Source organism: Pseudorca crassidens, chromosome 5, assembly GCF_039906515.1.
Source record: "Pseudorca crassidens isolate mPseCra1 chromosome 5, mPseCra1.hap1, whole genome shotgun sequence".
Classification (NCBI taxonomy): Eukaryota; Metazoa; Chordata; class Mammalia; order Artiodactyla; family Delphinidae; genus Pseudorca; species Pseudorca crassidens.
Window position 1 is genome coordinate 90,957,128 of NC_090300.1, and position 137,938 is coordinate 91,095,065.

General features: G+C 41.8%; 3 protein-coding genes across 6 annotated transcripts; 1 reads left to right on the forward strand and 2 right to left on the reverse strand.

Annotated features, from left to right (window-relative positions):
* The first annotated feature begins 10,076 nt into the window (after positions 1 to 10,076).
* GCSAM (germinal center associated signaling and motility) lies at positions 10,077 to 23,838 on the forward strand. Its single transcript, XM_067738913.1, has 6 exons — positions 10,077 to 10,105; positions 12,915 to 12,989; positions 15,225 to 15,269; positions 16,594 to 16,640; positions 22,667 to 22,695; positions 23,569 to 23,838. The coding sequence occupies exons 1-6, from the start codon at positions 10,077 to 10,079 to the stop codon at positions 23,836 to 23,838; spliced, it is 495 nt and encodes a 164-aa protein (XP_067595014.1).
* Positions 23,839 to 28,543: 4,705 nt separating this feature from the next.
* C5H3orf52 (chromosome 5 C3orf52 homolog) lies at positions 28,544 to 59,787 on the reverse strand. Its single transcript, XM_067738912.1, has 6 exons — positions 59,551 to 59,787; positions 53,485 to 53,614; positions 44,415 to 44,542; positions 38,316 to 38,386; positions 35,279 to 35,460; positions 28,544 to 30,171 (listed from the first exon to the last, which is right to left on the reverse strand). Exons 1-6 carry the CDS (start codon positions 59,686 to 59,688, stop codon positions 30,167 to 30,169), a joined length of 654 nt encoding a protein of 217 aa, XP_067595013.1. The 5' UTR covers positions 59,689 to 59,787; the 3' UTR covers positions 28,544 to 30,166.
* Positions 59,788 to 66,475: 6,688 nt separating this feature from the next.
* TMPRSS7 (transmembrane serine protease 7) lies at positions 66,476 to 117,612 on the reverse strand. 4 transcript variants are annotated; one of them, XM_067738917.1, is made up of 18 exons: positions 116,809 to 117,612; positions 114,370 to 114,583; positions 108,493 to 108,623; positions 104,876 to 104,943; positions 103,128 to 103,321; positions 101,822 to 101,860; positions 100,863 to 101,091; positions 99,403 to 99,533; positions 96,555 to 96,667; positions 83,665 to 83,771; positions 80,382 to 80,518; positions 77,812 to 77,919; positions 75,607 to 75,717; positions 74,693 to 74,809; positions 73,260 to 73,431; positions 70,206 to 70,474; positions 68,538 to 68,674; positions 66,476 to 66,745 (listed from the first exon to the last, which is right to left on the reverse strand). In XM_067738917.1, the coding sequence occupies exons 1-18, from the start codon at positions 116,854 to 116,856 to the stop codon at positions 66,575 to 66,577; spliced, it is 2,496 nt and encodes an 831-aa protein (XP_067595018.1). In that variant the 5' UTR covers positions 116,857 to 117,612; the 3' UTR covers positions 66,476 to 66,574. The 4 variants fall into 4 exon arrangements, with proteins under 4 accessions (XP_067595018.1, XP_067595015.1, XP_067595017.1 ...); XM_067738914.1 differs by lacking the exons at positions 108,493 to 108,623; positions 114,370 to 114,583; positions 116,809 to 117,612 and adding an exon at positions 105,139 to 105,333; XM_067738916.1 differs by lacking the exons at positions 101,822 to 101,860; positions 108,493 to 108,623; positions 114,370 to 114,583; positions 116,809 to 117,612 and adding an exon at positions 105,139 to 105,333.
* Positions 117,613 to 137,938: the final 20,326 nt, after the last annotated feature.

The following is a 137,938-nucleotide window of genomic DNA, read 5'->3' on the forward strand; positions in this document are numbered from 1 at the left end:
GTTTGTTGCTGTTGGGAAAGTCAAATCAAACTGCTATCACTTCTCTCCAAAACTAAACTCAACCAGTTCTTTTCCAGTGATAGTTACATGACAGCTCTTTTAATGTCTGAAGGGACATTATTTTTTATTACTGAGATGTAGTTGATGTACAATACTATACAAGTTACAGGTGTACAACATAGAGATTCACAATTTTTAAGGTTATACTTCATTTTTAGTTATTATAAAATATTGGATATATTCCCTGTATTGTACAATATATCCTTGTGGCAGATTTATTTTACACATAACAGTTTGTACCTCTTAATCCCCTATCCCTATATTGCCCCTCTCCCCCTCCCCACTGATAACTACTACTTTGTTCTCTCTACCTGTGAGTCTGTTTCCTTTTTGTTATAGTCACTAGTTTGTTTCAATTTTTAGATTCCAAATGTAAGTGATATGTATTTGTCTTTCTCTGTCTGACTTATTTCATTTAGCATAATATCTGAGAGATCTTATTAATGAGTACCCTTCCTCTCCTGAGTTCCGAACCAAGTGAAAATTAAGACGGAGGATTAAGGCACTTAGAACCTAAAACACACACATCCCACTCTCCCCACACCAACACACACACCTTTATTAGTGACTGAGCTGACATGGAATACATGGTTGCCTTTTGACTCCCAGATTTGGACAGATTTACCACTTTAGACATTTACCATTAAGCTTACTGCATAGCTGAGAACAGTAGAAAATAAGATTTCTAAGGGCAAGTTCACCCCCAAAAGGAATCAGGAAGAAGGGACTGGACAAAGAACATCCAGACTCTGCTTCCAAATTCGTTAACCTGATAGGTCACTGCACCTCAGCAGAATGAATGAGGAGGTATGATGACAGGCCAGGAGTGTTAAGGCAATGGAGAGTGAAGCCCTCAATCTGGAACCAGAAATCAGGAGAGGGAAGAAGTGCTCTCCACCAGTAGCCATCACTGACAGCGAGCTTAGTGTGCACCAGGCACTCTTCTGAGGGTCTTGCCCTCATTTCAGCTTGAGCCATCACTACACTTTAGGTGGTAGGTACTATCATCATCCCATTTTAAAGAGAAAGTAATGGAGCTTAAAGAATTCAGAAAATTGCTCAAAGTCACAGCTAGACGTGATGACACTGGTACTCAAATCGACCAAATACATTCAGAATAATTTACAATGCTTTTTAAGTTCTCTAGATTTTTTCTGGTGGGGGGGAGGGGGTGGAAATCTAAGCCAATGGAGAAGAGAAGGATACACTCCAAAAGATATTAGTCATTGTCAGTGTCTGACTAGGTCCGTGTGCTTGACGGTAAACATTTCCACGTGGGGAAAGAAGCCTGAACAAGGCACCGAGATATGAAATAATTGCAGCACCTTGCAAGTTGTATACCCACCCTCCTCATCAGGGTATGGTAATTGTGTATCCAGGACTCCTCCTTCACCAGAAAGAATGTAATGCCGATTTTGGCCTGAGAAGGGTGCTTAGAGCTCATTTCCGCTTGACTCCTCAGGGGAAGCCCACTTAATTGCTTACAAGGCCCAGAATATTGTCTGCTTTTAATATTTTTAGATAAGGGCTTTACTTGGTCTTTCGACCCTTGGAATTTTATTTTTAACTTAGCTTTTAACTGTTACAGTGTTTAAACCTAGTTTGCATTATTTTTTTTCCCTCCAGATACATAACTTAACCTTCTATAGTCTATGTTAGTCTTACTAATTAAAAACAGAAAACTTCGCTGATGAAGGAATATTCTTCCCAAGGGTCATTCATTCTGAAACAGTAGTCCAAGAAATGACAGGGAAGAGTGCTGTACCATCCACCTGCCTGGGTACATTGTAGGAGCCCTCTCAGTGAGCTGAACAAATTCCCATTTTGTTTCAAATAGTCCCCTTACCATTAAAAATAATCTCTGTTTTATTATTGCCCCCAGCAAGTCATATGCTAACATCCCTCCCACAAAGCTCACTTAGAGAGGTATTGGAGATGTGTTCCTACCTACTTTTTGAAACCAAATACTCCTTATATAAACAAATGATCCTTTTTAAAATTGCATCAAAATAAATAAATTAATTAAATACTTAGGGACAAACCTCACCAAGGAAGTGAAAGACTTATATGCTGAGAACTACAAAACATTAATAAAGGAGACTGAAGATGATTCAAAGAAATGGAAAGATATTCCATGCTTCTGGATTAGGAGAATTAATATTGTTAAAATGGCCATACTACCCAAAGCAATCTACAGATTTAATGTGATCCCTATCAGATTACCCACGACATTTTTTACAGAACTAGAACAGATAATCTTAAAATTTATATGGAACCATAAAAGACCCAGAATTGCCAAAGAAATCCTGAGGAAAAAGAACAAAGCAGGAGGCATAACCCTCCCAGACTTCAGACATACTGCAAAGCTACGGTAACCAAAACTGTGTGGTATTGGCACAAAAACAGACAGATCAATGGAACAGAATAGAGAGCCCAGAAATAAAACCACACACCTATGGACAATTAATCTTTAACAAAGGAAGCAATAATATACAATGGAGAAAAGACAGTCTCTTTAGTAAGTGGTGTTGGGAAAGTTGGATAGCCTCATGTAAGTCAATGAAGCTAGAACACACCCTCATACCATGCACAAAAATAAACTCAAAATGGCTTAAAGGCTTAAACATAAGACAAGGCACCATAAAACTCCTAGAAGAGACCATAGGCAAAACATTCTCTGACATAAATCATGCCAATGTTTTCTTAGGTCAGTCTCCCAAGGCAATAGAAATAAAAGCAAAAATAAACGAATGGGACCTAATCAAGCTTATAAGCTTTTGCACAGCAAAGGAAACCATAAATAATGAAAAGACAACCTACACACTGGGAGAAAATATTTGCAAATGATGCAACCAATAAGGGCTTACTTTCCAAAATATACAAACAACTCACACAATTCAATAACAAAAAAACCACAAACAATCCAATCAAAAAATGGGCAGAACACCTAAATAGAAATTTCTCCAGAGAAGACATACAGATGGCCAAGAGGTACATGAAAAATGCTCTTCATCGCTAATTATTAGAGAAATGCAAATCAAAACTACAATGAGGTACCACCTCACAATGATCAGAATGGCCATCATTAAAAAGTCTACAAATAATAAATGTTGGAAAGAGTGTGGAGAAAAGAGAACCCTCTTACACTGTTGGTGGGAATGTAAACTGGTGCAGCCACTATGGAGAACAGTATGGAGGCTCCTCAAAAAACTAAAAATAGGATTGCCATATGATCCAGCAACTCCACTCTTGGGCATATACCCATACAAAACTGCAATTTGAAAAAATATATGCACCCCTATGTTCATAACAGCACTATTTATAATAACCAAGACATGGAAACAACCTAAATGTCCATCGACAGATGAATGGATAAAGAAGATGTGGTGTATATATGCAATGGAATATTACTCAGCCATTAAAAATCATGAAATAATGCCATTTGAAGCAACATGGATGGACCTAGAGATACTAAGCAAAGTAAATCAGAAAGAGAAAGACAAATACCATGTGATATCACTTATATGTGGAATGTAAAATATGATACAAATGAACATATCTATGAAACAGAAACAGACTCACAGACGTAGAGGACAGACTTGTGGTTTCAGGGCAGGGGAGAAGTATTGGGAATTTGGGATTAGCAGATGCAAACTATTATATATAGGATGGGTAAACAACAAAGTCTTACTATATAGCACAGGGAAATATATTCAATATCCTGTGATAAACCATAATGGAAAAGAATATGAAAAAGAATATATATGTGTATAACTGAGTCACTTTGCTGTACAGAAATTAACATAACACTTCAAATCAACTATATTTCAATACAATTAAAAAAAATAAAACCAAATACTCCTTAATGAGGAATATCAGCAATTAACAGTCATAGTTTTCAAACACATAACTCTTTGACATTAGGCAGGATTCCTAATCAACTCATATTATGTACCAAAAAGTAAGTAGTTAGAAAATTATACTCAGGAAGACCTTTCAATATTATCCCATCATGCAGCCTTCACCCTCTCTATGAGACTTTTTTCAGGGAAGGCAGAATGGTGATGTCTTAACTAAGCCATTATATTCCTGACTCTACAAGAATTCTTGAATAAACCAGTTCTTTTCCTGTCATAAAATGCTCCCAAATGATTTTCCTTAGCATAAATAGCTCTCCCAGCTCCCATCTCTAATCACAAAAGTCTAAAAAGGACTACCTAGGGCTTGATTTATACCATCTGTTCTTTTGAGACTGAAAAAGTTCAAAGAATCACTCTTATCCAGAAGACCTCTAACCAGCCTTGGCAGCTGAAGTCAGTCTGAAGTTGAAAGTGCCAACTAAATGTCACTCACCATCTGGTTCTACAAGAATTGAGTCATTAGCCACTGCAGTCGCTGACTTTCAACACACCCTGAAAGGAGCTCAGGGTGGAGATAAGGAATGAGACACTGTGCTCTGGGAAAATTGGCATATATTTTCAGGAGAAAATTTTATAAACCTAATTTCTTGTATCTTCCTGTACTTAGAAAAATCATTAACAGAGATATCTGTTCTTTGTGACTAGCAGCAACCTTCTACTGAGATGTGTGCTTGACTGCCTGTACCCCTTCTCCAAAAATCACGTATGTACTGACCTCCCTCCTTACATCTCCAGAGAAGCTCCTCAGAGCTATCCCCAGGCTATAGTCCTCAATAAATCTCCAAATAAAACTAAACTCACAGATCTCATGTTGTGTTTTGTTTTTTCTTTTTTTTTTTTTTTTTTTTTTAGTTGACAAAAGCCACACAAGAACTGGGAAGCCATGACACACTCAAGACATGTAAATATGTTTCAGCCTTTCTGGACACATTGGAGTGATACAGACCTAAGTTCAAAGTCAAGGCCATCTTTCTACAACTACTCATTGAATAGGAAAATGAATAAACTGCATGCCCTGTTTGCACTTATATCCTAGATTACTATTGGGGTGTCTTGAGCAAGTCCCTTGACTTCTGTGAGCCTAGTGTCCTCATCCAAAATATAGAGGAAATGGTATTTATCCCATAGAATTCTTGCATGAACTAATAAGAAATTATACCTAAAACATTTAATGTAGTACATAGATTATAGAAAGCTCTCAACAAATGATTATTCTGATTATACTATCCTATGATCTTAGAGATATAGCAAAACAGGCTTTGCATTGGTAATTAATTCTCTTACAGTAATGCCTAAGGATAGGAAAGTTAATTTAAAGATTCCAACTGAAACTTCCTCTGATTTCACCATCATCTGCTTACAAACATCCAGACTTTTATTTAGAATTTAATTCATATAATTTCTCATATGTATTAGGCACTGGAGTAAGCACCAAGAAGGACAGAGAACGTATGATTCAAAGATTTGTTATTTTGGCTTCTTTGTGTGGGTGTGTGTATTTCTGGACTTTCATTGGTGGAGCAGAGGTAGATTATTTAGTCCAGAGTTGTTTTCACAGCAATAAATGTGCATATTATACGTGTCCTGCTCCTTCCTGCTACCTTACACAATCATAAGAAATTTTCATGATCAGTAGCTAATGCTTCCACAGCTCAGCTTCTCCATCTAATGGCCTGAGTAAAACTCAAAGTTGAAAGTTAGGGAGCCATCCCCAGCCTTTTCTTAAATTATAATGGAAGGTTGATTTCCAACACTCACCCCTATGGTGTTGACTCTCTGAACGCAAAGAAGGCTTTGCTCAACACTGGAACTAATTAAGCCACCCTTGGGGCAGCGTCCAGGCTGTTTGCTCAAGCTGCCCTACCCAACGTCTAGGATAACTTAATTTATACTGGTGAGGAGTCAACAATTGCCCTACTCACTGGCTAACTCCCTTGTCCATTTTTTCTTTCCTCCATGATGTGAAAAACTCTGGTTCCCTGCTTCTGACCTCTAGGTGGTACAACACGTAGAGAGGCCACTGAGGAGAGGGACTTTAAAGTAAATTTTTAATTTTTTCCTGAAAGTAATAGGGAAGAGAAAGGTTAGTTATAACAGTGTGTCAAGACACCTTCATACTCTCTCTCCCACACATACACACACACACACACACACACACCACTTTCTTCACACACAAAATGGCAGACCATTGGTTGTTATCTCAGATTCCCTATATATGGTGTAGGGGAACAAAACTTGCCACCCTAGACTATCCCTTTAGCTTGAGAATTATTTGGATTGGAGATTTTTTTAAAAAAGCAAAAGACTCAAGAACTCTTTCTTTTTACCCACCTCCTCCTTAACTGCCTAAAAGAATTTAGACAAAGAGCCTGGTTCAGGAAGAGCACTACCACCAGAGATACCTACAAAGAATTCGAGCTACGTGTGGTATGGGGAGCTCAGCAGAGCCTGGAACCCAAAGTCCTGTCTGTGTCCCGTTGTCTCTGCATGGCCCAGCAAACATTTGTTATCCAACATTTACATCTCCATCTCCATGTGAATTGCCTTCCTCCCCTTTGAAGTCTCAGGTCCCTACCCCCTTCTTCTGCTCTCAGAAGGCATATTAGCCTCAACTGCCTAACCTGTCCTTGGGCCTCATATTCTTATGGAGCCCCTGTGAGTATATAATTAAATTTGTTTTTTTTCCTGTTACTCTGTCTCCTGTGGATTTAATTCTTAGACGAGCCGGAAGAACCTAGAAGGGTAGAGGAAGTTTAGTTTAGTTTTGTTTTTTTTCTCCCCACAACAGAATAGAAAGCTTTAGATAACTTGGAAGAAATTCCTTAAAATTTATTGTAATTATTCAACTTGGGAAAGGAAGTGGTTTTGACACAGGAGAATGGGAGAAACAGATTAGGGCAGCCCCAGATTTCTTAGATCTGTATGCAGTAGACATCCCTAATTTTTATATATGCTTTGTTAAGAATTTTCTTTCTTCACTGTTCAACTAACTTACTGAGGAGAAGGTTTCCTGAATTTCAGATATTCCCAAGATAAGAAAATTTGCTATCTTAATATCTTTCCTAGGATAAATTACCCAAGGGATTAATGAAAAATTGAATGGAGGTTCTGTTGGAGAAATATAATTAAAAACGCACAATCTCCTGCTGCCCCAGAAAATCTCTCCACAAAAGTAGAAGGAAGAGAAAGTTTTATTATTGAATAAGCATTAAACCAGAATGTAATGAGAATCATAGGCAATCCGCTAAGGAGATTACAGAAACAAAGAAATCTTGCCCTTTTCTGTAGCCAAACAGATACAATCCATTGTATACACTTTTTCAAGATAAACAATGTCTAGTCCTCAAATAAGAGGACTTGACTGCATTATTTGTCACACATTATTCACCCTAAATGCATTTGGTAATATGTTTGCTGATTGTCCTTGAAAGAGAAATTTTCCTCTTATCCTTTTGCCTGTAGGTAAGTTTGAAATTTGGAGCCAGGGGTCAGCTGAAGTCTGGCTCCTATTCTCCCAGGAAAACTGGGACATAAGGGCCTTATCTTCCTTGTGATTGCATTTCAAAAAGATGGGTCCCAGGTTCCCGGGGAAATGTTCCGGATTGTTTATTCAATTTTTAAAAGATTTACATGTATTTGAAAGATGGAGAGAAAGAACTTACAAGTTTTCTAAAATAAATGCTCTAAAAAACGGGAGGGGAAAAAGTCTCTGCCCTTATTTTCAACAGAGAGAATTAGGCTCTTATCTTTCATTTGTATTTTCCCTTGCAGGACTAAAATGTTATCAATCATAATATATTTTACTTCATGCATTGAGCCCTCCTAGACTGGCATAACCCTCCTTTCCCTCTCAGAAGCCCTACTCACTCCAGAATACTTTGTCCTCCTAGGCAAGTGTTGTCCACCTCTCAGCCCATTTGTCATAAAGTGCTCCTGGAAACCCCCCACATAGACAGCCTGATGTATGGAGAGCAGCAACGGGAGCATGAGTGATGTGTGATGGGTCTGGTGTTGCACAACGAGTACCCCAGCTTCTCTAACATGGTTTCTTCTAAGCTGCTTCCCCATGCTGCCCTGCCTGTTGCAGGTATGACCTCTCCATTACTCTAGGACAAGCAGTAATGTCTTTTGCACTTTGTTTCATTTCATTTCAAGGAGCTCCATGAGGGCAGGCCTGTATCTGCTTCATTCACCGCTAAACCCACAGTGCCCAGCATACAGTAGGTGCTCAGCATATACTTGTTGAAGGAATGAAGGAACAAATGAGTGGCCAAACTTGAACCAACCATCAACTATAAGAATAATTTTAAAATTCTGTAATTCCTGTCCCCAAGTTAATTTCTTTCATATTTAACCTTTCTTTCTATTGAGATAATTTACACATGGTAGAATGTATGCTTTTTGATATACAGCTCTATGAATTATGAGAAATGCATACAGTCATGTATGTCACCACCACCACAAGATACAGAACAATAACAAAAAAATTCCCTCCTGATCCTTGAAGATCAAACCTTCCCCTACCCCTTCTCTGGCCACCACTGATGTGTTTTCTGTCCCTACAGTTTTGCCTCATCCTGAATGTCACAAAAGGTAGATATTAAATCTGGATTCTTCCACTCAGCATAATGCATTTGAGAATCATCTATGTTGTTGTATATATTAGTAGTCCATTCCTTTTTATTACTAGGCAGAATCCCATCGTGTGGATGTGACATAATTTGTTTAGCCATTCACTACTTGAGATTATCTGGGAATTATTTCCAGGGATTTTTTTCTGTTTTGTTTCGGGGGCTTTTTGGCAATGATGAGTAAAGCAGCTATAAACATACACATGCAGGTTCTTAGAGATCTTAATTTTTTATTTCTCTTGGGTAAATGCCTAAGAGTGGGGTTGCTAGGTTGTGTGGTAAGGCTATGTTTAACTTTGTAAGAAACTGCCATACTCTTTTCCAAAGAGGCTAAACCATATTGCATTCCCATCAGCAGTATATGAGACTTCTAGATGCTCCGCTTCCCTTGTCAGCACTTGGTATTATCAGATTTTGTTTTTATTTTTTTATTATTTTTATTTATTTATTTGTTTTAAGAAGATGTTAGGGGTAGGAGTTTATTAATTAGTTTATTTAGTTTTGCTTTGTTGGGTCTTCGTTTCTGTGCAAGGGCTTTCTCCAGTTGTGGCAAGCCGGGGCCACTCTTCATCGCGGTGCACGGGCCTCTCACTATCACGGCCTCTCTTGTTGCAGAGCACAGGCTCCAGATGCGCAGGCTCAGTAGTTGTGGCTCATGGGCCCAGCCGCTCCGCGACATGTGGGATCCTCCCAGAGCAGGGCTCGAACCCGTGTCCCCTTGCATTAGCAGGCAGATTCTCAACCACTGCGCCACCAGGGAAGCCCATCAGTTTTTGTTTTTGTTTTCAATGTTATCCATTCTAATAGATGTGCAAAAGTATTGATTGTAGTTTTGATTTATATTATTACACCCCTAATGACTATGGTGTTGAGCATATTTTCATGAATTTGTTTGCCATCTGCATATTTTCTTTGATGAAATGTCTGTTCAAATATTTTGCCTATTTTGTTATTTGATGTTTGTTCTATTCTTAGTAAGTTTTGAGAGTTCTTTACACACTTTGGATAAAAATTTTTTACCAGATGTATGTTTTGCTAATATTTTCTACTGGTCTATGGCTTGATTTTTAAGCTTTTTTGTTTTAAAACAAAGTTCCCCCCATCTGATGTTTCTTGGACTACAAAGTGCTTTAGTAAGTTCAGGCATCTGAGGTGAAAAACCCCCATGGCCTGTTTACAATTGCAGATGGGACTTCCCCATTTGTTCAAAACTCTCATTGACTAACGACTTCTGGTTAAGGGCAATAACCCAGTTGATTCAGCCTCTGACATTTTAGGAAGTTGTGCATGTGTGCACTTCTGAATCTCCTCCCCCCAGGCTCCTCCTCTCCTCTGCAAAGGGATACTCTCCTCTCAGCTCTCTCTGCCCTGGTGGCTGAGCAACGCAACCCTGTCTCTAAGTCAGGAGCAGCGCTTGTCAGAACACAGGGCAAGCCGAGGGGAAGGCACCAAGAGGACTGAGAGGATGGGGAACTCTCTGCTGAGGGAAAACAGGTGAGCCCAGACTCCCTAATGGGGAGCAGAGGAGATGGGTCTGGGCAATGTAGCCGGAAAGAGAAAAAGAGGTCTACTCTTGGGGAGAAAGCAATTGGATGAGGGACTGACAAGAATGAAGTGCCTACTATGTACCCGAGAACACATTCAATTCCTTATAGGTTGGCCTTCTCCCCAGAATCACAGTGAGCAGCTGGTGGAGGACAGCTGAAAGGCAAGACTTTATCAAGGAAGTTCTGTGCCATAGACTACCCCCTAAGAAATGGAACAACTTTCGGGGGGCCCGGAGGTATGCTCTTCTGAGGTTAAAGACACCACCACCCTTTTAGTCACTATTGAAGTTCGAAATAAACAGCAAGCTTCCTGATAGCATAAGACCTTACCTGGTGCACATTCCCTGCAACAGGTAAGCAGAGGTCATTGAAATTGGTAGAGAACTTGACTTAACTTTTCTGGGCCTCAGTTTCCTCATGATAACTGGAAATAATAACACAATACCTATGCTGGAGGGTTCTAGTGTGTGATGTTAGCATAGTACCTGATACAGAGTAGGGTTCAATAATTAGAAGATATTCTTTTTTTGGACCATCATCTTCATTAATGTCAAAGCAGCCATTGTAAAAATTAGTACCACCCAAAAAAGGGAATCCTTATGGTACAAAGTGAGGTGGTTTGGAGAAAATGAGCTAGCTGGGGCGTTGGGGGGTGGTCTTTCCAGGATTGTGTTTGGTGTCCCAGAGCTCAGTTCATGCCATTGAGAGCTAGAACATAGAATCTAAAAAGCCACCTGCCAAAAGGAGGCTTGGTGAACCCGAGGAATGTCTCCCGACCCTCCCTGAGGGTCAGTGTTGTCTGGGACTTCTCCTCCTCAGATCCTCACAGCCTTCATTCTGAAACTCTAGCATTCTTCTATCAGATTATAAGTCCCTATTTTTATGTCTAGATGTGAGGTCCTCAAAAGTAGAGACTGTTTCTTATTCATCTTTGAATTTCTGTTTCCTAACATTGTTTCTGGCATATAGTAGGCACTCAATAAACACCAAATGAATGACTGGAAACCTAAATAAATACTGTCTTGAAAAGAAAAATAAAACAAAATACAGGTATGATGTGACTGAGAAAGTTATGATTGATGTTACATTTGTAATTTTGTATTTTAGAACTTTAGTGAGGCAGTGAAGGATTGTGACATTAATACATGTTAGTTGTAAAAGAAATTGGAGAATAAATAAAGTATAAATAAGAAAATAAACTGGGAAGTCACAGTTATAACTACTTATAACATTAGAAGCATTATTTTTATTTTACTGTCTATATCAGAGATGTGTATTTTTTCATCTGTGAAGAGCTAATATGCCTTTTGCCCGCTTTTGTTTTGGATTTCGGTCTACTTTGTTTTATTTATTGTAAAAGTTATTTTTATTTTGAAGAAATTAGCCCTTTCTCATAAATATTACCAAAAAGATTTTTGTCCAATCTGAGTGTCTTGTCCCATACAGAATTTTTATGTTTTTCTTATATAATTAAACATAATTGAATTAAATCTAGAAAGCTTTTTGGTTTCTCCTTCATTTATCATTTATGCTTAAAATTATTTCCCCATCCCCAAATAAGACAAATCCACAGTATAATTTTCATAGTTTTATTGCTTTACATTTAGCATCATACATTCATTATATGGTGTCAGATAGAAATACATATTTTTCTACATAATTACTCAGTTGGCCCAGCATCTTCATTTCTATGCTGACTTAAAATGTCTTCCTTACTATACTCAAAAGTCTTATATTTACTTGGATCTTATTTTCAACTTCACCTTTATCACCTGGTTATCATCCAGTCAGCACACTCCATCATGTCTCTCCAGATCAAATTTGTTACTAAAAGCAGGGAAATTCCCACCATCAGGCAGAACGGCACCGATTCCCTTCATGAGAGGAGCTCAGAGTTTCAGAGGATGAATCTGCCAGAAGCAAACTCAGCTTCTCCCACTTATTCCCACTTGTCCTCAGACAAGTTGCATAAATTTTTTAACCTCAATTTCTTCATGGGTAAGACATAGAACCATAATACCTTCCTCATGGATTTATTCTGGGATTAAGTGAAATATAACATAGAAAATGTATATGTTATTTACATTTAGGAAGTAGTATGTATAGTAAATAATATATATATAATAGTAAGTAGCATTTATAGTGTGTGTGCATATATATATGTGTATATATATATATAGTAAGCACATAGTAAATTGTGTTTAATTTTTAGTTTCTTTTTCTCTATACCCTGAACTCCCCACAAATAAAAAGATAGTTATACAGAAACCCAAACAATGAGCCAATTTATTTTCTTTATTTAATTCTTTCCTTCCCTTTTATCCCATGTTCTCTGCCTTGGTGCTTTCTGTGAAAATTGCAATTTACATGGGACAAGGCCAGTGCCCTTCTCGGTTCCTGTGGACAGTCCCTGAAACTGCATAGAGCAGATAAGCCTCTCTGTACACTGATATTCTTGCAGTTGTCATGAGGCTGTCTGGACATTTGGGAACAAATGATTGGGGCCTGGCGGTGTACGGCAGTTGCTGGAGAACGTTGCGAGGGCTGTTCTATGGCAATGGAGGGGAGGTCAAATCAAGGACAGACTGAGGTATATGCTTTAGAAGGGCGTATTAACAGATGGGAGGGCAACAAGAGGAAGCCGAGGCAATTCTGGGGTTACACACAAATAGCAGAAATGAAGAAAGCTGGAAAAAGTATCAAGCAAGGTGGGAAGCCTGGAAAGGAAAGACTTAGCTCATTCTTGATATGTTGAGGTTTGGGTGGCAGCCGATCTCTCATGAGACACCCTGGAATCTGAGAAATCAAAGCCCCAAACAGAGAACATCCAGGTGAGAGCAAATCCAACAAAACTTCTCCCAGGCTTTGCCTGTGAGGAATGAAGTCTGTCAGGTCCTGGACTTCACATACGCCCCAACAGAGGACCCTGCTTAGACGCAGCAGCAGTTGTAATGATAGTAAACGTGAAGACAAGACAGAAACACTCTGAAACCTTGGACAGAAGATGTGTTATTTTGCTAGGAATCTAGTGTAACTCCTGGCAGCTGGAAAGAAGACCCTTATTTCCTGTTGTCTCTTTGTCTGTCGATTTCATGTACCTTTCTGCTCCAGCTCCATCCTGGCCATTTCACTTTAAGCTCTGAGTTTCTATTTCTGAGGTAACCACATCCTCCACACGGCTACAATTGTTGAAAGGGCTGTGCAGAGAGACACTTGTGATTACCCCGATGCTCTTAAACAAAGTCTTCCTCATCAATCCTTTCTGACCAGGCCTTTCGAGTGTCAGGGAATCGCTAAAATATGGAACGAGCGTCCCTGAATCCAAGAATCCCGAAGTGTGGCAAAGTCAGTTGTTCCGTGGCTTGAAGAGTTATCTACACTTTCCCCATGGTTTCAGGAGAAGTTTTTGAAAGAGTATCAGTTAAAAAGCAGCTACACAGCCAAAGGCTACTCAGGCATCCCCCCAACAGGGTGCTTTTCTTCAGTGCAAATTAAGGATCAAATATTTGGTGTGTAGGTTAAAGTATACAGTCCAAAGGATGAAACAGACTGGAAGGGCCATGGGCATTAGAAGAAGGGAGAGCACTGGGCAGACTGGAGCCAGGGAAGCTTTGTGTAAGAGACAGGAACCTGGAATTGCTGGCACATAGCCTGAACCTACCCCAGACCAAAACTCCAAACTGAAATGCAAGAATATATTGCAGAAAAGTTGACTGGGGGAATTAGTTTGAAAATAGCTTTTGCGCATATTTAACTTTATGTGACCCTTACAACTCCATGAAGTAAGCGGTATAAGTATCCTCATTTTATACATAAAGAAACTGTGGCTCAGGGTGTCCAGAGATATTGATCCAGTAATGCAAAATTAATCATCTCCTTTCATCTCACTCCCATATCTCCTCAGCGAACCTGATTTCTTAGCGTGAGTGTGATTTAGTGGTTTTCTTCCGGTGTTTCTTTAATGGCAGAAATAGGAGATATAAGCAAATGGGCTAAAGAACCCTGAACGAAGCCTGAAAAGGAGGAAGAACTATAGCCATACCTCTCAGCCCCAAAGACTCTAATGGTACACAGACCCCAGAAGCTGTCAGAAGACTCAGCACGCTGGTGCCCACAGCCAAGCTCAAGTGCAGCAGCCTCTCTTCCACTGCCCTTTCCAAGAGAACTCCATGAAAAATCTCACTGGGGGAGATATTTTTGTGTTTTCCAAACATTTTTGCATAGTGTTACTGGTACATGCAGTACTTCATAAAGGCCTTTCCCAGTCAACCGTGTAGGTAGTTAACCATGCCTCAGTTCAGAAAGATGCCCAGACTTAGCCTCAATGTCTGACTGCAGAGAGACCCTGAGCCTTTCTGCCATTAAAGAGATAACAAGTCCTGTTTATATAGCTATACCTTGAGGTCAATAAGGCAGATCTGATGATCTGAGCCAGTTAGAGTTGCTCTGTTCTTAGCCACTCCTTCATTTATCAAATACTTATTGAAAATATATTTACTATGTGCCAGACACTGTGGCATATGCTGGTAATCTATACCACGATGAACAGACAAATATGGTCCCCAATCTTGTGAAACTCGCCTTCTAGTGTAGGATATAGACAAATGAGCAGAAAATTATAATAGAGTGGAAATAGGAGAAATTCAGAGTGCAGCGGGATCCTATGTAAATATTGCCTAATCGGTGCCTAGAAGAAATTTCTCAAATGTCCACACACTTTTACTTTGATCTCCTGGAGATAACTCTGTGTGTCCTTCATCACAAGAGGCCACATAAATCGCTGGAATTGGAGATAAGCAAGCCTATTTTTCTTTGCTGGGAACACAGCAGAAAGTTCCTTCTCTGATTAGGAGTTGATAATGTCATATTTCCAAAGGTCCAGTTAATGTCCTGGGAGGACGAAGCCATTCTAGTATGACAGATGTGTCCAAGTCACCTAGAATGAATATTCTCTTGGGGGAGAAAAAAAAAAGGGGTTTTTACAGAAATGACAAAGGAAAGAGAGTCACCCTAACAAAGTTGCAGAAACTAAACTTGTGATTTGTGTCATCTCTTGGGTATTTTAGATGCTGGGACTGCCACATCGCTGACGGGTGTTTCTGCCTTCCATGGTGAGTGGAGAACTGTTTTCAGGGGTTATTTCCCTATAAGTGTAGTTTCAATGTGGTATTTGCTGTAAGTTACCTGTGAATTACCCACTGTCTGTGGCCACAGTGGAAGCTGGGCACTAGCCCAGGCACCATCATCTGAGAGTCAGTCAGGGAAGTGATGCTTTGAGTTTGGTGAGAAACAGGAACAATAGTCTCATGGGTGGTTACACACTCTTCAAACGGGAAAGCCTCAGAAGCAAGGATGAAACTGGCCATCAATGTAGAGAAAGCCCCCTTAATCACACTGCAAATCCCAGCGTCTACCTGGGACAGAAGCATGCATTTCCGTCCCTTGCACAGAGAACGTATAGCCAGGGTGACCATATAATTCATTGTCCAAACTGGGAAACTTTTGCGAGTGAAAAGGAGGCTAAAAATAGTCAAGTGTCACTAAATGATTGATAACAACATTAACTAAACTGTCTGTGTAAACCAGGACATATGGTCATTCTCCTTAGAGCAGATGCTGTCCTTGTCTCCTGTGATGATAACTGGCTGCCATTATATTTAGAATGTGTTTTTCCAGGGGTCATCAGTACAGTGCAGTCACCTCTGTGCTCACACGGGAGGTGTTTGATTGCTCGCTTGCTTGTTTGTTTGGATATCATAGATTGGGATTGGGGTTGGGATTGGATATAACAATGGCTCCTTGATATAAAAGAAATTGAAATTTTGTCAGAAAAAAAACTCTCCAAAAAGTTATGTAGAGGGGACTGCCCTGGTGGCGCAGTGGTTAAGAATCCACCTGCCAATGCAGGGGACACGGGTTCAAGCCCTGGTCCTGGAAGACTCCACATGCCGTAGAGCAACTAAGCCCGTGCGCCACAACTACTGAGCCTGCGCTCTAGAGCCCATGCTCCGCAACAAGAGAAGCCATCGCAGTGAGAAGCCCGCGCACTGCAACGAAGAGTAGCCGGTGCTCACCGCAACTAGAGAAAGCCCACGCACAGCAACGAAGACCCAAAGCAGCCAATAAAAAAAAAACCAATTATATATAACATAACCATAGTTCTCCATCTATAAATTAGTTCCATACCAGCCTCAGAAAAAGGAGGAGGAAGGAGAAAAAGGGAGAGAGAGAAATGCAAAGGAGTAGATTTCTATTCGATCTTATCTTTGATTTTTTCTTTTTCCTATCCTCTTATTTCTCTGGCTGAAGGCGGTATTATAAGAGGCTTATAACTTTAACAAATGAGTTAAGCATAAGTTTTCATAGTTGAGTGTAACTCCCTTTGAGAGTTTCTGAATATTAAAACAACCGATTTCTTTTCCTTTTCTTTTATAGGAAAAAAATGCACATTTTTAAAGTGAGACAAGACTCCCCAAAGCAAAGTAAGTCATTGCTTTCACATCATTTTTACTTTTGACAGACTTAGGTTTCCAAGCTGCTCCTTCCCTCTGCTCCCAAAGCTCCTTGGGCATATTTCTAGTATAACACTCACACATTTGCTGCAATTTGTTCAATTGTGTGTCTCTTTTTCTCCACTAAATTGGGAGCTCATTGAGACAAGAATGGGCTTATCGAACTCCATAGCCTTCTGTTATTTCCCAAGGTCTGCAGGCTGAAGGAGTTAAAAGGGAACAACAAAAGCAAAAGGTGGAGGTGTGAGGCACATGTAAGGAACTGCAGTGAGGCCAGTGTGGGCACAGAGAGCACAGAGGAGGGGCAGGGCCTTGGGGTCAAGTTTAGGGTTAGGGTTTTTGTCTTGAGAGCTACAGGAGGCACTGAAAGGCTTTAAACAAGGGCCAAGTATGACCACATTTGCATTAAAGACATCACCCAGTTTGCTGTGCAGAGAACAGATTGTAGGAAGGAGTGACAAGAGTGGATGCTGGAAGACCCCTTAGGAGGCTGATGCAACGGTCTCTGGTGACTGAACAGGGCTAAAGTTAAGGAAAGAAAAGCATTTGAAGGAGAGGGTGGCGAAGAGTGTCACGTGTAAGGGGGGAAGCAAAGGAAGTACAGGCCTGAGGACAGGCCACAACGTTTCTAAAGAAGAAAAACAAATGAGTTTTGCCTTTGCCTTCCTGGGTTTAAAGAGGAGAGCCTGGTTCATTCACTCTGACTCTGAAAAACGAGCCCTACTGGTGTGTAAAAATATCATACAGCCCTCCCACCCCTAGTCTTTTCACCCAGGAGAATTGTGGGCGCAGGAAACCCCAATCTGCATCACAGCGAAACAGAAATAGAAATAGACCTCTAATGGTAGAAATAAGACCTCTAATGCTGAAACTCACAGACCCTTTTAGTTTTTTTTTAAATTTTATTGAAGTTATTGACGTATAACGTTACACTAGTTTCAGGTGCACAACGTAGTGATTTGATATATATACCATATATATCAAATATATATAATATACCATCACCATACAAAATTATTATAGTACTATTCACAATATTCCCTATACTGCATATTATGTTCTCATGACTTATTTATTTTATAACTGGATGTTTGTACCTCTTAATCTCCATCAACTATTAACTCACACCCCTGCCCCTTCCCCTCTGGTAACCACCAGTTTGTCCTCAGTATCTATGAGTCTGTTTCTATTTTGTTATGTTTGTTCGTTTGTTTTGTTTTTTAGATTCTACATATAAGTGAAATCATACTATATTTTTCTTTCTCTGTCTGACTTATTTCACTCAGCATAATCCCCTCTAGATTCATCCATGTTGCTGCAAATGGCAAGATTTCATTCTCTTTATGGCTGAGTAATATTTCATTGTATATATATATATACCACATCTTCTTTATCCATTCATCTACTGAGGGACACTTAGGTTGCTTCCCTGTCTTGGCTGTTGTAAGTAATGCTGCAATGAACATTGGGGTGCATATATCTTTTCAAATTCGTTCTTTTGTTTTCTTCAGATCAATACTCAGAAGTGGAATTGCTGGATCGCATGGTAGTTGTATATTTAATTTTTTGAGGAAACTCCATACTGTTTTCCATAGAGGTTGAAGCATTTTACAGTCCCACCAACAGTGCAAAAAATTCCCATTTCTCCACATCCTTGACAACAGTTGTTATTTGTTGTCTTTTTAATAATATCCAGTATAGTAGTAGAGTATTTGTACCATAGTACTACTGTAGTAATAGCATACTACAGTAGTGTAATATAGTTTGAAATCACCAAGCATGATACCTCCAGCTTTGCTTTTCTTTTCTCAAGACTGCTCGACTATTCTGCATCTTTTGAGGTTTCATACAAACTTTAGGATCATTTATTCAAGTTCTGTGAAAAACAGTATTAGTTTTTCCAATCCATGAGCACATTATATCTTTCCAATTTTTGTGCATGTCTTCAATTTCTTTCATCTATGTCTCATAGTTTTCAGAGTACAAGTCTTTTACCTCCTGGGTTAGATTTATTCTAGGTATTTTATTCTTCTTGATACAATTGTAAATAGGATTGTTTTCTTAATTTCTCTTTCTGATAGTTTGTTACTAATATATAGAAATGCAACAGATTTCTGTATGTTAATTTTGTATCCTGCAACTTTACTGAATTTATTATTTCTAATAGTTTTTTTTTTTTTTTGCGGTACGCGGGCCTCTCCTGTTGCGGAGCACAGGCTCCGGACGCACACGCTCAGCGGCCACGGCTCATAGGCCCAGCCGCTCCACGGCATGTGGGACCTTCCCGGACCGGGGCACGAACCCGTGTCCCCTGCATCGGCAGGCGGACTCTCAACCACTGCGCCACCAGGGAAGCCCTAGGGTTTTCTATATATAGTATTATATCATCTGCAAAGAGTTATAGCTTTACTTTTTCCCTTCTAATTTGCATGACCTTTATCTCTTTTTCTTGTCTGGTTGCTGGGGCTAGACTTCCAATATTATGTTGAATAAAAGTGGTAAGTGTTGGGCATACTTGTCTTGTTTCTGATCTTAAAGGAAAAGATTTCAGCTTCTCATCATCAAGCATGATGTTGCTGTGAGCTTGATGTATATGGCCTTTATGCTGAGGTATATTCCCTCTATATTCAGTTTGTTGAGAGTTTTTATCATAAATAGATGTTAAATTTTGTCAAATGCTTTGTCTGCATCTATTGAGGTGATCATATGATTTTTATCCTTCATTTTGTTAATGTGGTCTATCACATTGATTGATTTGTGGATATTGAATTATCCTTGCATCCCTGGAATAAATTCCACTTGACCACAGTGTATGATCCTTTTGATGTATTGTTGAATTTGGTTTGTTAATATTTTGTTGAGGATTTTTGCATCTCAGTTCATCAGGGATATTGGCCTGTACCTTTTTTTTTCTGTAGTGTCTGTCTGGTTTTGGTATCAGGGTAATGCAGGCCTTGTAAAATGAGCGTGGAAGCATTCAATATTTTAGAAGAGTTTGAGAAGACTAGGTATTAACTCTTCTTTAAATGTTTGGTAGAATTCACCTGTGAAGCCGTTTCACCCCAACCTTTTGTTTGTTGGGAGTTTTTTGATTACTGATTCTACTGATACTAGTAATTGGTCTGTTCATTTTTTCTATTTCTTTCTGAATCAGTCTTGGAAAATTGGATGCTTCTAGGAATTATCCATCTCTTCTAGATTGTCCAGTTTGTTGGCTTACTTGTAGTTGTCTCTTGTGATTGTTTGTGTCTCTCTCTCTCTCTCTCTCTCTCTCTCTCTATATATATATATATATATATCGTTAGTTTTAAGCTGATAGTTACTTGTTTGAATGCATCCTAAAAGCACTACATTTTTACTGCTCCCCACCTATGTTTATGTTATTGTCATTATATTTCACATTTTTGTTCTGTGTATCCCTTAACTTCTTTATTGTAGTTACAGTCGATTTTACTACTTTGGTCTTTTAACCTTCATACTAGCTTCTTAAGCGGCTGTTCCACTGGCTTTAATATATATTTGCCTTTACCAGTGAGATATTTTCTTTCGTATAGTGTCTTATTTTTAGTTATAATCTTTTCTTTTCTGCTTAAAGAAGACTCTTAAACATTTCCTGTAAGGCCAGTCTAGTGGTGATAAACTCCTTTAGTTTTTGCTTGTCTGGGAAATTTTACCTCTCCTTCAATTCTGAATAATCTTGCTGGGTAGAGTTTTCTTGGGTTGTTAAGGTTTTTCCTTTCAGCACTTTAAATATATCATGCCACTCCCCTCTGGCCTGCAAAGTTTCTGCTAAAAAATCAGCTCATAGTCTTATAAGAGCTCCCTTGATATGACTTGTTTTTTTCTTGCTGCCTTTTATCTCTTTATCTTTAACTTTTGCCATTTTAATTATGATATGTCTTGGTGTGGATCTCTTTGGGTTCATCTTGTTGCTTCCTGGACATGGATATCTGTTTCCTTCCCCAGATTAGGGAAGTTTTCAGCCATTATTTCTTTAAATACATTTTCTGCCTCTTTCTCTCACTCTTCTCCTTCAGGGACCCCTATAATGTGAATGTTAGTTTGCTTGATGTTTTTCCCAGAGATTCCTTAAAACTATCCTCATTTAAAAAAATTCTTTTTCCCTGTTGCTGTTCTGATTGGGTGATTTCCACTCTTCTGTCTTCCGATCACTGATCCTTTCCTCTGTATCATCTAATCTGTTGTTGATTCCCTCTAGTGTATTTTTCATTCCAGTCATAGTATTCTTCATCTCCAATTGGTTTTCTTTCTTACCTTTTCTAATTCCCTGTGGAGGTTTTCACTGTGTTCCTCCATTCTTCTCCTGAGTTTGGTCAGCATCTTTATGATCATTATTTTGAACTCTATCAGGTAAATGACTTATCTTCATTTCATTAGGGTTTGTATCTGGGGGGTGATTTTGTTCTATCATTTGGAACATTCCTCTGTCTCCTCATTTTGTTTGATTTCCTGTGTTTGTTTTTATGAATTAGTCAAAACAGCTACCTCTTCCAGTCTTGCAGTCATGGCCTTGTGCAGGAGTAGCCTCTGTGTAGACTGTATGTGCTGGGCAGCTTTGGTGGGATGGCTAGAGCTGGGGTAGGAGTTGGGGGTGGAGAGCCAGAGTGCACCCCCATGGTGTTGCTTTTGGGGGATGGCTGGAGCTTCTGTGGGCCTGGAGCCTGCAGGGGCAATCTTGGCAGCCTGGCTGAAGCACCTGGACTATGTTCCCATCTGTGCTATCAAGGTGAAGGAAGAATGCAAAAAATGGTGCTCTCCAGTGCCTTTGAACCTGAGGAGTATTCCAGTAGTTGCCTGCCCATTAGGTAGATGCTCTAGGGGTAGTAAATGGATTTCTTCATATAGAGTCTAGGTGCCTTTAAAACCACTATTCTTATGGCTGTGCCCCCCCAGGGGTGGAGGCAAATGTACACATGGGCCCCCCCCCCCGCAGGTTGCTGTATCAAGGACGGGGTTCCTGTCCATACCATCTCTCCTATCCATCTTTGTTTGGTCCTTCTGTCATTTATTGTGCAAAGCTGTTCAGTCAGCCCTCAGTTCTTCTTCAGAAAGAATTGCTCTATATGTAGGTGTAGATTTGGTGTGTCCATGGGAGGTGCTGATTGTAGGGTCTTCCTAAGCCACCATCTTGGATCCCCACAGACCCTTTTCTTGCAGTGATAGTCACGGAAGTCCTAGATAGCCAGGGGAATTTACAGAGATGTGAGAATCTGGAATGTCAGTACTGAGGGACTATAAATCTTTACACAGCAAGGTGGCCTGCAGCAGCACAACCACCTCCCACGTAGGGTGATATCCTGAGGCTTCTTTGTGAATTCTCATGTTTTCTTATTCAGCTAGTGTGTTTGCCTCTTTGCTGAGTGGCCAGAGCCAGCTGGTTTTAAGTACACTGGCTTTTGAAAAATTGGTCTGCTTATGTTTGTTTCTGCCAGCAGTCTCAAAACTGGGAATGTTCAGTTTAAGAGTTTCTTTCTCTGTAAAGCTTTCCCTGAGCACCAGCTTCCACACTGTCATCATCCCCTGTCACCTACAGTAGAAACGACAGCTTTCCTCTGCGTTGTGGATCTCTCTTAGGTCCTTGTCTGCCTCCTATGCTTGCCTGTGAGCCCCTTGAGGACAGGGACTGTCTGATTCTTCTTTGTCTCTCCAGTTCCTGGTACAGGGTAGACATGCAACAAATTTTAGGGAAGGAAGGACAGAGAAGGAAAGGAGTGAGGAAGGGAGGGAAGTGTGATTTCCTACCCAAAGACCCACTGAATGTGTTTCCGTCCACTCAGCGTCTCAGCACAGCTCTGGCTGTTTCTTGTCTGGATGGCCCTGTCACTCCCCAGGGAGCTGAAGATCAGGCTAGCCTGAGGAAGACTACCCCTGCTGTTCCTTGATTCTCTGGTTGCTTCTCTTTCAGTGTTCCTCTCCTCCCCTCCCAGAAATCTCCCCATGACCTGAAATTCATTAAGTGTGTTTTCTTTCTCCAGATGAAGAAACATCATCTGCTCCCATCCAGGTAATGCAAACATTTCTGAGACTTTTTCTGAGATAACAGTAGAAATGCAGACCCCTCAGATAGCAGGAGAAGACCTCCAACACCCCTTCTGACCTTAATATTGGATTCTTTAGACACCAGTGCTTGTGAGCCCAGGGACATATGCAGAGCCTGACGGCAGAAGCAACAGCCATCTCTGTTGCACAATTTATTGAAAGGAGCTAATATTTTTTGAGTACTTGGTTCATGCCATGCAGTGGGCTGAGCGCTTCACATGCATCAGCTCATGTAACTGTCACAACAACCCTGTAAGATTTGTACTATCATTTTCCTACCCATTTTACAGATGAGAAAACTGAGACATTAAGTGATGTTCCCTCAAAGCCGGACAGCCGACAAGATGGCGGGGGCATGATTCAAAAACAAGTCTCACTGCCAAATCCATGGTCTTTCTCCTGTACCTTGCTGTTTTGCTTTTTATCTCCTGAGATTTCACTGAATGAGTCTTTTTAATAATGCAGATATCTCTAGAATGGGTGGTTAAACACCATAACCCAAGCACTTTAAGGTGTCTTCAGATTGTTCTCTTATATAAGAATGAGCAGCCTCAGGGTCCTGAGACTTTGGGAATTACATAGTGTGCTCTGGGGTCACTCTGGGACGTGGGGCAGAGAATGCATGCCTGAGTAGGCTGAGTTCTCTGAGCAGCATGAGAACTCTGGCAGCTTGGGCTAGTGGTTGGGCTGGGGCAGCCACTTAGGAAAACCAGACACAAGAGATGGAAGGGAAGCGGCCGTGTAAGACAGATTTTGCCCCAGGCTGAACCTCTGTTGAGACGAAGTATAAAGGGAATGGCAAGAGGCCAGGTCTTGATGATGGCTGTCCTTTGACCAGCAGGAGAATGCTGACCAGGGCTCCTCGGAGGATCTGTGCTACACCCTCATCAATCACAGCGTCCTCGGGAGAAGGCCATCAGGGAACGCTGCTGAGGAGTGCTATGAGAACGTTTCCTTCAAGGCTGAGAGACCCAGAGAGTCGCTGGGCGGAGACGGGACTGAGTATTCGCTTCTTCGTGTGCGTTCCGCCCCTAGGCGTCCGTCCTCCCCAGAAGATGAATATAAACTTCTCATGCCCAGTAGAATCTTCTCTGACTCCCTGATATAGCCACATCCACTTACGCCCCCTTCTCAGGCTCAATCTTCTCATTTCTAATGAAGTGATTGGATCAGCACTTAATACCAGCAAATAAAAGCCAGGGTTGGGGAGCTCTGGTTGAAGCAGGCCCTTTCAGCTTATCTGCCCCTCAACACACACACAACGGCCCTTTCTATAGGGGTCACTGGAGAATGTAGTTTGCAAGCCTCAGGGCCTCCTAGATCCTTCTCAATGTCCAACATCCAAACATCAACCAACTATCCCAAACACCCACTCTTTGAGAAGGAAGTGACCATCTTTGGTTCTAAGTGGCTTTAAGAAATGGGCCATTCTACTCAGTGGTGGGAAGAACTCCCTCGTCCCCTGCTCCTCTGTTCAGGTTCTTCCTATAAAATGTCCACACGACTGTCCTCTGAAGTCACAGGGAAGCTTCACCCATCATAGTAAGTGCACCCAAAGGGGAGTCCTCATTCCACACATGTGTGTAGACCCAGCTCCTCACTCATAGCCTTCCGGGTGGGCACCTGTGGCGTTCCTCTTACTCCACACCTCTAAGCAGTGTCCTTCGCAGAGCGTTCTTTGACTCATTGGCTCTGGTGGTGTGGTTGGTTACATGGGTTGAATTAGTAAGTTCCAGGCCAAGTTTTTATATATTTTTAATCCATATTTTTTAACTTTGTATTTCTCCCTAGAAATCTTAGGAAAATCATAGCATCAGAGAAGGATAGGGTAGATCATTGGAGATCCTTTAATCCCACTATTTTTTCTGGCTCAAAGAGGATAACTAGCTCAATGCAACATTTCAAGTGAGTGGCAGAACTTTACCTAGAGCCTGATTTCCTGGCTTCCAATTCAGTGCTCTTCCAACATACTACATAGAAGGGCCTCTACTACAGGGTATATGTATGTGTTAAATAATATGCCACGTATAAACTATGAATAGTGTCCACACTGGAAAAATCACACGCACACACACACCCCTCTTCTCTAATGAGGATTTCTCCCTATGCCCCAATTATTTATTTTCCCTTATCTTTCTTTTAGTGTTTCTACAATTATGCCTATCCCCTAAAACAGGGGTCAGCACACTATGGCCCACAGGCCAAATGTGGCCGACTCGCTGTTTTGGTAAATAAAACGTCACTGGCCCACAGCCCGCTCATTTGTCTATGGCTCATTTGTCTGTGGCTTCTCAACCTCAGGAGAGTTGAAAGGTTGTGATGCACACTGTAGGTCCTGCAAAACCAAAAATATTTATTTGGGGGCCCTTTTCAGAAAATAAGTTTGCAGACCCCTTCCTTAAATAATCATAACTATAGATAAACTAGACAAAAGTGTGTTTGGGTATTGGTGTAACCTGTAAGAGCTAGTACCAATAAAATGGTATGGAAATATTAAACCAAAAATTAGGGTGAGAGCAAGAATAATTAGCAAATTAGACTATTTCTATATGCACACCTGCGTTCTCAACTTCCTGTTTTATTTAACCCATAGCTATTGTCCTAATTTTTAGGGGTGTTAAAATAGTAAAAAGTTTGTTGAGATAAGCAGTAGATGCATTATGAGTTTAATTACTGTTTTGTTCCCCAACCGAACCAAAGTTAAATAATTTTGCTATTTAAAGTGTGCTAGGGGCCCAGCAGGGATAAATCCAGTGGCTTAAGGTTGGATGTGTCAACACAGGTTTGCTGAGACTTCAGCCAGTTGATGGTCTTGATCTAAGAGCCAATCACATCTTAATATCTTATACTCCACTAACTTCCTATTTTTAGCAAAATCCTTCCACATGGAATCCTAACTTTGACCTTTGGCCAGGATTCACTCAAGTTCAAAAGGAGACATGCATGATAGCAGGGAATACAGTACAAGACGTAACATGGCTTAGGGCAAAGAATGCGGATACTGGAGTCAGATAATCAATGATTCGAATCCTGATTCCTGTTCTTCCTCCCTCTGAGAACTTGAGCATGTAGATTGGAGGCTCAGTTCCATCACCCATAAGCAGGAGGATTATATTCAATGTACGTACATCATCTGTCACAGATTCTGAACAAATGATATCAAGAGTAAAGGGATACAAAACTCTCTATGATGTCTATAGAAAAACATGTGCTGATGGGCCTGGTGATGCAGGGCCACCTGGCAGTCTTCCAGAGAGGCAGAAACAAAAAATTGCTGGGGTTTACACTGGGATTTTTCACTTGGACGTTGGACCCCTGTGGAAGTTGATTGGTTTAAATATTCTTAGTACAACATGATAAGTTGTAGTTGTTTGAGTCTTACCCCATGAAAGAATTACTTGTCCCAAATATGTTTTCTAGGGAACACGTTAAGTATAAATGCTTAAACAAAGAAAATTGTTCTTATAATGAAATGTAGAGGGATTCTGAAAGGGAATTATTTTTGAGCGGGAGAACCCTTTGGGAGTGCTTTGAAATACCTACTAGGGCTGTATATAATGCTGATCTATTTTCCATAGATTTCAGGATTTCTGATGAAAGCAGGGTACCCTCTTTACAGAAAATGTACATTCACACACACACACACACACACACACACACACACACAAATATCTGTATACAATTTCAAGGGGTTGGGGATGCAACCCCTAAGTTAAAGAATTTCTGTTCTTGATAAGAGACTGAGGATTTAAATTGGTCCCTTAAGTCACATATATAATCAGAAAATTCCCCTCCCTGATGTTGATCGTAAAACTATACACAGCCTAAGTTCACAGAGGCATATTTTATGCAGTATGTGCAGGCTTTGTGGTTTCCGCTTTAAGTTCATACTAGTAGCTATAAATAATCTTAGTCTGTGAATAAATTCTTACACAGAACAGAAGAGAGGTACAAGAAAAAGACAAAGATAGGTCAGGAAATCCTACCGTTGACAACAAATAAATTCAAATGCTCACGTTTTTAAGACAACCTTGGGTGACAGATGCTTCAAATATGCTCAGGAATGGAAAGGCATGGGTAGAACAGGAAAGTCGAGTCCCCAAGATTCCACAGGAGCCTTCCGAGAAAAAGGAGATTCTGTTTACATTTATCTGACTCTGTTCTTTTCCAAGCCAACCTACTGAGTTCAGAAAGCCACTTGATCTGAGTGTGCCTCGGTTCTGTCAACAGTTAAATGGATCTGTGTAAGTCTCTCCCCCTTTCCTAACAGAGGGTTCCTTTGCGAGGCACCGGGTGAAGCGCTGAGTGGTCGTTATCACCCCAGAGAGTCTTGTACAGTCTGATAATCACAGCTCTCAACCCATCCCTTCCCCTCACCACCTGTGCTCCTCATGGATTCCCAGATGGTAGCCCAGCCTGAACTGAGCATGACCCTGGGGTGCCCACCAGTTGGAGGCCATTGATCATGTGTGGTTGCCCACTAGACTGGACTTTGCTCCCCAACACTGTGGAATTCTGGGCTGGTCCTTCCACCTCTCCAGACTCTGGTTTCCTAACTATAAGATGAGAGGGCTGCCTTCTGTTACTAAGAGGATAATGAACTTTAATCATAAAGGAAAGATTGCTGCTAGCAATGCAGTAATAGTGTGAATTAGCTTATTTTAAAACAATGAAACAGTAATGGGAGCAGAAAAGGGAAGACATAGAGATTTCTCCCATTTTTCTCACCACTAATCAGACTCTGAATAGGGCAGAATCCATGTCTAGAGTCCACATCTAAAGGGGAAAGGAGAAAACATGCAGCTCATCCTAAGACACAAACATATATAAAGGAAAGCAAATCTGTTTATTCAAATCCCACCATTGCTTCAAGGTTCAGCACCAGTCCTACTTCCTAGGCAAAGCCTTCTCCAATTAAACTATACTTTTCACCCTTTTGCAGCCCTGCAGTTTGTCTTTATTTATTTTTAACACCTATTTTTTCCTGCTGTTTCCTGTTTCATCTGTGCAGAGCCGGACTCCCTAATAAAATCAGTGGCTTTTTTCCTTATCATCCTCTTCTTCATTGGAATATTCTATAGCCTTTTGCAACACAGATCATTAAAAAATCTGCAGAACTAAGTTAAATTGAAAGGGAGAAAAGAATAGGACACGTGGCTAGAATTTTTGTCAGTAATGGGAGGAGGGGCAGGTTCCACTGATCTGGCTGTATCCTTTCTGCCTGTACCTCAGTGACTCCCAGAAAAGACCAGTTTTTTTTCCTCAAATCCTTCAGTGAGGGACTTCCCTGATGGTCCAGTGGTTGAGACTCTGCTCTTCCACTGCCGAGGGCCTGGGTTAGATCCCTGGTCGGGGAACTAGGATCCCACAAGCCGCGTGGCCAAAAAAACAAAACAAAACAGAACAAAACAAAACAAACAAAAAAAGCCTTTCAGTGATACCACAGATATTCGTTGAAACCTTCTTATGTACCTTCATTATGCTCGTCATGAAGATGTGTGATGGCCAATCAATTCATCCCCTATAGCACCACAGTATATAAGTGCCATTTTCCCCCCAAACACCTCAAAATGCTTTAGTCACAAAGTTCAGTTCTTTCCACACCATTTGGGCAGAAGAGTCAAAACTAACGGAAAATCCTCTCTATGACTTTCAAGTGGTCAGAACCCAAGACAAGGTGCCTGCACCTTGGTGGTTTCCAAAAGAGAAGGGAAGATCAGAACCAAACCGGGTCCTGCCTCCAGACAGGAAACAGCCCTTCCTTCCAGTCCCAGGCTCTTCAGACACCTGGTCCTGCCTGAGGGGCCCCGGGGGCGGGTGGGGGGGGGCTGGAGAGGAGAGACGGCTGCCCTACTCCCCAGGCAACAGGAACAGGGAGAGGAAGACACAGGCCAGCCCAGTTCAATCTTATTCACTCAGAAGGGGAAGCTGCCCTTGGGGAAATGAAAAGGTCACTTCCAATACCATTTACTGTGAGAACATGCCAACCCAAATCCTGGCCCTGGAGAGTCAACCCCTAAGCAGCAAAGGTCAACGTGGCAATGCGGAGGCAAAAATAAAGTTCTTCATTATTTTCTTAAAAGTACAAACATGAAGGTTTAGTTTTGACGTATAAAATAAGAGGAAGAAGGGAAATTCACCTGTTTCACTAGTTGGAGGAACTATCCTCAAAATGAAACACCGACTTACGATAAATGTTACCTTTTAGTTAAATAACAAAGCACATTCACATTATGCAGAGTCCTGGGTCATAAAGAGCCCCAGGCAAATCTAGCCTGAGACTCGTACTCCAACACATCCCGGAACGCAGCTGCCCCCAGCCTGACTGTCCACCCAGGGCCAATTTAACTGAGATACTGAGGCTGAGAAACTCTCATTACATGACCACAAAACTCTCCTGGAAATTTCCAGCAAAGCCATTTTCCTAACAAGACACTTTGTTCCCTCGTGACAGGTAATTCTATATCTGTAGAGGACCAATAGAGTCACTCTTGTTCACTCCACCCTCATCCCTCCAAAAGGATCTGACGTTGAACTTCCAGCAGTTTATTTCCGAGCGTGGTTCTTCCTGTTTCACAACCATCTTCAATAAGATACACAATCAGTGCCTGAAGACACTGAATCCTACAGGAAGGCTAGTGACTCTGGACAACAAAAACCAACGTGTACTACCTAGAGCAGATGGTAAGCAGTATTAATGATTCTCTGATGAAAGTTGATGAAAATATAAATGGAGAAACTATCCAAAATGAGAGTCTTGTGTTCAAAACTAACATGGACCCGTGTTTCCATAAGAGGTGTTCAGCAGTCGCAGGAACTATACACAGGAGGGAAATAAGAAACACACACCTCATTTCTGTAGCTCTACATAACATTGCATGGAGTGCCAAGGCTAGTTTGCTGAGATATGCGGCTATGGAAGGAGACACAGACGATGCTGCTTACATCTGGTGAGATGCCTGCCTTTTCCTCACAGCCTTGCTTGGAGGTAGATGAGACATCGGGGTGGGACGGAGGATTTCAGGGAGCGACTGGCTCAGCTCTCCCTCACCTCGCCTCTCCCCGTTCTCTCGCCAGGGGCTCAGGCTGGCGGGATCCTGCCTCAAAGGCCACCCTTACCCTGAAGAGAGCGTGTCCACGTTTGGGTGGAGGCAGAGAGTGCTTCAAGAACAGCAGCGACCTGGCCCTGCAGGTCCACCCGCCGCCTGGTCACCCCGCCCCATGTGGACCCAGCTGGGGCAGCCCTGGGTGCTGTTTTGCTGGACGTAGTGCCAGACTCTGCAGAATCAGGAGAAAAAGGGCCGTCTCCAGCCCTGTAGTCACTGTGCGTCCTTCTACGTTAATTCACAGGATCTCTTCTGTAAAACGGAATGAATTCTCCTCATCCCAGAGTTCAGTGGAGTGCTGCTTTCAGACACAGATCGACCTCGACCGCTTCATTCTGAAAAGAAAATGCAAAGTCACCATTTTTTAAAAAGCATGGTTATTCTAAACATTGATGTTTTTATTTTATTTCATTGGGTTTGATTATAAACTCTAATGTAAAAGTGGAATATCTGTAAATTCCTAACAGAGGAGGTTTACTCTTCAGGCAACACACACACACACGCATGCACGTGCACACGTGCACACACACGCAGAGGCACACATGCAGAGGCGCACACATGCGCACACACGCACACAGAGGCACGCGTGCGCAAACACACACGCACGCATGCACGCAGAGGCACACAGCTCTGAACTCCTTTCAAAAGGCAAATGACATTGTTTGCTTATTTGCTTCGGTATAATTCATGATAAATAACATTTTGACGAGGCCCTTCGGATGCAGGGGACATTTTAACAGTCTTTTTGCATAATCTAACCATAAAAATACCTCTAAATTTTCATTTTTAATACAGCGCAATATTCAATGAGACATTCTGATGAGGGAAATGGCACACAGCTGGCCTGACTAAAGCAGAGGTACCCAGGCAACGACTCGGGACAGGACACAGGGGACCCACGTGTGCCACAGCAGGGTTCTGGCCGTTGATGTTGGGGATTTCTTTGCCATCAGGAGCTGTCCTGTGCATTGTAAGAGGTTTAGAAAAATCCTTCTGGCCTCTTCCCACTAGATGCTAGTTTCCCACCAACACCCCCAATTGTGACAACTAAAACGTCTCTGGACTTTGCCAAATACCTCGGAGCGGGCAAAACTGTCCTGGCTGAGAAACAGCGCTCTTTGGCTAAACTCTGTGTTTCCCGGGGAATCTACCAACAACCTAAATGTTTTCCCTTGACACCCCAGGCAGTCCTTTCAAGGGCAGAATGCATACACTGGCCTCTCTGCCAGCAGCCAGCCCATCCATTTACCCCAAATCTGTGCAAACGAGATTCACTCTTCTCATTGCCTAGAGCTTTTTCCTCTTCTCTCTCACATGAATCAGTTTTTGCTTTTGTTCCTTACTCAGTCTACTGGTTAACTCCTTCACATGTCAGAAAACATGACAAAATAACTTACCCCACGTCCAAAATAACTCATACAGCTGTTTTACATTGTAAAACAGATTTCCCCTCCTTGTCTCTGGACCCCTCCCTCCACTCGGTGAAGAAGCTCAAAGGTAGAAGGGAGGTGGGGGCAGTGATCCAATAAAAAAATTCCCTTAACCTTGAGGACATTGTGCCAAGTGAAATAAGTCAGGCAGAGAAAGACAGATACTGCAGGATCTCACTTATATGTGGAACCTTAAAAAAACAAATTCACAGAAAAAGAGATCAGATTGGTGGTTGCCAGGGGTGGGGTGTGGAGGAGGGGGAATTGGATGAAGGTGGTCAAAAGGCACAAACTTCCTATTATTACAACATAAATCAGTCCTAGGGATGTAGTGTACAGCATGGTGACTATCACTAACACTGCTGCACGGTACCTTTGAAAGCTGCTAAGGGAGCAGATCCCCAAAGTTCTCGTAATGAGGGAAAAGAAACTTTTGTAACTATACGAGGTGATGATGATGGCTGTTAACTACACTTATCACAGCAGTCATTTCCTAATACGTGTGTCAAGTCATTATGCTGTATCCCTTAAACTAACACAGTGCTATCGGTTAATTATCTCTCAATAAAGTTGTAAGAAAATATAAATTTAAAAATTCACTTATGGGCTTCCCTGGTGGCGCAGTGGTTGAGAGTCCGCCTGCCGATGCAGGGCACATGGGTTCGTGCCCCGGTCCGGGAAGATCCCACATGCCGCGGAGCGGCTGGGCCCGTGAGCCATGGCCGCTGAGCCTGCGCGTCCGGAGCCTGTGCTCCGCAACGAGAGGTCACAACAGTGAGAAGCCCGCGTACCGCAAAAAAAAAAAAAAAAAAAAAAAAAAAAAAATGCACTTATGACTATAATATTAAGGGAAGTTTTTATTTGTAGAAGGCATCAATATGCCTGCAGTTAGGCCAAAGAGTTGTCGTATGTCCAAATTAGAGAATGAGAAATACACACAAAATCCCTTAGGAATCCAAATTACAAGCTAATTTAAGGTTCTGACTCTTTGGCACACACATAGGAACCCCAGAGGAACTGCAGCCCGGCTCCAGGGAATCCTTGGAATTCCTGAAATTGTAAAATTCTGTCTAGGGGGAAGAGTGTGTGCATTTTTTCCTGGGAGAAGGTACATGGCTGTCTCCAAATTCTCTAAGGGGCATATGAGCCAAAGAATTTTAAGAATCTTTGCTCTTTGTAGAACAGAATTGTGGTTGCCAAGGGGGATGGGGGTGGTGGAGGCATAGACAGGAAGTACGGGATTAGCAGGTGCAAACTATTACATATAAGATGGATAAACAAAGTCCTGCTGTATAACACAGGGAACTGTCTTCAATATCTTGCGATAAACCATAACGGAAAAGAATATGAAAAAGAAGGTATATATATGTATAATTGAATCACTTTGCTGTACAGCAGAAATTAACACAACATTGTAAATCGACTATACTTCAATAAAATAAATTTTTTTAAAAAGGAGGAAAACGTTAAAAAACAAAACAGGGCTTCCCTGGTGGCGCAGTGGTTGAGAATCTGCCTGCTAATGCAGGGGACACGGGTTCGAGCCCTGGTCTGGGAGGATCCCACATGCCGCAGAGCAACTAGGCCCATGAGCCACAACTACTGAGCCTGCGCGTCTGGGGCCTGTGCTCCGCAACAAGAGAGGCCGCAATAGTGAGAGGCCCGTGCACCGCAATGAAGAGTGGACCCCGCTTGCCACAACTAGAGAAAGCCCTCGCACAGAAACGAAGACCCAACACAGCAAAAATAAATTAATTAATTAATAAACTCCTACCCCCAACATCTTCTTCAAAAAAAAAAAAAAAAAAAAGAACTTTTCTCTGTGAAGAATCAGAACATCATCTTTGTGGGACGGTGCCTGCCCAGCTCCTGACAGGAGCGGGGGGATACCTTGCCAAGCCCACCGTGCCTACGAACACAGGGAGCTGGCGTCGGTACCCCCGGGCCTCACTGGTCCCTCCCAGAGGCCTCACACCCCTCTCTTCCCTCCCTCTGGACTTGGTACTGAGCTGCCCCTCCCTCTGCCTCCCTGCCTTCTCTGCATCTCTCTTCTTCCTTCCTCGCTTCCCAAATGGTCACAGTCTACCCTTCTATTTGAGAAGGGACTGATACTCATACTCCTGAAAATATCAAACACTGCTCATGCTCTGCAAGGTGGGTTGGGGGGTGGTCACAGAAATCCCCATCCCCAGGAAAAATGCCTGAGAGAAAGAGTACCATCTCCTGAGGAGCCGAAACAGTGTCGCTCAGGCCTGCATCCCTGATGCAGAGTCTGAGGTTCAGTTCCAGGTCTTCTGTCAGACCTCATAAGCCACCTGCCGGCCTCATAATCCTCCTCAACCTTGTCTCACCCTCCTCCCACCGCATGGTCTTCATTTAGAAAGTGCTGGGGACCACAGCTTCAAAGAGGAGGCTCAGGAAGTCAAGGTCAGTCACCACACAGCAGGCAGGGTGGGCCTCCCCTCTCTCTGCCGTGCACAGGAGTGGGCTGAAAGGTCCTTCCTTCCTTCCTTCCTTCTCTCCCTCTCCCTCACCCCCTTCTTTCTTTCTAAAATTCCTGTACAGGGGGCAGAACCTCTTCACTCCACACAGTATGTTATCTGCCTGGCCCAGAGACACACTTCATTTATTTAGATGCTCAGTGAAGAAACTATTCATTTATGTGACTTTCCCAGTGAGCTATAAGTTGGCCCTCTGAAAGTCATTCCTTTTATTCATTTGGGAAAAAGAGAGCTTTAAGAACTGCTTTATAAAACTCTCTGCCTTCCCAGGCCGAGATCAGTCCACTTCCACTTTCCGTTCCCAAGAATCAAGCGTCATCACAATAAACGCCTCTTCTCACAGCGTGTGGTAACACGTGCGCTTTATAATCTGTTGCACTCTCCTGACCCTCGGCTGCTGGCCCCGTGCCTGCCACTCACCACACCTCCTTCTCGTTCACCTTTTTCATTCTTTCCACTAGTATTTACCACTGCTGATGTGCAGTGTTTCTGATGGGTTGTGGCTGAAAAACCATCCAAGACTGTTGGCATTAAACAAGAGCTAAAACCAAGTGAGGAATCAGAAGTGGGAAATGAGAAGAATGGGAAGTAAGGCCAAAGCTCAGTGCAGACACACGTGAGGGAAGGAGGTCTCGAAGGCTGGTGGTCATCTCACCTTTCCACCTTCCTTTCTGGCAGGTTTTGTACAACATTCTCAGATTCTGACAAGTCGGGTATCTTCTATGCTTGTTAAAAAACATATCCATTTCCCCATCCTTTTCTTAGTTTTAAAAGTAGATGAGTAAATGTATTACAATCTTCTATGGAAAGAGACGAACTTGTCTTTTTATGTCCCTCTATTAATATCTTAATGCAGCAGTCCCCAACTTTTTGGCACCAGGGACCGGTTTCACGGAAGACGACTTTTCCACAGACTGGGGGTGGAGGTGGGAGTCGGGGGGGGTGTTTCAGGCGGTAATGCGAGCAATGGGGAGCGAGGGGGAGAGCTGGGGGTGGCAGATGAAGCTTCACTCGCTCGCCCGTCACTCACCTCCTACTACGCGGCCCGCCTCCTAACAGGCCACGCACCGGTACCGGTCCACAGCCCGGGGGGTTGGGGACCCCGGTCTTAATGGACTCAGTGGCCTTCAATAGAAAAAGAGATAGATTCCCCATACTGAGGTCATCTTTCAACAATTTAACTATATTGTTTACTTCAAACTCTTCAGCACTTGCTTCTCTGTGAGACCACAGTGTTTCCATGAAAGTTTCTAATGATATTCTGATGTGGGATATGGGGCTTAGAAGGTGGGTGAACCACAGCAAGGAAACACATAGCAACCCTCATGTTTATAGTTTAGTTGTTTCCGTAACATTATTTCCAGTTGCTCTGTCTGCTCACAGAGGGCAGGGACTGGGTGACCTCCACGGAGCGTGGAACATCACCTGCTCAGAAAGCAAATCGAGCCATCTGCCCTGTCTGGTTCACTTGTTTATCATCACAGCTCTGCCTTCTGATGTGCTCGACTTACCAGAGAACCAGAGGGACGCTGGGTCAAGCCCCAGAGTCTCACAACCGGACACGTTCTGATCATGGAAATCCTGCTGCAAAACGCCCAGCACCAGCTCTTCACTCATCACATACTTCATAAAGTTGTGGTCTTCTGACGGAAATCCAAAGTGCAGGTGGTAGGTTATTGTGGCGTTTTCACCACTGAAAGGCAAACCAAACAGAGACAGTTAAAAATATCAACAGAGGGCTTCCCTGGTGGCGCAGTGGTTGGGAGTCCGCCTGCCGATGCAGGGGACACGGGTTTGTGCCCCGGTCCGGGAAGATCCCACATGTCGCGGAGCGGCCGGACCCGTGAGCTATGGTCACTGAGCCTGCGCGTCTGGAGCCTGTGCTCCGCAACGGGAGAGGCCACAACAGTGAGAGGCCCGCGTACCGCTAAAAAAAAAAATTAAAAATCAACAGAATCACACTGCAACTCATGAAACTGATTTTAGGAAAAACATCTTTTTAGTTCTGCATTCCCTCCCAGGACAAAAGGGCAAAGAGTGTACTGCCCTAGAAGCCCCCTCATCAATGCATTCATCACACAAAGTTGAGGTGGTCCTAACCTCCTCCTTCCACCTAGAACCCATCCCCTTGGAGTCCGCCAGGAGAGGCCATGCAGGGGAGATACTGACTCGGCTATCGTCAACGAGGCTCCAAGAGCTGCCCAACACCAGGCTTTACCCCTGAGGCAGGCCAGGGAACCCCTTTTTCTCCCTGTTCTCACACCACAGCCTCTCCCTGCCCCAACAAGTGTGTGTCAGAGCTACTCAGTTTAACTAGTTCATTACTTAACCTATAAAATGTTCGAGGTAGGGCCCAAAGCTCCCTGCCATCAGCTGGATGCAGACTCCTAATCTCTCACAGATGACCCTGGGTACCAGCAGCAGATCATACCTCCCTGGTTTGTCCCCAAAGTGAGAAACTTTTTCTGTCCCATTTCCACTTCCTAAGGTTTTGCAACTCTCAGTAAGGGGACCTAAGGAAAGGGAGTTTTCATCTTCTTAGAACACACTTTCCCATTTCTAAAATAAAAATAATCATGAGGCTATCCTCAGCTAATCAACAGTCTAGACAGCTTGTTAAATGCTACCTTAACATTTAGATTTCTCAACAGATATCCTTTGGTTCAAGAAGGCCTAGATTTTTTAAAAAGGTCCAGATTAAGAGCCAGCAATAAAATATTTAAGAGTGGCCACATCTGAGACCCTCACCCAAGGGCAAGTTTGGGTTTTTTTTGTTTTTGTTTTTTAACATCTTTATTGGAGTATAATTGCTTTACAATGGTGTGTTAGTTTCTGCTTTATAACAAAGTGAATCAGTTATACATATACATATATTCCCATATCTCTTCCCTCTTGCATGTCCCTCCCTCCCACCCTCCCTATCCCACCCCTCTAGGTGGTCACAAAGCACAGAGCTGATCTCCTTGTGCTATGCGGCTGCTTCCCACTAGCTATCTATTTTACACAAGGGCAAGTTTTGCAGACAAGCCAGTCCCAGGAGTGAATCAGAACACTGTCCCTGCCAACGACTGGCAAAGAGCTCCCTCTTGTGGCCAGAGGTCACATACACCAATACTCGGACTGATGCGCAGGCTTTGGAGGCAATGCGTTTGTTTCTCAGTTCGACACTGTTGAAACTCTGTCTGGACTTTAAAAAATGAAACAAAAATGTTTCCCAGCAGAATTTCTTTATCCGAAAATCCTAAAACCCCTGGGTTTTTCTTTCAAATAACTTTTAAAAATAGATTCTCTCACATTACTCTTCAGATTTTGTTTTACTCAGTTTTCTGATGGGTTTTCTCAGTGCTTACCCCAACCCATTATGCAATCCCACCTCCTCTAGACCCGTAATATGGGCTGGATTCTTGGTAAGACCCTTTACGCTCTGAATATCCTTCCTCTCTCACCTGTCTTTGAATTGTAAGTTAGGGCAAGCGCACTAAGAGGAAAGTTGGGTCTGATTATGCATTTCTCCCTTTTCTATTGGCGTTTTAATACCAGTAATTTATGAATAAAATAGGCTAGGTCAAAAGTGTCACCATAAGGTAGCATGCACACTGGCGGTCCATAAAGAAGGAGGAATAGTGCTGTTGACAAGGCAACCTGCCACTGTGTTTTCAGACTCCAAATCCCTTTGGTTTTACCCCACTGTGCTCTGGTGCTTCCCCTCCCAGGTTTGGGAAATTTATGGTTTGAGTGGAGGAACCTCAATGTAAAATTGCCTTTGATGGTCATATTCCAGGGCTATCTTGGGCACAGCAGGTAATAAAGCTTTGCCTTGTAAATCTTGTCCTAACATATAAAAGGATAATCAAATGACTCTTCTACATACATACACACTTTTACCTAAGTGTCTATAGACATATATAAAAACATAAGAGATTAGGAGGAAAGGAAACAATACATATGCGTGCGTATATGTTACACATATATAATACACAAAGTATATATGGTAAATACATGCACAGAAGAAATCACACAGACCAGTGATTGTTGTTCATTTTGTAGAAGGGACTGGAATTCACTGCGGAATTGATTGGCACAGGAAGTGTCCAGGGGTAGTGGGGCAGGGGAAGGAGGGATGTGTACTTTGCTGGTAGCATGTATCTTTATTTTTTAATATTATACAAGGAGCGTGAACTTGTATATGACTTGTGTTCCTCAAAAGCAAAAGCCAGTACATAATCCAGCACTATCTGAGATCTATTTCTATTTCTACTCTTAGCTTATTCGAGCATCTGCTGGGAAACAGAAATGGTTTGTCTGGGCTTTTGCTCTATTCCCTGTTACTGTGTTGAGTCATATAATTTATCTGGATTTCATTTTTTTCCTTCGTAAAATAAGGGCATTGAGCTAGTTGGCCTCCAAAGACCCTCCCGGCACTGACACTATGGTTCTATCTTCCGTTGGTCCCCTCCGTGCTTTCGGATTAGGGAAGTCCTTTTTGGTGACTAGCGATGAGTGTCGATTTCCAGAGAGACACCAGCACATAATGCTCCACATTCTTACCTGCAGTCTACGATTCCAACTGAAGTAAAGTAACGGCTCAGAGCTGGTGATGAACTGTACACATCTGTGAGCTAAAACAAACAGGGCCAAATTAACAACCACACACATTACTGCCAGGTCATACTGCATATCTATCACCTGACAAAGCAAAACTACTCCTAAGCAAAGGAGATCCAACTCTAGGGAGGAATTAACTTACCTAGAGGCTCTGGATGAAGAAACAGGAAGGGGTGGGCCCCTCACCAACCAAAATTCAAGTTAGCATTCATTTCAAGGGATCTCATTTGTAAGGATCAAGTGACCAGGCTGGGATTTTCAACATCTCGTATGTTGCGCTGAGACCTGTGGCCTTACTGGTCGGCAGCCTGAGCCCACACAGACCCGAAGCACCATGGGAAGGAGGGAACTCCCGCGGGGCTAGGAAGACTGCAAAACAGGCCGCTCAGGGCCCCGTTTATAACCAAACAAGGGCCTCTTCTCTCTTTTCTCCAGAGCTTCACTCCAAGGAGAAACAGCCATGCTGTTTCTGGATAATGGGACCAAGGGGGGAACAATGGCAAAGATTCGGAGTTCTTATTTTATCCATGAAATGTTGCAACCATAAAAAATAATGACATCTGTGTTCGCAACTACCCAGGTTTCATGCCCTCACATTTTACCATATTTAGTTGAGCCCTTTACGTGAAGAAACCCAGCACAGCTAAAGCTATTCCTACACACTATTCTGTTTTTCCTCCCTCCCTCCCCACTACTAACCACTGTCCTGAAGCTGGCATGTATCCTTTCCATGCATGTTTTTATAAACCTAACACTCCCCTGTGTAATCATAACTATACATAAATTTAATGCACATTTTTATTCAAATAAAACATACCATATTCTACATAATCTTCTCTGACTTGCTTTTTTTTCCACTCAAAATCACATGTGAGGTTTACCCATAATGGTACATCTAGAGGGAGGTCATTCAGTGTGACTCCTAACTCTGCAGAGATTCCATGAAATGATCGCTCCACTTCATCCCTTCCCCTACTGGTGGCCATGGGCTTTGTTTCCGATTTTCTCCTGCTACAAACTATGCTGAGGTGATCCTGCCTGAACCTCTCTGAGCCTCTCTTCTTACACAGGTAAGAGTTTCCCTGGGCCATATACCAAGAGATAGACTTGGGTCCAAGAGTTAGCACATCTCTACCTTAACTAAGTCTTTCTGAATTGCTCTCCATTTCACTCCCCTCCCAGCAATGTATAAATGCTCTATTTCCCACAGCCTTGCCAGCATTTAATGTTACCAGATTTTTCCATTTCTGCCAATCTGATGAGCATAACATCGTGTTTTACATCATTTTCATTGGCAATGTCTCGCTTTCTAGTGAGGTTGAGTATCTTTTTGTGTGTTTATTAACTCTGTGGGATTTCTCACCTTTGAATTGCCTATTAGGGCCCTGTCTTTCTCTTGAGTTGTCTTATCCAAACTGATTGGTGTTACATTCTGGACACTAGCTGTTGGTTTTGTGTCATAAATATCTTCTCCCAGTCTTTGATTAGTCTTTTCTTCATGCTTCAGAGATGTGAATTCTCACCTATGGTACCCGAGAACTTGTGCCTGAATGTATTTACGTTGCATCTCTTTAAAATTTACTTTGAAGGTTAAACGCCTTGCTCTTAGCAGGCAGGAGGACAGTGCTGGGATCTGGGTACACCCCCCAGCATGGACCCAGCTCTGAGGCTGGAAGCAAGCCCACGGCCAGGCCTCTGAGAGCCCGGCCAGAGACACTCCTGCTGGCCTAAAGCCTCAGCCCTGATGTTGTTCTAGAAATTCCACACCTACGGTTTCCCCCATGCTGAGCCTGGCACGCCCTGCAGCACCTATCACAGCTCAGTGCCTCACAGTTTTATCCGGCAGCAAGCAGCAGAACTACCCCTGAGGAAAACGTGCCCACCTGTCTCCCCCGCATCCCAAGCGGAATCTCATGCAGGCTGCATCCATATTTCGCTCTCACTTAACTCACTGGTGACAATTCATTCTCTCCCAGGTAGAGCAGATGAGATTAGACCACCTCCTCTAATCCTGTCACTGTTGCTGTGATCTGCATAGGAATCTTGACATAAGAGGCATTGCTATCTCTGCTATCTCTCCCTTTCTCACTGATCAAAAAAGAAAAAAAAAATTCCAGGCATTCGGGGAGGTTACAGAACATGGCCCAGGCCACTCTGCTAGTAAGGGATTCAATCCTAGATGTTACAGACACTAAGGCCAGCTTCCTCATGTTTTATCACACCACGCAGTGGAGATGGAGCAAGGAGGAAAGTGGATCCTTCTGAATATAAAGGAGGAAAGTAGCATTAAGTGTTAAGAACTTTGGGGGAAAACGACTGGGTCATCTTATAGTTCTTGAGCCCAGAGAAAAGAATATTGCCAACAGGCCGACAGTCATTTAGAAAACCTGGGAGGTTGGAAAGTGGCTCTCCCAGGGCTGCTCAGAAGGAGAGGGAAGAAGATGACGATGCTACAGACGGGATTATTTTTCAAGAGCTGAAAATAATAGCAATAATAACAACAATAATGCCACTCTCTTCCTTTAAGATTGAGCTTCTTATGTCAGGAGTTATGTTTGTCCTTCCTTCTTTTTTCCCTCCCTCTCATCCTTCCTTTATTAATCCTTAGGGCCCTAATCACTGTGTTTTGCACATAGTAGGTACTCAGAAGAAATGTTAAGTTAAAATTTTATGTTAAGAGATGGAGTGGTATACTAGATCACTTTCAGTGTCCACTCTAACGTTCTTTTTGGCGGCATGGTCCCCGGCTATAATTAGGACATATTTAGGAGCTGTTAATCACACTACCCACTTTGGGACCAAAAAAGTGAAAAGAGGGGCTCCTCACCCCTTGCTCTGGTGTCTCTCACACTATGCCTATGAGGCTGGGTACAGACTGAGCTCAGAGCCCGGTGAGCGGATCACCAGAGTCAGGTGCAGTGGCTCATCAAAAACCGCTTCCAATTATTTACAATAGCCAAGACATGGAAGCAACCTAAGAGCCCATCAACAGATGAATGGATAAAGAAGATGTGGTTCATAGAGACAATGGAATACTACTCAGCCCTAAAAAAGAATACGATATTGCCATTTGCAGCAACACGGATGGACTTCGAGGGTATTATGAAATAAGTGAAATAAGTCAGACAGAGAAAGACAAATGCTGTAAGATAACAATTATATGTGGAATGTAAAAAATAAAACAAACTAGTGAATATAACAAAAAAGAAACAGACTCACAGATACAGAGAACAAACTAGTGGTTACCAGTGGGGAGAAGGAAGCGGGGACAGGCAAGATGGGGGTAGGGGATTAAGACGTACAAACTACTATGTATAAAATAAATAAGCTAAAAGGATGTATTGTACACACACAGGGAATATAGCCAATAGTTTATAATAACTATAATTGGAGGGTGACCTTAAAAACTGTGAATCACTATGTTGTACACCTGAAACTTATAATACTGTATATCAACTATACCTCAACCTTTTAAAAAGTGATAGTGTTAAAAAAAAAGAAAGAAAAGAAAACAGCTTCCAGAGGAAGAGGGATGCCTTCCCTGCATCATCAGAGGGGCCAACGCTAATTCGGCAACAAGCACGTGGACTGAGCTACGACACCACAGAGCTAACGGGCTGCCTTAAGCAGAGTATCGGCCCCAACCCTAAGAGAAGGAAACTGGCAGTCAGATATGAGAGGGGCCAGGAAAACTGTGCTTAGAAAAGCAAGACAGTAAAGCAAAAGAGAGGGCACAGTGTTTCAATATCGACTCCCATTTACCTTCCATGTCCAGAAGCTTCTGGAAACTGGCCTAAGTGGAAGAAAGGGGTTCTTGACCTGATAATTAGATAGTAATTAGATAGTAATATCTCTCAGTTTTGTTCCTGAACATATTTGATTGGGAAGCCAGGGGCAGGAGTCATTTCAGCTCACTGCACCTTACGTTTATCATCTGCAAGTCAGATAATTCTTTTTAAAAATGTTTTACAGGGCTTCCCTGGTGGCGCAGTGGTTGAGAGTCGGCCTGCCGATGCAGGGGACACGGGTTCGTGCCCTGGTCAGGGAGGATCCCACATGCCTCGGAGCGGCTGGGCCCGTGAGCCATGGCTGCTGAGCCTGCGCGTCCGGAGCCTGTGCTCCGCAACGGGAGAGGTCACAACAGTGAGAGGCCCGCACACCACAAAAAAAAAGAAAAGAAAAAACAATGTTTTACAAAGTTCTGTATAGGCACCTCATATGCACCTGTGGGTATACAGGGAAAGTGCAGTGATCTCCATTTATCAGAGCAGGAACAAGCTCAAAGAGGCCTGTGAACTTGCCCCAGAGATCTGCCAGTCCCTGTTCCTCAGCCACTACACGGTGATGAGTTAAAAACACCTGTAGAATCTGCTCACGCCTGCTTCTGTGCAAAAGAGATATGGCTTTAAAGTGAGTGATTAATATCCAGTTCCCCTGGACGTAGAGTGTCCAGTCTGTAACACGTGGTTTCTGCTCAGCCAGTGCAAAACCCCTCAATCAAAAAAGCACCCAATGGACTTACTTCCCTAGTGGTCCAGTGGTTAAGACTCCGAGCTTCCACTGCAGGGGGTGTGGGTTCGATCCCCGGTAGGGGAACTAGGATCCTGCATGCCACACGGTGTGGCCAAACAATTTAAAAAAAAGGCAACCAAGAGGAAAGTAGCAATAGGCTATTCACTCAGCAGCTTGCTCTGGAAGCAGGTGGCAGGAAAGGAGGAAAAGGGAACTGCAGATAAGATATAAACAAGGAAACGAAGGAGGAAGAGAAACCTGGAATAATCCTCGCAAGGTACAAACTCCTGTGATCAAAGGGGCAATCAAACGGTATGCACCTGGCTGCCCAGAAACTGACTCTGGGGTGACCTAGATGGAATCAGATGGAAGCCAAATAAAGAGGGCTCACTCCGTTCAAACTATCAACTGCAGGGAAGAGGGTAACAGACGGCAGGCTAGTCTTGCTTAGGTTTTCTTATCAAAAACTTTTCTGGGTCTGGCCGTGAACCACCCTGTCTTTGACAAGGTGACAAGGGCTGCCCACCAACCCTCGTGGTCTGGCTGCAGAGCCCCCATATTGCACAGAGGCTCATTCTCCTGCATTTCCTGCTCCGTGAATGATGTCACCGTCCACCCACGTGGCCACCCAACCAGGAGCCTGGAGCCATGCTCTCCCTCAGACCCACATCCAACCAGCCATGAAGTCCTACTGAGGGAGAAGACCTCTGAAATCTCACTTGAACCTTAATTACTCCCCCTGACATTGCCCTAGTTCAAGGCTCTCTCATTTGTCACCCAACTTATTACAACACCCTCTAACTAAGCGCTCTACTTCCAGTGTTTTTCCATCATCACACAGAACAACTGAAATCAGAAGCTGACCATGTCAGCCTGCAGATTAAAACCTTTCAGGGCCTCGTCAAAGAACACAGAAACCTTCACGAGCTGACCCGTCCCCTCCTGTTCAGCCTCACCTCTGCAAGTCCGCTACACAGTATGCAGGGGCCCTAGCACATCCTCCAGTATTCCCTGCTCTCTAATCTGAAACACCCCTACTTCATATTTCAAGATTCTTCCTGAGTGTCACCTCCTCCAGGAGGCCCTGCGTGCCTCCATCCCCACCTCCATGTTTATATAAAACACACTGTACGTATCTCAGTGATGGAACATATCACACTGTTTATAACTATTTAATTGCTTCCTCTACTTGGACCGTGAGCTCCCACTGAGCGCTCAGACTTTGTGACCCTAGCACCGGGCATGTTGTTGAGCACATCGCAGACCCTCAATGAAACTTCAGGTTGAATCAAGTATAAGACCGGAATGAGAAACAGAACACTCTCCTCTGGGATGCATTTAGCTGGAGGCCAGGGCTCCTCCCTCTGGCTTTGCACTACAGAAAATCCATTTCTAAGCACCGGTTTCTGCCACTACCCAGACAAAGAACCCAAGCTTGAAGCTACCTACCGGCTAGCTCTAAGCCAACTGTTCCAGGAGAATTCAGACTCTAATGCTAAGAACTCAGTAACAATGCATAAGGTATCCTACCCTTTTCGTGAGCAGGTCAGGCAATTTCTCTTCAGTAACACACTCCTCTGGAATCTTTAGCGTGACCAAGAATGTTTTATTAGACGACAATTCAAGTATTTCATTTTCATCCTCATCGACATAGGTTACTAAAGAGAATGGGGGGGGTATAAAAAGTAAAAGTAAACACATGCATAAAATAATAAACTTATTTACTCCATTGGCTGCTATACTTAAAAAACAAACAACGAATATTCATCAGGGATAAAGCCTGGACACAGTAAGCAAGAATAAGCAGAAATGTTTTCTCTTCTCAGTAAGGCTGAATAAAGACAAGGGCTCACGTCTATCATGATACAAATTTTGTTGTTTTATTTGACGCCACGGGGGGCTCAGATTCCACTGAACACAGACTGGGAGAAGGGCGGTGGGAGGAAGCGGGAAGAACGTGAACTCCTCTGTTAAACTGACCCTGTAGCTTAGCTACATGCACAGGTGTCAAGGCAGACGCTGGAGACGTTCTGGAGGGGCCAAAAAACAATGGGGGACGGGGGACAAGGAGTAGAGCAAGGAACTTTGCTGAATCCTCTTCGGTTCTGTACACATGCTGAGGAAGTGTCCATCCTCGAGCAGAACAGCTTGGGGATTAGAATCTGAGAGCGTGAGCATGAAGTCATCGCTCTCCAGGATGTCCCACGGCGGGGATGTTGACACACTCTGTTTGCACTCAGAGCCCCAGGGCTCACAGGACTTACATTCCTGGGACAACAGTTGGCTGCTTTGTTCTAAGGACTATGAGTTAATTGATTTCTTAAGCAGTTAGAGCCAAAGGAAAAACATACAAAGTCGGAGACAGGAGTTCAAAGCTGGCATGCTGGCACTAATTATGCTCCCCTGGCTTCCTGCCGGGGTCACTCGGGGGACAACCTCTCCGGCCCTGAGAAAGGCGTGGATGACTGGAACCAGGTGTTTGTTGTGAATTTTTTCCTGTAATCCCACACCTCAAACATAACATTATCAGCCTCTTTTACTGGATTCTGAAAAGGCCACAGTGGCATCAATTCTGGGTTTATGATGGAAGAAAGGGTCCTGGTACTTATTCCCTAAGGAAGTCTGAAGTGTGAGGCATGAGAAGCAAGGGAATGTGCAGGAGAATTAACAGAGCGCGCCGGAGGCTGCCAGCCTTCGCAAGTCCAGCGCAATGTTGGCCCCTGGCTGGAACCTGGAGTGTTCCCACGTTTCCTGGTAAAGAGTGGCTGGCTGTGCCTCAACTGTTTGCAGAAACAGTGTTGCTTGTGCTGAGCCTCTCCTTTCCTTCTGGGAGTCTGGAGTTTTGGTAGGTACCGGGCAGAGCCTGCCTATGAGACCAACTCCAATAAAACCTGAATCTCTAATGAGCTTCCCTGGTGGACAACATTTCACACGTGTTGTCACAACTCATTGCTGGAGGAATTAAGTGCACTCTGTGTGACTGCACTGGGCAAAGACTCTTGGAAGCTTGCACCTGGTTGCCTCCATATTTTCCTTTATATCCTTTAGCTGTAATAAATCAGTCATCTTTATGACTACAGGCTGAGTCCTATGAGTCTTACCAGCAAATCACTGAATCTGGGGGTGATCTTGGGGACCCCAACACAGGGAATTATCCCTGCATCCTTATTTGTTGTAAGTCATCATGTTATTTTTGTCTGAGAATAAAAGTTATGCCCTCAAAGCAGAAAACTTGCAAAGTATAGGAAATTGCAGCAAAGCAAGAAAAAAATTACTAATAATTCTTTAATCAAAAGGTCCCCCCCATATTTTATATTATATATTTGAGGTCTTAATGAGAAGGTAATTTGTATACTGCTTTTTGTTGTTTGTTGTCATCATTTCCTCTCTGTCTTGATTCTTTTGTTGCTGTTTACATATCAAAAGCCATTCCCCACGTGTTTAAAATTCCTTGCAAAGATTATTTAATGGCTGCACTAATGTTCTAAAACCATTTAGTGTTTTTATCTTTCCAATTTATAAATGCTGCTGCAATGGGTATCTTTGAGCTCTACACCCACCACATACATTTCCAGAGTAGATATCATTGCCTCAGAAAGGAATAAGGATGCCAGAGAATGGATACAGGAGTCACAGAACTGCTGAACTCAAGGGCACTAAGAAATGCCAGGTTTGCCATTGTATATTCTTGCCTCCTTTGCCACAGACTGATTGACCATAAGCGCATGGGTTTACTTCTGGGCTCTCTATCCTGTTCCGTTGATCTGCATCTCTGTTTTTGTGCCAGTACCATACTGTTTTGATGACTGTAGCTTTGAAGTATAGTCTGAAGTCAGGGAGCCTGATTCCTCCAGCTCTGTTTCTCTTTCCCAAGATTGTTGTAGCTATTCAGGGTCTTTTGTGTTTCCATACAAATTTTAAGATTTTTTTGTTCTAGTTCTGTGAAAAATGTCATTAGTAATTTGATAGGTATTGCAGTGAATCTGTAGATTGCCTTGGGTAGTATGGTCATTTTGAAAATATTGATTCTTCCAATCCAAGAACGCAGTATATCTTTCCATCTGTTTGTGTCTTATTTGGTTTCTTTCATCAGTGTCTTATAGTTTTCGTAGTACAGGTCTTTTGCCTCCTTAGGTAGGTTATTCCTAGGTATTTTATTCTTTTTGATGCGACGGTAAATGAGATTGTTTTCTTAATTTCTCTTTCTGATCTTTCATTGTTAGTGTATAGGAAAGTAGGAGATTTCTGTGTATTCATTTTGTATCCTGCAACTTTACCAAATTCATTGATGAGCTCCAGTAGTTTTCTGGTAGTGTCTTTAAGATTTTCTATGTACAGTATCATGTCATCTGCAAACAGTGACAGTTTTACTTCTTTTCCAATTTGGATCCCTTTTATTAAGAAATGCCAAGTTCAGGACTTCCCTGGTAGTCCAGTGGTTAAGGCTCTGTACTCCCAATGCAGGGGGCCCGGGTTCGATCCCTCGTCAGGGAACTAGGTCCCACATGCATGCTGCAACTAAGGAGCTTGCCTGCCGCAACTAAAGAGCCTGCGTGCCACAGCTAAGGAGCCAGCACAACCAAAATAAATAAATAAATAAATGATAATTTAAAAAAAAAAAAAAGGAAGAAAGAAATGCCAAGTTCGAAAAGAGGTCTCCAATAATAGCTCTAATGACATATACTTAACTTGTACTATCTGAATGAATCTGTACCCGACCTGGCTAAATAGTCGTGCTTGTTAAAATAACAACAACAGCAAAAAAAAATAGGCTTACCCAGTCAGCAGAATTTTCATGTTTTTAATGGGATTTAACCTAGTCAGTATTTCCATGTAGAGAAAACGTCTTTAAAAAATTGTAGTACATACACAGAGGACACTGGAGGCACACAAAAACAGCTCTTAGGCAGGAATATAAGAAATGAGGCTGGAGAGGTAGGCCTTCAATGCCAGATGTCTTCAAGAGATAATGGAGGTTGTTAAATGCCTCCCAGGAAGGAGATGAGGGTAAATCTGCTGGTGACAGATGGGATGAAATGGAACTGGGGGAGATTGGAGGCAGAGAGGCCACTGGACAAGAATGGGAGAGACAGATTTCGACTGACAGCAGTGGGAAGAGGAAGGAAGGAAGGGAGGGAGAAGAAAGACCAGGATGGTGGAAACAGAGCTGGCTGTAAAGGCAGCCAGACTTAGTTTGAATTCCAGCTCAGTTAGTCATTAGCCATGTTACTTGAGCAAGTCACTTAAATCTCTGAAGCAGTTTCCTCAACAGAAATGCCTACACGGTAGGTGACGGTAGAGATAAGAACCACCATATATAAAGTATACAGCACAGAGCCTTGCCGTAGGCAGGTAGTCAATGTTGAAAGTTTCTATCAAGACACTACCAAGGAATGATTGATAAGACCTGGTCATTATCTAGCTATAGGAAAGAAGAAGAAATCAAAAATGTTCCAAAGTATCAAGCCTAGGTAACAGGAAGAATAACAGCTACTGTATGAAGCATTACGCACATGTATGCACTTGGATTTACCTCATGTAATCCTCAAATCAACCCTATTAATTAAATATTAATGTTTTTATTTTAAAATGAAGACATTGAGGCTTAATTTGCATAATTTGCTTAGGTCAGTCAATCGAGCTAGTAAGTAGGAGGGTCAAGGTACATTTATAGGCACAGATCCAGAAATCATTTATATTTTACAAATGTGGAAACTGAGGCCAGGAGCGTTGAAGAATTTGCCTAAAGTTACACAATTGGATGATATAAATCTGGCCTCATGACTCACCATGAAACTATAAAAGGTGAGCTCAGTGGAGAAGGGGATACACATGACTAGTAGTTTCACATGGATAATGATAAAGACGATGACAGTTATTTCCAGGTAGAGAACTACAGCAAAGTGCATGACTAAAACTCAGGGAAAGTGTTCCAGGGGGCACCTCCGAGAGGGGATGACTGCTGCCTTGGGACTAAATGAGCTTCTCAAGGGAAAGAATGAAGAATGAGAAGAGTGAGAAGGCTGAAGACATGCCTCCTGCAATCACAACATGGGGCCAAAGGCAGAAATAAAGTCCTGAAGTCCAGAGTTCTGAAGGCCTGGACGAGTACAATACAGTGGACAGAGCTGAAGGCTGCAAACAGGGCAGGGGAAGGGAGAAAGGCCATTGGGTTTTATGATCAGACACTTTTTGTTGACCTTTGGAAGAACAATTTGGGACCAATGGATACAGTGGTTTAGGAGTGAGCAGGAGATAAGATCACAGACCTCTCTTTCTAGAAGTTTGCCAGTGAAAAAAGAGGGAGAGACAAATATATAAATGAAGTAGCAAGATGCTGATGGAAGACTGCTCTGAAGGAGAGACCGTGTGAGCACATTTGAAGAGGCCCGAGAGGATGCTTAGAAAGAAAGGGCGCTATCTGAAGGTCCACGGGTCAGAAGAAGCTGGAGAGGATTCTACGGAGAACACAGGTGAAGAGGTCAGTCTTGGGAAGGCAGGAGAACATATGAGATGTGAGGGAAAGAGAAGCAGGTGAAAATGCAAAGAAATTCCAAGATACCGGGCTTGCTGTCTGCCTAGGATTTTCCCATGAGTCACCCTATACCAGGGAGCAACCTGTGCAACTTGCTTGTCTGCCAGGACCATGTGATGTCATAAGATGTGATGCTTATTCCCAACTCAAGGCAAAACAAACCCATCCAATACAGCATCACGTAGGAAGTCCCTGCCTGCATCTCAGTACCAGAGCCTCCCCTACTCATAGAAAAGCCCTTATGGTAAGAGAGCTGGGGGACATCACATAAGGGTTCCTAGACTGTTAAAACTGGTCACCTTTAACTCATGTTTCTAAGCATCCACCTACTTGTCACAGTTTGGTTTCTGTAACATTTAAAATATTTTGCCCAAACCAAGGAAAGGTTTCACCAGTTAAGGCATTCCTAGGGTCTCTCCCCTCACTGTTCGGACACATTAGTAAAGAAAGCAGAATCCTTGAGGATGTTTATCTGATTCTCCAAATTATCCAGACAGGAAATGACTTTGAGAGAGAGGAAAGCTTTTTTTTTTTCCTTTACCCTTCACACCAAGGAATTTATAATTCCTTAGGGAGAAAGAGAAAATCCATTAATACTTTTTTCCTAAAGATCTGGGACAAAACCAGGCCTCTAGATTTAACGGGAAGGATTCCCTGAGCTCTGCCCGCGCCCCCCTGCCAACCCCAAATTGTCCATTTTAAGAAGGTTTCATTGTCTCTTGTGAGCCTGGCGGAGTGCTAGCCTCTCCTCCGCACTGTGGACACAGCCCAGGCTCAATGCCTTAAGCCGAGCCGTGATCCTGAATTTGCCATCACTTCAGTGGTGGACCACGGGCAGAGTCGGGGGAGAGCCCACTCCAGGTGCAGGCAAGAAGGGGTGCACAGTCTGTAGAGAATTAATAATAATAAACCTGACCACAGGTTGGTCTGCTTGTATTATCACCACATCATGGCCATTCCTATCAATGTCAGTGACAAGCTACAGCTCCCCACTGGGCACCTCCTTCTGGTACCCTATTGGCCCCTCCCCAGATGGGATATCTTTCTGTACTGGGATGTATTTAGTGTACCCTCTGGGTCCACTCCAGCTCCACATTTATTATCACCTCCACCTCTGAGCCTCAGTCTGGAGACTACAGAGCCCCGAGACAGGAGAGTAAGGAGTGGGGAGAAAGGGAAGGAGGAGGGGCATGGCAAATGGAGGTGCTGAGAAACTTCACTTCTTAATGAACCAGACAGCATCACTTCTTAAAGAATGTACACTCATTCTTTTTTTTTTTTAATTGAAGTATAGTTGCTGTACAATGTTATATAAGTTACAGGTGTACAATGTAGTGATTCACAATTTTTAAAGGTTATACTCCATTTACAGTCATTGTAAAATACTGGTCATATTCCCCGTGCTGTACAATATACCTAATAGTCTGGATTTCTTTCTCCCCTACCCACATATCGCCCCTCCCACATTCATTAACGAATGCACAGCCTTCGACTCTCCCACCTGCCCTTTTCCCAGACAGCAGCATTTTCTACACAGCGCCCAGAAGTTCTACCAATACTCGATTCATATCAACGGGCTTGACAATTGGACAATGGCTGATTTTTGCAGACTGTCATCCCAGAAGTGCCCGTGGAGCTGCTCTGGGTGAGGCTGGGACTGTCATGGAGGGAGTCCTGTCCCTGCTCCTTTTTACCCATTAAACCCGCCACTGCCTACTATGACCCTCTCCACAAGCCCAAACTCTTGAAAGTTGAGATGCCAAGTAAAATAAAAGTATTTCCCTGATTTAAAAAAAGTAAAAGTTTGAAAATCTCTCTTACGGCATTAACATATTTTAAACACAATTTTATAACCAGACTGAAAACAAAGTTTGCAACGCAAGTGTTAAAAAACTCTTCCCTGAATCTGATCCTGTGAACTCTCACGTCCCCCTGAGAAACTGTGGAGGAAAATGGAATCCCTTCTTCTGCAGGTTGCTCTTCGTGATCTGAAGAGGTCAAATGACTTTCTGAGAATGAAAATGGAAGACAGCTCTTGGATCTTGAGTTTTTTTGTTTTTTTGTTTTTTTTTGGCCACTCAGCTTGCAGGATCTTAGTTCCCCAACCAGGGATCGAACCCGTGCCCCCTGCAGTGGAAGCATGGAGTCTTAACCAATGGACGCCAGGGAAATCCCTGGGTCTTGAGCTTTAGAATCCTCAATATCAAACCAACCAAATCTGTGGCAACATCCTTTGTTATAGGCCCCAGATGCCAGCCGATGGTTCAGCCAACTTTTAGGACAGCACTGGCTGGTTGTGATAGGACAAGGCTGTGTGACTCAAGTTCAGTTTCAATATCCACATGTGGGAGATGATGGGAAGAGGGAGTATCAACACTCATACCAAAGCGATTGTCCTCAGTGTGATGAAGGAGGGGCAGCACCTCTTATCAACTTCTCCCTGCCTCAAAGACACAGCCATTCCACCTCAACACTGCCTTAAGTAACTAAGCAAACATGCTGCCTGCCTGGGAAGCTCACATGCTAGAGGTTGGCACACCTCAGCAGAGTTTTCCTATTTCTTCAGGTACTGTAAAACTTTGAGACAGGAGATGAAAGTGTTGGGACAAGGAGGAACAGGAGGTGAATGACAAATGCAATTCCTTAGGAGAATTCCCAGGGCCCCCTCTGGAGAAACTCAGGGGCTGCCATGCTTGCTCTCATCCTGTAACTTGGTTTGCTATGGAGAATCCAGCTCAACCCTTATCTTGTGATGATCGGATCACCCTCACAAGTATCCCAGTTCCAGAAGAGGCCCCCTCACACCCCTGTACCCTACAATCACCCACACATAGAAATGAAAGCACTTTTCTTCTTTCCTATTTTGAAATTGAAATATTGCCCACTGGGGGCGGGGGGGGGCCGCTATATTTATGCATCATAAAAACCTTAATACTGATAATCATAAAAAAATTAGCAACTACCTAAAAGGTTTTAAAAAGATGTGGAAGGGCTTCGCTGGTGGCGCAGTGGTTGAGAGTCCGCCTGCCGATGCAGGGGACACGGGTTCGTGCCCCGGTCAGGGAAGATCCCACATGCCGCGGAGCGGCTGGGCCCATGAGCCGTGGCCGCTGAGCCTGCGCGTCCGGAGCCTGTGCTCTGCAACGGGAGAGGCCACAACAGTGAGAGGCCCGCGTACCGCAAAAAAAAAAAAAAAAAAAATGTGGAAGAGTACATCATGCAGTTATAAAAAAAAATGTTCACAAATAATTTTTAATGAATTGGCAAAATGATCTCAATGTAACATTAAAATCCGGAAGGTGAGCCACAGAATGATAAAAAACAATCTGATCGCAAATCAATTTTAAAATGCAAGTAAGAAAAAGACTAGAGAAAAATATAACAAAATATTAATAATGTGGATGGGCTTTATGGGTAACTGAACATGTACTATGTTCATATTCATAATAAAAAATAAAATGAGATAATGCATGTAAAATATATATTTAGCACCATGTGAGTTTTTGTTTTGTACCGCATACAACACAAATATAACAGTGATTTCTAAAATAAGTTAAAATAATGACAGCTTACAGATGCATGGTTCTATGAAGTTTTTTAAATGCTTCCAAATACATTATTCATCATTTTACCATTACAATAATATACTAGGTATATCAGATAAAGTTATCGTTATACAATAATTACCTTTTTACAATAATTATCTTTACTAAACAAATTATTTTAAAAACTTTTCAAACACGCATGGGTAAGATACAATAAAACATAGTGTTTATGGAAATTAAAAAGTTAAGAAATCTTCAACATCCAATGGGTAGGGTTTAAAGTAAAACAATGACCCCCATACTTTTTCCAGAGTTTATAAAACACACAAAAAAAAAGAAAAAAGAAAAGCAAAAATCGTGTATATCTCCCATCTATTCAACATATCGCAAACCAGTTTTAAATTCATATTATAAACGATGAAGTAGCAGTGAGTATGTCTTTGATTTCAGCGTTTAAGTGTCATAAGCATTATATGAGTTCTCAAAATGCATCAATTTAGTCATGTTTAAAACCTCTTACCTCCAATCAGACATAAGCTTATGATGATGACTACAACGAGACCGAGGAAAACAGAGGCGAGGACCATCCACAGTTTGCACTTTCCAACCAAGTTCTTATTACAGGAGTTCCAAGGGCTTTCCTTGTCAGCCTGGAAAGCAGAGGGAGACTTAGAGGCAGGCATCTGGTTTCAACAAACATTTTTTAATGCTCACTATGGGCCAGTGACACTGAAATGAAGGCAGCAGGATCCTGACCCCGAGGGGCTCCACCCTACTGAGTCAAGTTTACAAAAGGACAGAATGGAACCTCACAAAGAAGTTAGCAAGAAAATGCTCTGGGGACTCTGAGGTGGGAAGGACAGGCAGGATTTTGAAGGATGGACAGAGAAAGGCATTGCAAACCCAGGAAAGAATATCCTCCGTGTCGACTCACAATGAAATTGGCCAAGAGATGCATCTGATAGGAATGTGGGTTTCAGAGGCAAGTAATGAGAGTTAAGATTAGAGGGAGTGAAAGGTTGAAGCATATCTGAGAGGGTCTTAAATGCTGCCAGAGCAGTTTGGACTTAAATTGGCGTGTACTGGGAACTCATTGAAGGTTTCTGGCACACAAAAGCTGAGGAGAAGATTAAGAGAATGATGTATAGTTTAGACCAAGAGAACCTTCTGCTGGGGCCCAGACTCTATGTAATAAGGGCCTGGAAAGGGAATGAAAGGGAGGACAAGGACGGGAGAGATACCAGAAAATAAGCTGCAATGTGTGTAGTGAGGCAGAGGGTGGGGTTAAAGTAAATAATTTCAACCACTCTGGTCTGCTGAACATCAACACCATTTCACTTCATCTGAACACCCCTGCAAGGGAGGTATTAACCCATTTCAAAGATGCAGTTGGGAGAGATTAGCCAGGGCTAACCCCTGCTGCGTGACACTGCCCCGCTCACTCGCTCTCCCATTGGTCTACAGGGTCCCCCAGGCACTGTGTGGGGCTCCAGGTTAAGAGTGCGCCCGGCCACCTCCACGCTCAGTACTGCCACCTGCCCCTAAAAGGTTCCATTCCTCTCCTCCTACTTCCTACATGGAGACCATGGGAAACAATGGAATATGACGCAGAAAAAATGTGTTTCTCTATCAGGATCCCAATCCCAGCTATAGCACTTAAAGGCAGGGGGACTATCAGCAAACTCCTTACTGAAACTCACCAGCCCCAAGGTCCTCACCTGTAAAACACACAAGTAATAAATCTAGCTCACGGGGCTGTTATAAAAACTAGAGATCACGCACATGAAGCACTTGCTAAACAAGGGTAGAGCGGAGGTCACACTCCGGAGCCCCTGAGCGCCCTTGACACTGGCTCTCAACACACAGGAGCCAGTGGTTACGTGGAGTATTCACCTGCCTCGCCAAGCGGCAGCAGGGCACTTCCTGAATCCGCGCCTCGTTAACTTTCTCTTCCGTCGTGATTTCAGTGGCAGCTATCAGAAAAGGAAACTGTCCACGCAAGGACTACAGTTTAATCTTTCTCAAGGAGAGGGTCCAAGCCTGCATATCAGAATCACGTGAAGGGGAATTTAAACAACACCCAGGCCCTACCCGGACCCAGGGGATCAGATTGCAGGGAAGGGGGGAGCAGACCCAGTTTGTCAATGTAGACTTCCCAAGGTAAATCAGCTGCTTTACGAGAGGTGGACCCCTGGTCTGGAGCCTCCCTGCTCTTCAGGAACCTGGTCAAATCTCTCCTTTCGTGGAGGCCTCCCTACCAGCCCACCCGTGGAGAGATCTCCCAGTACACACAGCTCGTCTGCCGCTGCCACTGCCTGCCTTGTCTGGTATCAGGTCCGAATATAAACAGATACTGGCCTATCTTCCTAGGGAAAGTGAAACCACATAGAAGGAAGGGTGGCTCTTAAAATTCCCCACTCTTATATCCCATACCTCTGCCTCATAAAAGTAACAGGCACTTAATAGACGTGTGTTGCTTAGTTATAGTGGGCGCCCAAAATTTTGAGAATGCACTTTGAGAAGCTCTAGAGTAGAGGTCACACTTTGGAGCCCCTGCATGCCCTTCAGGTGGGGTATGAGGGGTACAGTAAAGGCCCCGTCAATATCTGGACAGAGGGAAACCCTCTTGAGGTAAGTGGGTGTGGAGTCCAGGGACGGCACCACCGCTCACCCCTACCCACAGACTGAGCATTGCTCCAAGGTCACCAAAGCTAGCGGCTCAACAAGGCACACAAGAAAGAGGAGTCCCAGTATAAGAAGCCTTGAACTTCTCAGGGGACAGAAACATATCTTCCTATTTACAGAGCTCCTGAGACACATGCCATTTTCAGTCCTTGTACAAGACACAGCAGGAACCATAAAGATTCGTGCCAAATGAAATGGTCTGGAGTCTCAAATGAGCCCATGAATGAGGGTCGATGCACCTCTTTGGCCCTTTGTGCCTTCACCTATGCTATCCCTTAGAGACCACAAACTAGGACGCTGGTGGTGTGAGGAGACCAATATTCTGACTTCCTGGGGGAACTCAGCTCAGAATTATATAGCCCTCTTCTGTAGGAAATGCCTCTTCCTGTCCAGCCCATCACTGCCATCCTACAGGCCGGCCCCTTCTCCTGCCGTCAGCCCGAAGGCAGAGACCACTATCCTTTGAATGACTAATCTTCACATATTTTAAGTCATCGTAAAATGGTCTGTCAGACACACCCAACCCATCAACAGAGTACAGCGCTGCTCAGCGGTCTGCACACCAGAATCAACACAGGAATCCTAGTTTTTCGAAGTGCCCCCAGGAGAGTCCACCCTGCCTTGAGAGAGCCTCTGATTCAGCAGATGCATGTTACCCATGCACGCTGGGCCATGGAAACACAATGCCTCCTTCACTGCCTTCTTTGGCATTTCTTGCCCAAATTCTAGGCCATGAGGAGAGGCCACAGGCAGGTTCTTCTCCAGAGTGGCTTCTGAAGATTTTTGCAAACTGCATCTTACACTCTATGATGGCAGCATATGGCCCAAGAATTTCTGTGACTTTCCTCTGACTATTCCCCCAGATATATTCACATCCCTCTTCAAATAAGGTCCAAATACATGACATAAGGTCCTGAAACAATGGCAGGACTACGTATCTCTTGGATACAAAAAGCTTTTCTTCTCTTTGGCTCAATTAGGAAAAGGTATTATATAGATCAGGGGAAATTTTTCTTAGCACACAGTAAAATCTATATTTTGTAATCTGCATTGTGGGATTTAATCCACTTGTTGACTCAAGCACAAAAGAGCCAGCTGAGTCTTGTCCTAAATTCTGAACAACACATGTCAATGGGCTAATTTTTAGCTAGCCCATTCATATATGTATTGCCTGCCTCAAAACTACCCATGGATTATTACTGCTATTATCAAAATGATGCTGCCATCCCTTAAAATGCCTCTGGGACTTCTACCTGAAAACTGAGGTCGGAGTCCGTGAAATGAGCCATAAAAGAAAAGTAGTCTTACTCAATTATCCCTAATGCCTTTTCCAGTTCTGACCCAACTATATTGCCATGTTTACAGTGATGGCAGGCAAAGTGAAGTTCACTGGCTTACAATCTTTTTCCCTCAAGCCCCAAACCCAAATTAAGAAACAGAAAGTTCTTTCTACTGCCTTTGAATACCCTCCCAGATGAGCCCTTCCAAGTAGGAAGATACCCATGATATGGGATGTCTTCTTCCCGATGATTCTCAAACTCTTCCCTGCTCGTCACGCATCTACCTGTCTGCTCACATCTCCCTCATCATGCCAGATACGCTACTCAATTCCTCATATTTCACCTACGTTCCATAACTTACAGAAATTAGTAATAATATATAACAGGCAATTATACATAAATAAATATAAGTTATATACGTTTATATATTCAAATTATGTACATATATATAGACATATAAAATAAATCAACAAAAGCAGCATAGGTTTGAAAAACAGCCTGAGTTCAGTCTCAGAGCCACCACTGGGTGAACTTGAGTATTTTGGTAACTCCGCCTGAGTCTCAAGTTCTTCACTCAGTTTCTTCTTCTGTCAAATCAGAATGCCACCCCCTTCCTCTGAAGTTTGTTGTGCTCATTAAATGCATTTATGTAGCAGAAGTGTTTGGCACATGATAGGTACAAAATATATGTTTAATAAAAACACATGGACTTAATGCTACATTTCAAAGTTGGAAATCTTAACATATAGTTTAAAGAGACCTACACACAAAAGTCTTAAGAGTCTGGATCTTGCGCTTGTGGCTACATTAGTTGACTTTTCAAGTTAAAATACACTTCAGCTGATTCTATGGAACCAAAGAGAATGATTTACACATTAGATGAGGATTTTTTTTTCCTCTTTTTAAAAATTATTCCTCTTCAAGCATTTCTAGAATGTTCTCCAAGTGCTGATGTAACCCTTCATCTTCACGCCATTCTGTCCCTCACACAGCTTTCCTATTTCCTACACAGCTTTGTATTTCCTACAAAGCTGGTTCACAAGGAAGTCTCAGATATCTGTATACACCTGGCTAACAAGGAAGTAATTAAAACATGAAAAAGCAATCTCTACCAGGTAGGTTAAATGATAATAAAATACTGACACCCTGTATGTGTCCTGCACAGTCTACTCCTCCACTGTATTCAACATGCATTCCCAGGCCTCACAAAGAAGACTGGCTGGCCACATTACATTACCACCAGTTGACAGCTGGGAAAACATAGACCTTAGTGCCTTGCCTTGGGACACACCTTTTAATGGGGAAGTTGTCACCAGAATTCAGATCTCTGGATTCAGTCCCAAACCATGGAGTCCGTGGGGTGTCCTGGGTCTATCTGACATGAGGCAAGTACTCCCAATTCCCATTCCTAGACATCGCCTTGGAGGATCCATACGGCAAGTCCACAGTTGCAGCCACTTGCACAGAGATCAAATCATCTTCCTCCAACTTTCATTTTTCTATGGTATTCATCTTTCATTCAAATATAAGGTAGCAAATTACTCTCCAGGGTACCTATAAAAGCAGACTTTACAGTATTACTAGGAATCAAGGAGGAAGCAAAAGCAATGCTTTCAACTTCTGAATTTCCTGCGTATCCCCGAAATCAGCAGTTGAGCTGCCAAAGGGATGGCAGTAGAGGAGAGGGCCCTAGAAAAATCAGGTTGGAACCATATGTGTATATATGTGGAGTTCCATATACCAAGTAAACATCAAGCCAGTTAGAAGGGTTAATCAGAAGGTAGAATTCGAAGTCTCTGCTGTGTTACAAGCATTTGATCAGAATGAATAATTTTCCTGCCCCTGTTAGAGCTGAATCAGAAGAGTTCAGCCTAAACATCACCAGGGACTTACTTAGAAACTGAGATGAGGCCAAAGCGAATGAGGCGGTCTAGTTCTTTGAGACAAGAACTTGTAAATTATTCCCCTTAGTTGAGCAGGGCAAGTTCACCCCCCAGGCCTTCTGTACTTGCTCTTTTCTCCCTTCTCCCCTACATCTCTTCCTGTGAAATCAAATGGCCAGGCTGAGAGAAGACAAAAAGTGTGGACCCAGGGGATGGCGAGCCGGGATGGGGGATGGTGAGCCGGGATGGGGGATGGCGAGCCGGGATGGGGGATGGTGGGCGGTGGGTGAAGGCTGGGGGAGGGTGGAGGGTGAGGGCAAGTCGCAAGGTCGTATAGGAAAGGAAGACAAAGAATTCTCAAGAAAAGGAGACACCAGTTATCGCTGGCTCGCCCTACTGGAAACAGAAAAACCAAGTTAAAAGTTAATGAACTTTTTAAAACCACCTCTACCTCTGGGGATTCTCTCTCTGAAGAGAGGAGCCGCACACCTCCGGGATAAGATTCCTCAAGTTCCTTGGAGCCGGAGGGATCCGAGGGGCCTCGGGCAGGCTCAAGGTGGAGGGCATTGTTGTGTCTGCTCCATTCAGAATATTCCAGCGCGCACCACCGGCGCTTGGGGTCTGCTGCGCCCAGAAAGCTGGCTGGAAACCGGAAACTGCGGTGCCAGGCCCGGGTCCTGGCCGGCAGCCTGGCTCAGAGCCCGTCGGATAACGCTGCCAGAGCGAAGACGGCCTTACCTGAACTGGGCAGGGCTCCTCCTCCAGAGGAAAGATGCCCTGGACGGCTCCACTGAGAGGCGTCTGCTCGTCTGGCTGCCCCTGGATCACCGAGAGCTCCAGGTCATCTCCTGGCGATGGGGGCCCGGCCCCCTCCATGGACGGGGAGAGGAGGATTAAACAGCCCGCCAGAAAGCAGGACGCGTACACCCGAGGGTGCAAAGTGGCCTCGAGCGTGGCTTGCCCTACGCCCCCGGTGGGCGGGGCGGGGAGCTCTCGGGCGGTGGGCGGGGCCTGGTGGGGCGTGGGGGGTTGGAGGCGGGCTTTGACGCCCGGGAAGCGCCCCTAGCTCCCGCCAGGTGCCGCAGCCTTGGGCTGCTGTGAGCTCCGGAACACAGCGGAAGAGGGCTGTTTTTCTGGTTTGTTCAGGGCGCTGCTTGCTCTGCCTTTTGCTATTTGTACATATACAAAGCAGAAGCTGAGCCGAGGGCCTGATTGGGCGTCGGGCTGTGGCATGGATGGACATTCCACCCTCCTCGAGGAGCTGTCTGTTGCACGGGCTTGCCCCAGTTTTCGCTGTCTAGCAAAATTTCATTCATTTAATCAACATATAACTATGAACATATAACTATCTCCTGCGTGCCAGGCATCGTGCGAGGTTCTGAGCCAATGAAGGTGCATAATACGAATACACTCCTTCCTCTTACGAGTCCAGAGTCAGGCAAAGACACCGTAGTGAGTGGTGGAGGGAACAGCAGGCTCAGGAACCAGGCTGCCCAGATTAATCCCCTCTCACAGGGTTCCTAACTGCGAGACCTTGGACTTTCATCTTTCTGTGCCCAGTTTCGTCATCTGGAAAGCTGACATAATGTTAGTACCCCCCTAAGGGAGTTGTTGCCCGATTTATAGAGTTGATGTCAGCAGAGCACTCAGACATATAGCAAACATTCATAAACGTTGGCTATTATCTACCTTTGGGAAGAGGGTCAAGATACCCCACCATCACCACCTCCACACACACACACACACACACACACACACACACACACACACACACAACCTGAGGAAAAAGTATATGCACCCACTCACAATCCACAGTCCATAGTTCAGAACTTCTGGTCTTGAGAGCCTGAAATTATGTTTGCTCTGCAGGGTGTGCTGATGCTCTCAAGCTTCTGCTCAGAGCTGGCTTGCTTCCCTACTTCTTCCCTGCCCCCAACAAACATACATACTGAGATGTGTTTGAGACCTGGACCTGGCACATATAAATCAGCTCCATTTCAGAAGATGTTGACTTGTGCCCAAAAATCCAGCACCCTCGATGCCTACAGTTCAGACACTGCCTAGATATCAGGTCTCTAGTTGTCTCTTGCCTGCTGCCAGCTCATCTGGACTCTGGACTCCATCTGCCTGCTGGATGGGGTTGTGCTAACTGCAGCCACTCAGCTGCTGGCCGGCACTGACTTCTGCTTTCTCTGCCCTAAAAGGCAGGACTCAGTCTGCATTCTCAGCTGGGATTTTGTAAGAGGCTTTCTGATGAAGGAGCAAGGGTTAAGGGAACCAAGAAGGGGCACCAAGTCACCCAAGGACTAGCAACAGGAGAAAGCCCTCCGTACCCTGAGGCTTAAAAGGGACTAGAGCTTGATTAAAAACTAGAACCATCAGTTGGGCCCTCTTGATAGGATCCGTAGTCACAAAAATTTGCAGCCACTGCCAGGACTACAGTCCAGCAGAGAGGAAAAATTCTCTGATCTTTGTCTCCACCTGCCAGGGTTTTGCCCGTTAACTCCCACTGGAAACTGGTGATGGAGGTTGGGGGTCGGCCTCCCAGGCTAAGAGCAGAGAATGAATCAGAGGTGAAAAGAGAGAGGAAGCCTGCATGTATACCTTTCCCTACAATAACTAACTTCTAGTCTTCCTTCTCAGACATTCAGTAGTCAGTAGACTCCTCTGGTCTGACCAGATTCCTCTTCCTGGCTGGTCCTTCCTTCTCCCATTCTGTTGCCACTCCCCACGTCTTTGTTTATGATGCTCCCTCTGCTTGAAATGCTTTTCCTTCCACTCCAGCCCACTTTCTGTACGGACAGCTCCCCTTCATCTTTAAATCCAAGCTGAAACACACTTTTCCCAATAAACCTTCTCTGCTTCCCTTCCTCCACCAAAAGTTATCCACACTCTTCTCTGCTACCCATACACGTTGTTCCTGTGCTAACCATGTCACATGTTCAGTCTAATTTAATTCAGCAAGTAGTGCTGAATTCTTGCTCTGTGTCAGGCATTCTTCTTGGTGCTTGAGATGTAGCTGAAGAGATAACTAAATAAAACACAATCACTGCCATTGTGAAACTAATATTTATTAAGGGGGGGCAAACTTAAATAATGTTTTTAGAACATCAGGAGGTGGTGCATGCTATGGGGAAAAAAAAAAGGTAAAGAAGAGTATGGGAGGTTGGAGAGCTGAGCGGTGCAGTCGGGAGTTGCGATTATAAATAAGGTGACCAACTTAGGCCTCATTAGGAAAGTGAAATTTGAGCAAAGAGTTGAAGATGGCGAGGAATTAGCTCTGCAGATTTCTGAAAGAAGAAGGAACTCCGGGACAAAGGTCCTGAGACTGGAATCTGTCTGACTTTTACTGTCTGAGAATCAGTAAAGAGGCCAGAATGGCTAAAATGGAATATAAGCAGGAATTTTTTTTCCTTGTCTGCCTCCACCAGTTGTTTAATCTCCTCGAGGTATCTATGTTCCCAGTACTCCGCTCTGTATCCAGCACAGTGCCCTCTGTAAATGTTGATTAATTTGAATATTCTCGGTAATGACAGCTTGCTAGACCCAGGGCCTTAGACCCTGACTAGAACCATTAAAACCTCTCTAACCCTGACTCCTATCCTTACCCAGCCCCAGACCACCTTTCCCATAATTTCCTCATTTGACTGCAGGAGCTCATTCTCAGTGGGAGATTCCCTCTGTTGTGTAGGATGGACTGTGGCTGTCTTCCAAGCCTGGTTTCTCCATGAACAGATGTCTAAAATCTCCTTCACTCTCCCAGAGAACCAGAAAGCTACTGTTTCCTGTCACAAACATATTCTACACCACATCTCTCAATGCCTTCTGAGTACCACGAGGCGAGGTTTATTAATTCTCTTATCTAGACGTGAATGCATTTCCAGAATTTCATAAGACTAGCCCTTGTACACTGTTGACATCCCTATGGTAGTATAGGTTTTGAAGACAAGAAGAGTTAGGATCAAATTTAAACCCTCACTAACTGTGTGTTCTTAGGCAAGTTGTTTAAAGTCAATGAGCTTCTTTCCTCCTTATAAAATGATTCCTACCCAGTAGAGTTAGGAGGATTAAATGAGATAATTAAAGTAAAGCATTTATTCCTGTGCCTGGCAAAAGCAGAATCACAGTAAATATTCCTTTCCTTTCCATAACTATGAGTATCTCTGTAACTAACACCCACCTACCCCAAACTCTTTGCACACAGCAATAACGTTTGATTCAATATACTTTCTTTTTTTTTTTTTTTTTTGTGGTACGCGGGCTTCTCACTGTTGTGGCCTCTCCCGTTGTGGAGCACAGGCTCCGGACGCACAGGCTCAGAGGCCATGGCTCACGGGCCCAGCCGCTCTGTGGCATGTGGGACCTTCCCAGACCGGGGCACGAACCCGTGTCCCCTGCATTGGCAGGCAGACTCTCAACCACTGCACCACCAGGGAAGCCCCAATATACTTTCTTTTGATATTGATTTGTGTTCCTGTCTTGTCACATTTTCTGGATTGCTGACACTTGCTCACACCTCCCCATATTGCCTGAACTACTTAAATTCTTATTTGCAACCTGTTCCTGATTTCTGATAACTGCAAATTTCTTCATCTCCAGACAGCTGACCTAGAATGTAGGTGAATGTACCAACTTCTACTTGAGGACTTTTTTTATCCTGCCAGTCTGACTCTAAACTGAAGATTCAGATGAGTTAGAAAGAAGTGTTTCTCCCTGGAGGTAGAACCAGGTTTAGATTAAATAATTCTTGTTGAAGTTTAGGAGTTGTGAATGAGGAATCAAATTCTATCTAGATTTCTTTTTGCATTTTCTTCAAAACTGACTTCTATAGGGGTAGCTTTTTAAAGGATATTGTTCTTTCATAAATAGTTCTTTAAATGTGTTTTTAAAAGTATACTGTTCTTGCACAAATAGTTCTTTTTAATATAATCTAAAAATTATTATTGACTCAAGTACTTTAGTTCGTTCAAGGGGGTCAAATGTAAATAACATTAAAAAATTCAAACATACTTCTTGCCAAGACTTGCTGACCAGTATAAGATTTTCAATTTTGCTTTTCTTGTCATAGTACTTGCTCTTCTTTCTTCATCTCCTTTAAGAGCAAATAATTTCCTAAATGGTTATCATATAAAACAAAAAATAAAGTAACATCATTAAAGTGAGGTCACCAAAGCATCTCATTAGCTTCAAATAGATCTATGCCTCTTCAAAACACCACATTTTGGGGGCTTCCCTGGTGGCGCAGTGGTTGAGAGTCCGCCTGCCGATGCAGGGGACACGGGCTCGTGCCCCGGTTCGGGAAGATCCCACATGCCGCGGAGCGGCTGGGCCCGTGAGCCATGGCCGCTGAGCCTGCGCGACCAGAACCTGTGCTCCGCAACAGGAGAGGCCACAACAGTGAGAGGCCTGCATACCGCAAAAACAAACAAACAAACAAAAAACACCACATTTTGTACCCATATGTTGACAGATGGCAAGCAGTACTATGCTGAACATCAGCAGTTAGAGCAATTGGATCAGCCACTCAGGATAATCAAGCAGAAAACAAATGAGAAATAGTTGGTTGGCTTGTGGTATTTCATTTTGCAGTTTTCCAGGCACTGTGAAGGGTGAGTCCCTACAAATTCTCCCCAATAGTCTAGCACATGAAAATGCTCCTGTCTTTGTTTTTGGAGACCATTCCACTCTATTAACTAAACCAGTCTTGGAATTTGCCTCTACTCACACCTTTGCAAAAATAAAGTCGATATTCCTACATCATTCAGGTTCTAAAGGCATCTTGGCATGAAGCAGCCAAGTAAGTTAAACTGGTGTTTCTCAACCTTTCTCCATGTCTGCACTGATGAGGAACATGGTACACACACATTAGCACCAGCAAGTGCTTAGAATGGTGGCATGTATGCGTGGTTTGAAAACTCCCTCTGATGAATCTGATAGATCATGCTAGCCATCCTCCATCTCCTGAGATCACAAACTTATGCAAAGTTGTGAGGTATTTTGTTGAATAGCAAATCTCCTTAGAAATCACCATAAGTAAAAAGTACAATTTACCGTGTACCTAAGTCACAGCAATACCAGGCAAACTAAACCTAGGTTTTAAGAACTGTCAGCCGAATTTGTTCTTCTATGCCATGGGTTCAGCAGCTAAATCTCCCTTTGTGGATTAAGGGGAACACTTGGCCCTCTGAATTGCACTATGCCACAGCCAGTTTACTGAATCCTCAGGGACCTCTTCAGAGGTGTATCATTAAAACATTTTTCCTTTATCTGAAGGAAACAGTCTTTTAGCAAATCAAAATATGTTTTGTGAAATGGAAAACATTCACTATCTCAGGGAAATCATATCCAGGTTTCAGTCTTACTATCTGATCTGGGTTATGACACCTTTTACTCTCTCTTCTTTTGCTGTTACATTAAGATTTTCCAAGGTCCTATAAAATCCAGTTTCATTATTTTGGATCCTACTTAAAAATAACATTGCTATTACTTTCTTTAACTTTGTCCCAGGGAAAAAAATAATATCATTCTTCTCCTTTCTGCTGTTTTTACCTACTTGGTGATATTGTTAAGTACAGCCTCTATTAATGAAAAGTTTATTCTGAGATTATGTGTGAAACACTCTAAATCAAAACAAAATAAATCAATAACTATGATGTATTGAGCATGTACTATAGGTTTACAACTATGCTAGGTATTGCACGGCTCTGATAATAAAAGAAAGTTTTGGCCATTGGAGTTTTATAAAGGGATCAGAAGTCAGATAACAATATTCTGAAATTTTTCACTTTCAAAACAGTCATCCAGGGCTTCCCTGGTGGCACAGTGGTTGAGAGTCCGCCTGCTGATGCAGGGGACACGGGTTCATGCCCCAGTCTGGGAAGATCCCACATGGCGCGGAGCAGCCGGGCCCGTGAGCCATGGTCGCTGAGCCTGCGTGTCTGGAGCCTGTGCTCCGCAACGGGAGAGGACACAACAGTGAGAGGCCCGCGTACCGCAAAAAAAAACAAAACAAAAAAAACAGTCATCCAAAAATTCCTTTGTCTTTCAACTGCTGACCAGCATTGCCACAATTTTCTTAAATCCCCCGTAAGTGCTTTCAATCCAACTACCACAATGCTTCATTCTATCATTTTAGTGAAGATTACTAATTAGTAATTGACAAATAAGTTTTGTTAGTTGTTTGATGGTTTCTCTGTACACAATATTACCATGTTACAGCTGAAGAAAAGTCTTGTGATATGGTTAGACAAATTGGATTAGAAAATAAGGAAAATATAGGTACTTCCTCTGTCAATAACTGAGTTTAGCTTTGTTTGCATTTGTGAAGGAGTCATTTTTATGCATTTAATTTCATTAGAACGCTGAAGATCTGGCGTGGTTTTTTTAATGGAACTTATTTCAATAAATCAGTTTTGCCTGGATCCTTATAAATATCTGCCCTTGAATAGGAACGTAAAGTAAGGTATGGATTCTTGAGCGTCTCACCCACTTTTTATCTTATTTTAGAGGTTTGGTTCATGACATTAGTTTTCTTCCATTCCTGGATCAATGGCCCTTTGACGCTTAAGAATGAATACAGCTCTATCCTTGAGGCAATTTTTCAGGGAATAAAATACATATTAATCTTTCTGTCTTTCAATACCAAATGTATGCAATCTGAGAGTTCCAGAAGAAAAAAATTATCTCATTTTACTGATAATTATTGCATTCTTTTTAAAAGAATCTATCACATAAAACACAGTCAAAAATCAAACTTGCACAATTACAAAAGAGAAGGGACATATTTATGAATCCAGGGAACAAAGTTTGACACCCTTGTATAAACACCAGGAAAGTTTGGTCTTCCACATCCATGTCCCCAGCTAACAATGCCAGTCAAAATCCATTTTCCATCACTTTTTCTTCGACAGGACAAAGGTCCACCCGAATCTCCCTACACAAGAAGATAATGTAAGTAAAAAGCACATTTGTCCCATGATCATCAATTTTGCATTAAGGTGTCTAATGAATTGTGAGCCAACGCCTACTCTGACAGGTTCTTGCTTGGCTAACTACTATGCAGTTTGGAGAAGTAACAAGAAATAATGCGAAACTTCCAATGTCATTTTAGAATTATTTTTCCTATAATCAAAAGGTGCATTCATCATAAGAAACTAGATTCTTTAGGCCAAGAGTGACATCAGAAGATTCTTGCAGAGGAAACAATTCTCACATACCTCCAAAAAAATAACAAACCTCAATAGTAATAATAATGACAATAATAACAATAGCTAACATTTATTTAGTGCTGGTATGTGCTAAGCACTGTTTTGGGTCATTTAATCCTCACAAGAACCTTCTGAGGCATGGTTGTCTTGGAAGGTAGGTTGACTTCTACCTCTAGGTCATGCAACTTTAGTGTTGGCTCATGGCCCTGAGGAAGAAAGAAACGGAGACCCTGTTTAGCTGGCCAGGTCCAATTATGAAACCCCAAGGATCACTGGCCGATAATTATTACAGAGAAATCACCCTCACTTGAGAGTCCTTTCTGACATCTTAACTCCAAAAGCTAAGGCTGAAATAATTCAATGTTTAAACAGAATTCCTACTGTGCTCGGTATTTAAAGTATAATATCTGGATTTTTATTTCCTTATTTTGGAGCATACCTGAAGCTACACCTTACTCAGAGGCAAAGATAAAAAAAGCATTCTGAATGTGTCCCTGGGTGCCACCCTTACAATTCTAAACCCGATTAGGTGAATTCTAGCTAGTAGGAGACTGGGATCTTTTTATTTTAACCGTTGCCACACCAACTCTACGAAGTCTAATTTAACCTCTAAACCCTGGTGGCTATGGGGAACAGGACTATATAACCAACTAGCTGCAGGAAGCACCCAAAATATAGTAGCTTTAGCATTACAGAGGTAAATGTTCAAATCCCAGCTCAACTAGCTGTGTGACCTCGGGTAATTTACTTAGGCTCTCTGTGCCCCAGTTTCCTCTTCTATAAAATGTGGATGAAAGAATAATTTGAATGAATTTATGTAAAGGACCTAGTATAGCTCTTGTCACAAAATAGGAGCTTAGAAGATAGAAGTCACTACAGTATTATAATAAGATGATTTTTAAGGTTATGTAAAGATGCAGGAACAGCTCCCCTGCCCTCCTCATTCTCTAAATCATCTGTTCACTTTTTGGCAATCAAATAGATATCTGCATACATTGGAATCTGAGCCTCATAGGAATGTCCCCCCAAAGATGACCTTCAACTTCACCACTGTCAGGAGGCCTATCCAGAGGCATAAAAATGAGTGTCCCTGTCACCTCTCCCACTCCTCTTTCCTTTCCCCCCAGCCTATGCGTTAAAGGAGTAAGTAAATAAAACACTGTTTCTTTAGAAGGTACATGGCCATTGCTAAGAAATAGCTAGTGATCCTAAAACACTGCGTGTGTGCATTCTGCTTTGTTTTTCAGTTTTGGGTTATAAGAAAATCATGGCAGAATGATAAATGCTGACTTCATTCCCTAATTGTTGGAGGAAAATACATGGCGACTAGAAAATGAGTTTTACAGATCCGATTACTATTTAATCACCTTTTCCTGATCTCAGACTATTAGATTATAATTAATATATGAATGAAGGTAGGCCCCTGCCCGAGTTATTGCCCAGTGTTGTATAGATTAAACGTGAAAGCATTTATGGAAAGTACAACATGTTAGGCAAGGGAAACGTAAGATGACTTACCCTGCAAGCATCTTTCTTGCCTGACATGACGCCCGCACAGAGCATCCTCGAAGTGATGATCCCATAGGTGGAAACACAGAGGGTTTGGTCAATGAGCTCTACCTCTGCTTGCTGCAAAACAGGGGAGCCTTTATTGTCTGGAAAACACATAGAAGTAGAAATCACAGTAATGATTACATTTACTTTATTAGACAGTTTACTCATTTTCTCCTTTTACCCTCATAACAATTTTTTTAGGTAAATTCTATTATGATAACCATTCTTCTGATGAAGAAATGGAGACTTAAGAGGATAAAGGACTTCACCAGTAGCACAAGAATAGCTAGGAACAGAGCAGGATTCAGACCCAAGGTCTGACTCGACCATCTGAGCTACCGTGCCATACTCCTTCACCAGGTACCTCCGGCCTTTAGGACTGTGAATCAGCAGCAGTTATTACCAATGCTCACTGGTCAGGAAGGTCCCTTAAGCGGAGCATGTTAACTGACATATGGGAGTATCCTCGGAACCATAAAAACATAACACTGTGGATATAGCTCTTTCACTTCCTTTTCTAACCTCTGTGGCTAAGATGATTCAGAAAAATAAACACTCACACACTCATGCTTGTAAAGAAAATGTCCCATGATATGGGGTTTGAATAGACTCTTTCCTCTTGTGATATATGATGATGTAATTAAAGCCCTGAGCGCAGTCCTGATAGGTTATAGGTGTTCGAGCAGTGATCTGCCTTCCCTCAGCAGGGCCAAACAGGTGGTGAATTTCATGACTTCAATAACTAAATGTAGGCAGTTAGCACTGGAGAAGCTGCCCATAGTGAATCTTTAGAGAGTGTCAAAGTAAGGCCAAGATAAGGTTCAAGACTTACAGAAAATGTATCTGTCCTAAGCCCTTGGAAATGACTGCAAGGGAATCCAAGATGACTGGGAGATCAAGGGAAAGCATTAGCTCTAACCTTTGGATTAAAACTTTGGATTCTTCTCCTTACTGTGTATTTAGAATCCTAGGCCATAAAATCCTTGGCAGGACAGACGTAGGGACTTCCCTACCATAAAGTCTGACCTTTGTGCATATGAAAAAAGATGCCCCCCCTGGCTGGAAGAATTGTAAAAAGGTATCCCCTCTGGGTGGATCAATTCTAGGCTGATTTAACCCCCTATGCCTGAATCTGCAGTCTGGGAAGCTAAGGGCAGGCTGGATTTCAGCCCTCACTCTCCTTCACTTGGCCAGTTAGTTGCCCTTGTGAAGGACATACTCGTATTATCCTCCAGACAACTGTCTATGAGTTGACACAGTAAGGTGTGTGTGTGTGTGTGTGTGTGTGTGTGTGTGACAGAGCATCCTTCACTTCCTTATGAAAATCAGGCAATTTTTTTGGATGAAAGGGAGCTAGCAAACCCCTCTGAGTTTGCAAAGAGCCCATACTATCTATCCAGTGCCTTGCCCAGAGACCTTCCCTTAAGAAGTGGGTCCTGCTTCTTTTTGGGGCAAGGGGAAACATAATAAAACAAGAACTATAATACTCTCCTCCATTCCACCTCTCAGAGTTCTTAGAAGGCTCAATGAGATCATATACAAAAACCCTCTCCATGAACCCTAAAGCACCACATCAACACGAGTTACTACGATCTGGAGAGGAGGGCATGGCGTTCAATGACACACACACACCTGCTTCGTGCCTTCGCCCCCAGCCGGTCACCCAGCACTTCTCTCCACTGCGCACTTTCTGGCCAGCAGGAGGAATGCATATTGGCTGAATGAGCTGTTTCAGGGTCTCAGGCCAGGCGACACTGAGCTGTAGCAAGGCAATATCATAGTCAAAGGTCTGGCTGTTATAGTACTCGTGGACCACGATTCTTCTCACTGGGGAGACGAACTTGGCATTCCCCTGCACGTACATGCCAAGGTGAGCAGTCCATGGTGTGGGGTCGGAGAGTCTGGTGCAAAAGGAATGAAGCATGGAGTCAGAGGCCTGAAGAACCAGACATGGTTTGGAAAAGAGCACTCCACAGAGGGAGGAGGGCTGCAGGAAGGGAGGTCTGACTTTCAGTCCCTATCTTAGTCGTTGCCTCTGTCCATGGGCATGGCAAGAAGCACAACTTCTCTGAGCCTCCCTTGTCTCCTCAGTAAAACCAAAGATGAAGTAAGGTAGAGCAGGGCTGGTGAATGATAGCTAAGGTCCAGAAAATGTCCTCAACCACACTCTAAGGACACGCTGGCGATTTTCTTGCCACCAGTATTTCAGGAATCACACACAGGTCAAGATGGTTAGTGACTGGAATTCATTTGTTACCTTCTCCCTATTCATGCTGACAGTGGTATTCGATGGAGACAGACAGGGCCAGTAAGACAGTGGTCTGGGGATCCTTTTGCCAAATTCAAATGATATGAATACCAAAATAGATGAGAAATCAAAGTATTCCAAGCAGGAATGTAAGGAAACTCCTTCTTGAAAACTACCAGAAGCCTTAAAGGTCACTGCTCTAGGGCTTCCCTGGCGGCGCAGTGGTTGGGAATCCGCCTGCCGATGCAGGGGACACGGGTTCGTGCCCCGGTCCGGGAAGACCCCACGTGCCACGGAGCGGCTGGGCCCGTGAGCCATGGCCGCTGAGCCTGCGCGTCTGGAGCCTGTGCTCCACAACGGGAGAGGCCACAACAGTGAGAGGCCCGCAAAAAAAGATCACTGCTCTAACTGTTCATACTTGACTATTCACAGGGTCTCACTCCCTATGAGCCCTTCCAGAATTCTAATCCTGACCCCGCTAGCCTGGCATGAAGTCACTGAGGGTCTTGTAACCTCCACCTGAGGTTTCTGTCTCCGTGGGTGCAGCAGCTTTGCTCTGGTGGGGTGAAGAGAATGTGGAAGCTGTGGAAGAAAAATAAGGACAGATCCCAAAGAGTGTGGCCCCTTACCTGCTTAGCTGACATCTCACGGGCAGCACTGGGGACCCAGGGAAGTATTGAGGGCCACGTATTACTTGGAGCAGTTTCTTAGCATAAAAGACTAATGGTGGAACAGAAGTGTAGCCGTTTTAGTCATTAACATGAATCCTGTAACTTCCAGGAGAAACAAATACTCTAATTGTATAAATTTATTGAAATACTCCACTTTAAAAAATTCTGAATGAGAAATGAATGGCATATTTTTGTACCTAAGCTCCAATAGATTCCAAATAAGGTTATTTTTTAGTGAAGTTGTTTTCTGAGCTTCCCTTTCACCCTTAGCTGGTAGAGTGTCTGCCCCATAATAACCCCATTAGTAAAGGCAGACAGAGCCCTTCGGACGACAACCCTAATGGACTTTTTCATGATCCCCCCATGATATTGTGATTTATAATAAGAAATATATACTTGGTTTTCCTTACATTCTGGCATAGAGCTCCTAAAACAATTTCCTAAGTGATGAGAGGGGCAAATGTGTCTTTTGTTATGCTAATGAGGTTACTTTGGGACTGCAGCTAAGGCTGGGGGCTGGTCACCAGGAGAACTAACTATGTGATTGGAGGGTTAGAACTTTCAGTTACACTCCCAACTTCTAGGGAGGAATGAGGGGCTAGAGGTTGAATCCATGGCCAATGACCAATGATTTAATTAATCATGGCTGTGTAAGGAAGCTTCCATAAAATTCCAAAAGGACGGGGTTTGGAGAGCTTCCAGGTTGGTGAACGAATGGAGATTCGGAGAGAGTGGTGCACACCAGGAAGGCATGGAAAATTCTGTACCCTTTCTCATACCTCGCCCTATGCATGCCTTCCATCAGACTGTTCCTGAGTTATATCTTATTATAATAAACTAGTAAGCCAGCAAGTAAAATGTTTCTCTGACTTCTGTGAGCTGCTCTAGCAAATTAATAAAATCCAAGGAAGGGGTCATTAGAACCTCCCCTCTATAACCAGTCAGTCAGAAGCTCAGGTGACGACCTAGGCTTTGGACTGGCATCTGAATTAGGGGGAGAGGGGTAGTTTTGTAGGATTGAGCCCCTAAACTGTTTTTTTTGTTTGTTTTGTTTTGTTTTTTGCGGTACGCGGGCCTCTCACTGTTGTGGCCTCTCCCGTTGCGGAGCACAGGCTCCGGACGCGCAGGCTCAGCGGCCATGGCTCACGGGCCCAGCCCCTCCGCGGCATGTGGGATCTACCCAGATTGGGGCACGAACCCGCGTCCCCTGCATCGGCAGGCGGACTCTCAACCACTGCGCCACCAGGGAAGCCCCCCTAAACTGTTTAATCTGTCTATCTGGGTAGACGAAGTCAGAATTGAGTTGAATTATAGGACACCCAGCTAATGTCAGAGAATTGCTTGGGACTGTAGGAATCCTCCCCCGCTCTACACTGGAAATTGGATGCAGAATCGCTACCCTCACGCTCTAAATAGGGATTCCTGTACCCCAGCAATCCCTTAATACCCGTTCTCCACACATTCCCATACTCCACAGTCTTCACACGTTCCCACAGAATTTCTTCTGACTTGAAAGCCCTATCCTGTTTTCTCAGTCTGGTAAAAGCCTGTTCACTCTTGATATTCCTTTGTGTTCTTCTCTTTGTATCAATAATTCCTAAAAAGAATGTTCGGCATACAATTGATGTCACAAAAACAAAACAAAATAAAAAACCACCAGTTGAAATGACTGAATGTGTCCAACAGGGAGCTTCTTCCCACAACATGGGGGCAGGTGTATGGTCTGTGGTCTGTGGTCACTTCAGAGTAAGAATTGAGATGCCCTACCTGTTTCCATGGAAACAGTGGGCGGCCGAGAGAAGCCACTCCCTGGAGATGACTGAGGCACCACAGTAGGCAGATCCAACAAAGTGGAGGCTGACTTGCCATGGCCAACCCCCTTCTTGGGTGTCGGTGCCCCCGATGATGCGGTGGAGGGTGGAGGGACTCCTGCTGCAGCCTTTAGGAAAGGAAGGGTCACACGAATTAAAGGCAGACTTGGAAGAAAAACTGGAAATCCAGTCAAGTTTTGAGCTGGGTTGGGAACTGACTAACCAGATAAGCAATTTGAAATCCCCTGCTTATCTAGAGAGGCGAGATGCGGGTCTGTCTGAAACCAGCACCAACAAATCACTACCTCCCTCCTGAAAACAGGCCTTGACACAGAGTCTCTGTACAATAACGCACATGAGGGGAGGAGCGGACCTATTAGTAACAGCTGTACTGATAAGAACAGGAGCCGTGGAGTTCAGGTTGTTAGGTAGAGAAAAACGATTAGTTCCAAATGCAACAGAATTGAGAGTGTCCTTGAAGTTGTGCTGATTTGGGAGAGAATTTGTAAGTACCAAACAAATGAAAACCTAGTTGGACTTACCTGGTAGCACAGTGATTAAGAATCTGCCTGCCAATGCAGGGAACACGGGTTCGAACCCTGGTCCGGGAAGATCCCACATGCCGCAGAGCAACTAAGCCCGTGAGCCACAACTACTGAGCCTGAGTGCTGCAACTACTGAAGCCCACGCGCCTAGAGCCCATGCTCTGCAACAAGAGAAGCCACCGCAATGAGAAGCCTGCGCACCACAACGAAGAGTAGCCACCGTTCGCCGCAACCAGAGGAAGCCCGCGCACAGCAATGAAGACCCAATGCAGCCAAAAGTAAAATAATTAATTAATTAATTTTTTTAAAAAACCTAGTTAAGAAAAACTAGTTATCAGAGCAATTATTTTCCAGTATAAATAGTATTGATAAGGATACATAATTAACAAGTTGGCACATGGCCAATTAGAAACCACACAACTAATAATAACATAGGGTGGATTACTGTTCTCAGGTCATAGCTAAGGAACGAACCAGCACTTGACATTGATCACAACATAAGGCATAATTAACAAAGTCATCCATGGCATTCCAGTACCTATTTCCTTTCTCATAGGTTTTTTTATTTAAGAGCTTATCCCTGGATTAGAGTTATTAGAAAGTGAAAGTTCTCAGTATAAACATCTAGTGCATGAATGCTTATTATCAAGAAAGAAGACAGAATCCACTCTAGAATTTTTAATTCTGAGAAACCATTTCAGATTCAGTTCACCAATGTTTACTATTCTTCCCTGGCCTGTGGCAACTTCTGCCTCGGGCATTACACCAAGAAGGGAATAAAAATGAAAAACAGATCAACTGAGGAACAAATACAAAGGATCAGAAGGAACATGTTTCTACTCACTGCAGCCTTCCTCATCACTTCCATCTGGACAGTCCGCAGCGCCATCACATTTTGCATTTTGTTTCCTAATGCAAATATCATTGCCACACTTAAAAGTTCTCTTGTTGCACGGAATACCTAAAAGTGAGCAAAAAAGAAAGAATTTTTCCTACTCAGAGACAGATTTGAGTGAATGACACTGAATTCCGTCCACAAAGGATGGCTTAGCCACAGGATCGGTGTTTGCTGCTCTGGGAAACATGACAGAGGGAAATGAAGCAAGCCCACACTGTCCCGTCCCTGCATCTCAGCAGAGCCACTGAAAGGAAGGCAGGCAGGTGCACTAGTTGAGAATCAACCCAATAGTCTCTCCTTTCTTCCACTGTAGGGGAGATGCCAAGCAGTTGGCCATATCCGTGGCTTAAGCCATGGCTTCTTTGCCATTACTTTACCTTGTTCCCCAAGAAAATTTTTGAGCAAAAATCAACACCATACTCAGTCCTTTTATACCATTGGGGGTGGGAGGGAATGGACAGATTTTGTGAATTACTGCACATTTGTTCACAACTCTGGCAGTGTGTGTTTTTGCAGGGGCTAGAATAGACCATACCCTATCACAGTATCTGGCAAATCCCTCTATATCCGATCCTCAGTTTCCTTGAGTCGTGTACAGCATTAAAAGCAAGTCAGCAAGGGAAATCTTCCAGAATTCACACACACACACACACACACACACACACACACACGCACACTCCACCCCAGTTAGAGTGACCAACTCTTCCACTTTGTCTGGGCCCAGGAGGATTCCCGGGACCTGGGATTTTCCATGGGGAAACTGGGACAAGTCGATTGCCCTAACCCAAAAGAGATATTTTGATTTGGGCTTAGAAGAGTCTGATTAGAAGAACAGCAAAGGGCAGAGGGCTCCTCCTCACTCTGAGTGCAATTCTGCTCATCCCGGCCATCCTCACAGTCCCTGAAGCCGTCGCAGACCAGAGGGCCGTGCTGCCTGAAGGAGCTGGAGTTGCAGGCAGGTCTAAGAGTCGCTGGAAGGAGAACAGGCAGAAAGCTCGTGAGCCTGAGATATCAGTGGGACTCCCGGATGACCAGCAGTGCCCCTCAAAACGTGCAAACGGTTAAGATGACTTAAACAAAACAAAACATGTGTTTTCTCAAAACTGACACCTCCATGAGGAAAAGCAGATGTTTAAATTTTGGTGTAATTCTTAGCACTTTGAGCTTGTCAGATGTGACTTTTGCTTGTGGAGAAATACATTAAACTCTGGTGGTTTGTTTCTTTAATTACAATTAAATGCATCATAAGATTTTAAGGAAAATAAAAATCATAAACTGTTATCTAAATTGGACTTGTCTACCTTCCTAAACAAAATGGAGTGTCCTGAGATTGGGGATTTTGTTTTACTCATCTCTGTTCTTCAGGCGCCTGATCAAATAGTAGGTGCTCACTAAAAGTTTGTTGACTAGATTAACGAATGTGAGATCTTAAAGAACAACAGACTTGTAGTCTATTGGTAAGGAAAACTCTCTTTAAAATTATTTTACCCTGAGACACTCATTCCCTGAACTAGGAAATACCAGTGTAAATCTGTTACAATTTTTCTTCTTTGGAATATTTTCGGGAATTGCCTTTAGACCAGTGACAGACACAATATAGTAGCAAGCACTCTTAGAAGGTATAATTCCTTAGACATTTCTGTTTTTTTGAAAAGTTATCATTTTTGTTATCTGCTCCTGTTTTTTCAGAGGTATGTCTTGTGAGGATCAGGGGGGAGGACGTTGCTGCCCTGAAATAGTTCATTTATTTACTCTGAGAGTATCTAGTACCTAGTCAACTCCTAGAGAATAGCTCCCAACATGGCATGATGAGATATGATAATTACTAAAACACAGTCCTTGTTACGAAGTAACAGTAGTCACTTTCATTTGGAGCATAATAGTAGGGAATAAAAATAACATAAGAAACAAAAGCAACCTCAATCACTATACAATGGTATTTATTTTCTTAAGAAATAGAAGACCCTATAGATTTAAATTGTTAATGAAGCCTAAGTTAAGAGGGTTTTAATTTGTTTTGTCAATAAAAAAAAAAGGTGTAGAGTTACAGGTTATTTTTTATGAACATTATTTTTCAGCTAGTTATATTAACTTTAATATTTCTCCAAAATATGAAAAAGATTAAATAGCTTCATCATTGTAATTGTATTGGAATTAAACTCTGGATCTTTAGGAGAAAGTGTTGCCAGTGGTGTCATATGGTCCAGTGAACTATTCTCCCCATTTTGCTCCCTGAAACTGGAGATAGATTCAGGAATTAGGTGCAAATAGTAATGAAAAACCAATACAGAGACTCTCTGCCCAAAATAAGAATATCCAATACCCCACCACTTAGTTATTACCAATGTGATGTTGATGCAAACTATACAGGTTAAAAAAAAAAATCAACTCTTTTATTCTCAACACCTGTGCTCCATAAATGAGCACGCTGAAAGTGTTTACTTCTCTGCAGATTCTGAACTTCTTTCTAGAGGGAAGATCCGTGCTTTAAAATAGGATTATGTTTAAGATTGTGGCTGCTTGATTTACTAACCATAGATCCTCATTCTCTATGATAGTATTATGCATCCCCACCCTTGCCACGGCCCCAAAGTGTGCAGAATAAACTTCCCTGCCCCTTGACTGTGGCCTCAGCTATTTGACCGATGGAATATGGCACAAGTGATGGTGTGCCAACTCCAAACCCAGGACTTAAGAGGAACCTTATATTTTTGGTCACCCCTCCTTTGCTTCTACCACTGCCAGGGCCAGGTGCCTAGCTCAACAAGGAAAAGAACCATGAGGAGTAGAACCAACCCCAAACTGAGAAGAACCAAGCTCAGGAGGCTCCACAGCTTAAAACAGTGCCACCCAGCTGAGCCCAGCCTAGATTGGTCCTACCTGAGACAACACACAGATGAGTGATCCAGGACAAACGATTGCCGTAAGCCACTGAGTTTGGGGGATAGTTTATTATGTGGCAATAGATAACAGCTACAAAGACCCAGGATATGCATCAGCAGCAACAGTGGTCCTGACAAGCTATTTATTCCTAAGAAAGTCATAGTAAAAGCTTAAATACCCACCACAGAAGAGTTCATCACTTTCATCAAAGCAGTCATTTACTCCATCACAGCGCTGGGCCTGAGGGACACATAAACCGGAGGAGCATCTAAAAGATCCAACAGGACAGGCTAGAGACAATAAGACATAGGAAATCTGTGTGGGTCCCTAAAAGTCACCAGACCACATTAACAAAGAAATGTGAATCGTTAAGTGGCTGAGTGGCAACATAGCGGTAGTAATTATACGGTTTCTCCATCAAAGCGAAGCTATAGCTGGTAATTGAAAGACCAAAAAGGAGTATTTAAGAACAAAGAAATCAAACTAATCCACCAGAAGCTCTGAGTCGACATTGCAGCCAGGTCACACGTACAAATTCCTACACCTCCATCCTTGACTCAGCAACCTGGCTTTATCACAGACTTGAAGAAAGAGAAAGCTGGAAGCTGCCTTTGAGTCCAGTATGCTCAGTGTGCCGTCTTTAGAATCCCCGGGGAATTTAAGTGGCCTTCTGGTGTTTCTGAATCCCCTATGACCAGATGCATTATTCTGAGGGTTGGTGCCTTTAATTACATGTTCAAGGGATCTCTATGGCAAAATGTATTAGGAACCACTGATCTTAGAAGTTGGACCTAGAGAGATTAATGACTGGTTTCAAAACTCAGGACTCCTAGGGCACTTCAACCAGGCTACTCATCAAAGATCCATTCCCTGGAATGGAATCTTTAATCCTGGGCTTATAGCTAAACATGATAGTACTAATAAATCCTTTCTCTCTGCCGTGGTCTGAATATTTGTGTGCCCCAGCCCCCAGATTCATATGTTGAAATCCTAACGCCCAGGGTGATGGTAGGGGGAAGTGGGGCCTTCAGGAGGTGATAAGTGATGGAGGCAGAGCCCTCATGAATGGGATGAGTGCCTGCCTTATAAAAGAGGCCGCATGCTAACACATATATAAGAAATTTAAGAAAAAAAAATGTCATGAAGAACCTAGGGGTAAGACAGGAATAAAGACACAGACCTACTAGAGAATGGACTTGAGGATATGGGGAGGGGGAAGGGTAAGCTGTGACAAAGTGAGAGAGTGACATGGATATATACACACTACCAAACGTAAAATAGATAGCTAGTGGGAAGCAGCCGCATAGCATAGGAAGATCAGCTCGGTGCTTTGCGACCACCTAGAGGGGTGGGATAGGGAGGGTGGGAGGGAGGGAGATGCAAGGGGGAAGAGATATGGGAACGTATGTATATGTATAACTGATTCACTTTGTTATAAAGCAGAAACTAACACCCCATTGTAAAGCAATTATACTCCGATAAAGATGTAAAAAAAAAAAAAAAAAGAGGCCGCACAGAGCACTCTCACCCCTTCTGCCATGCGAGGGCACAACGAGAAGTCTGAGACCAGAAGATGGCCCTCACTCAACCATGCCGGCACCCTGATCTTGGACTTCCAGACTCTAGAACTGTGAGAAATAAATTTCTGTTCTTTATTAGCTACCTAGCCTGTGCTTCGTGCAAAAGAATGGGGAGGGTGCATGGTCAGGTCAACCACTAACTCAACGGCACACGATGGAGAGCATGAGCTCCTAGGAAATACTCATGGTTTGAAATAAGAGTTAAAAATAAGATGGCTTACTAGTTACCTGTATCATTGATGGGAATTATAATATTCTGATATTCAGAAGTATAATAATTCTGAATCCAGAAGCAGGTATGTTAGCATTGGCAAAGAAGGAAGGGTCTAACTGAGCTTTCTCTCAGGACTTAACCTCATGGATTCCTAAGTGGTCAACTCTTACTTTCCCCCTTTTAAAATGGGTTGAGACACAATCACTGTTTCTCCAAGCACAGAGTGGCATCCCAGTGGCAGGAGAAGTGACTGTAGGTGGAATACAGACGAAAGCCTCCTATTTGAATTGTCATATATTTTAATTTCTACTACAAAAAATGCAATTAGATTATTAAACCTCAGAGACTACCGTTTAAGACAAAAAAAAAAAAAACGGGTTGAGAATTTCCTGAGTCAGTATCTACTCTCTCCAGCACTAATGACTTCCCTCAGACATTGCCTTTTCTGCTGACCGCTTCCTGGCCACTGTTCCAGCAGTTCTCAGTGTGAAGTTCAACACTCTGCAGGCTGCTATTTGGACTCTCCTTGAAAGACCAGTCCTTCTATGCATCAGAAGCCACAGTGAGTTGCAACTGCTGCCCTCCGATCCATCAAATGTTGGCGTAAACCTCATATTTACAAAAGCTTATGGCTAGCAAGAAGAACAATGAATCAAGAAATTGTCCTATATTTCAGGAATAATGTAAGAAACTATTTTTCAATTGTAACAAACAACGATATTATTTCTTCTATAATTTAAACTTCAGCATAATAAATACATAATTGTATGTAGTATTTATCATATATTTTGTTCTTACTATATAGTTATTTAAGTATTATTATAAAAGTATACTAGTCAATAGCAGAAATAAAGAAGCAGTTTCCATTCCTTAAATTCTCAACCCTTAGAGTCAATAAAGTGTTAGCCTCTGTTTAACCCTTCATTACGGTTTTCTAAGGGGCTGATCCCCGGCTTACGTTGACTGATGTTGTAACTGCCATATTCCACCAAAAGTGGCTTGTCCGAAAGCCTTGAACTGCACTGAAGCTGAACGTGAACCAAGGAGTTGGGCACTCGGAAAATCGTCTGGTGATCCATGTAGGAGCCGCAGTACCTGAGGAGTGAGGGTAGGGGGACACACAGCATGAGGGCCTGTCAACTGCATTCCTGTCTTCTGTCAACAGCGAATTCACTGATACTTTGGTCATTTGAGCTTCATAAACGGAGATGCTTATGGTAGAGCTGATGGTAGTTATCCATCCTATGCTAAGTGATTGTCATTGAGTCACTTCTGTCCCCTTGATTTTCTCCTCTGCTAAATAAAACAATAGCGTTACTACCAACTATCTGTTACCTGTTGCTTTCCTCACCAATACTTATAATTAGAAGAAATACAGGTTTAATTCTCCTAGGCCTCTCTCTTCTTTGAACATAAATAACTGCCTAACAAAAAAAGAATTGCCTACTCTGGCCACAAACCTCTCTGCGGGGCAGAGTGGAACCCATGAACTCAGGTTGAAAACATGCAGAGAATTCCACCAACACTTAAAGCAAAAGACAACAATCTTTCAATCTAAATTGAACTCTGATATGCACTTCAGGGCTTGTCCTTGGCAAAATTTCAAAATAGTGATGTCTATCTGCAATATTCCCCTACCTTGGTTTTGCTTTGCATCACCTAGGAGAAAATGTCCCTCCTATTAGTAATCCTTGCATGAGCACTGCCGTTAGTGGACCATGAAGTACAATTACACTGGGGCCCATGGTGAGTTAGGCTTCTGCCTTGTGTGAGCAAGACTTTCCCAGGTGTCTATTGTTTCTCAAAGGGAAACAGTAGACACTAGGCTTGAAGGGGGACGTCCTCCACTGGAATCTGTGAATGCCCATCACTCCAGGTCCCCAAAGCATTTGGGAACCACACGTTTCATGGATCAGATGTTGGCATTCAGTGTGAAGAGCACGGGGATAACCTATCATTTTACAGTTCAAAGCATTCACGTATATTTCAGGATGAATCTTTTGCAATTGGCTGAAGTTCAGGAGCTGATCGGCAGATAGACCAGCTCCTGGGATACGAGGAAGAGACAGCAGCTGCAGGTGGCCACCTGGCTAAGCGGAAGCCAGCATCTGAGAGGTGCATGAAAGCCTAGTCAAGCTCTTGGGGCCAGAGTCTACTCTAGTTGGTCATCTTGGGATCAGAAGCCTGCATTCTAAAATCATGATGATTGTTATCTGTATCTCATAGTTTTTATTGGAATTCTCCATTAATATTTACTAGAGTTTTCTTGCAAAGATTAGCCTCACTTCGACATTAAAGAGGAGTTAAGAGGAAAGGGGTCAAGCATGAAACCATGCTTGGGCTGGAGTTTACAGGGGGACAGTATGTAATGGAGCATAGTGGTGGTTTATGAAATGAAAGTAAAATAAAGCGAGAGATTGGAGAAACCCAGCAAGTGTTAGTTTACATGGGCAGACATGTGACAGGTAAGAAAACTGAGACATAAAGAGGTGAAGTAATTTGTTAAAGTTCAAATAGCTAGTAAGCAGAGGCAGCATTAGGACCCAGTTCACCGGATACTAAACCCTAGCACTTTCTAACGCACCAATAGCCTTGCCCTCCGGAACTTTGCTGGACAAAAGCTTAGGAAGGCTGTCCATTTCTTCAGGTTTGTATACTGCATTCTAGTTGCCCTGAGCACTCATACCCCACCCCTGTGTTCTCTGAATTCAAGATCACTAGGCTTCCTGGTCTCAGCATTACTTTTTCTCCCTTCTCCATGACAGACCCAAAGCCTTTAGGCTAACCTTAGCAGCAAGGTGCCAGGAATTAGTTCAGTCAGAGCCTTTCTAATGAAAAGGATGGATAATGGGAAGGGCTGGCATTTTAAATCCCATGGGTACAACTAGTATCAAAAGAATCTGATAGAATTTCAGCCAACCCACAAGACAAAATGAAGAGCTGGTCCTTCAGGGAAAGTATTTAGGGCAGAGAGCTTTCCTGGTATTTGCAGAAGGAAACTATTCATATTTTGGCAGCAATACATCATGGGTGGCAGCGGTTGCTACTTAGGGGGAAAAAGCATCTCATTTTCAAAGCACTGCTTTATTTTAAGCATACAAGCTTACAATAGATTTGTAAAGATTTGTTTTCTGGACCGCTAATTAAATACCAAAATGCAGTATCTTTAAAGCCTTGGGGCACATTCCATAGTATTTATGCATCCAATGTCATTTCCTTAGCAATCCTATTAATCATATTAATCATAGCTAAGACGTCCTGGTGTGTGGTAAGCATCATTTCATTGAATTCTTACCGAAAAACCCCACCTCATTACCTCATTTTACAGACTGACAAAGTGATTAAATAATTTGTCCTAGTTCATGTAGCTACTAAACAGCAAGGCTGCAATTTGAACCTAGGTCTTCTGCCTCCTACTTAATAGACCCTTGATTCAAAAATACTCCCAAAAGGAGTACAAGCCACATGTTAATAATGGATCCAAGAAAACCATTAAATCAGGGAGATTCTATTCCAAGTCATTGACTCTAGGATCAATGACTATTTAGCAAGTCATCTAAGAGTCTAAATGAAATCAAAGAAGGTTGTTCAGGAAAATCATTTAGAAAGGGAAGGTTTCATTCATGGAATAGCTGTGAGCAAAGAATTAGCAGACAAGTCCCTCAGGCTAACTTCACAAGTTTCCTTAGAGTAAACTGAGAAGCTATTTGGCAAAGACAGGGCATCCTGTATTTTTTTTTTAATACAAGACCTATTATAACTTTAGAAGCAAGTAAACAATAACAACAGCTAAAGGATGAATTAAGGGAGAGAGTAAGGACCTTCTAGATCAGTTCGGGAAGCCCAGGTGCCTAAATTTCTCTCAGCTTCTTTCTCCTACTGCACAGAACTGGCTAATGGTTTCTAGCTTTTGTAATCATCAGGACTTCTATTTACTATTTTCCTCCATGGCTGCAATGGTTTTTCTGCCAATTATTTTTGTAAAGTATGGAGCGTGTACATCCATAGCCCAACAGTACAGAGCAGTGATGGAAACAGGGACTTGGGAGCCATAAGGATTTGAATCCTGGGTTAATCTCTTATGAGCTGAGTGACTTTGAGCAAGTTATTTAACTCCTGTAGTCCTCAGTTCCCCTGTCTGTAAGTAGTAAAGTGCAGATTCTCTGGGGGAAAGGAATCCAAGGCTTTGAACTCCTGGGTGAGGCTTTTCATTAGATTCTTCACATATGGAAACCACTTACATGTGCTCATTAATTTCCCACCATCCGTGGTCACAGCCTTTCAAACTCTTCTTGGTTATTGAATAGTTATGGAATTTCAGTGCTATGCCGAGAGTTGATAGGGGAGTCTATGAAAAACAAACGTAAGTCAGAAAAATGACTCAATTGAAGAATATGTTTCAGACTAAGATTTTGTTACTCAGAACTCATTCCTTGGGCTTGCTATTTTAAGGGCATTTTATACTCTGTGCCCTGTGGCCCTTGGTGGGGTAGACCAGCTCCCCTGAACAAACTGACCTGAAGAGAAGAGCACAACAGAGAAGGAAGTGAGCTGCCTCCCCAGCCCACCCTGTGCTCAAGGAGCAGCTGTGATGCCCCAGTGTGATGAGCTGAGACAGATACATTAGATCACCTCTAGGTCTCAGTTTCCTCCAAGTAAGTGAGCTTAACTTTGAAAACACCCACTTGTTAGCAAGTTTACACACTTTCCTCCTTAGATGACAATAATGACAGTTTATTTAAGGCACTATTCTGATTCTTTAGATAAAGGAGGAATGAATCAGCATCCTCTTCATATTAAACCTTGATATTTCAGAAGTTTCTGAGTCATCCCTACATCTTCTCTGAAGAGATCAAACAAGGGAAGCAGCTACTTATGTGGTACGTGCACAAGTGAGCGCATACACACACACACACTCACACGTACACACACGCAATGCAACTGGCCTTGTTGTGACATTGTATGACATGCACATACGTCACATCTGATATGCCATAATTTTTGTTTTAATTTTCACTTTAGCCCAGGAATTATTTAAGAGAGAGTTCTTACATTTCCAGGGAGCAGAATTTTGGCTTCCCTATTTTCAAGGTTTTAAATTCTATCTGAGCTAGATAACAGATTATTTATTGCAGTATAGCTTTTAATTTTTTAATTTACTAACAATTTTGTTGGGATCAAATTTATGAAGGCCCCAAGGTCATTTTTTTAAAAGGGTAATTTCTGTTTTTATATATTACCAAACTCATTATTTGTATGATTTAATACTCTTCCTAGCCTTATTTATTGTCCCCCACTGTCTCTGTCATGAACCAAGAGAAAGGAAAATCTCTTATTGAAGCACTCTCCATTTCTCTTTGTACTTCATATAGGTTTTACGAGTATTAACGCTATATCCTTTGGTGCATAAATAATTGTAGTAATTAGATCGTTATGTGGATCGCCCTCTTTGTCACTGCAGATTGCTTTCCTTTTCCCACTGAACGCCGTAATTCCAGCATTGTCTGGCATTAAGGCTGTGATCCTTGCTTTCTGATTGCTTACATATGCCTAGTATGATATTGCCCATTCTTTTATTTTCAACTTTACTAAATCATTTTTTAAATTCATTTTGTCTTTTAACAACAACATATAGTTAAGTTTTAGATAATACTTTGCAATTCAATCCTACTGTCTTATTCCTTTAACAGATGAGTTTTGTCCATTGACTTTTATTGCTCTGACAGACATTTGGTTTTTCAGTTATGTCATCATATTTTATGTTATAGTTTCTTTGCTGTATGGTGTGCTTCTTTCTAACTTGTGTTTAAATATAGTTCCCCTCCCGTCTTAGTCTACTTTTGAGAGGAAATGGATTGGGCACTTTATGACCGATTTAAACATAACAACATGGTTAGGCAGGTAGTATGATTCCCATCTTATAGAAGAAGAAACCTAGACTAACCAAAGACAAGCAAATTTCCCAACGCAGACCAGAAACTCAAACTAGTCCTGCATTTCTCTGAAGGCCTCCCTTTTCTCAGCACTGCCTGGAAACGCATGTCGGGAACCCCAGAGGAACAGGATTGTCTTTCATTCATCATAAGACTCACAAGGCTCATGAGAACACATATCACACTTTTTTCACTCTTGTCATTTGGTTATTTCTTCACATTAAAAAAAAGAAAACAAGATGTGAACTGAAAGATAGTAAGTATATTTAAGGAATCAATTAAATTTTCTAGCATGAGAACATATTCCAATGCAATCCTCCACCAAGAAGCTTGCTTGGGCATTGTCACTGAGTTCCAGAGCGCTGAAACAAAATGGATTTATATGCACCCCAAGCAAAAAGCCTCTCCACAGTGAAAGGAAATATGTCCCCTTGCACACTGATTCCGCTGACACAGAATCATACACTATTCTACTTTCATGCTCAGATTGGCCAAGAGACTCTACTGATATTACCGTCCTTGATAAATGGATGGATGAGGTGCAGTTTCACAAAGGATTGCAAGCTATTTCAACAAATGAACGAGAAACGTGAAACTACTAAGTACGCTATTTCCCTCTATGTTCTGTACTCTCTGTTCCCACTGCCCAATGCTGTACCTTTGTTTTGGGAACTTTAACCAAGTAAGGAGAGGAATTCTTCTGATCTGGACCTGCTGTATTTAAATATCTGTCTAGTCAGTGATGGTAACAAAATGCAGGACATACCTTACTTTTGGTCACCCCTAACTTGCCAGTGGTTGTGTACACGTGTACACACAACACAAGAACCCACCTCAGATGAGCACTGGAAAATTATTTGGCAAATATGCTTGCCACAGAAGCATGGAAGAGAGGCTCCCTTCTGGGGAATTCCATCTATTTCCTGTGTGATATGAGAAGGTGAACTTGCATGGCCCACAGTGATCCCTGCTTATGTCTGGTGGACCTAACTGGGTGGTGCTGGGCTGATGACATCTGTGATAAAACAACTCAAGGGACTGCTTTACTTTTTCTTCTAAGACTCTAAAACAAAACTTATTATTTGGAAAACAAAAAGAAGGAAGAGAGAAGGAGATGAATGTTCAGATAAGTGAATGTTATGACAGATAGGGAAGCTGAACATCTTCAGGAGCCCAGAAAAAGAGAGGCTGTTGAATTTATTTATGGAGGGGGCGTGATCCCTTTTAATCCTACATGGGTCACTTACTATTGGAGTGGCCTCTGGCAAATGCTTTGTCCCCATTTCTGTTTCCTTATCTATAAAACCACCAGAATATTGCTCCTATATCAGAGGTATGCTTTGAAGAGCAAATAAAATTATGTGTGCTGAAAACACTGAAGTACTAAACAAATGTAGACAACATATTATAACCACAAAGTCCTTTTTTGGTTTTATTGATTTAATATCTCCTTCCTGCCCTGTAGTCTGTTAGCTCTGTGAGAGAAGGACTTTCGTAACCTTGCTACTAGGCATCCCTGTACAGTGACTGACATGCAGCAGACATTCAACAAACATTTGTTGAACAGACAGGAGAGCTTGGGAGAAGAATCAGATGAGCTTTAAGTTGGAGCAAGAGTTAATCCTTCTCAGATAAATAAGACCTTAAAAACTCAGCTAGAAGTGAGTTTGAGAAGGGAATTGATTGTTCTTCAGTAGATTTGGAAATCAAACCAGTCACTAAGAAGGATTGAGGATGATAAAATTAACTCTTGTGCAGAAAAGGTTTTATCATGACTTGAGTCAATATTTTTGTTACTTAGGTCATGCAGTTCTTCGTCATTTTTATTAAATGCAAAGATATTTAACAGGTCACAAATTATTTTTTACATGATTTCCATTGAGAAACATGATCTCTAAAGACAAACCAGAAGCCACAATGAGACAGTAGGAGGGGCGCAATCACAGTAAAATCATAACCCATAACTGCTGGGTGGGTGACTCACAAAATGGAGAACACTTATACCACAGAAGTCCACCCATTGGAGTGAAGGTTCTGAGTGCCATGTCAGGCTTCCCAACCTGGGGGAGGAGGAATTCCTAGAGAATCAGACTTTGAAGGTTAGCGGGATTTCATTGCAGGACTTTGACAGGAGACTGGGAGAAACAGAGACTCTACTCGTGGAGGGCACACACAAAGTAGTCTGTGCACTGGGAGCTAGGGGAAGGAGCAGTGACCCCATAGGAGACAGAACCAGACCTACCAGCTAGTGTTGGAGGGTCTCCTGCAGAAGAGAGGGGTGGCTGTGGCACACCGCAGGGACAAGGACACTGACAGCAGAAGTTCTGGGAAGGACTCCTTGGGATGAGACCTCCCAGAGTCCACCATTAGCCCGACCAAAGAGCCCAGGTAGGCTCCAGTGTTGGGTCACCTCAGGCCAAAGAACTAACAGGGAGGGAACCCAGCCCCACCCATCAGCAGACAAGTGGATTAAAGTTTTACTGAGCTCTGCCCACCAGAGCAACAGCCAGCTCTACCCACCACTAGGCCCTCTGATCAGGAAGCTTGCACAAGCCTCTTAGATAGCCTCATCCACCAGAGGGCAGATAGCAGAAGCAAGAAGAACTACAATCCTGCAGCCTGTGGAACAAAAACCACATTCACAGAAAGATAGACAACATGAAAAGGAAGAGGGCTATGTACCAGATGAAGGAACAAGATAAAACCCCAGAAAAACAACTAAATGAAGTGGAGATAGGCAACCTTCCAGAAAAAGAAATCAGAATAAAGATAGTGAAGATGATCCAGGACCTCGGAAAAAGAATGGAGGCAAAGATTGAGAAGATGCAAGAAATGTTTAACAAAGATTTAGAAAAATTAAAGAACAAACAGAGATGAACAATACAATAGCTGAAATGAAAACTACACTAGAAGGAATCAATAGCAGAATAATGGAGGCAGAAGAACGGATAAGTGACCTGGAAGACAGAATGGTGAAATTCACTGATGGAGAACAGAATAAAGAAAAAAGAATGAAAAGAAATGAAGACACCCTAAGCGACCTCTGGGACAACATTGAACACAACAACATTCGCATTATAGGGGTTACAGAAGGAGAAGAGAGAGAGAAAGTACCCGGGAAAATATTTGAAGAGATTATAGAAGAAAACATCCCTAACAAGGGAAAGGAAATAGCCACCCAAGTCCAGGAAGTGCAGAGAGTCCCATACAGGATAAACCCAAGGAGAAACACCTTGACACACATAGTAATCAAACTGGCAAAAATTAAAGACAAAGAAAAATTATTTAAAGCAGCAAGGGAAAAATGACAAATAATATACAAGGGAACTGCCATAAGGTTAACAGCTGATTTCTCAGCAGAAACTATACAAACCAGAAGGGAGTGGCATGATATACTTAAAGAGATGAAAGGGAAGAACTTACAACCAAGATTACTCTACCCAGGAAGGATCTCATTCAGATTCGATGGAGAAATCAAAAGCTTTACAGACAAGCAAAAACTAAGAGAATTCAGCACCACAAAATTAGCTCTACAACAAATGCTAAAGGAACTTCTCTAAGTGGGAAACACAAGAGAAAAAAAGGACCTACAAAACCAAGCCTAAAACAATTAAGAAAATGGTCATAGGAACATACATATCAATAATTACCTTAAACATGAATGGATTAAATGCTCCAACCAAAAGACACGGGCTTGCGGAATGGATACAAAAACAGCACCCATATATATGCTGTCTACAAGAGACCCACTTCAGATCTAGGGACACATACAGACTGAAAGTGAGGGGATGGAAAAAGATATTCCATGCAAATGGAAATCAAAAGGAAGCTGGAGTAGCAATAAACATATCATATAAAATAGACTTTAAAATAAAGAATGTTACAAGAGACAAGGAAAGACACTATATAATGATCAATGGATCAATCCAAGAAGAAGATATAACAATTATAAATATATATGCACACAACATAGGAGCACATCAACACATAAGGCAACTGTTAATAGCTATAAAAGAGGAAATCGACAGTAACACAATAATATTGGGGGGACTTTAACACCTCACTTAGACCAATGGACAGATCATTCAAAATGAAAATAAATAAGGAAACACAAGCTTTAAATAACACAATAGATATTTAATTGATATTTATAGGACATTCCATCCAAAAACAGCAGATTACACTTTCTTCTCAAGTGCGCATGGAAGACTCTCCAGGATAGATCACATCTTGGGTGACAAATGAAGCCTCGGTAAATTTAAGAAAACTGAAATCATATCAAGCATCTTTTCTGACCACAATGCTATGAGATTAGAAATGAATTACAGGGAAATAAAAATAAAAAACACAAACACATGGATGCTAAACAATACATTACTAAATAACCAAGAGATCACAGAAGAAATCAAAGATTAAATTAAAAAATACATAGAGACAAATTACAATGAAAACACGATGATCCAAAACCTATGGGATGCAGAAAACTCAGTTCTAAGAGAGAAGTTTATAGCTATACAAGCCTACCTCAAGAAACAAGAAAAATCTCAAATAAACAATCTCACCTTACACATAAAGGAACTACAGAAAGAAGAACAAACAAAACCCAAAGTTAGCAGAAGGAGAGAAATCATAAAGATCAGAGCAGAAATAAATGAAATAGAAACAAAAAAGCCATAGCAAAGATCAATAAAATTAAAAGCTGGTTCTTTGAGAAGATAAAAAATATTTGTAAATCATTAGCCAGACTCATCAAGAAAAAGAGGGAGAGGACTGAAATCAATAAAAATAGAAATGAAAAAGGAGAAGTTACAACAGACATTGCAGAAATACAGAGCACCCTAAGAGACTACGGCAAGCAACTCTATGCCAACAAAATGGACAACCTGGAAGAAATGGACAAATTCTTAGAGAGGTATAACCTTCGAAGACTGAAGCAGGAAGAAATAGAAAATATGAACAGACCAATCACAAGTAATGAAATTGAAACTGTGATTAAAAATCTTCCATCAAACAAAAGTCCAGGATCAGATGCCTTCACAGGTGAATTCTATCAGAGATTTAGAGAAGAGCTAACACCCATCCTTCTCAAACTCTTCCAAAAAATTGCAGAGGAAGGAACACTCCCAAACTCATTCTATGAGGCCACCATCACCCTGATACCAAATACAAAGATACTACAAAAAAAAAAAAATTACAGACGAATATCACTGATGAATATGGATGCAAAAATCCTCAACAAAATACTACCAAACAGAATCCAACAACACATTAAAAGGATCATACACCATGATCAAGTGGGATTTATCCCAGGGATGCAAGGATTCTTCAATATACACAAATCAATCTATGTGATACACCATATTAACAAATTGAAGAATAAAAACCATATGATCATTTCAATAGATGCAGAAAAAGCTTTTGACAAAATTCAACACCCATTTATGATAAAAACTCTCCAGAAAGTGGGCATAGAGGGAAACTACCTCAACATAATAGAGGCCATATATGACAAAGCCACAGCAAACATCATTCTCAATGGTGAAAAACAGAAAGCATTTCCTCTAAGATCAGGAACAAGACAAGGATGTCCACTCTCACCACTATTATTCAACATAGTTTTGGAAGTCCTAGCCATGACAATCAGAGAAGAAAAAGAAATGAAAGGAATACAAATTGGAAAAGAAGAAGTAAAACTGTCACTGTTTGCAGATGACATGATACTATACATAGAGAATCCTAAAAATGCCACAAGAAAACTACTAGAGCTAATCAATTAATTTGGTAAAGTTGCAAAATTAATGCACAGAAATCAATGCACAAAATTAATGCACAGAAATCTCTTGCATTCCTATACACTAATGATGAAAAATTTGAAAGAGAAATTAAGGAAACACTCCCATTTACCATTGCAACAAAAAGAATAAAATACCTAGGAATAAACCTACCTAGGGAGACAAAAGGCCTGTATGCAGAAAACTATGACACTGATGAAAGAAATTAAAGATGATACCAACAGATGGAGAGATATACCATGTTCTTGGATTGGAAGGGTCAATACTGTAAAAATGACTATACTACCCAAAGCAATCTATAGATTCAATGCAATCCCTATCAAATTACCAATGGAATTTTTTACGGAACTAGAACAAATCATCTTAAAATTTGTATCAAGACACAAAAGACCCTGAATAGCCAAGGCTGTCTTGAGGGAAATAAATGGAGCTGGAGGAATCAGACTCCCTGACTTCAGACTATGCTACAAAGCTACAGTAATCAAGACAATATGGTACTGGCACACAAACAGAAACATAGATCAATGGAACAAGAAAGAAAGCCCAGAGATAAACCCACACACCTATGGTCAACTAATCTATGACAAAGGAGGCAAAGATATACAATGGAGAAAAGACAGTCTCTTCAATAAATGGTGTTGGGAAAACTGGACAGCTACATGTAAAAGAATGAAATGAGAACACTCCTTAACACCATACACAAAAATAAACCCAAAATGGATTAAAGACCTAAATATAAGACCAGACGGTATAAAACTCTTAGAGGAAAACATAGGAAGAACACTCTTTGACATAAATCTTTTTGATTTATGATTTTTGATCATAAATCTTTTTGATCCACCTCCTAGAGTAATGGAAATAAAAACAAAAATAAACAAGTGGTGGGGGCTTCCCTGGTGGCTCAGTGGTTGAGAGTTTGCCTGCCAAGGCAGGGGACACGGGTTCATGCCCCGGTCCAGGAAGATCCCACATGCTGCAGAGCAGCTGGGCCCGTGAGCCATGGCTGCTGAGCCTGTGCGTCTGGAGCCTGTGCTCCGCAACAGGAGAAGCCACAACAGTGAGAGGCCCCTGTACTGCAAAAAAAAAAAAAAAAAAAAACAAGTGGGACCTAATGAAACTTAAAAGCTTTTGCACAGCATAGGAAACCATAAACAAGATGAAAAGACAACCCTCATAATGGGAGAAAATATTTGCAAACGAATCAATGGACAAAGGATTAATCTCCAAAATATATAAACAGCTCATGCAGCTCAATATTAAAGAAACAAACAACCCTATCCAAAAATGGGCAGAAAACCTAAACAGACATTTCTGCAAAGAAGACATATAGATGGCCAAAAAGCACATGAAAAGCTGCTCAACATCACTAATTATTTGAGAAACACAAATGAAAACTACAATGAGGTATCACCTCACACCAGTTAGAATGGGCATCATCAGAAAATCTACAAACAACAAATGCTAGAGAGGGTGTGGAGAAAAGGGAACCCTCTTGCACTGTTGGTGGGAATGTAAATTGATACAGCCACTATGGAGAACAGTATGGAGGTTCCTTAAAAATCTAAAAATAGAATTACCATATGATCCAGCAATCCCACTACTGGGCATATACCCAGAGAAAACCATAATTCAAAAAGACACATGCACCCCAATGTTCATTGCAGCACTGTTTACAATAGCCAGGTCATGGAAGCAACCTAAATGCCCATCAACAGCCAAATGGATAAAGAAGATGTGGTACATATATACAATGGAATATTACTTCACCATAGAAAGGAATGGTATTGGGTCATTTGTTGAGACATGGATGGATCTAGAAACTGTCATACAGAATGAAGTAAGTCAGAAAGAGAAAAACAAATATCGTATATTAACACATGTATGTAGAACCTAGAAAAATGGTACAGATGAACCAGTTTGCAGGGCAGAAGTTGAGACACAGATGTAGAGAACAAACCTATAGACACAAAGGGGGGAAAACCGCAGTGGGGTGGGGTTGGTGGTGTGCTGAATTGGGCGATTGGGATTGACATGTATACACTAATGTGTATAAAATTGATGACTAATAAGAACCTGCAGTATAAAAAAAACAAAACAAAAAACAACTAATACTAATCTTTCTTTGGGTTATTTATATAGAAATATGTTAATATAAATGTTTCAGACATTACATGAAATTTCTAAAAATCTTATATGTTCTGGTATAATGTTATAAGTTATAATTCTAGTTATTACTTTAAAATGTATATCTCAGAAGTAACTAAATTTCCTTGTCAATTGCATTATTATGAACTTTCATCAAATCTTTATCTGTGGTCATTTTTAAGTCTTTTGTCATTTACAGACAGTTCTGGGTATACTCTGATGCTTTTGCAAAAATGTTCCTCTAAAAGTGTTTCATCTTCAAGGAATTCATGGAAAAATCTCTGACAAGTACAGGTTTCTGGTAACTGACTATACTGCTGAACTGAATGAATAAGCATTTTGAGAACTCTAATGGAAAACTGATGAATTCATAAAAGTGCTAAAAAAAGATCAAGATGAAAAAAAATTAATTACCTGGGACTGAGTGAACTGATGGGGATGATTATAATTTTTGTGACTTTCTGTTTGAATAAAAAAAAAAGAAGAAAAAAATAACAAATGCTGGAGAGGGTGTGGAGAAAAGGAACCCTCTTGCACTGTTGGTGGGAATATAAATTGATAAAGCCACTATGAATAAAAGTATGGAGGTTCCTTAAGAAACTAAAAATAGAATTACCATATGAGCCAGCAATCCCACTACAGGGCATATACCCAGAGAAAACCATAATTCAGAAAGACACATGCACCCCAATGTTCATAGCAGCACTACTTATAATAGCCAGGTCATGGAAGCAACCTAAATGCCCAATGACAGACGAATGGATAAAGAAGATGTGGTACATATACAATGGAATATTATTCAGCCACAAAAAGGAATGAAATTGGGTCATTTGTAGAGATGTGGATGAATCTAGAGACAATCATACAGAGTGAAGTAAGTCAGAAAGAGAAAAACAAATATTGTATATTAATGCATATATGGGGAACCTAGAAAAATGGTACAGGTGAACCAGTTTGCAGGGCAGAAATAGAGACACAGATATAGAGAACAATTATATGGACACCAAGGGGGGAAAGCGGCAGGGGGTGTGGGTGGTGGTGTGATGAATTGGGCGATTGGGATGGACATGTATACACTGATGTGTATAAAATGGATGACTAATAAGAACCTGCTCTATAAAAAAATAAATTAAATAACATTCAAAAATTCAAAAAAAAAAAAAAAAAAGCAACATGCTGTCACACAGCTACCGGTGGCTGCTCAAAGCCTTCCAAGAAAGCAATAGCTTTATTTAACCTCCTCACTGAGAACAACCAACCTTGACCTCTGGGGAATGGTGTCTTCGCACAAGTCTGTCCCCAATGTTTCCTGTCTCCCCTTTCCCATCCCCCACCCCCATGCTCTTTTCCTTGTCAAGATTTCCTATTGGGGCTTCCCTGGTGGCGCAGTGGTTGAGAGTCCGCCTGCCGATGCAGGGGACACGGGCTCGTGCCCCGGTTCGGGAAGATCCCACATGCCGCGGAGCGGCTGGGCCCGTGAGCCATGGCCGCTGAGCCTGCGCGTCCGGAGCCTGTGCTCTGCAACAGGAGAGGCCACAACAGTGAGAGGCCCGCGTACCGCAAAAAAAAAAAAAAAAAAAAAAAAAAAAAAAAAAGATTTCCTATTCAGCATTTCTAACCCTTGACCCAGTGAAACAGAAAGTGATCTGATTTTTTTTTTTGTACCCTGACTAAAACTTAATCACAGCAACGTTTAGGGATTTTCCTTTTAAATCTTGTGAGTTACCATGGGATCAACATTTGTTTTATCTCAAAGGACTTTCAAACACTTGATGGAGCTTCTGGGAACGGGGTCTTTCTTGTTCTAGATATTATAAAGAAGATAACTCTGCTTATTGGAGAGTTGAAGAGGCAGAGGTTTGATGCCTTTCCCTCCTCTTTCCCCAGCGCTTCTTTTCTTCTCTTTCCATCTACCCCTCTCCCCACCTTCAGACTTGCTAGTCACCTGAGGCTCTGAGCTTTTGCTGCTCTAAGGCACCAAGAATTGGGCAGTGAGCAAGAATCCAGAACCTTTTATGTCTTCATTATATTTTAAATATTTGGGATAATGATAAAAAAATAATTTAAGGATGCCTACTAGTAGGTAGAGATTTGGGTATAATAAAAACATTTCAATATTTAACTGTTAGGACTGTGCACGAACCCTACATGCAGCAAGCACTCTCCTGCCTCCTCGGGGCCTTTGCCTCAGCTCTTCCCTTTGCCCGGGACACTCTTACCCTCAGCACGCACCAGGTTAGTTCCATCGTGTCTCAAGTTTCTATGCAAATGTCCCCTTGTCAGTGAGGCTTTCCCTGACCATCCTACTTGAGATAACAAATCCCAGACTTCCTACCTTTCACACCCCCACCACCCCCACTCAGCTACAGAGCCCCTCCCCTGCTGTATTCTCCATAGCATTGTACCATCGTGGAACACACTGCACGTATTTACTTGTTTATTTCTTTGTCACCTGTCTCCCCCTACTTTATAGAGGACTCCATGACAGCAGAGCTTGTGTGTGTGTGTGTGTGTGTGTGTGTGTGTGTGTGTGTGAGAGAGAGAGAGAGAGAGAGAGAGATCTCATGCATCCCAGTGTTCAGAATACTGCCTGACACGGAGCAGGCATTTAATAATAATATGTTGAATGAATACAAACTAGACACTGCTTGTCACTTACATCTAACTGCTATGCCCCACAAAAATGATTTCATATGTATATGCTGAAAGAGCAAAGGCGACCTCCCTCCACATTAATATAACAGCTGGAGAAAGAAAAATAGGTTAGACACTGAGATTTTGAGAAACAAACAGAAACCAGGGACTACCTGTCTAGCGCCAGAGGGAGACATATGTACCTTATATAAATTTACACTCTGATTTGCTTATACAGCTGAAATATATATTGCCTAATTCAATTTATTATTTCTTTATTATTCTCATTATAATGCTGATGAAGTAATTAAAAATTAATAAATGAGCTCTACCATAATAAAATAAACAGTTTGATCCTATAACAATGTCTTTGCTCTTTTTAATACAAAGTAAGAAACTGGACAAATAAGCCCCAGTCTGCAAAAAGCAGTTAATTGTGAGCAGCGGCTTGAAATTACAACAAACCTTCATGTTCTAGATAATATATTTTAATAAGGTTTAAATATTATAAAATTAACTGACATTCTTTTTGTAATTTAAAAAATAAGTATAATTAAATTCAAAAATAAATAGCTACTAAAAATAGGATAGCAATATTTTTCTAAGATACTGTTAAAACTAGGCTACCTGAAATTTCCAGGTACACTTGCATTTTGGAGGGTAGTAGCTTGGGTAATATGGACTTGAAATTTTCCCTTCAAAGCCAGTGATTTCTTTGACCAACACTGTGTTTTCACATTCTGAAAAAAATATCCAGTAACACACAATGATTTTCAGTTGTGAGATTATGGGAAATAGACAGCATACATTTCTTTAACTACAAATGCACATTTTCTTGGTCAATAAGCTTATGTATTTTTGAAATTAAACTATTTAAAAAAAATAGTTCCCTATGGATGTATAGCTAATATACTGTTCAAAGTCTATACTTGTTTTCAAATCTTTTTTTTTTTTACATCTTTATTGGAGTATAATTGCTTTACAATGGTGTGTTAGTTTCTGCTTTATAACAAAGTGAATCAGCTATACATATACATATGTTCCCATATCTCTTCCCTCTTGCATCTCTCTCCCTCCCACCCTCCCTATCCCACCCCCCTAGGTGGTCACAAAGCACGGAGCTGATCTCCCTGTGCTATGCGGCTGCTTCCCACTAGCTATCTATTTTACGTTTGGTAGTGTATATATGTCCATGCCACTCTCTCACTTTGTCACAGCTTACCCTTCCCCCTCTCCATATCCTTAAGTCCATTCTCTAGTAGGTCTGTGTCTTTATTCCTGTCTTACCCCTAGGTTCTTCATGACATGTTTTTCTTAGATTCCATATATATGTGTTAGCATATGGTATTTGTCTTTCTCTTTCTGACTTACTTCACTCTGTATGACAGACTCTAGGTCCATCCACCTCACTACAAATAACTCAATTTCGTTTCTTTTTATAGCTGAGTAATATTCCATTGTATATATGTGCCACATCTTCTTTATCCATTCATCCAATGGACACTTAGGTTGCTTCCATCTCCTGGCTATTTCAAATCATTTATTTTGGTTACATATCTATAGGAGGCTATTCCTTTCTTTAAAAAACATGGTTTAAATATATTTTTTCTTCTAGTTTTATTGAGATATAATTAACATATTAACACTGTATGTATATTTTGACATGCAGCACTGTAAATATATATTTTTAAAGCTTCTGAGTTAATTTTGTTCAAATTAGTGTGTATTTGTTGTTCAAGAGATATCCAGTTTTCATAATGTGTTATACTATTTAAATAAGACAATCTACATGTCTCTTCTTACTGTTATGGTCATCCTTCTGCTAGAATATAAGTAGCCCAAGAGCACTGATTTTCTTTCTATTTTGTTTACTATTTCCCTAACACCTACAGTCATTTCTGGCATACAACAGATGCTCAGTAAATATTTGTTGAGTGGATAGACAAATTCCACTATAATATTTCTGTTATAATTCTATTTTTAACCTTTGGAGTTACAGATAATTTTCAACCTAACACTATCTCAAATATCTAGTTCAATAAATCAATTTTACATTTTGTTTTGTAACAATGTGACAGAGAAAAACCTATCAAAATGAGCCACTGCCCTAAAATAGTGATGAACCTGTAGCTCTCACTATCTACTTAAGCCCAATTCTCTTCCCTCCTCAGCCCCATCTCCCATTCTGACCCCTTTAGCTTTGTTGATGCTCATAAAGAAGTTACCAAGACATGACCTGTAAGATCTGACCAGTTTCCAAGGCAACAAATATTACAAAAACATTAGAGTTTCAGTGAAGGCTCTTTTCATTTTGTTTTGTTTGACTTCGTCAACCCAAGTCAAAAAGAGAAGAACAAAGAGGAGGTCACTTTTTGCTCACTAGAAAAACCCATTAAAACCTCTGGGTTTTGGGCTTCCCTGGTGGCGCAGTGGTTGAGAGTCCTCCCGCTGATGCAGGGGACACGGGTTTGTGCCCCGGTCCGGGAAGATCCCACATGCCGCGGAGCGGTTGGGCCCGTGAGCCATGGCCACTGAGCCTGCGCGTCCGGAGCCTGTGCTCCGCAACGGGAGAATCTACAACAGTGAGAGGCCCGCGTACCGGAAAAAAAAAAAACTCTGGGTTTTGCATCATGAGCACTTTCTAGGATGGCACTTATGTGCATTACTATAAATGAGAATTCATGAAAGAATGTGCTAGTTACTGAGCTATTGTCCCTCAGCTCCAAACCCACCCCTCTCTACTCTGTTCTGCAAGGCTGGGCTGGACTATACAAACCACTTCTGTCCTTCACTACCTGATAGGCTCTGCCAGTAGGGGGTGCTAAAGGGAAACTAGAAGGCTGGAGAGGGAAGAATAAGACTTCACTCTGTTTCTTATTCCTGGGAGTGTCACCCCAGCAATGCTGCTTCACCCTTGCAGTTACTCTTCCTTCCTGTAACAGAGTTGAATCCGTTAGCAGTTTTTCCAACTTCCGCTTTATTGTGTCTCCCTAAAAGATGCCAGCTCAGCTGTCTGGCACCCTCTCCTCAAAGGTCTGGGTCCCAGGTTCATGAACACCTGCCTCCGAATTTATAGACACCAACACCAGCTGGGCATAGGTCTGAGTTCCATTACACAGACCACCTCCCCCTCCTCCAAGCCCTAAATTGTAATCGTTCCAATTCCTTTCCATTGTTCCTCTAGATCTACAGTGCTAGTTGCTTCCTACATGTGTTACATCCATGATACCTTACAGTTTTTTTGTGTTTTGTTTTTTTGCCTTTTGAGTTACCCAGTTAACACCTCTGTACTGAGTCAACAGTTCTTTACATTAAGTTCTCTGTTAGAATAACTAATACCATCTCCCTCTTTGAACCTGACTCAGGGTCCTGACTAATGCAACTAGTATTACAACACAGCCTTGGGAGAGATAAGACTGGAGTATCTATCATAATAAGTATTTCTCATGACTTTTTTTCAATTGGGGAAGCTTACCTTGTTCTGGAATGACCTCGAAATATGCCCGGATTCCTGATAGCCTTGGTATCTGAGGAGACTTAAATATCACCAACATGAGATTATTTGTCGAAACAAATGACATTAATGTTCTTGTGGGTTCACAAATTCTGAAACCAGATAACAAAACAAAAGCACATAAACAATAGGTTATTGAGGATCGGACCTCCATCCACCACTAATTCCACACATTTCTTGGGCCATCCACACAGTTCCTGTAAATCAGACTCTACCAGCCAGGTCTTCATCAATTAGTGGCCAGAAGGGACTACAGATGGAGCGGAGCTGATATAGATGCCGAAATTTTTGTCCAGTGACTAATGAAGAATTCTCTTGGATGGCTGTCACTGGACACTCCTTGAGAGCAAACAAGGTATACAGGCAGGGTATTTAATAGCTAAAGTCATGGGCTCTTCACCAGGGAAAACTGGGTTCAAAACTCAGCTCTATCACTTAACTGGGCAATGAAGTAACTAGTTCTTCATAAATGCCAGTTTCCCAACTCTGAAATGGTAGTAATAATAACAGTATACTCCTCATAGCATTGTGGTGAGGATTAAATGAGATAATAACTAAATATGTCTGGGAATAGTGAAAAGAAACCAAAAACAGTGATTGAGGGGTGAGCGTCAGTGACAAACTTACTTTTCACTACAAATCTTTAGACACTGTTTGAATTTTTAACATGATCATTCACCATCAAAATATAAATAAATAATACTTACATAAAGTACTATTATATACATACATAAACACCATTTAAAATGATAAGATAATTCATATGCCCTTTAGCACAATGAGTAAAAATAGCAAATTCTTAATAAAGCCTAACTGACATTACTAGGTTACCAAAATATTAAGCACTCATAAAAAGATGTCTACTAGTGAGTAAGAAATACTAGGATATGTATATGTATACGTGTGTGTAATTATGTACACGTATGAATGAAAGAATGTATGCAAAAATATAACAGACATTTATTCTGGGTAATGGGAATGGAAGATAATTGACATTGTCTTCTCTGATTGACCTCATTTTCACAATAAACATTGTGTTATCTTTATAAGGAAAATAAATTGTTTTACTAATGCTATGCAATTATAATAGAATATTCATTCTCACATTCTATTGAAACAGTAGCCTTCACTGTGATTGCAATGAAAGTAAAATTAAACCAAAAAAATGTGAAATATATATCAAAACTATTGACTGAAGTTCCCAATGATTTTGACTGTTGTATGCTAGAAGTGAAAAGCAAACACTGTGTCTGACAGGCTCTGGCTAAGACAGGGGGCACTAAACAGGGCACGGGTCAATCTTTGACCTCATGAGTATATACAAAAATGGTTTAAAAAAATCCAAAGGCAAGCCAGATACTGCAAAAGAGAGACATTGTAAAAATTCTTTTCACTTGCCAACCAGAGTGCCTGCATAATACCTATACAAGATGGTGCTCCGGATTGGCATGAGGGAGTCGTAAATGGTCAGGGAGTCGGTGACACAGTTGTCGGCTTCAATCTGGACGGACTCTATTGAGAGACGGATCAGGTGGCCCACTATGGCCACCAGCTTGAAGTGGCACATCAGCCTCCCTGAGGTTGCCGAAATCTCCAGAGGGTAGCGGAGAGACAGGTGATCTGCGTAGAAGTACTGAGAGCAGCCTTTGTCTGTGGAGACAGCACTTTATTTTGCTTTGTTTTGTTTTAGGAATGATTTTTCTAGAAATCTTTATAGAAGAGTAAAGAGCAAAAGAGCTCACATGGAGAATATCTGCTGTCTTTGCCAACCTGGAATCCACTCTCATCTCTTCTGATAATAGCACCTAGATTTTACTTTGAGAAACTACACCTACCCTGTCCATGTGGCTTGGTTGGGGTTAAACTCACCCTAGGTCCAGAAGTGAGCACACGACCCAGACTGACCAATCAGAGCCAAAGCAGCTGTTTCAGGAGTGGGCACGTCAGTCAATTTGAGACAATGAAACTCAGCCCAAGGACTTCTCAAAATACAGGTGAGATTTTTTTCCACCATGGTAGCTAAACTGATAAATCATAAGCTTGGATCTGCTGGTGGCCATTTATGCCACCACATTGAAAGAACCCACTTGATGAAGTCTCAGCAGAAGAAAACAAAAATGCAGAGTCCTGACAATATTTTATCTTAGAACCTGGACCCAACCATGCCTGCAGCCAGCATATTCCACGTATGTCCCAGCAATCACATTTCTTTTGTGCTTAAGCTAGTTTGAATATACTATATCTGTCACTTGCAACGGAAAGAACACTAACAAACACCAGCATGTGAACAGGAAAACTACAGCCAAAAAGGATACTGATTTGGAGGCAGTTGGGGATGGGGAGGTTGGAGGGCAGGGGAGAAACCACAGACATAATTTACCAGATCCTATGGTTGAAGAGTAATCTGACCGAAGCCCAGCTGCATTGAAAAAGCACATAGAAAAAACACTATCAGTCCCAGCATTTCATTTTGTTAGAATTTTGCTTAGTAAAAATATCTTGTCCTTTAAAAGCAATCCAACATATCTGGGATTTGCTTTAAAATAATCCTGTGAGGGTAAAAGGGAGGTTGTTTAGGTATTTAGACATCAAATAGGACAGCTATGAGTTGATAGTTGTTGAAGCTGAGTAGTGTGTAAGAGTTCATTAAACGATTCTCTTTACTTTTGTGCTTGAAATCATCTGCTGTAACAACTTTTAAACATTTTTTGAAGATAAAAAAGCAACTAAACATGGTAATAATTGGTTCTATATCTGAAGTAGTATATGTGGTACAGAATTTTCCACTAGAGATTTTTTTATTGATTCATTACTTATTACAAACACTTATCAACCTACTATATGCCTAACATATATATATATAATTTAAATCAAAATAGAAAACTGCATACATTTTGGGTTAGACAATAATTAAACCACTTTACTGTCAAGACAAATGATGGAATTTGCATTCTGACTGTGTTTTGGGAAGGCCATTTTGGAGCATTGGGGCACACTATAGAACACAGGCGCAGTTCTGTCTGAACAAGGGAAGAAACAAGGAAGGTAAACCTCAGCAAAATTTTCCTTCTCCAGGACCTTATCCCTTGGAGTCTTAGTTTGAAGATGCATGAAGCCAAATTAAATATAGAAAAGGGTACGCTTTAAGAAATTCATTTTCATGTGTATTCTGACCCCAATTCTATTGTCTAATCACTGTATATAACATTTAGCAACTTCTTTTATCAATGTAGCTCCAATGTCTTCAGCTAATCCTGTTCCACTGGGATTGTGGAGAAGAATACAGTCATTCCTCAGTAGCCACAGGGGATTGGATCCAAGACACCCAAGGATACCAAAATTCATGAATGCTCAAATCCCTTATGTAAAATGGCATAGTATTTGCATAAAACCTATGCACATCCTCCTGTATACTTTAAATCATCTCTAGATTACTTCTAATACCTAATACAGTGTAAATGCTGTGTAAATAGTTGCCAGCCTGTGGCAAATTCAAGTTTTGCTTTTTGGAACTTTCTAGAATTTTTTTTCCAAATGTTTTCTATCCATGGTTGGCTGAATCCACGAATGCGAAGTCCATGGATATAGAGGGAAGACTGTACTTCACGGCAACATTGACTACGACAACGACAGTATCAAGAGTGCTGCAGGAAGGAGTGCTTGAAGGAGAATTACCCAACAATCACCATTTAGTACCACAGAGTCCATGTCCACAGCCAGACCCTGCAGGCTCCCCACGGAGGTCCGGTTTATGATGCTTGTCTGGATGGAGTCCTTCAAGATGGCAGCCACACAGTCCTCACAGAAGATATGGCCCTTGGCATGTGGCATGACAAACACAAGCCAAAAGTGAACAAGGAGGCCACCTTTGTTGTTACTGCTGTAGTGAAAAGAGAAAGAAGTCCAGGGATACCTCTTAGGAAGTAGACTTTCATAAGGAGCCAGTGACCCAAGTGATAAATTCAAGGTGAGGCCAATGGACACATCTTTCAACTGACACATCTTTCAACATCTTTCAAGTTCATCTTTCAACTAACTTCTTTCTTTAGGAAGCCATTGACTCCTATCATGGGAATTTGGAAAGGAAAGCATCATGGTATGTGTATTCTTGTGCTGTGTTCAAATCTAGAACTGTTAGTATATTTTGCATCTCCATGGAGAATATACTATTTCTATGGATGTCAATCAGTATTCACTGCTATTACAAATAACAACAGTTAGAATGTTTGATACCTCACTGTGTCCAGACACAGTGCTAAAGCTGCTTTATCCCATTTAATCTTTTGAGGAAGGTCCTGTTATGCTTCCAGTTTTACAGATGAGGAAATTAAGGTCATCTACAACTCAAAATCACACAGCTACTGAGTAGCAAGTCAGGAATCAAGCCTAATTTGGTTTTCAATCTGACCCTGGAGTAGGAGCTCCTACCTGCACAAATATTGTCATATTTTATGAAAAAAACATAAGATAGTGTTCTATAGCACATAATTTGGGAAATAGAAGGTGAAGGAGAGGAAACAAATTGCTTTACTCCAAGACTTCTCAGTGCCTTTAATCTGCCCAAACGGATTGTGAATCTCTGCAGATATATCAGGGGTGGGGGGAGATGGGATACAGTACAAGGCACACAAAGTTTCCTAAAAATTATTTGACCATGGGATCCTTCTTTGCTCAGAAGATCTCTAGTGACCAGTTTTTTACTGAACATATTTTGAGAGACACTGACTGGTCTGTGTTTTCTGTTTGCCCTCACCCAATATAGTGGATGTGTTTATGGTCATTTTGCCCAGTGGCATTAATACAAAGGTCTAGGATCCCAGTTCTGGAAAGAGGGCAGGCTTTGGTAAATGAAGAAAAAAACTCAGCATGATAGCATGACAAAGAGTTCAGCTGCAGGTTTCCCTGGTGGCGCAGTGGTTAATCCGCCTGCCAATGCAGGGCACACGGGTTCGAGTCCTGGTCCAGGAAGATCCCACATGCCACGGAGCAACTGAGCCGATGCTCCACAACTAATGAGCTGGAGCTCTAGAGCCCCCGAGCCACATCTTCTGAGTCTCGTGTGCCACAACTACTGAAGCCCACGCACCTAGAGCCAGTGCTCCGCAACAAGAGAAGCCACTGCAATGAGAAGCCTGTGCACCACAATGAAGAGTAGCCCCTGCTCACCGCAACTAGAGAAAGCCCGCGCGCAGCAACGAAGACCCAATGCAGCCAAAAATAAATGCATGCATACATACATACATACATAAAGTCTTTAAAATAAATAAATAAAAGGGGTAAAAAAAGAGTTGGATTGCTATTGTGCTAGAAGGGTATTAACCCACAACTGCCCCCAAGTGGTTACTTGAGAATGGCACTCTTTCAGCCCTTCCACAGCCTTTTGAGGTATTACAGCAGTGAACATAGAAGTCCCAAAGCAAGGGACATTCATTACCTGACATCTGCAACTACCGACTGCTGGTAAAATTTGGAGAAGGCAGATGTTGTATAAACCAGGTTTACCTGCAAAAGAAGAACCAAGATGTCTGAAGGCTTTCAAATTGGCTTCCTCTCATGATACCCAGTGTGCCGTAGGTCCAAGCTCTGACAGTTAGCAAGGTGAAAAGCAAGGCTCAAACTAAAGGCCTCTAAGCCCAAACCCAGACATTATTCCTTGAATTCAAATAAATTCTTACTTCCTGTATCAGGGTTACTTACTGTCATTCTGCTCTCTGTGAAGATTAATCAGCTACCTTTATTCATTTATTGCTGTCTTTAGACACCCTAACCAAGCTTAACTGCTGCATTCTGCCTACTCCAAAAGTTAATTTTCTCCACAATGAATAAGCGAAACTCCTTTAAGCGTATTTACAAGGTATTCTGCCCAACCTCTTTTCTACCAATGCACGCCACGGAAAATGTATATTAGCCGCTAGAGGGCGCGTGGTGCCCACAGTCCAACTTCCATATCCCACTGCAGAACTCTCGTTTCCAGGGACACACCCAGATCTTTTAAAACACCATAAATGGATCTCAAAAGAGAGCTATTTCAGTCAATTGACTGTTTGCCCTTACTTAGCATTTCTAAAACCAATTTCTTCTGCCAAATCTTCTCCTCCTGTAGTCCCCTTTTTACATAATAGCAAAATCACCTAATTGCCCAGGAAAAAAAAACAAAAAATGAAAAACCTTAGAAATAATATAGCATTGTGGAAAAAAAAGGGCCATGGAGTTTAAATTCACTGTGCAACACAGAACACATTACCAAGCCATGCTGAGCTTCTTTTTTTTCTTTTTCTCTCTCTCTCTCTCTTTTTTTTTTTAACATCTGTATTGGAGTATAATTGCTTTACAATGGTGTGTTAGTTTCTGCTTTACAACAAAGTGAATCAGCTATACATATACATATGTCCCCATATCTCTTCCCTCTTGCATCTCCCTCCCTCCCACCCTCCTATCCCACCCCTCTAGGTGGTCATAAAGCACTGAGCTGATCTCCCTGTGCTATGCGGCTGCTTCCCACTAGCTAGCTATTTTACGTTTGGTAGTGTATATATGTCCATGCCACTCTCTCACTTTGTCCCAGCTTACCCTTCCCCCTCCCCATATCCTCAAGTCCATTCTCTAGTAGGTCTGTGTCTTTATTCCCATCTTGCCCTTAGGTTCTTCATGACCTTTTTTTTTTTTAGATTCCATATATATGTGTTAGCATACGGTATTTGTTTTTCTCTTTCTTTTTTTCTTTTCTTTTGTTTTGTTGTTTTGTTTTTAACTTCTTTATTGGAGTATAATTGCTCTACAATGGTGTGTTAGTTTCTGCTGTATAACAAAGTGGATCAGCTATACATATACATATATCCCCGTATACCCTCCCTCTTGCGTTTCCCTCCCACCCTCACTATCCCACCCCTCTAGGTGGTCACAAAGCCCCGAGGTGATCTCCCTGTGCTATGCGGCTGCTTCCCACTAGCTATCTATTTTATTTTATTTTTTTAACATCCTTATTGGAGTATAATTGCTTTACAATGGTGTGTTAGTTTCTGCTTTATAACAAAGTGAATATGCTATACATATACATATGTTCCCATATCTCTTCCCTCATGCGTCTCCCTCCCTCCCACCCTCCCTATCCCACCCCTCTGGGTGGTCACAAAGCACCAGGCTGATCTCCCTGTGCTATGCGGCTGCTTCCCACTGGCTATCTATTTTACGTTTGGTAGTGTATATATGTCCATGCCATTCTCTCACTTTGTCCCAGCTTACCCTTCCCCCTCCCCATATCCTCAAGTCCATTCTCTAGTAGGTCTGTGTCTTTATTCCTGTCTTACCCCTAGGTTATTCATGACATTTTTTTTCTTTTTTCCTTAGATTCTATATATATGTGTTAGCGCACAGTATTTGTTTTTCTCTTTCTGTCTCTCTCTTTTTTAATCTGTAAAGTGGTGATCAAAATGCCTACCTCTTTGGGTGGTATGTTAAATAACTATAATAAAATGCATTGAGTGCAATACTAACTGTATAAATGGGGTCTACACAAAGCCAGCATTGACTCTGCAGGAGGCTGGGGAGGATTTCACAGAGAAGGAGGCTTTTTGATGGGTCATGAATGACGGGTGGAATTTCACTCCATAGAAATTGGACAGATGGCTTTAGGTCCTGAGTGAATAGCAGCAGAAACCAGGGCTGCCAGACATGTAAATGCAATGATTATTCATAACACAAGTAATGACTGCCTTAGATCACAAGGTTTCTGTTGGGAGAAAGTGGTAAGGAATGAGACTGGGGCAATCAGGGGACAGATTTAGAAAAGTGCTTGCCTGCTATTCTTAAGAATCAGTATTTTATCTGGCTATTCTTAAGAATCAGTATTGTCTCCTTAAGCCAAAGGAGAAATGTTATTTTTGAAGGATAACTTCAGCAGCAGAGAGGAATGGCTTTGGGTGTTGAAGGAAGAATACTGCCTGGGATTGGAAAAAATGGTAAAGAGATTTTAAAAGAATGTCCATCTCCTTGGGCTAATTTGAGGGATAATTGATATATTGAAATGGTAAAGGGTTTTACACTTTACCCAGTATATAGGAGGCCTTCAATCAATAAAAGCCACTATGCCTGCTACCGTCTTTGCTCTCTCTCTCTCTCTCAGCCCTTCTTCATTTTACACTGCAGAGCGCCTGTCACTGCAGGAGAGTCGCCACTGCTAGGCCACCCTCTCCATTACTGTGCAGATGCAAACTGGCAGAAACTTTCTATTGGTAATAGGTACCAAGAGCCATGATAAATATTCTTCTGTGTGACCAATTATACTTTTAGGAAATCAGCTAAGGAAGTAATCAGAGATACAAACAATTTACATGGCAGTTTTGTTATAGTGTTATCTGTTAATAGCAAAAATTGGAAACAACTTAAATATCCAATAAAAAGGGACTTGCCAACTTGAAGCTATCAAAACTTATGCTTTTTAAAGAATATGAACTTGCATAGAGACATGCAATCTTATGTTAAGAGGAAAAAGTCAGATTATAAAACTGAATATCTACTAATACTCCAATTTTGCCCTATGTCCTGTGTCTACGTGGTCCAGAATCAAAAGGGGCTCTATCTCTGGAGACGATGTTAAAGGAGATTATATTTTTAAAGTACTTTTGTAAATTTTATAAATTTTTACAATAAATACTTATCAGTTCTACAATAGGAAAGGTTTTTTTTTTAAGTGAAGAGATACCAGTGCATCAAGGTTGAAATAAATCTGTATGGATCACAGAATTAATCAGTATGCATGTAATTTCTGTACTGGAAGGCATCTTAAATATCACCTGATCCAATTCTTTTATTTTAGAGATAAGAAAAACTGAAGCTCAGAGAGCCATTTCTTTTTAATTTCAGGAGAAAAAAAAAAAGCAATTCTATCAAATAAACAATTTTATCTTACAACCAAGATGAGCTAAATCCCATGTTTCCCTGAGTTCTTCCTTCATCCACCCTGCTCACCTGTGACACTGTAACCCCAACCCCTCATCCCTTACCCCCTGACCTCACCTTCCCCAGCCTTTCAAGATCCCCCCATCACCTCACCACTTGTTGCACGGTCCGGGCCACTGATAGAAATTCCCTGGACTCCTTCTGTCGGTATTCAGGAAGAAACTCAATGTTGGTGATGCGAAACATCCCAGCAAAGTAAAAAGCATCTCTGCTTTCTGTCTTACCTGTAAGAGAGGAGAGATGGTGGTTAGGAGTCTTTCCATCTGTGTGACAGTGAGGCATTGTCTGATATATGTCACTGTCGGGCTCCTGAAATGATTTTATTTTAGACACCTTCTTTAAGCAGTTTTTTTAAATAATTTATTTGTATTTAATTTATTTATTTGTGGCTGCACTGGGTCTTTGTTGCTGCGTGCAGGCTTTCTCTAGTTGCTGTGAGCGGGAGATACTCTTCGTTGCGGTGCACGTGTTTCTCATTGCGGTGGCTTCTCTTGTTGTGGAGCACAGGCTCTAGGTGTCCGGGCTTCAGTAGTTGTGGCTCGTGGGGTCTAGAGTGCAGGCTCAGTAGTTGTGGTGCACAGGCTTAGTTGCTCCACAGCATGTGGGATCTTCCCGGACCAGGGCTTGAACCCGTGTCCCCTGCATTGGCAGGCATTGGCAGGCAGATCCTTAACCACTGTGCCACTAGGGAAGTCCTAGACAGCTTCATATTTTACAGACTGTGAAGCTCTAAATGTAGTTAATAACATCTCTTCTGGACTTCCCTGGTGGGAAGAGCCAGGCAAAGCAAGATGATAGGCCAAAGGAAACCCAGAAGAAATGCCCCATATAAGTGATTCAAACTACCACGAGGGTGCATCTCTCTCTCTGAGTCCACCCATGTGTTTATCTACACTTACTCTTTTTTCTCCTAATAAACACTTCACTTGTTTCACTACTTTCCGTCTCTATGTGGAAATTCATTTCTACAAAGCCATGGGCCAGGGTCTTATCACTGGCCACTGGCCTTCATGGTCTAGTGGCTAAGGTTCGGTGCTCTCACTGCTGTGACCTGACTTCAAACTCTGGCCAGGGAACTGAAATCCTGCTTCAAGCTGATGCAGGCTGAGGCCACCTGAGATCAACTCCTGCTCAAAAACTCTGCCCAGGGAAGACCATGGGACTGGGCATCAGGTGGGCCAGAAACTGCTATGAAGACAGACAAAGACATTGCTGTGTCTGAGATGCCTTCAGGCACCTGAGAATAGCCTAGGGAGATGAGGGACTCTCCTTTCAGCCGTTCCTTTTTGTTACAAGGTCTTACGGGTATGAGGCATCATTCCCAGGCTCTCATGGCTGTGGTATCTTTCTTTCCTGTGACACATGCCCCACGGTATCATAGCTTCCTTCTGCATGTCTGTCTTTCTAGATGAACAGTAAATTATTGTCCTTCAACCCCTAGCACAGGGTAGCGAGTGCCTGACTTAGCTTTCAAGCTCAGTAAATGTTCCTGGGAAGGAAGAGAGAGAGGAAGAGAGGGAGGGAATAATCTCTCTTAGCACAATGCCCAGTGCGTGGAAATGCTAAATAAGTGATGGCTGAATTAAAAAGAAGGTGCAGCCTCTGTGAAGGACAGGGAACAGCCTCCCTGTGTGACCCATCCAGGCTCACATTAGCCCTGTAGTGTAGTGAGGTTGTGGAGAGTGGGGAAGGGGCCAGAGGCCTGAGCTCCTGTCCTAGATTTGTTCTTCGAAGTTATGAAACTGAGCCCCCTAAAACTGAGTTTCTCTGCCAAGTTTATGTCTAAGCTCTCTAACCAAAACTTTACTCCCTTTCTTGTGCTGTACTTGTTCACCTCAAGATTAAGGAGTAGCAAAGAAAAGGGGGATTGAAACAGAGCAGGACCATTCAAGGCCCTCCTGGGTACAAAAGCCTTTCCATTTTCCCCATTTCTTGTTTGTAGGAAAAAGGCTTCAGCCTCCCAGACCTTCCCTGAGTTCCAAAAGGCAGATTCAAACAGTTACTAATTAGAAGTGAGGGAATGCAGAAGCAAAGGAAAAGCAGTCAAGAAGCAATAGTGCAGAGTCCCAGTTCCTCCTTAAGGGATAAACCTAATAATCTGATACATATCTTTGAGTTCTTCTATAGGAACTAAGGACCTATCCCAGTGGAGGATGGTGACTTCAGGCTGAGCACAATCACGTAGACCCCAGACTGGTTGCAACCAGAAGGCTGATGGTTGAGATTCCTGAAATACCATCCTGTTACCTCACCACCAACCATCAGAAGAAAGTCACACACCCCATAGCCCTCCCCAACAAAATTTGCCTTTAAAAACTCTTCCTTGAAGACCATCAGGGAGTTAGGGTCTTTTGAGCATGAACTGTCCATTCTCCTTGTTTGGCCCTTAAAATAAACCTTTCTCTGCTCCAAACTCCAACATTTCGATTTGTTTGGCCTCACTGTACATCAAGCACATGAACTTAGGTTCAACAAAAGTTATGTTGAGGCAGGAGATAGATGGGCCCTCAGGGCAAACAGTTTGAGTTCATTCCCTGTGGACCATACTCCAGATGGGAATAACAGGACAATCGAGAGAGGACACTGGGTCCTGCCCAGATAGAAGATAAGAGACCACATATTTTATTCTCAAAGTCAGGAGACCTCTCCGCCTACACATGCGTAGACTTCCAAGTGGCCAAATCTACCCATACGCCTCTTTGGTTGAATCCATCTTGGCTAAGAGATGCACACGCGCAAATGGAAAGATCCTGAGATATACCAAATATGGACTCTGAACTAGGCAAATCAAAATGATTGTCCAAAGGAGACATGGAAGAAATGCCCCATAAAAGTGATTCAAACTGCCACTTCGCGACTCTCTCTCTGAGCCTGCCCATGTGTCTATCCACACATACTGTACTTCTTTTTCCCCTAATAAATACTTTACTTGTTTCACTACTTTCTGCCTTTGTGGGAATTCTTTTTTCTGCAAAGCCATAGGGCCAGGGCCTTGTCACTGACCACTAGTCTAGTGGCTAGGATTCGGTGTTCTCCTGGCTCAGTCCCTGGATGGGAACCGAAACTCTACTTCAAGCCACTGCAGGCCGAGGCCACCCAAGATCAATGTAACCTTGGACAAATCACCTTGCCTCACTAGGCCTCTTGTATAAAGCAATAGTTGTTTTTGTCTTTGATTTTACCAAGAAAGTCCTTAGATTTTTTTTTCTGTTGCAGATTCTTTAAAATTTGAATGAAAGCTATGACTTCTACCTAGAAGCTCACACATCCTTCTACTATCAGTAAGTAATCAAGGGATAAGCAATGCAAGAGAGATCAATTTAGCCTTCAACCAGATTACATTTGTCTAACTCTTGAGCTCAGCCTAACATACAAGCCCTCCATGTGAAACTGAGGAAGACCCTGTGGGGCCATCCTGGGCACAAAAGCCTTTCTTTGTCTCCCTTTTTCTTATTTGCAAAAAAAAGAAAAAAGTCTTCTGCCTCTTAGACCTTCCTGAATGCAAAGAGCAGATTCAGACAGCTGCTAATCAGGGAAGTAAGGGAATGCAGAAACAAAGGAACAATCAAGAAACTATAGTCCAGGATTCTGATTCCTCCTCAAGGAATATACATAACAATATCTTTGAGTTCTTCTGCAAGAACTGAGACCACACACAGGTGGAGGATCATAACTTCAGGATGAGCACAAGGTTCCTGGAATACCACCCTGTTACCTCACCACCAACCAATCTGAGGAAAGTCACACACCCTGCAGTCCTCACCCCAAATTTTGCCTATAAAAACTTCTCCAAAACCATCAGGGAGTTCAGTTTTTCTGAGCACGAGTTACCCTTTCTCCTTGCTTGGCCCTGCAATAAACCTTTCTCTGATCCAAGCTCCATTTTGTTTCATTTGGTCTCACTGTGTGTTGAGCACACAAACTTATGTTCAGTAACACATGGTTTTCCTGATGAGCTGTCCATCTCATTTCTGTTAAAAAAAAAAAAAAAATCACAAGCCCAAAATGTAGTCCTTTGCTCCCAAAACTGCAAACCAAGACTTAATTACAGTTTCACATTCTCTCAGGAATGTGACCTTTAAACAGAAATTTCCTGATCAACACTAGTGTGATAATCGACATGATAAAGACCCTGCTATTCCCTTCCCCCAAAATTTGATGGCCTGGCCTGAAACAATCCTTTCTTTTCTTTTGCTAATAGCTTCCTTGCCCCACCCTCCTTCTGCCTATAAAAACCTTCCATTTTGTACACCCCCTCAGAAAGCCCTTTTATTTACTAGAAGGGATGCTGCCAGATTCATGAGCCATTGAATAAAGCCAATTAGATCATCAGATTTACTTGGTTGAATTTTTGTTTTTTAACATTTCTCAAGGCCACCCTCCATACCCAAATTTCATCTATCAAAACTAACCCCTGTTGTTTGTTGAACAATTCTCACTTACTTATACCAGTTTTCCTTTGCTTGTACTGGTCTGTTTTGCTGAAATGCCCTTAACTGATTTTCACACAACCAACAAATTAACTCTTTACAATGATGTCCCGAAACCTTGTACAAAAATGCAAGGGCAATGCAAATGTATCAGTTTAGGGCTGGCAGAGAGCTGAAGGGAAATAAACTGGTTTGCTCTGGATTGGGGTCCTGTGTCTTTTGTGTTTTTCTTAATTGCTCATTGACTTGACCACCCCCACTAGTCTGTAAAGACAGATTCTTTCCTGTCTACCACTCTGTTCCATGCTTATCACAGAGCTCAGCTCATAGTGGGCACTCCCAAGATGTGTCAAATGAATTTTCAAGAACCAGTTCATGAAGACTTATCTAGACTCTATCCCTGGGCAGGTTGTTGGATGTCTCCCTTCTGTGATTGCAAAGTAATTGCTTGAGAAAAAAAAAAAAAGTCAACTCACACTCTCTCTCTAGTACTGAACTATGAGATTTTTTGAAAGTAGAAAAATGCATCTGTGAGCTTTTTGAAGGTAGGAGATGTATCTTGGTGTGCCTGATATCTTATATTGTGCCACACAAATTATAGGTGGTCAATTTCTATATGTAAATGAACTGAACTGTTCAAGACAATATTCATTCATTCTTTGCCTATAAATCTAGCTTTCCAACCAAATTTTAATATCTTTGAGAGTACACATATCTTGTATCAAGTATATTAATATGCGTAGGGTGGGAAGTCCAACATAAATCAATAAATGCTATAGTTACTGAGCTGCTTGGGTAAGCACTCTCTAAGGAAGAACTTAGTTATGACTCCTATCCAAAAGGATCAATAAGACTGACAAAAACAATCAATTGGACAAATAAAAACATAAAAACAGAGGAGAAGGGCTTTCCTGGTGGTGCAGTGGTTGAGAGTCCGCCTGCCGATGCAGGGGACACGGGTTCGTGCCCCGGTCTGGGAAGATCCTGCATGTCGCAGAGCGGCTGGGCCCGTGAGCCATGGCCGCTGAGCCTGTGCGTCCGGAGCCTGTGCTCCGCAACGGGAGAGGCCACAACAGTGAGAGGCCCGCGTACCGCGTACCGCAAAAAAAAAAAACAAAACAGAGGAGAGAAAGACACATGAGTAAAATGAAGCTCAGGGAGCTAGAAATCTAAGGTTGCCTAGAAACAGGCAGTGGGTGGATGAGGAAATAAAACAGCTTAGCATCCCATTCATTTTTTTAAAGCTAAAAATGCATTACATTTCTGAACCAGTCAGAAGCTCCTGAGCATTCTCCTCAGCTCTTCTCATCCTATTCCCCCATCTCTGCTCCTCTGGGAAGAAAGCAGTGGTGGTAAAAGAAGAAATGGGAAAGACAATTCTGGCTTCTTCCTTAAAACCTCAACAGTTTTGAAAATGACCGTCAGTCTGAGAAATAAGAAAATTCTATCAGAAACCCCCAAGGTCAGATCGGGCCTGCATTGCTGATGCAGAACTCACAGGGCAAGACTTAACCCCAAAGGTACACAGATTTCAACTCACTGATATAGAGCCACAGCAGTGTCCAGGCTACGACCGCTAAGATGAACAAAAATACTGTGAAGAGAATGATTTTGATTTGGACGTTCCAAAAGGGAGCTTTCTTCTTGAGTTGCTTCTTGGGTTTGGGTTTGGGTTTGTTGACGGGTTTTCTTGGTGGTCGTCTCCCTGGCAGCTTCCCTTGGGCACTGACCACCTGAACTGAGATATTGGATATCTTCAAAAGAATGAAAGAGGTGTTAACAGTTAGAAGTAGTCTAGAGCTTAAATGCAACCACCTAGTCAGGAGAATCTTGGTGCTAAAAGGCCTAAATAAGCCAAATTATTTACATAAGCATTGACTTGCATTGAATCACACAGTTAAGACCAATCAGAAAAAAACAGGAGGTATATGAACTCTAGTGGAATGGTTCCCAGGTCCTCAACTGGTTCCCTCAACTCCCCAACTCTGCTAAACTGACACTGTAGAGGATAGGCCTGAATTTTATGGAGTGTAGACTAGAGGACCTGAAGGTCAGACAGGATTCTATGGGGGTTGATTCATCTGTCCACCACTCTGGGGATGTGTGTGTTTGTACGATATAGCTTTTCTCCCACAGTGTCTTCTGGGCTGAGGCAGATTGAAAGTAAGAATAGAAGTGAGTTCCTCAGAGAAACTAATTGATTTCTTAATTATGGTTTCGTGACCTGGTGGTAATGATACCGAGCAGGACCCTGTGGGACTCCTGGGCACAAAAGCCTTTCTGTGTCGCCATTTCTTGATTACAGGAAATAGGCTTCATTCAGCCTCCATGACCTTCCCTGAGTTCCAACAAGCTGGTTCAAACAGTTGCTAATTAGGGAAGGGAGGGGATGCAGAGACAAGGGAGGAAAAGTCAAAAGAAACAATAGTGCAGCCTTGGGGCAGGGTCCTGGTTCCCCATCAAGGGATATATATAACAGTATCTGTGAGCTGTTTTTCAGATACTGAAATCCCCATCAGGTAGGAGAAATTAACAGTATGCTGCCCACAAACACATAGACCCCAGATGGGTTGGAACCAGAAGTTACCTTACCACCAACCAGTCAGAAGATTGTCTACGAGCTGATCATGCCCTCTTTGAACCATTACTATAAAACTCCTCACTACCCCCTCCAGGTTGAAACACACAGTTTTGAGGGCATTAGCCCACTGTGGCTCCCTTTGCCTGGCAAAGCAATAAAGTTATTCTTTTCTACTTCACCCAAAACTCTGTCTCCAAAAATTAATTCAGTGTTGAGGTACAGAGGCCGGATTCAGCTTCAGTAGGAAGAAAAATGTGAGGATGATGCTCTCGTTTGTGTAGGGATGCAGGACAAGGATCAAACTGATTGTTCTACCATTGCCTCACAAGCATGCACTTCGAAGCCAGCCACTGAACTGGTCAGTGACTCAGGTTTTCAATACAAATGAAAGAATGATTAAAAAATAAAGAATGAAATAGGGGACTCATGTTAGATTAGAAAATTACCGGGTTTAGTGCAAGGTGTTCTGTGCAACAGGAAAAAATACATTATTTAACTCTTTCCCCTCCTCTTTTTTTCCTCTATCCTCTGTCATTTGATGCTGTCAATTCTTTAATAATGTAAGTGAGAGTTTAACTTCTTTGAAGGAGAGATTTATACATGTCAGGGTAACTAAACTTCAGTGACAAAATAACTTTTAAACACACATTCTTTTAAAGGCAAGAATATGGAGTACCAGTTCCAAAGAAATAATCTTTCGAGCTCTCCTCTAAGAATGCTCTCATTCTCTCTCTCTCACTGTTCCCTACAAAGTACATGTCTTCCAGTCTTTAATCCTACCAATTAATGGGATAATATGTGGCCAAGAACATTCTAAATTATTCATGGCTTCCTCATTCTTTTTGCCAAACACTCCTGTCAACCCCTGGAGTGAAATGTAGCTTATATGCCTCCTGCTGAAACTGAACTAGACCAGATCTCATCTAATGTGATGTCCTGCAGGACTGAGGTTGGTGTTTCTAAAGAGAAAAATATTCTGTTGTTGGATGACTTGACTATAGTGTCAAGCTACTTTCAAATATTCCCCCCAAGAAGTAAAAAAGGAAAACACACAGAAATGCTAGCCCATGTAGAACTGACAAGGTCAAGGTTTGGTCTTTAAGTGTGGGAACACATTATAGGCAGTCTCAGTTAGCCCTGATTAAATTTTAAAGTGGAATTTGTGTAGAGATCAGTACCATTTCCCTGGAGTTTTAGAAAAACAGCTGCAAATCAATTGCCAAGTACAGCACTTTAAAACAAGCTCAAATTTGTAAAATCCATTAAGTTCCAAAGGAAAGCTAAGTATTTTATTATTGTTTCCTTTATTTCTGTAAAGTAACTCAGTCTCATTTTACTAAAAGGGTCAGCAATAAATGGCATTCGAGTAACAAAGAAGGCTTCTCTCGATGTACTTACATTCACATCAGCAGGTTTGGATGAAACATCGCTGTTTTCTTTGTCCATTTTTAGTCGTTCTGCAGGTGAACATCCAGAGGTACCTCCAAGCCAGTTTTCAGCCCCTTACATTCCCGCTTGAGAAGAATTGGTTGCCACATTCAAGCTAGCTTTCCGAGGAAAGGAATCAATTTACCTCCACCGGCTCCAGTTCAGAAACTGAAGCTGCCTCATTACTATATAGTGAATGTTAAAGGGACCTAGCAGAGAGCCTTGCAAACCCAAACTAAAGGCTTTTTAATGTTACCCTAATATGAGTCAGGCCTCTCAGAGCCCAGCCTCAAGGCAAGGTTGCCTCACAAGGATACAGTCCAACAACCCCCAAATATTTACAAGTCATTTATATTTTTGTCTGCACCTACTAAAGTATATTATGAGATCTAGTGTATAACCCTCAGCGTTGCTTCTTAGAAATCCCCATGCTGCCCAGGGGAGGGTAAAATGGGTGAAGGGGGTGAACTGTATGGTGATAGATGGTGATTAGACTTAGGGTGATTGTACATTGTAGTGTATATAAATATCAGTTTATAACGTTGTACATCTGAAATTACATAATGTTCCATTCCAATTTTACCTCAATAAGAAAAAAAGAAAAGAAATTCCCCCCCACACACCCATTTCTCTTGCTGGCATCTCAAGCCAACTCCAGAAGCCTCACTGTCCAATTCTGCTCTTAGCTTTCCAGCTATACTCTCTGAAAATCCCTATCCAAGAGGTTGGGGGTTTTCCCCCCTTTTTTTCTCCCCCTTCTCTTGCAGTTCTCAGTAAACCCAGGCCTTTCCTGATGAAAATCTTCTTTTCCCCTCTCTCCCATTCGTCCCCATGTCGATCTGAATTAGGTTCAAGGGTAGGAAGTGGAGAGTAATCGTGAGATGCACCGTCAGGGTTTTCCTCAGCACACAGGTGGAACAAGGCTGACACATTGCACCCCTTGTCCCTGTGACACAGACATGCTTCCCTCTAGACACTGAGAATCAATGGAAAGCTGATCAATTGCCCTTTAAAGGGGAAGCACTGCTCTGCTGATTTGGACACAAACTCTGCATCATTCAGGGGATGGTCATAAAGAAGCAAGTGAGAAAGTGCCTACTGAAAGTGGTGGAAAATTACTAGTTAAAGCCTCACAAACAAATTATGTCATGTTGTACAAATCTGCTTCCTGGCTTTGTTATTTATTAATAACAGTGATGAAATGACTGATAATGCTTTAGCCTTTATAATGATAAGATTGGGAAATTTAAAAATTTCTTTAATTGCCCATCCTTTTTGTATTATTTCCCTTATTTCTAAAATTACTCATTTCACCAATATAAGTAAAATATATGTCCTGGGCAGTGGCACTGAGAAGACTTTCTTCTTGAGAGTCAAACTTTAGACCGGCTCCTCTGAGCTCTCTTTGTGACCAGGCCTCATTCTTGGGTCCTGACAGCAACTGCCTACCCAGTTGTAATAAGAATCTTGCTATCAGCTTAGTGAGAATCCCCCCTACTTTGATATCTGATCAAGTTCTCCATCCTCCATTCTTGATGTATAAATCCTTGTCCTGCCTTTAGCAAGAATCTATCTACCCTTGGTGTTTCCTCTTAGTCATCTCCCATCCACTGACTCCCTCACTCTGCTCATTTGCCATAAATGACCAGCTGTCTTTACTGTATCTGGAATTGAGCTAAGTTCTATTCTGAAGACTCTTTCCCCTATTACGCTAGTATTGAACAAAATCTGTCCTTACAGCTTTTCACTAGTGTGCCTCTGTTTCTCTTTGACACCAAGAATGGGAAAGGGGCAGCAAATCATAGGAGGCTGAACTACATATACAGAATTTTAAAACAATCATAAAACCAACTACAGGCTAATTTTTTTTTAATCTCCATTTGCCAGCAATTCTAAATAATTTCAGTGATAAAATACTTTTCTCTGAAAAAAATCTTTGGTATAAGTTCTAAACAATTGCTTCCATTACAACCGAGTTTTAATAATATATACATAAGCTTCAAAATGAGCACAGTTTTATAACTCATTGTTTAATAAATGAGAAATATTATATAGAAGTTAATTTGAAAAACTTCCATTTGTACAGTGGGTCTCAAGCACAAGAGGACTCTATGACACATGCTCATTTTGAGAGTAAGTTTCTAACAGTTTGGAATCATTTAAGTTTACTTGGAGTAGAATCCTTGTCTCCTGTGGTACTGCATATTCCTGCACTTAAACAGAATATTCAACATGAGCAATAATAGTACCATGATTGTAAAGATGAAGAAACAGAATCGCAATTATTTCATATCTGTTACTCCATGTGACCATTCGAAATTAATTAATATTTAAAACAAGTATACAGACTGTGAACTGCAAGGTATAATATTTTATATATAATATTTTTTCTGTAATACTTATTTTGTTAACTACTTTTTCTAGCAAAATTATGCATATAAAGTCGAATAAAACTTTTTAATGTGTTTTGTTATTGTTTTTTCACTTTATTCCATGATTATTACTGAAAATGTGTTCATTGTATCAACTCAAGGATTGTTGAAAAATGATCCCCTCCAGATGGATAGATATATGATAAAGTAAGTGTAACAAATATTAATGTAGAATCTAGGTGTGGATATATGCATTTACACTACAGAATTTTTTCACGTATATGTTTCAAATTTTTCTTGATAAAATGTTAGAGAGAAAATTATCATCTCCAGGAGTCAAGTCTAGATAAGTCAAGTCTAGATAAGCCACTGGTTTTGAGAGGCAATAGCAAAGGCAGCTGGGGTACAGGAAAGTCTTGGTGAATGAGCTTGTATTCATCTCCTTTTGCTGGCATGGATGTTCTGGTGCAAAAATCCCTTCAATTCCCAGAACACATGGCCAAAGACAATCACAATGGCCAGATGTAAGCTAGTGCTTCCCTTCACAAAGATCTTGAAAGACAGTGAAGAGGTTTCTGTTCCTTTCCCAGGAACAAAGGTCCCTGTGCTGAGGGAAGGGAGGCAGGTGTCTGCCCACTGGCTGGTGAGCAAATAGTGTGCAGTGAGCTGGGTCAGAGGAGAAATATCTCGCCATTGGATTCGGCAGTGATCGCTGAGAGCACATAACCTAGCCAATACATCAATTCATTGATGAAAGTATTTAAAATGCTTCAACCTTCTGCCCAAAGATGAGCCCAGCACATCTGAAGGCCTGGGGGTAGGGCCAAGTCATCTATCTAACATGAGCAAGGTTCTGAGCCTCTGGCACAGAAAGCACTTAGCAAGGGGCAGTGGCGGGGGAGTGACACTTCCAACCTTGCCTAACCAGAGGAGACACCGGCTCTCCCGCAACAGATAAAGTTCTTTTCTGCTATTTAGGATCCACTTCTCTCTGTTATGACAGATAGCCATGTGCAAAGTTGTCACCTGATCACCACTCACCACCAAGCTCTCTGCAGAGGGGAGTGAATCCTGAGGAAACACAAGGTTGCACAGGAGCCTGGGAAGCCAGCCTGCCACTTAACACTATCACCCTTGGGGTCCTGTAATAAAGGGACACAACAGTGATCCTAGCCTCTCTTTTCCTGCTGACTCACAGGGAGCTTGATCCTAATCTTTACATCATATCACATGGATTATTTTTAAAAATGAAATGACGTGGAGTGTCTTAGAGAGCCCCTAGATCTGGACTGTTGTAATATCCCCTTAACAGGTTTTCCTCGTCTAGGCTCATCCTTCCCATGTACACATCACTACTAAATACATCTTCCTAAAATAACTCTCCAGTGTCACCTCCATCCTTGACAATGGCAGCCCAGTTTCCTTTTGTTTAGCTCCCTAGTCTGACATTCAAGGTCTTCCTCAGTGTGGTACCAAGCCACCTTTCTGTGTCCTCCCATCACATCTGTTAAACCTGCTCTGTCAAATCATGCAGTTTCAATGTATATTCATCCATCTGTTCACCTACCCTTCTGTTTACTCAATACGTATTGCATGCCTACTATGAGACAGAGGCCAAATATTTTTTAACTGAATAAACTATATCTCTGCCCTTAAAAATCTCTCAATAGAGGAGGCAGACAGGCAAACCATTGATTACAACATTATGTAATAAGTGCTATCAAAGAGGTGTCAACAAAATGCCACAGAATCATAGAGGAGGCTGATATTAGCAGCCCTCTCCTTTGACTCTTGTGCCCCCAGTCCACATTACCTTATTCAAATCCTAACCACTTTCAACAACCTACTTTCCTGCCAGCTTTTCAACCCCAGACCACAGCACTCTTTTCTTCCCCCAACTCAAAGCCTTAATTGTACATATCAGTACTTGAGACTTAAATAAAGTTATAATAATCCATCAAACATTACTTTGCAGCATCTCTCATGTTGTCTTGTCAGTTATTTAGCTTGTCATCTGAATATTCTATCTCCAAGCTCCTTGACCTCATATTAACCAATTATATCTGCAATGACTCTATTTCCAAATAAGGTCACATTCTAAGATAGTGGGAGTTTAAACTTCATCTTGTCTTTGGAACAAATGACACAAGCCCATAACACCCTCAATTTCTGTAGGAGTGGGAGGGACTCTTGGAGGGTAGTCACTCCCAACAGAGTAAACTTGCTTTTAATGGACAGTATTGCAAACATTCTAAAGCCTGGTCATAGTCTGGGGCAGCTGCAGGTGGCATTCTAACCATATTATCTGGATGTTATCCTGAAACCCCACCATGCTTTTCTGACTCCTTTTCCCTCCCTGGTGAGGAGAGGGAAGGATGGTGTAGAATGACGGAGTCATGGTCCAGGAGGAGCTGTTAGTACATCATCCATGATCAGCCATATCAATACCAAGGGATGAATGTTCAAATGAGATTGTCTTACATTAGACCAGTAACGGGAAAATAAGGTGGTGGATGGCTACCGCATCTTCTTTTTCTGGTTCAATGCACACATTAAAAAGATCTCTTGGACTTCCCTGGTGGTGCAGTGGTTAAGAATCTGCCTGCCAATGCAGGGGACACGGGTTCGAGCCCTGGTCTGGGAAGACCCCACATGCTGCGGAGCAACTAAGCCTGTGAGCCATAACTACTGAGCCTGAGCTCTAGAGCCCGTGCTCTGCAACAAGAGATGCCACTGCAATGAGAAGCCCACACACCACAATGAGAAGCCCACACACCACAATGAAGAGTAGTCTCCACTGGCCACAACTAGAGAAAGCCCACATGCAACAACAAAGACACAATGTGACCAAAAATAAATAAATAAATAAAATTATATTAAATAAATAAATAAATTGTGACCTTTCTCTCAGGTCACACAGATTGTAACTTAAAAAAAAAATAGACCTCTTTCCCCTTTTTAAGTGTGTAATATAAAGAGTACTTAATTTAGTAAAAGCATGTGGTCGGGCTAAGGAGTACTTGAGTAAACTAATCCAGAAGTCATTCTACAATGCATCCCTTACCAGACAAACCATAGAGGGTCAGATTGGCCCAAGTTGGTAAACAGCACTGTCACAGAGAGATCTGAATATATAGAGCTGGAAAAGTTCTGGCTCACTGTAGGTGCTGAATTAACTCAATGTTTGATAAAGGAATGAATCTGCTTCACTAAAAAGTATTGATTTTGGAAATTATGGAAAGGTCACTAGAATACAAAGGAATACTTTTTTAAAGTCAACTTTAGAAACCAGATGAGATCTAGGGTTCAAGACGGCAGAGTAGAAGGACATGCGCTCACTTCCTCTTGCGAGAGCACTGGAATCACAGCTTACTGCTGAACAATCATCGACAGGAAGACACTAGAACTCACCAAAAAAGATACCTTACATCCAAAGACAAAAGAGAAGCCACAATGAGACGGTAGGAGGGGCACAATCACAGCAAAATCAAATCCCATACTGCTGGGTGGGTGACTCACAAACTGGAGAACACTTACACCACAGAAGTCCACTCACTGGACTTCCCAACCTGGGGGTCCGGCAATGGGAGGAGGAATTCCTAGAAAATAAGACTTTGAAGGCTAATGGGATTTGATTGCAGGGCTTTGACAGGACTGGGAGAAACAGAGACTCCAATCTTGGAGGACACAAACAGAGTAGTGTGCCCACTGGGACCCAGGGTAAGGAGCAGTGACCCCATAGCAGACTGAGCCAGACCTACCTGCTAGTGTTGGAGGGTCTCCTGCAGAGGTGGGACAGACGTGGCTGTGGCTCACCATGGGGACAAGGACACAGGCAGCAGAAGTTCTGGGAAGTACTCCTTGGGGTGAGCCCCCCCAGAGTCCACCATTAGCCCCACAAAAGAGCCAGGTAGGCTCCAGTGCTGGGGTGCCTCAGGCCAAAAAACCAACAGGGAAGGAACAAAGCCCCACCCATCAGCAGACAAGTGGATTAAAATTTTACTGAGCTCTGCCCATCAGAGCAACACCCAACTCTACCCACCACCAGTCCCTCTGATCAGGAAGCTTGCACAAGCCTCTTAGATGGCCTCATCCACCAGAGGGCAGAAAGCAGAAGCAAGAAGAACTACAATTCTGCAGCCTGTGGAAGGAAATTCACAGAAAGATAGACAGAAAGATAGACAAAATGAAAAGACAGAAGGCTTTGTACCAGATGAAGGAACGAGATAAAACCCCAGTAAAACAACTAAATGGAGATAGGCAACCTTCCAGAAAAAGAATTCAGAAAAATGATAGTGAAGATGATCCAGGACCTCGGAAAAAGAGTGGAGGCAAAGATTCAGAAGATGCAAGAAATGTTTAACAAAGACCTAGAAGAATTAAAGAAAAAACACCTAGAAGAATTAAAGAACAAACAAACAGAGATCAACAACACAATAACTGAAGTGAAAAATACACTAGAAGGAATCAATAGCAGAATAACGGAGGCAGATGAACGGGTAAGTGACGTGGAAGACAGAATGGTGGAATTCACTGTTGTGGAACAGAATAAAGAAAAAAGAATGAAAAGAAATGAAGACAGCCTAAGAGACTTCTGGGACAACATTAAACGCAACAACATTCACATTATAGGGATCCCAGGAAGAGAAGAGAGAGAAAAAGAATCTGAGAAAATATTTGAAGAGACTACAGTTGAAAACGTCCTTAACATGGGAAAGGAAATAGCCACCCAACTCCAGGGGTGCAGAGAGTCCCAGGCAGGAAAACCCAAGGAGAAACATGCCGAGACACATAGTAATCAAACTGACAAAAATGAAAGACAAAGAAAAAGTATTGAAAACAACAAGGGAAAAACAACAAATAATATACAAGGGAACTCCCATAAGGTTAACAGCTAATTTCTCAGTAGAGATTCTACAAACCAGAAGGGAGTGGCACGGTATGTTTAAAGTAATGAAAGGGAAGAACCTACAACCAAGATTACTATACCCAGCAAGGATCTCTTTCAGATTTGATGGAGAAATCAAAAGCTTTACAGACAAGCAAAACCTAAGGGAATTAAGCACCACAAAACCAACTCTACAAAAATATGCTAAAGCAACTTCTCTAAGTGGGAAACATAAGAGAAGAAAATGACCTACAAAACCAAACCCATAACAGTTAAGAAAAAGGTAATAGGAACATACATATGGATAATTACCTTAAATATGAATGGATTAAATGCTCCAACCAAAAGACACAGGCTTGCGGAATGGATACAAAAACAAGACCCATATATATGCTGTCTACAAGAGACCCACTTCAGACCTAGGGACACTTACGGACTGAAAGTGAGGGGATGGAAAAAGATATTCCATGCAAATGGAAATCAAAAGAAACCTGGAGTAGCAATACTCACATAAAATAAAAGAGACTTTAAAATAAAGAATGTTACAAGAGACAAGGAAGGACACTATATAATGATCAAGGGATCAATCCAAGAAGAAGATATAACAATTATAAACATATATGCATCCAACATAGGAGCACCACAATACATCAGGCAACTGTTAACAGCTATAAAAAAGGAAATGGACAGTAACACAATAATATTGGGGGACCTTAACACCTCATTTACACCAATAGACAGATCATCCAAACAGAAAGTTAATAAGGAAACACAGGCTTTAAATAACACAATAGACCAGATAGATTTAATTGATATTTATAGCACATTCCTTCAAAAAAACAGCAGATTACACTTTCTTCACAAGTGCACACGGAACATACTCCAGGATAGATCACATCTTGGGTCACAAGTCAAGCCTTGGTAAATTTATGAAAAGTGAAATCATATTAAACATCTTTTCCAACCACAATGCTATGAGATTGGAAATCCATTACAGGGAAAAGAGCGTAAAAGACACAAACATATGGATGCTAAACAATATGTTACTAAAGGACCAAGAGATCACTGAAGACATCAAAGAGGAATTCAAAAAATACCTAGAGACAAATTACAATGAAGACATGATGATCCAAAACCTATGGACTGCAGCAAAATCAGTTCTAAGAGGGAAGTTTATAGCTATACAAGCCTACCTCAAGAAACAAGAAAAATCTCAAATAAACAATCTCACCTTACACCTAAAGGAACTAGAGAAAGAAGAACAAACAAAACCCAAAGTTAGTAGAAGGAAAGAAATCATAAAGATCCGAGCAGAAATAAATGGAATAGAAACAAAGAAAACAATAGCAAAGATCAATAAAACTAAAACAGGTTCTTTGAGAAGTAAACTAAATTGATAAACCTGTAGCCAGACTCATCAAGAAAAAGAGGGAGAGGACTCATATCCATAAAATTAGAAATGAAAAAGGAGAAGTTACAATGGACAATGCAGAAATACAAAGCAACAAGGATGTCCACTCTCGCCACTATTATTCAACATAGTTTTGGAAGAACTAGCCATGGCAATCAGAGAAGAAAAAGAAATAAAAGGAATACAAATTGGAAAAGAAGAAGTAAAACTGTCACTGTTTGCAGATGACATGATACTATACATACAGAATCCTAAAGATGCCACCAGAAAACTACTAGATCTAATCAGTGAATTTGGTAAAGTTGCAGGATACAAAATTAATGCACAGAAATCTCTTGCATTCCAATACACTAACAATGAAAGATCAGATAGAGAAATTAAGGAAACAATCTCATTTACCATTGCAATAAAAAGAATAAAATACCTAGGAATAAACCTACCTAAGGAGGTAAAAGACCTGTACTCAAAAAACTATAAGACACTGGGGCTTCCCTGGTGGCACAGCAGTTAAGAATCTGCCTGCCAGTGCAAGGGACATGGGTTAGAACACTGGTCCGGGAAAATTCCACATGCTGTGGAGCATGTAAGCCTGTGCACCACAACTACTGATCCTGAGCTCTAGAGCCCGCGGGCCACAACTACTGAACCCACACACTTACAGCCCGTGCTCTGCAGCAAGAGAAGCCACCAACGATGAGAAGCCCGCGCACTGCAACAAGGAGTAGCCCCCACTCGCCGCAACTAGAGAAAAGCCTGCGCACAGCAACGAAGACCCAACACAGAGAAAAATAAAATAAGTAAATTTTAAAAAACAATTTGCAAGTATTATATAAAAATATATTTATAAAAACCAAAGCTATAAGACACTGATGAAAGAAATCAAAGATGACACAAACAGATGGAAAGATATACCATGTTCTTGGATTGGAAGAATCAATATTGTGAAAACAGCTATACTACACAAAGCAATCTACAGATTCAGTGCAATCCCTTTCAAATTACCAGTGGCATTTTTTACAGAACTAGAACAAAAAATCTGAAAATTTGTATGGAGACACAAAAGACCCCAAATAGCTAAAGCAGTCTTGAGGGAAAAAAACAGAGCTGGAGGAATCAGACTCCCTGACTTCAGACTATACTACAAAGCTACAGTAAACAAGACAATATGGTACTGGCACAAAAACAGAAATATAGATCAATGGAACAGGATAGCAAGCCCAGAGATAAACCCACGCAATATGGTCACCTTATCTTTGATAAAGGAGGCAGGAATGTAGAGTGGAGAAAGGACAGCCTCTTCAATAAGTGGTGCTGGGAAAACTAGACAGGTACATGTAAAAGTATGAGATTAGAACACTCCCTAACACCATACACAAAAATATGTTCAAAATGGATTAAAGACCTAAATGTAAGGCCAGAAAGTATCAAACTCTTAGAGGAAAACATAGGCAGAACACTCTATGACATAAATCACAGCAAGATCCTTTTTGACCCACCTCCTAGAGAAATGGAAATAAAAACAAAAATAAACAAATGGGACCTGATGAAACTTAAAAGCTTTTGCACAGCAAAGGAAACCATAAACAAGACCAAAAGACAACCCTCAGAATGGGAGAAAATATTTGCAAATGAAGCAACTGACAAAGGATTAATCTCCAAATTTTACAAGCAGCTCATGCAGCTCAATAACAAAAAAACAAACAACCCAATCCAAAAATGCACAGAAGACCTAAATAGACATTTCTCCAAAGAAGATATACAGACTGCCAACAAACACATGAAAGAATGCTCAACATCATTAATCATTAGAGAAATGCAAATCAAAACTATAATGAGATCATCTCACACCGGTCAGAATGGCCATCATCAAAAAATCTAGAAACAATAAATGCTGGAGAGGGTGTGGAGAAAAGGGAACACTCTGGCACTGCCACTGGGAATGTGAATTGGTACAGCCACTATGGAGAACAGTATGGAGGTTCCTTAAAAAACTTCAAATAGAACTACCATATGATCCAGCAATCCCACTACTGGGCATATACCATGAGAAAACCATAATTCAAAAAGCGTCATGTACCAAAATGTTCATTGCAGCTCTATTTACAATAGCCTGGAGATGGAAACAACCTAAATGCCCATCATCGGATGAATTGATAAAGAAGATGTGGCACATATATACAATGGAATATTATTCAGCCATAAAAAGAAACGAAATTGAGCTATTTGTAATGAGGTGGATAGACCTAGAGTCTGTCATACAGAGTGAAGTAAGTCAGAAACAGAAATATAAATACCGTATACTAACACATATATACGGAATCTAAGAAAAAAAATGTCATGAAGAACCTAGGGGTAAGACAGGGATAAAGACACAGACCTACTAGAGAACGGACTTGAGGATATGGGGAGGTGGAAGGGTGAGCTGTGACAAAGTGAGAAAGAGGTATGGACATATATACACTACCAAATATAAGGTAGATAGCTAGTGGGAAGCAGCCGCATAGCACAAGGAGATCAGTTCGGTGCTTTGTGACTGCCTGGAGGGGGGGATAGGGAGGGTGGGAGGGAGGGAGATGCAAGAGGGAAGAGATATGGGAACATATGTATATGTATAACTGATTCACTTTGTTATAAAGCAGAAACTAACACACCATTGTAAAGCAATTATGCTCCAATAAAGATGTAAAAAAAAAAACAAAAGAAAACAGAAATATTGATCAATGGAACAGGATAGAAAGCCCAGAGATAAACCCACACACCTATGGTCAACTAATCTATGAGAAAGGGGGAAGGATATACAATAGAAAAAAGACAGTCTCTTCAATAAATGGTGCTGGGAAAACTAGACAGCTACAAGTAAAAGAATGAAATGAGAACACTCCCTAACACACAAAAATAAACTCAGAATGGATTAGAGACCTAAATGTAAGACCGGACACTATAAAACTCTTAGAGGAAAACATAGGAAGAACACTCTATGACATAAATCACAGCAAGATCTTTTATGACCCACCTCCTAGAGAAATGGAAATAAAAACAAAAATAAACAAATGAGACCTAATGAATCTTAAAAGCTTTTGCACAGCAAAGGCAACACAAACAAGACAAAAAGACAACCCTCAGAATGGGAGAAAATATTTGCAAATGAATCAATGGACAAAGGATTAATCTCCAAAATATATAAACAGCTCATGCAGCTCAATATTAAAAAAACAAACAACCCAATCCAAAAATGGGCAGAAAACCTAAATAGACATTTCTCCAAAGAAGACATACAGATGGCCAAGAAGCACATGAAAAGCTGCTCAACATCACTAATTATTAGAGAAATGCAAATCGAAACTACAATGAGGTATCACCTCACCCCAGTTAGAATGGGCATCATCAGAAAATCTACAAACAACTAATGTTGGAGAGGGTGTGGAGAAAACGGAACCCTCTTGCACTGTTGGTGGGAATGTAAATTGATACAACCACTATGGAAAACAGTATGGGGGTTCCTTAAAAAACTAAAAATAGAATTACCATATGATCCAGCAATTCCACTACTGGGCATATACCCAGAGAAAGCCATAATTTAAAAAGACATCTGCACCCCAATTGTCATTGCAGCACTATTTACAATAGCCAGGTCATGGAAGCAACCTAAATGCCCATTGACAGCCAAATGGATAAAGAAGATGTGGTACATATATATGATGGAATATTACTCAGCCATAAAGAGGAACAAAACTGGGTCATTTGTAGAGACGTAGATGGATCTAGAGACTGTCATACAGAGTGAAGTAAGTCAGAAAGAGAAGAACAAATATAATATATTAACACATACATGTGGAACCTAAAACTTGGTGCAGATGAACCGGTTTGCAGGGCAGAAATAGAGACACAGATGTAGAGAATAAACGTATGGACACCAAGTGGGGAAAGTGGCAGGGTGGTGGTGGTGGTGGGATGAATTGGGCTATTGGGATTGACATATATGCACTAATATGTATAAAATAGATAACTAATAAGAAGTTGCTGTTTAAAAAAGTAAATAAAATAAAATTCAAAAATTAAAAAAAAAAAAGATGGCATCTAAAAAGAAAACAGGTAAATTAGGACTTCCCTGGTGGTGCAGTGGTTAAGAATCTGCCAATGCAGGAGACACGGGTTCGAGCCCTGGTCCGGGAAGATCCCACACGCCGTGGAGCAAGTAAGCCCGTGTGCCACAACTACTGAAGCCTGTGCGCCTAGAGCCCGTGCTCTGGAACAAGAGAAGGCTCTGCAATGAGAAGGCTGCGCACAGCAGCAAAGAGGAGCCCTGGCTTGCTGCAACTAGAGAAAGGCTGCGCAGCAACGAAGACCCAACTCAGCCAATAATAAATAAATAAATTTCTATTTTGAAAAAAAATGAGATGAATCAGATTGAAAGGATAAGATTGGGGAAATGACAGAATGGGGGAAAATGAGAACAGTTAGGTTAGAAAGAATGAAATAAATTAGATGAATCAAAAATGGACATGGCATAGGGCAGCATGGAGGAAAAGGAGGAATAAAAACAAGAGGAGAGGCTTCCCTGGTGGCGCAGTGGTTGAGAGTCTGCCTGCTGATGCAGGGGACATGGGTTCATGCCCCAGTCCGAGAGGATCCCGCATGCCACGGAGTGGCTGGGCCCGTGAGCCATGGCCGCTGAGCCTGCGCGTCCGGAGCCTGTGCTCCGCAATGGGAGAGGCCACAACAGTGAGAGGCCCGCGTACCACAAAAAAATAAATAAATAAATAAAAAAACAAGAGGAGAAGAAAGCAAAGGGACAGGAGCAACTAATTCATTTTAAGTGTATATTCCATGCCATAATTTGGCCTGGAGAGCACCCCCCTTCGTAGCAGAGCCAAGTCCTACACTGCTTTCTGCAGAGTTAACTTCTCCACCAATTTCCTCTCTCTCATGCTGTTCGATGCTCCAAGCTTCTTTGGAGTTTAGCCCCTTGTCATTCCAACTTCCCTGTAGGCTGTGTACATATTTTGAAATCCGAAATAAATATTGTTCAACTCTTCGCTCATTATCCTAAATCATTTGCAATTACAGACCCCAGCGGCCTTGATGTAATTTACAAATGTCAAATGAGAAATCCCTTATTATATATTCTTGTCATTTCTGTCAAAGATCAGATGATTGGGAGCACAGCTAAAATCCAGATGAAAACATCAGTGATGTGGTAAAACAAAAATCCTACCCTTCCCACCCTTCCACCCTCAAGAGAGAAGTATTTCTGAATTGAATTAGACACTGTCTCCTAAAAAAATGGTTGGGCTCACCAAGATTTTCTACCCTGACTGAGGGAAGTTACATAGTGTTGCAGAAGGGTTTTGGTTTTGGGGTTTTTTTTTCCTCCTTTTCAATTACAAACTGTAGGTTAAGGTCTTGTTCCAGCCAGCACATAGTGTCTGTGTGTGGTTTCTGTAGCATGAACTCCTAAATTATTTTTTATTCAATTTTTTAATCTCAATTTGATTAAGCTGACCTACCTAAAACCTCAGGGCATCAGGTAAATGTTTACTTGCCAGGAAGTCTCCTGCCTGTCATGCTGTTTTTGATCTCATCTGAGAATGCTACAATACGGTTGGGAGTGTTCATCAGGATGCAGGAGCCCCTCCTGGGATTTTATTGTCTTTCCCAACAGGCTAAGCGCTTTTGACTTATTGAGATGATTGCTGCCATCCTCTTACTTTCTTGTCAAGCATAAAGGGCAGATGAGTGGATGTCTCTGCTAAGTGATCACTCAGTGCATCAATTTGAGGCAATGGGCCGGAAAGGGTTTTATCTTAAACGGTATTTTTGTACTTTCACAAGTTGAATGTCACTAGAAATCCTTGAGAGCACCACCTGACAGTTAACCACAGCTGCCAAATCTCCTTTCTCAAGATACAGGCTCTTCAGCCTCACTGACTGAATGCCTTAGTCTCTTAGCAAACCAGCAAAGGATGGAGTCTATCCACTGGGCTGGCCTCAGACTGGGAGAGTCATCATTCTCCACAGTCATCCAGAGCCACGAGGCAGGACTATGCAGGTAGGGGGCTCTGCTTCCGGACTCTCCTTATGATAAACCCACATCAGCTGAAGGAGTCTCTCTTCCTTACAGACACACTGAGGGTGGCATGGGGCCTGACATACAGCGGGTGCTCAGTAAATCTTGGCCAACGTATTAATTTTAATTAACAACATGTACTAATTACTATGAATTAATGAATACAACATTGCCAAAGACCTAGTTTCTCTATCCTTATTCCTTGTACCACAGGAGTATTAGAGACTGTTTTGTATTATATTATAGACTGGTTTGCTTCTCAGAATTAATTTTTGTGCCCAGAGAGAATGCCACTTTCACCTTACCCTAATTAAAAGATTCCAAAGAAAAAGAAAGATTTACATAATATTTACATAGCTTTGTAGGAATAATTCCGATCAAGAATCATGAGTTAAATAAAAAAGAATCATAGGTTAAACTTTTATATATAAAACAAGCTACCTTAAGTGTCGGTTACTTGTATACACAAGGGTGCTCCAAATTCAGGAAGGAATTAAGCACGTCTTTTGAGAAGGATCCAGAAAATCCTCCATATCTGTGCTTTCCTGAAGCACAAACAGGTGAGCTCTTCACTGTGCGTTCTCACTGGGGGAAGATGAAGTGTTAGTTGAGTACAGGGACCACGTCTTCACTTGTGTATCCCCCAGAACCTAGCAGTGTGCTTAGGATGGAGAAAACAGTATTGATGGAATTCATAAAACTTTGGAATCATAATGTTCAGAGTTCAAATTCTAGTTCCCCCTTTTACAACTGTTCTACCTCCTTCGACATGTCTAATCCTCACTTTCCTGATCTGGAATGTTATGTCAATACTCACCTTGCAGGATCATTGTATGCATTAAAGGAGATGAATTATATAGATTGCCCAATATTTAGTAGGTGCTCAATAAATATCATTCAAGTGAAATTCCCCTGGGTCATTATTTTTCCCTTCAATTGTTCTGAAGCAGGTTTCCTTCTTTGGCAGAGTTTCTCATTTTGCAATTTATGTGAGTCAATCTCATCCCATCACAAGAGCGATGCAATGTTCTCCCAAAGAATTATTGTTCCAAGAATGTGGAACCAGAATGGCTCTTTAACTTTATCTGACAGAAGGCCATTTCAATATCTGTTTCATTAAATAAAGGTCGGTAGGGTAATATTCACCCTAAACCCATTTGAACCATATGAGTTGTATCCTTGCCCTTCAAAATGGCTTTACATTCTCAGCTCAGGGCTATGAAAGTTGACATATTTATTCTGAGAATATATAATAGGCTCATTGCCACATCAGAACTTTAATTTTGCTGAATGACAAATCAATTAACCACATTTTGCTTTAATTCTCTTGCCTAAGACATTCAAGTTGAATTCTGGAAATAATCATTTCTGTTCTGGTCCCATATTTTGTAATTTTTTTTTTACAGCCGATGCTTCTGTTTTTACCAACTGTGTCAACTTCAGAGTCATTAACAAGCATGAATAGCTCATGGATTTAATGTGCTCTTTGGCAGAAATGAAAAATGCTGGGATTTCGAGCAAGGACCCAGCAATCATAAAACTCCTTTGCAGCTGCTGAGGAAGAACATCAAGTTCCACCAACATCCTAGTAGATAGACGTTGTCTTTCAGAATATTCACAAATAGATTTGTGTGTGTGTGTGTGTGTTACGCGGGCCTCTCACCGCTGTGGCCTCTCCCGTTGCGGAGCACAGGCTCCGGACGCGCAGGCTCAGCGGCCATGGCTCACGGGTCCAGCCGCTCTGCGGCATGTGGGATCTTCCCGGACCAGGGCACGAACCCGTGTTCCCTGCATCGGCAGGAGGACTCTCAACCACTGCGCCACCAGGGAAGCCCCACAAATAGATTTTTAAAGTGATAATTCTGATGGAGTGTAGCGAAATGGCCTCACTTATCTTTTACAGGTGAGTGTAAACTGGTACTCTGGATAAAATTTGGCCATATTAATCAAAAATGGATATTTAGCATCTAGGAAATTATCCTAAGGAAATTATCATAAAGATACATCTGTAAAAAATTTTGTAGTGTTAATTTTAATGGTGAAATTTGGAAACATTCTAAAATTCAACAATAAAGGATCAATTAAGTGAAATGTGGTACATCCCTTCAATGGATTTTCAATGGGAAAGTATCCAGTAGTTTCCATATAGAAGAGCTTTCAACATAGAAGGGATTACTTCCTCTTCCTATTTGGTTGGGACATCCTCATGAGTCACATCCTCTTGTTTCTTGAGACGATATTTGCCCTTCGCTTTCTATGAAGCTTTAATGATGAACAGATTGTATCCAAGAGGAACTAGTTTCCTGCAAAAGGATAATGAAGTTGGAGACACTCTAAAAATGTGATGCTGATTGCATATGTATTTTAATATTCTATGATGATGGGCACTAAACTGTGGGCAGTGGTTATCCTGGATGATGGGATTAAGGAGAGTCATTCATGTTCCCTGAATTGTTCAGATATTTTACAAAGTTTTATCAAGAGGGGAAAAATGCTTATGTTGAAATTTAAAAATGGAAAAGTTATTATGCTGGCCCAATGCACAAATACTTTGAAGCTACAGTGATAGTAAATTAAGTATGCTAAACATTAATTGAGATCAGTGTTATTAATAAAGAAGCAGCAAGATAATAAAATAACTATAAGCCAACATCTCGAATCACTGTGCGCTTCCAAGGAGTATTGCCTCAGAGACTCATCTACTATGGATTATGTCATAACTACTGGCAATACAAGGTAATTTTGACTTAATCATATATTTCAGAAAGGATTAATGTTAGAAAATATTCAAATATCTTTCTTTTCTTTGTTGGGTGCACATAATGGCAAAGAATTGATTTGACATGGAAGTTCCCATTTCTACAATTTACAGTATGTCACATCACATGGAGAAAAACTAAGCATCAGAGGCCTAGAAGAAAACAACTCAGTTGGCCTCCTAACCAGTGGTTTTAATGGCATAATAGTGTCCCTGAGGAGACACAGTGTTTGCATAATGACTATTTAGAGTTTATTCTGCCTAAATCACCATTACTTGTAATTAGAAAGAATCATAGCATTCTAAGTAGATCTATAATTTGAGAGAGAAGAAAGTTGTTCTTTATTTTTCTTTTTGGCCATGTGGCATGTGGGGTCTTAGTTCCCTGACCAGGGATCAGACCCATGCCCCTGCAGTGGAAGTACAGAGGGACCACCAGGGAAGTTCCCAAAAGGTTGCTCTTTTTAAAAAATGGACTTGACTATACTCTGGATCCCATCAAACCATTAGATTATTTTGTGGAGCTGAAATGGGTAAAGAAACTATCAAGGATTGGCAACCGCCATTTGAAGTATTTCTTAAACATTGCTTGGGGACAGAGAATCTTACCTTGCTCAGGGCATGTGGCGGCCTTATGCTTATTCACCATTGGCATAACATGAGGAAGATGGCCTTGAATCCATTCAAGAAGCTGGGCTGTTTAAATGGAGAAATTTAGCCTTCAAAATGTTCAAGGGAACTAGGTTTACAAAACAACTTGCAGGAACAACGTACTCATTTCTGCCAATAACACAATAATTTACATTTTAATCTTTGTGCTCTACAGTTACCATAGCAGTGAAAGACACACAGTCAACAGGATTATGTCACTTTCAATGAGGATATAATCAGCAGTTAAGCTAATTTGTGTCCATGGCAATTAAATTTACTGTCAGCAATAGTGCTGCTGCCTACTATGTCATTAAAGTTTTCTGTAAATGTTAACTAAAATGGCAGCCTGCATGGAAACAAAAAGACAAGATCTTATGAAAAGTGAGCTTTGTGTTTCCATTACCAGAAGACCCAGCTGTAGTCACAGCTCTTGGTGGAAGGAATGATATAAAAAGTAGAGAACTGTGGCCTAGTTTGTCTGTCTGGAGTCAGACATTTTCTTAAATCATCTTTCTGTTCTTTAACATATCAGAGAACCAGAAACGGGACCTGCATTCACACTGCAGCCTGGTACAACCTTATTGATGGCATGTCTACAGATGTCACTAGCTTTTAGCAAATCTTTTTGTTTCTGTGATAACAAGGAACCTTGATTCTGGTTCGTGGGTTGAGGCAACAGATGTGTGAAGTGGAGAGCTGGGTGTCTTGGTCCTGTCGGGGACCTGCAACCATCACCATGGAAAGTTTTGCACATTCCACGTCAAGGTGAGCTCTAACTACACTGACCAAATTTGGCCTTTTAAAAAGTAACTTGACATGTACACACTGCTATATTTAAAATAGATAGCCAACAAGGACCTACTGTATAGCACAGGGAACTCAGCTCATTACTCTGTAATAAACTAAATGGGAAAAGAAATTGAAAAAGAATAGATGCATGTGTATGTGTAACTGAATCACTTTGCTGTACACCTGAAACTAACACAACATTGTTAACCAACTATACTCCAATTTAAAATAAAAAGTAACTTGAAAACAAACTTTTATGCATTTCTTTAAGATCTCGGGACTTCCCTGGTAGTCCAGTGGGTAAGACTCTGCTCCCAATGCAGGGGGCCGGGGTTTGATCCCGGGTTGATCCCACATGCATGCTGCAACTAAGAAGTCTGCGTGAAGCAACTAAGAAGTCCGCATGCCTCAACTAAAAAGATTCCACGTGCCACAACTAAAGATCCCAAGTGCCACAACTAAGTCCCAGAGCAGCCAAATTAAACAAAGAAGTAAACAAATATATACATAAATAAATAATAATCATCTTAAAAAATCTCAACCTCTAACCCTGTCTCCTAGAGGTCTAAGACTGAATAAGACTCCGAGGCCTGGATACCACAGGGATTTCTCAAATCACCCTTGCTCAAGTCCACCCAGGAAGGATCCGTCTTGAAATCCAAGCCGCTTCCTCATTGTTTTAACTCTTTTGGGTCCAGGCAGGTTAGGACAAGTGGTAAAGAGGCCAATGCATTCTCATAATGGCACAAAGCAGAAGTTCCCGTGTCCAGTGTCCCCTAGCAGACATTCCCTGACCAGCCAGGTCAGAGAACTCTTCCTTCAGAGGGTCCGAGTGAACACTGCTGTGATTTGGCCCTTAAACAAACAACTAATGATACAAGGAGCTATCGGGTATATTGTTTGCTCAGCTAGACTGCAAATTCATTCAATTAAGAGCCACGTCCATATTTCGTTGTATCTCCTGGTTCATAATAGAATTCCTTAAATATATTAGGAACTCAGTAAACTCTTGTTGACTGACTGATTACAGGGATGGTTTTCTAGTCATTTTCCTACATTCAGCACATAGATGGCTTTTGCTGATTACCAGGGCAGTTTTTGAATAAATAAATAAATGAAATAATAGAATGAGACATTAGGACCTTAGTTAGTAATACTTTAGGAAGAATTAGTGAGAGAGATTTAGCAGAAAGGCCATGTAATAGAAAGAAATGAGTGCTGCTCTGGGACCCTAGGAAGCTAGATTTAAATCCTCCTCCAAAACTTAATTTGCTAAATGCTGTTGGAGAAGTCATTTCACCTTTAGTCTCTAGTATTATTCTAAATAAAATACAGGGCTTGGAATAGGTGATTTCTCTAGGACTTTAGAAGAGAAAAAACAAGGAATGGAATATGAGTTCAAGTTTTACTCAGGGCTAGCTCTACAAGAGAGTGGGTCCCCATAGAGCCCATCCAGCTAAAAAAAAAAAAAAGAATTCTCTCAATAAAGAAAATGGCTCAAAAATGGCCCATTCTAATACACTTTTGAAATACATTGTTAGATATTATTTTATTTAGAATTTTTCACATCTATGGTCCCAAGTGAAATCAGTCTGATTTTCTTTTCTTCATTCTTTTTTTTTTGCGGTACGCGGGCCCCTCACTGTTGTGGTCTCTCGCATTGCAGAGCACAGGCTCCGGACGCGCAGGCTCAGCTGCAAAAAAAAAAAAAAAAACTGAGTTCTTAGGTCTTTTCTTTTCTAATTCTGGGAAATTCTCAAAATTATTTCTTCAAATTTTTCCTCCCCTACCTTGATTTTTTTCCTTTGCTTCTGAGGTTTCAGCTATATGATTTTTGGCGCATATCACTTAACGTTTCTTTTGTATTCCCATCTGTTGTACCTTTTTACAGAGTGTCTTGTTTTAATATTCTAATTTATTAACTTGTTCTTTTTATCCATTCTACTATCAATCTGTATTTTATTTTATTTTATTTATTTATTGGCAGCACCTCGCATCTTGTGGTATCTTAGTTCCCTGACCAGAGATCGAACTCTTGCCCCTTGCAGTGGAGTCACAGAGTCCTAACCACTGGACTGCCAGGGAATTCCCTTTTATTTTATTTTTATTTTTTAAGAGACTTTATTTTATTTTTTTGGCTGCATTGGGTCTTTGTTGATGCGCA

Coding starts and splice junctions, on each gene's coding strand:
- GCSAM (XM_067738913.1), top strand. CDS start 10,077: ATGGGGAACTCTCTGCTGAGGGAAAACAG. Junction 10,106..12,914: donor TCTCTGCTGAGGGAAAACAG/GTGAGCCCAGAC, acceptor TGATATGTTGAG/GTTTGGGTGGCAGCCGATCT. Junction 15,270..16,593: donor GGGTGTTTCTGCCTTCCATG/GTGAGTGGAGAA, acceptor TTTCTTTTATAG/GAAAAAAATGCACATTTTTA.
- TMPRSS7 (XM_067738917.1), bottom strand. CDS start 116,856: ATGGACAAAGAAAACAGCGATGTTTCATCCAAACCTGCTGATGTGAAT. Junction 114,584..116,808: donor CCAAACCTGCTGATGTGAAT/GTAAGTACATCG, acceptor ATTCTTTTGAAG/ATATCCAATATCTCAGTTCA. Junction 101,092..101,821: donor CTCTTCAACCATAGGATCTG/GTAAATTATGTC, acceptor CTGTCTCCACAG/ACAAAGGCTGCTCTCAGTAC.
- C5H3orf52 (XM_067738912.1), bottom strand. CDS start 59,688: ATGGAGGGGGCCGGGCCCCCATCGCCAGGAGATGACCTGGAGCTCTCG. Junction 53,615..59,550: donor AGGAGCCCTGCCCAGTTCAG/GTAAGGCCGTCT, acceptor TCTGCTTTCCAG/GCTGACAAGGAAAGCCCTTG. Junction 38,387..44,414: donor CTGACCTGCTCACGAAAAGG/GTAGGATACCTT, acceptor TGTTTGTTTTAG/CTCACAGATGTGTACAGTTC.